The 144179-nt window shown below is 33.4% G+C and overlaps 5 protein-coding genes, 3 long non-coding RNA genes and 2 pseudogenes across 61 annotated transcripts; 2 read left to right on the forward strand and 8 right to left on the reverse strand.

The window, feature by feature from the left end:
* Positions 1 to 6958: 6958 nt before the first annotated feature.
* LOC126724078 (uncharacterized) lies at positions 6959 to 8442 on the forward strand. Its single transcript, XR_007654599.1, has 4 exons — positions 6959 to 7017; positions 7398 to 7446; positions 7996 to 8048; positions 8213 to 8442. It is a non-coding gene; the product is annotated as an uncharacterized LOC126724078 (long non-coding RNA).
* A 6532-nt stretch (positions 8443 to 14974) lies between these two features.
* On the reverse strand, positions 14975 to 22965 carry LOC126724067 (receptor like protein 21-like). The gene is made up of 6 exons (XM_050428216.1): positions 22460 to 22965; positions 22109 to 22264; positions 21445 to 21516; positions 21204 to 21350; positions 17430 to 17576; positions 14975 to 17329 (listed from the first exon to the last, which is right to left on the reverse strand). Exons 1-6 carry the CDS (start codon positions 22824 to 22826, stop codon positions 15177 to 15179), a joined length of 3042 nt encoding a protein of 1013 aa, XP_050284173.1. The 5' UTR covers positions 22827 to 22965; the 3' UTR covers positions 14975 to 15176.
* Positions 22966 to 34102: 11137 nt separating this feature from the next.
* On the reverse strand, positions 34103 to 40983 carry LOC126724068 (receptor-like protein 15). 3 transcript variants are annotated; one of them, XM_050428218.1, is made up of 6 exons: positions 40458 to 40983; positions 40120 to 40278; positions 38472 to 38549; positions 38203 to 38349; positions 37200 to 37346; positions 34103 to 37122 (listed from the first exon to the last, which is right to left on the reverse strand). In XM_050428218.1, the coding sequence occupies exons 1-6, from the start codon at positions 40834 to 40836 to the stop codon at positions 35150 to 35152; spliced, it is 2883 nt and encodes a 960-aa protein (XP_050284175.1). In that variant the 5' UTR covers positions 40837 to 40983; the 3' UTR covers positions 34103 to 35149. The 3 variants fall into 3 exon arrangements, with proteins under 3 accessions (XP_050284175.1, XP_050284177.1, XP_050284176.1); XM_050428220.1 differs by lacking the exon at positions 38203 to 38349; XM_050428219.1 differs by lacking the exon at positions 38203 to 38349 and having other exon boundaries at positions 38463 to 38549.
* Positions 40984 to 45319: 4336 nt separating this feature from the next.
* LOC126724069 (putative disease resistance RPP13-like protein 1) lies at positions 45320 to 58825 on the reverse strand. 50 transcript variants are annotated; one of them, XM_050428248.1, is made up of 21 exons: positions 54116 to 57150; positions 53885 to 53942; positions 53697 to 53802; positions 53316 to 53585; positions 52593 to 52713; positions 52392 to 52484; positions 52118 to 52175; positions 51859 to 51997; positions 51633 to 51732; positions 50331 to 50757; positions 49944 to 50242; positions 49563 to 49832; positions 48875 to 48995; positions 48609 to 48723; positions 48406 to 48463; positions 48147 to 48285; positions 47921 to 48020; positions 47221 to 47285; positions 46611 to 46964; positions 46424 to 46501; positions 45320 to 45981 (listed from the first exon to the last, which is right to left on the reverse strand). In XM_050428248.1, the coding sequence occupies exon 1, from the start codon at positions 57011 to 57013 to the stop codon at positions 54350 to 54352; it is 2664 nt and encodes an 887-aa protein (XP_050284205.1). In that variant the 5' UTR covers positions 57014 to 57150; the 3' UTR covers positions 45320 to 45981; positions 46424 to 46501; positions 46611 to 46964; positions 47221 to 47285; positions 47921 to 48020; positions 48147 to 48285; positions 48406 to 48463; positions 48609 to 48723; positions 48875 to 48995; positions 49563 to 49832; positions 49944 to 50242; positions 50331 to 50757; positions 51633 to 51732; positions 51859 to 51997; positions 52118 to 52175; positions 52392 to 52484; positions 52593 to 52713; positions 53316 to 53585; positions 53697 to 53802; positions 53885 to 53942; positions 54116 to 54349. The 50 variants fall into 50 exon arrangements, 46 of the variants coding, with proteins under 46 accessions (XP_050284205.1, XP_050284210.1, XP_050284203.1 ...); XM_050428253.1 differs by having other exon boundaries at positions 48147 to 48279; positions 48609 to 48772; XM_050428246.1 differs by having other exon boundaries at positions 48609 to 48772.
* A 2107-nt stretch (positions 58826 to 60932) lies between these two features.
* Positions 60933 to 63718, forward strand: LOC126724077 (uncharacterized). Of its 2 annotated transcripts, none has more exons than XR_007654598.1 (3): positions 60933 to 61260; positions 62332 to 62421; positions 63447 to 63718. It is a non-coding gene; the product is annotated as an uncharacterized LOC126724077 (long non-coding RNA). The 2 variants fall into 2 exon arrangements; XR_007654597.1 differs by lacking the exon at positions 63447 to 63718 and adding an exon at positions 63024 to 63333.
* Positions 63719 to 66516: 2798 nt separating this feature from the next.
* Positions 66517 to 68416, reverse strand: LOC126724076 (AAA-ATPase ASD, mitochondrial-like; annotated as a pseudogene).
* A 641-nt stretch (positions 68417 to 69057) lies between these two features.
* Positions 69058 to 70582, reverse strand: LOC126724079 (uncharacterized). The gene is made up of 2 exons (XR_007654600.1): positions 70154 to 70582; positions 69058 to 69229 (listed from the first exon to the last, which is right to left on the reverse strand). It is a non-coding gene; the product is annotated as an uncharacterized LOC126724079 (long non-coding RNA).
* Positions 70583 to 109969: 39387 nt separating this feature from the next.
* On the reverse strand, positions 109970 to 125948 carry LOC126724066 (receptor-like protein 15). 2 transcript variants are annotated; one of them, XM_050428215.1, is made up of 6 exons: positions 125943 to 125948; positions 116346 to 116501; positions 115983 to 116138; positions 115693 to 115767; positions 115455 to 115601; positions 109970 to 112152 (listed from the first exon to the last, which is right to left on the reverse strand). In XM_050428215.1, exon 6 carries the CDS (start codon positions 112076 to 112078, stop codon positions 109991 to 109993), a length of 2088 nt encoding a protein of 695 aa, XP_050284172.1. In that variant the 5' UTR covers positions 112079 to 112152; positions 115455 to 115601; positions 115693 to 115767; positions 115983 to 116138; positions 116346 to 116501; positions 125943 to 125948; the 3' UTR covers positions 109970 to 109990. The 2 variants fall into 2 exon arrangements, with proteins under 2 accessions (XP_050284172.1, XP_050284171.1); XM_050428214.1 differs by lacking the exon at positions 125943 to 125948 and adding an exon at positions 116647 to 117196.
* On the reverse strand, positions 119879 to 121228 carry LOC126722801 (receptor-like protein 15). Its single transcript, XM_050425947.1, has one exon. It carries the CDS (start codon positions 121226 to 121228, stop codon positions 119879 to 119881), a length of 1350 nt encoding a protein of 449 aa, XP_050281904.1.
* Positions 125949 to 132188: 6240 nt separating the features above from the next.
* LOC126724064 (receptor-like protein 15) lies at positions 132189 to 137553 on the reverse strand (annotated as a pseudogene).
* Positions 137554 to 144179: the final 6626 nt, after the last annotated feature.

Here is a 144179-nt window from a genome sequence, read left to right on the forward strand (position 1 = left end):
GGTATAAAGCCTTCATACACACTACAAGAGTTACCGGCTTTTGTAGTGGGTAAGTTGTGTGATATTATGCCTTTGTCCCCATTCCCTATGTGTGTGTTGTCTATTTGTGTTCCTTCTCAAAAAAAAAAAAAAAAACTCAATGAAAATGTGACAATTTGTTACTTGAGTTAAACACACTCGAGTACCATGTAAGAACAGCTCCCAATCCCCACAGACTGTCTCACACAGTCAACAATTGTGGCTGTGTGATTGCACTCGCACAATCAACAATTGTGGCTGTGGATTTCTCTTTCTCTTTCTTTTTTCAGGGTCACGTGGGAAAAGGTACTGAAAAAGGAGCGAAAGAGTTTGAAACACAAGCAATAAGTTTTATATCACAAGGAACTCGAGTTCCGTAAACTCGAGTTTCAAGTGAACTTTCTTAAGATATTCAATTTTCGTAAACTCTAGTTTTATGTCAAACTCAAGGTTGTAAAACTCAAGTTTTAAAAAGTGATATATTGCTAAATATTTCTCAAACAATGATAAAATACTAATAATTTCAAAAAATAGTGGTATTTGGCTATTTTTGCCGTGTATCTAGTACTTTCTTCTTAGATAATGTTTAGTGATGACTAGCCTATGCCCTTGGTATTAAGAGCATTGCATTATTTGAGAATTTAACTAAAATCAAGAAGAGGCTAGAGATTTATATAATGCAAAGCGTGTTTCATAAAGCTATTCGAAGGATAGTTTCGAACAATTTCTCATCTCTCATTATTTCAAGGAAAAAAATCAAATGAGTAAGTCGTTGATTAGATGATGTGTCAGTATTTCAAGGACTCTAATCATTCTCTTTTTTCCTCTTGTTTGTTTTTTTATAAGATTAGTTTTGGATCAACAGGCAAAAAGTTGCACCCACCACTAGTAATATACGAATTCTGCATTATTTAGGAAGACCTAAACAGCTAAACTAACAAAGACGCCAAGGACTTGGGGTCAATGGTGCTTTATTCCCTGCACCTTAAATTGTGCTTTTTTGGAAAATCCTTGCATTATTGGAGAAGACCTAGCTAGACTACTACAGTCGAAAACTTCGTGTCTTTCCAGTTTCTACCAACCACCATGACTTTTATCAACTTTGTTTTTTGACAAATTAACCTATATGCTGAAATGTGCTTCCAGCTAAAAATTTCCTTAAGATTGTTGACCAAGGTTATCAATACCATACCGTACCGGCCGGTACGGCCGGAATATACCGTATCGGCTAGCAATCCGCTATGCTTGACCCCCCTGTTTCGTACCAGAAAAAATACCGACCGTACCAGTCTCGTACCGGCCAATTTCGGGCAATACTGGCAGGTACAAAAAAAAGTTTTTTATTATTTTTTTATTTTTTTATTTTTTTTATTTTTAAGTTTTATAATTTTTGAATTTTTGTTAGGACAGAATTGTGACTTATTTATATTAACTTATTAGTATTATTTGTTTTCTTAGTATGCAATGGTAACTTTTAAGCTTTCTATTTTATTTTTTTTATTTTTTTTTCCCTTTTAATTGATACTAAAGTCTAAAACCATGAATAATTAGTTTTGAATTAAGGAAATGTTTTATGGTAAACTTTTATATTTATTATAATATATATACACAGACACATACATACATACATACATAAATATATATATATATATATATATATATATATATATATATATATATATATATATATATATATATATTTATATTTATATTTATTTATTTATAAATATAAAAAATAGCGGTAAATCTGAAACGGTACACCGGTATTGACCAGTATCCGAAATATATCGTACTGGTGGCCAAACCGATATGACCTTCGGTACGGTATTGGCATCCTTGCTGTTGACAGCTATGAGTTGCCTTTTCGCTTAACTGAGCTTTTGTTTACTCCTATATGTTGGGAATGTAGAATCATGTTTATGGGTGGGCCAAGCTCTTTTTATTGAAGCCCAAACCAATTAAATTCCAAGCCTGGTTAATGTTTGGATTGTTTTTTTTTTTTCTATGGTTCTGTGTTCATCAGTTTGTTTATAAAGAAAACAATTTTCTGGAATATATATGTAAAAACAAAACAAAAAAAGCTATATTCATGTTCTTTCTTCTAAAATCCTTGAGAAGACCTAGACTAAGACTTGACATCCATGGTGACTTCCCAACCAACTACCACGAGAATATATTTCTATTTTATTAATATAAACTAAAACATTAGGAGAAGCAATTGGGGAAAGTAAGTTAAAAAAAAAATAGAACACCATACTTTTAAATGGGACATATTAACTAAGCTCACACTTTTAAATAAGACACTTCAAATGAGATGTTTTAAATGGTAAAAAATTTGGCATGAATGAATAGTACCGTTACAAATTTTGCCTCACAAGGATTTTCAATATTTTGACAGGATTTATTTTTGGGTCCAAGCACCATGGGAGTTCATAAACGACATAACTCACAAATAAAATTAAAGGTGATAATTCCTTATAATGAATAAGGAAGATTTTTAATTATTAATATATGCTCTCTTTCATAATGATAAGCAATCATGCCTAAAGTCAATTAGAGAATCTTATAGAGGTGGCAAAACAGGTGTACAGTTTGGGTCGAGTCAATCGGGTTTGAATTGAAAACATGTCCGTGTCAAAATGGGCAATTTTAAACATGTAAGAAACGGGTTGTGTTAGTTGGGTTGTAGGTTGGGTCAATTTGGGCAGGGTGACCCGTATTTTCCACATGAATTTTTTTATTTAGGGTAAATTATAATTTACCCACTGTGGTTTGGTTGAAATTTTAGTTTTTTATCTATAGTTTGAGGAAAAAAAATGGTTGATTAATCTTTATATTACTATTGCTCTTAAAGATATATTCCCCTAGTTCCAACTGTTGGCATTGGGGTTTTTTTTTTTTTTTTGGTAAAAAATAAATTAATTAGATTCATTATCACATATCAATTTGTAAATTTTTTTTTTTTTTTTTTGTAATCAATAAATTTTATAATAACTTAACATTTCCTTTAAGATTACCTACACAACAACAATTGAAGACTTGGCGTCAATGGCATCAATGGCATCAATAACAATTTAAGATTACCCATCGCTCTTATTTTTATTTTTATTTTTTTGTGGGGAAAGGTTAAGAAATATAAGGAAGCATGTTTAGGGGCTAGGCCAAAGTTTTTAACATTTTAACTGATAAAGTTTTCCTTAAAATCTAGTTGAAATTCCAACTCATTTTGTGATAGTTTTATAAGATTGTATATACATGTATATTAAAAAATATATATAATTCATAAAATTATTTAAATAATCACATGATTATTATTATTTTTGAAAACAATCACATCATTATTTACTAAATCATGTAACTAAAATTAAAAGTATACACTTTTTTTTTAGAAGATAAATAAAAGTATACATGGAGACAAAACAAAAGACTTTGGCCCTAGACAGTATTTTTTCTTCGCACCGTGGCCTCTTGCTAGCACATTTGCCACCAGATAAGTGGTCCACCTTAACTTCCATTAAATGGATAGAGTACACTATAGTGCACAACAATTTCATCATCCATTTTTCTCAAAAAAAAAAATTCATCATCCACTTTATCATAATTTTTGCCAAGCCAAGTGTACACTATCTGCATTTGTAGCTTTTCTTTTGTTTCTAATGTTCATAGTATGAAGCCATAACTTGGAGTTAGGGAGAGTAGTTTTAGTAGTGTCAGCTCCATACTATATAAGTATTAAGGTGGTCGTCTAGAGCCCCAAGTATATAAAAGGCCTCCAAATTTTAACTAATACTCTATGATTATTATTTTTTATTGTAATAGTATTAATTAAAACCAAATATTAGCAATAAATAAAATAATATTTTTATATCAAACGAAAAACAAGAAAAAAAAAATAGAGAAAGAAATAGTACATCCATAACATTTTTCACACCATTTTTATAACAAATCTTAAGTAGCATGATATTATGAGTTGTTATTGATCATAGCAAAAAAATAATTTCAATAGTGGATTGAAATTAGAATTTAGAACCAGTAACAACTTAAAATCTAGGATTTGATGTAGCACTTCTCCAACCAAAAAAAAAAAAGCAATACACAAAACAATTTACAACTTTTTTCATAACAGTTTAGTTGGCAAAGTTTTACTAGTTCTCATTTAGATCCACTACTAATATTACTCTTTTACTTACCACTATCAATCCATATTTGGTGCCAAAAGTTTCTTGTAATTAAAAAAAAAAAAAAAAATGGATACAGCCGGATAACTTACTACAGGCCCAAACTCCAATTTAGGTTGGAATGGATTGAAATACACTAAACTGACCCGTAATTTTATTCGAAGGAGAAAGGGTGTTTCTTGCTCCAGTTTGCATTCTGGAAAAAGGTATTGACAACATTGGTAGGAACCAAATTGATTACCTGACTCGTCATTTGTGAATGAATCTGACTCCAAAGCAACGTGAATTGAAAGAGCATGCCAAAGAAGAGCAAGCAGAATATGATAAGCCCATCATTGAGGCAGAGAACATTTAAATTCTTGCATCCAGATATCCAAGTTGTTATTGTAAATATTGTTTATTATTCTTTACTATTGGAATTGATGTATGCATGTTAATTGTAAAGTCAGTCTATCATTTTAAAGTATTACATCTTTTTGAATTTAGAAACGACAAACAAGAAATTTATCATTTGGCTTTATTGTTTATTAATCTTTGTTTTTTCTAGGTTCAAAAAGAAAAAGAAAAATAGCCGGTAACTTGGATGATATAAGAATGCTTAAAAACCTATCCATTTTGTAGTTTTTTTTTGGCACACATTTAGTAGACCATGGTGAACCTCAATACTTGTATAAACCACATGTATCAGCTAATTAATACTACCATTGAATAGGTTCGCACATAACTTGATGAGAGAGGAATTTAATTATGAGACAAAAACCACCACGTTTGGTGTGAGATCTAATATTCCTTTGCCTTTGCCTAGCACGTTAATTGATCTGTTTACATTTTAGCCACTTCGTTGCTGTGTCAATTTTGTTTTTTCTCAAAATTTCCCTCTGACTTTGTGCAGGGATCAAGACGTTTAACTTGAATGCAAATTTCCTATACCTTTTTTTATGTACTATTCTATGTTTCACCAATAACAACTGACTATATATATAATTTTTTCTATTTTCAACTCCAATTATTTTATAAGGAAAGTAAAATCACTATATGGAAAATTGTTATTGGTGGAACATAGAGTGGTACAAGAAAAAAAAGTACAGAAAATTTGTATTAGTGTAACTCATACTCATTTGGTGATCAATATGTGCACTTTGTTAAAGGGAAAACAGAGCTTAAACGACATACAAAGCTAAACGGCAATAAGAAGAATATAGAACAGAAGAGAACGACAGAAGGAAAAGCAGTTACAACACTTGCCAGAAGGAAGAAGTGGTGTATTACAGCTGTCAAGCACTGATTGGAGTTTGCTAAAGTTTGTTAAGCAGTTATTTTGGGCGGGAAGTTTAGCCCCTGTTTTATTGGTGTATATAAATTGGAAGTAGTTAGTTTTTCATTTTGTAAACATTCAATCAATGAGAAGTTTCTTTCTTTAAATGGACGTTCGCGCCTCGGTCGACGTCTTGAAGTTGTTGAAGATGAGCTCGTGTTTGAGCTTTATGCTCATGTCCGCAGAGAATATAATCCTGTTTTTTGAGACAAAAGAAAAGTAGATTGTTATGTGTTTGATAAAATGCCTAAGAGAGAGTGTGTTTGTGTTTTTAAGTGAGAGTAGTACCAGAGGGGTTCGTCTTGGATAACGGCATGGCGGAGAGTGCAAGTTGAATTTTTTATTTACTAATCAAGTGTTTCAAATGATTCTGCAGTTTTACTGCTGGCAGATATTTTTTCAGAATTTTGGTTGTTTTGCTCTGTTTGGTTGGTAGATTTAATTTAGTTTCGGGGAAAGGTTCCCAACATATGATTTTATTCTATACATTTTTATGGAGGATAAAAATTATTTTTCCATTTTTAACTTGAAGTTTTGCTGCCTATCCAGATTTCCATGCAACAGGGCCCATTTATGGTGCAGATTACTTGTCCTCAGTGTCATGGAGAATGGGAAATTGTACGGTTCTCTTCGTGATGAAAAAATCTATTGTAGTTGTGATACCCACATTTTTACCAATAGTCGTAAGCGACATAGCATGGTTAGGGCGCGTTATTCTGATTTGAAGTGTAATCATCTGTGGTTTTACGGTGAACCTCACAGCCGATTACAGACGAGATTCGGAGACTTGATGCAAGGTGATTGGAATCATGTTGATATTTCATGTATAATCGATCACTGGGCAAGGTACATGTGGAATGCATATGTCCAGTCCTCCTCAGAATTCCGTTATCATCCAACACAATTCTCAAAATATTGATGACTGACACAGAGCTGCTAACCTTTACTATCTCAAAATGGTTCACATATGAATGTTGGTATCTCAACGGACTCAGACACGGGAGACCCTTCAAGCTCCTCTAGTCCCTGTGGATTTACTCAGCAGATGGCAATGGGTTCTTTAATAGCCAATCCCTTTATAAAAAGATGACTCCATTTTCAATCTATATCCACTGTCAAAGAAACTGAGTCCAATGCAAAGAAATATGCCCAGGTATGTTGCATTTTATCTGAATTTACACGCAATTATTAACGAAAATCTGAAAGTAATCAATTGAATATCGTGCCAGGTATTTCTTTTTTTATTTTAGGTTTTTTTTTTTTTTTAATTATTTATGTTTTTGTTTCTTTTTTTGGCTCTGGTGGTTGTATTGCTAAAATATCGTACTGTTGTCAAGCTATTCTTATCCGTGTAGAATAAATTCCTCTGCTACAAAGTCTAATGCATGATCTTATCAAACTTTTATCTTTGGTCTAGCTGTTTAATTTAGTGGGTTTATTGGATTGCAGGCAATTTTGGGGGGAACAATCCAGGTCCCAACTCTCACAGGAGATGTAGTCGTCAAGGTTTGTTTAATGTTTGTATATGATTAGTGCTTGTGCAATGGGAAAATTTCATTTGGAATTTTCATTTGATTGCTTTGTTGAGGTTCTGTCATTTCATTTGGAATTTACTCATGCAACTCATGCGACTTGATTATTGGACTTGACCCCCAGATAGGATGGTGACTGGGTCAGTTAATAATGAGATCTGGTTTGTTTGTTGAGGTTCTTTCATGTCCACCCTTTGTTGGGACTATGAAAACCAAAGCCAAATAGCATCTCTCTATGCCTCCATGTCATTCCTATGGGGTTGGCCTTTAGCCTAAGATTACTGGCTTCTTGTAGAGGTTTTTTCTTGTTCTAGTTCCTATAGTATCATGGTTTAACTATTTTATGATGTTCAGGTTTGCTCTGGTGCCCAGCCTGGTCAAATGGTAGTTTTGAAGAAGAAAGGTTGGTGAATTAGACATGCTCATTACGTTCATTTATAGAAAATTTTGTGTGATAAATGATTGTATTTTAGTTTGCCACTTGCATCTTTCTCTCTATTGAGAATAGTGTGTGACATAATTGGTCCTTTAACATTTTAGCCACTTTGTTCCTTGTATCAATATACCCTCAGAATTTCAATTGAAGCAACTTCCTCAGCTTGTGTCAATGTGATCTTTTCTTATTGCCACAATGTATTCTTTTTCTTTTTATAAAGTAAGGAATCAACATGAAATTTTGACAAAAGGGTATCCTCTATGACTAAAGAGTCCGTATGAGTCGCGTTAGATATGCAATTTGTTACTAATCATCATTTCAATGTGAGATTTAATGATTTTACCCTAGTTAAGCAAGTTATTAGGTGTAATATCATTAATTTTTATTACTTATATAAAAAAAATATATTGTTAATTTTTTTTTTTTTTTTTCTGTTAAGATTCTAAAAAACATTAGTAAAATTTTTTTTTTCTCAAAATTGTGTGTATTCACTCTGACTTCGTTGTTTTTGTGCAGGGTTCAAGACGAGGAACTCTTATTCATTTGGTGATCAATATGTGCACTTCAATGTTAGCATTCCATCATAGGTTTCCTTGTCTTAGCCATTGTTTTTGCAGGGTTTTTCACCTTCCAGAACGTACTTTTATGATTTAGTTCAATCGAGTGTGTGGACTACAGAATGTGTTTGCAGCCTCTCATTTTCATAGTAGATTAAAATTCTTGATTTGTGCAGGAATTTGACCCCAAGGCAAAGTGAATTGATTGAAGAGTTTGCCAAAGAAGAGCAAAGGGAATATGAAAAGCGTGCTACTGCTGGAGCATCTGGGTAAAAATGTAAACCAAAAAAAGGCTTCATTTCTTTGCCAATTCATAGAAAGTCAAGCTCAGCAAAAAAGGATAAAGGCAACTGAAGGAAAAGCATCAATTGTTGAAAGACCCACCCACTCTATAAGTTTTGTAGGAGTGACTCTGGGTCGTTTTTGTCCAAGTTTTTTTTTTTTTTTTTTGGGGGGGGTGTGTGTGGGGATGTGGTGGAGGTGTTGTTAAGGGTATGTAATTTTTTCCTTACAAATCACAATGGTAGGTATTATTTGAGGCGACTAAATTTGATCACTTGCATCCAAAGTATTGAAGTTGTTATTGTACATATTATTTATTGTTCTTTAATATTTTCCATTGTCAAGAACATCAAGTCAATTTATTTGTGGGTTTTGTATTATGTTATGACTAATGTCACATGGAATAAATCTTAAAGTTGACTATATAGATTGTTAAATATGTAGTGAAGCTTTTAGAAAGTTAAACGTTATTCAATTGTTTTTTTTTTTTTTTTTGGCTCTGTCAGATCTGACGAGTGCTTGTTTTGCAATGGGATTGGATATGACCCTATTCTAGTTTTGAACATTGTGAATTCATGAGCATGTTAGATGCAATTTGGTAGAGTTCATGGCAACAAGATTTGACTCCAAACACGTTTGGAGCTAATGGCTACAACAAAAAATTAACATAATTATATATTTTTGAAATTATAATTGTTAGATTGTATGTTTTTTATGTTCTTAAAACACATGCTAAATTTTATGTCAATCAAATGTTATTTTTTATTTGATCCATGAATTTATTTTTTATACATAATCTTATATTTCAAAAAACTTGAAATTTAAACATTTGTTGATAGTATAGCTATTGATCTTTGATTTTTTGAAAATTTTGTAAGTACGTATAAAGGATATGAGAAGAAAATGTAATCTAATGTGGGATTTGTCAAAAACTCTAAATTCACATTTAATAAAAAGATGTTAAGAGGAGTTGTAGCCATTTGATTGAAGCCAAACTTTGTCAAGTAAAAAGAGAGTTAACAAATTTTTTTTAAAGAATTTGCAAGATTTAAGATTTGTTTGCCATTACCTATCACTTCGTACCTAGTCTCCTAGGCCCTTGGGGGAAGGTACATTTCTCTATCTTTGCACAACTCATTCAATTAAAGCAAAAAAAAAAAAAAAAAAAAAAAAATAGCATTCTTAGTCCATTAAAATTATACAGCAAATACAAATTTTGCACAACATAGTATTAAAATTCAATCTTCCGATTCAAAATCCAACAATAAGAGACACACATACATGTAATCATTAAAATGCAAGGCAATGCACTCTAAAAATTGAACAACTTACAGTAATGAACCACAACAAAACATTAGCTATGCAAGTCTGAAATTGAACAACATACGGTAAAGAACCACAACAAAACAGCGGTAAGTATCAATACACACTTCAATGAGGTTAAACCACACCCTACGTCAGTATGGTTTTAAGTAGAGAACTGCAGCCATTTCCAACAAGACTGTTATGTAAACCACCACAAAGCTTATGTAGAAGATACCCATGTCCATGAAACTATCACCTTCTTCCCCCTCAATATCCACTGGCACTGTAGATGATCATCTCATTTTGGTGCAACCATTATGTAATGGAGGCCCACACAGGAGAGGGTTCCACTCATAACTGCTTTCATCAAAAGTAATGAATTGATTTTTTTTATTGTGCGTTATACCTGATAAGTTGTTGTGTGCCACACTAAAGACCACTAGAGAGGTCATTTCAGTCAATTGAGGTGGAATTTTACCATTCAAATCATTGTAGGAAAGATCCAAACTTTCTATCTCCTTTAGATTTGAGAATGTTATAGGGATTAGTCCAAATAGATTGTTGTGTGACAAGTTCAATACATGAATGTTGTTGCTTATCCTACCTAGTTCCGGTGGGATTTTACTGGCTAGGTTGTTGCACGAGAGGTCAGTTCCGTACATGTAGTCGAGGATGTCACCCTTGTAGGAGTAAGTTCTACTTTTTATGGCGAACTCTACTTCTACGTCAACATTCACAACATCATTGAACATAAATATAAAATTATTTGAATCTTCGATATTTATTGACTGTGTACCAACAAAATGAAAAACTATTGAAACTAGGCATCTCTATATATGAATCTCTTGAAAAAGGTATTTGGGTGGATGCATTAAAAGTAATGTTACTCAAGCAGTAAGGTATCATACTTTAAAATTTATTGTAGGAAAGATCCAAAATGTTTAAGTTCTGCAAAAGGCATCATTGAATTGGAATTTGACCTCCTAAATAATTTGCTTTCAAGAGGAGAATTCTCAATGTTGAGAGGCTTCCAATCCAATTGGGAATGTCACCAGTTAGATGGCTATCTCGAAGATTTAGTACAAGTAGATTGGAGTTATTTTGGAAAGCACTTGGAATTGGACTGCTCAATAAATTTGTATTTAATTGGAAAAAGGTGATACTTGAGGAATTGAAGCAGATGGAACATAGCCAAACAAATTATTGTCAAAAAGGTCAAGAAATCTAAGATCAAGGAGTTTGCATAACTCAATTGGAATGGGACCTTCAAAATGATTTTTGGCCATAACAATATGTTCTAAAGATGATATGTTCCCCATCCACATTGGAAGCACGCCTGAGAAGTGATTGTTGTCCAAACGTAAAAACCTTAGATTAGTCAAATTAAAATTGGTAGGAAATATTTGTCCACTGAAGTTGTTGTTTGATAATGTGAGAAGTTCTAACTGTTAGCAACCTATAATGAAATGTATTGATAATGTTCCTGAGAAATTATTCCCAGACAAGTCTAGGCGCTGTAGGTAAACCAAATTCCCAAAAGAAGAAGAATACTACTTTAAAATTCATTTTTCAAAATTTTTAAATAATTTAAAATTTTCAAAATTTGACTAAGGTTTGTGGGAATTGGACCTTGTAAGTAATTATCTGAAATTTCCATTGTTAAAATGTTGGGACGAATATCATGCGGCACTATGAGAGGCCCCGTAAAAGAGTTATTGTTTAAAATAGAAACCTAGGCCTCCAATATTGTAATGTTCACTAACAACCAATTACTCAATTAGTGAACTGCCCGACCAACTTACTATGAGAGAGATTAATTAGTCCCAAATCATATTGGTAAGAAGAAATTTGGGAGGTGTGTTATTGAGAATGTTAAATGAACAATTAGACAAATTGAAAACCTTTGATTGGAAGGTTGGAATCCAAGTAAGAGAGTCAAGTTCCCGAGCTAATATATTGTTATCAATTAATTGGATCTTAAGATTTGAGAGGTTGAAAAGGAAGGAAAATGTGGATGGGATCAAGAAGTTGTTATTTGAGAAAGAAAGGTACTCAAGTTGTAAAGTTGTGATTTACAACTATATTTTATATTGGCTTTATTCCATGAAAAAAAGTGTTGTAATTGCTTTAATTTTGTTCCTTGTATTTTGTGGGATTTTATTGTATTGGATTTTGTATTAAGTTGGTGAAGAATCGAGCATGTATTGGATGAACAAGTGGATTTCGCGAGTGTCTCGCAAGAAGCCTACCTGCGAAAGAGCCACGTGAAAAGTACATGCTGGAAGCTGAAGAGTCGTGCCAAGTTGTCAGTTTTGTGAGTGTCTCACGAGAAGGGCCAACCCCCGAGATACCCGCAAAACTCTATGCTTGGAAGATTTTAAGTGTGACTTTCTTACCCTTCATCTATACTATATATACCCTCGTTACCCACAAAAGTATGAGAGAGAGATCATTTAGAGAGAAAAACCCTAGATAGGTTTTCTACATCACAACACACCTATCTTTTAGAGAGAGAGCTACTCATCCTTAGTAAGAAATTATTCTAGCCTCTTCTCCTTCCCTCTCCCATTATCATATCTTAAGAGAAGATTTGTACCCAAACACAACCCACACCTATTCAGAGTGTAGAGAGTGTTTTGGAACTTGGGAAGCTTTAGGGATTTGCCAAAAGAAGCCGGTGAGGCTTGGCGGATGCAATCAGGCATATTGCGAGATCCGGAAAGTTAGAGAAGACATGACTTCAAGAAGTCCATTGGTAGTAGGAGCTTGGAGGGCTCAAGTACATTGCACAGACTAGGCTTGGAGGGTCTTTTGTTATTTGTGTACTCCAACTTTATTCTCTAGTGGATCGATTTCGACTTGGAGGGTTGCGAAGAGGTTTTTCACTGAGTTCTTCAGTTTTCTCTTCAATAACACATCTTGGTGTTATCTAGTCTTTGCATCTCTCTTCCCTTACTCTTGTGCTTTACTTTTATTGTTTATTGTTCATGTGTATGCACTAGAGTGATATCAGTTCATTGCGCACATTTACTCTTGTTCCGCACTTTGATTAAGTAAAAGTAAAAGCAATCTAGCTGTAATTTTCAATTTGAGGTCTAAACAAGCTCTTGTGTTTTAGCAAAAATCCGAGCTTTCACAAGTGATGTCAAGTTTGCCATATATGAAGGAAGTCTCCCTTCCAAATTATTGTTGAGATCTAACTCTTGGAGCTTCTTAAGTTCACACTAGCCTATAAATTAGTTATTAGGTTCTAGTGTTGTAATTATAATTTTTTTAAAGAAGCTAGCAAAATTATTGTAAAAAAAAAAAAAAAAAAAAAAAGCCTACCTTGGGCAGTTAAGGTGCCCTTCAGTCCACAACCGCTCATTGACTATATATTAAGAGAAATCAAAAATATAATTTTATGAAGAAAGCTTTTATCAATCGATGAACCATCCAAATACAACTGCTCGAAGTTGTTTAGTTTACCTAACTCTAAAAAAATTTTTAGAGGTATGTAAATTAACAAAAAGTGATCAATATGGTAGAACATGAAGTAGTAATTGCAAAACATATTTCTCTCATTTTTGTTTGGTTGGGAGTGGAAAAGTGGAAGGATAAAGAAAATGAGTTTGAATAAATTTACTCACGTACTCTTATTAAAGAATGATGCTCAATTAAAATAAAATAAAAAGTGACAAATAGCCACACAAAAAAGAGCAATCATCCAAATTTATTATTAAAAAAAAAATCACTATCTAGTTGAAAAAAGGCCCTAGAAAATCAAAAGAAAAAAGAAAGAAAGAGATAAATGATTCTATTTTGGCATGCCACTTGCATCCTGCTCTCTATCGAGAATTGTGTGTGACATAATTGGTCCTTTTACATTTTAGCCTCTTTGTTCCTTGTATCAATAAACCCACAAAATTTTAATTGAAGCAACTTCCTCAGCTTGTGTCAATGTGGTTTTTTCTCACTGCCATGATTTATTCTTTTTCTATTTTAAAGTAAGGAATCAACAAGAAAATTTGACAGAAGAGTATCCTCTATGACAAACGTTAAGAGTCCACATGAGTCACATAAAATATGCAATTTGTTGCTGATCATCATTTCAATGTAGGATTTGATGATTTTACCTTAGTTAAGCAACTTATTAAATGTAATATCATTAATTTTATTTGTCTGTTAATTAAGATTCTAAATATCTTTAGCGTAAAAACTTTTTTTTTTTTTTTTAAATATTGAAATTGTGTGTGTTTTCCCTCTGAATTCGTTGTTTTTATGCAGGGATCAAGACGAGGAACTCTTACTCATTTGGTGATCATTATTTGCACTTCAATGTCAGCATTCCATCGTAGGTTTTCTTGTTCTTAGCCATTGTTGTTGCAGGATTTTTCACCCTCCAGAATGCATTTTTATGGTTCAGTTCAATCTAGTGTGTGGACTATATATGGGAAAAAAGTGTCATTTTACCGTAATCTATAGCATCATATGGGAATGTGTTTGCAGCCTCTCATTTTTATTGTAGAACTAAATGCTTGATTTGTGCATGAATTTGACCCCAAGGCAACGTGAATTAATTGAAGAGTTTGCCAAAGAAGAGCAAGGGGAATATGATAAGCGTGCTACTCCTGGAGCATCAGGGTAAAATGTAGACCAATTGGTGTCATTTGTTTGCTAATTCTTAGCAAAAAAGGATAAAGGTAACTGAAGAAGAGCATCAATTGTTGAAAGACCCACCTACCCCCTAAGTTTTGTAGGTGACTAGGTCGTTTTTGTCCTTTTTTTTTTCTTTTCTTTTTTTTTGTAGGGGTGTGTAATTTTTTTCTTACAAATCACAATGGTAGTTTTATTTAAGGCGACAACATTTGATCACTTGCATCTAGAGTATCTAAGTTGTTATTGTACATATTATTTATTGTTCTTTAATATTTTTCACTATCGAGAACGTCAAGTCAGTTTATTTGTCATTTTTATATTATGTTATGAATAATGTCACGTACATGGATATTTAGATATCACTTGGAATAAATCTTTTGAATATAAAGATGGTTCAATATTTACTGAAGCATTTAGAAAGTTAAACATTATTTAATTGGTTTTCTTTGGAGCTGTCAGATCAAACAAGTGCTTGTGTATAGGATTGGATGTCCCTATTTGGTTTTGAACATTGTGAATTCATGAGTATGTTTTATGTGATTTTGCAGAGTTCATGGTGAGTAGAAAATGAGTTAGACAATATTTTGAAATAATGTGCAAGATTTAATTAAGATTTTCTTGACGTTACATGGCACTTCATGGCTAGACTCCTAGCCCTTTGGGGGTAGTTGTATTTCTGTCTTTGCATAACTCTCATATTAAATTAAAGCAACAATGCAAAAATACAATCTTAGTCCTTTAAAATTACATAGCAAATACAGATTTTACACAACATAGTATTAAAATTCAATCTTTAGATTCAAAATCCAACAGAAGAGACACACATACATGTAATCATTAAAATGCAAGGCTATGCAAGTCTGAAATTAAACAACTTGCGGTAATAAACCACAACAAAATAGTAGCAATACAAGGCTATGCAAGGCTGAAATTAAACAACTTATGGTAATGAACCACAAAAAAGCAGTAGCAAGTGTCAATGCACACTTCAATGAGGTTAAACCACGCCCTACGCCAGTATGGATTTATGTAGAGAACTACAACAATTCCTAGCAGGACAATTATGTAAGCCACCACAAAGCTTATGTAGAAGACACTCGTGTCCATGAAATTACCACCTTCCCCCTCAATATCCACCGATATTGTAGACGGTGGTCTCATTTTGGTGCAACTATTATGTAATGGAGGTCCACACAGGAGAGGGTTCCCCTCATAACTGCTTTCACCAAAAGTGATGAATTGATTTTTCCTGTCAGGTGTTGTTCCTGATAAGTTGTTGTGTGCCACAGTGAAGACAGCTAGAGAGGTCATTTCGGTCAACTGAGGTGGAATTTTGCCATTCAAATTATTGAAGGAAAGATCCAGACTTTCTATTTGATGTAGATTTGAGAATGTTACTGGGATTGGTCCGGATAGATTGTTGTGTGACAAGTTCAATGCACGAATGTTGCTGCTCATCCTACCGAGTTCCAGTGGGATTTTACCTGCTAGGTTGTTGCATGAGAGGTCAATTCCAAACATGTACTCGAGGATGTCACCCTTGTAGGAGTAAGTTCTAGTTTTTGTTGTGAACTCTACTTCTTCAACAACCCCAAATCCGCCAAACGTAGATATATCAAAAGGGAGAAATTCAATAATATTTGACGTTGTGTTCAAATATAATGACAAACTCAAAGGGAATCCCCCTAATTGAAAACCTTTTAAAGAAGGATTGTGGGCAGATGCATCAAAAGTAATGTTACTCAAGCAATGAGGAATTAGACCTGAAAATTTATTGTAGGAAAGATCCAAAATGTTTAAGTTCTGCAAAAGGCATACTTGAATTGGAATTTGACCTCCTAAATGATTTGCTTTCAAGAGGAGAATTCTTAATGATGAGAGGCTGCCAATCCAATTGGGAATGTTTCCAGTTAGATGGTTATCTCGAAGATTCAGTGTAAGTAGATTGGAGTTGTTTTGGAAAGAACTTGGAATTGGACCGCTCAAGCAATTTTTATTTAATTGAAAAAACTCGATACTTGAGGAATTGAAGCAAGATGGAACAGAGCCAAAAAGATTGTTGTCAGAAAGGTCAAGAAATCTAAGATAAACGAGGTTGCATAACTCAATTGGAATAGGACCTTCAAAATGATTTTTGGCCATAACAATATATTCTAAATATGTCACGTTCCCTATCCATGTTGGAAGCGTGCCTGAGAAGTGATTGTTGTCCAAATATAAAATTTCTAGATTAGTCCAATTAGAATTGGCAGGAAATATTTGGCCACTGAAGCTATTGTTTGATAATATGAGTAATTCTAAATTGTAGCAACCCATTATGAAATGCATTGGTGTGGTTCCTGAGAAATGATTCTCAGACAAGTCTAGATTCTTTAAGAAAGCCATATTCCCAAAAGAAGAGGGAATACTGCCTTCAAATTCATTTCTAGACATTTTTAAATATTCTAAATTTGGAAAAATTAAACCGAGGTTTGTGGGAATTGGACCATGTAAGTGATTATCAGAAATATCTATGCTCAAAATGTTGGGACGGATATCATATGGCACCATAAAAGGCCCCGTGAAAGAGTTATTATTTACAAAAAAGATCTCCAATCTTGTATTGTTCTCTAACAACCAGTTAGGAAACTGCCCAGCAAACTTGTTGTGAGAGAGATTAATTACTCGCAAATCATATTGGTAATGGAGAAATCTGGGAGGTGTCCTATTGTGAATGTTAATTGAGCAACTTGACAAACTGAAAACCTTTAATTGGAAGGCTGGAATCCAAGTAAGGGAGTCAGGTTCCAAAGCTAATATATTGTTATCACTTAATAGGATCTTAAGATTTGAGAGGTTGGAAAGGAAGGACACTGTGGATGGGATTGAGAAGTTGTTATATGAGAAAGAAAGGTACTCAAGTGATGTCAAACTTGATAGTGGAGACTGGACACTGTTCCCATTGAAGTGATTGTTAGAGAGATCCAATACCCGGAGTGATGTCAAGTTTGCCATACAAGAAGGTAGTCTCCCTTCAAAATTATTGTTGCTGAGGTATAACTCTTGGAGCTTCTTAAGTTCACACCAGCCTGTATAATGTGATAATTAGTTATTAGGTTCTACTATTGTAATTATTCGAAGCAATATCATTGTGAAAAAAAAAAAAAAAAAAAAAAAAAAAAACCCTACCTCGACTAGGTAGGGTGCCATTTAGTCCACAGTTGCTCACTGCCAATACATTAAGAGAAGTCATAACTCCAATTTTATGAAGAAGACTTCTATCAATCGATGAACCATCCAACATCAACTGTTCAAGGTTGTTTAGTTTGCTCAACTCTAAAACAAAAGCAAAAAGCTTAAATTAGTACTAATTGATATGGTAGAGCATAAATTAGTACTAATTGCTGAATATTATTAAGATACCACACAGAAGTGTTAAAGTAGCCAAGACCACTTTCATAACTAAGATTCTTTGAAAGAAAGTAATTTTATTTTATCTAATAATAGTGTATAGAGTATAGACTACCATGTAATGTGGCAGTCTATATACTTTCATATTTTAGAATTTAATTCAAATTGTGAAATTAATTTATTTCAACTAGAGATGATGCTTTTTTTTGAAGATCTCAGTCTTATTTTAAAAGCTATGTTGTTAAACCTTTTTTTCCCCCTTTTTCTATAACATCTAAATCATTTTTTTAATTTTTTAATTTTTTTATTGATGCTACAATTACCAGCTCAAATAGAATTTCGGTCAATTTTGGGGTGATCCCTGCGTTTTGGTCCGTTTCAGATAATTTCGGTCGCAATATGAATTTCGCCCGGTATGAGTTTTGAATTTAATTTCCCTTCTTGAAGCTAAAATATGTTGTTTTCTCGCTGAAACTCGGAACCATACTATTTCTCATTTTCTCCTTTAGCTTGATCTTTGAGCCACTGCCCTTCTCCGCCATTAGCATTTGCTTTCCTAGAGATTGGAGCCACATGTATTGCTTGCATTTGTTAGAGTAGTTACCTTGCCTTTAAGTATGTGTATTCTTGACCTTGTGTTTCTTGAGCTCCTGCCAATGCTTCCTTGGTGGAGGATGAAATTTGTTTGTGAAGAGACGGACAAAGGAGATCTGATGAGGAAGAAACTAGGGAGATGAAGTGAAGAATGGTAAAGCACTTGTTGAGCAGTAGAGCCTAGAGGGAGTAAGGAAACTTCTAGGACACTTCCTACCAATTAAAAAAAAAATCCTAGACTCTCCTTTATTTACCAGAATTCCATAAAGTAATAAGTTAAAAATTTTCCCTTAATGTTTTTAATCCACTTCTGACTTCACTACATATTATTATTATTATTATTATTATTATTATTATTATTATTATTATTATTATTTTTACTTTGAAGGTAAAAGAGTACGTAGGCATATATTATTAATTTTTACGGGTATAGTAATCTCAAAACGGTAAACCGAAATAGATTGATACCAAAACATTTCATTTCAATTGACAAACCGAAATGAGCACCAAAACAATATTCACAAAATTGGTTTGCACTAAGCTACTTATTGTTCATTCGACCATATAATAATAGAGGAAGGGAGTGGCAACGGTGGGTTTGGAGGGTAAAATGGAGATTGCACTTGAATAGTGAGGGTAAAAACATAAATTTGCCAATCTCAGGAGATGTGGACATCCTAACTTGCAACAAATAAAATTTATACTTGGAAAAAAAAATTTATATACATAATTATTTTTAAATTAATATGTTTTGTCTCTCCTAAAAAATATATATTGTACACCTTGACTTGTTAATTCCAAGAATTTGTGTTCAACAAAAATAATCTTGACCCCACAATCATAATTCATAACCACTTAAAGAAAGAAAGAAAGAAAGAAAAAAATCCCAAATAATAGCAAAAATAGCCCAAACAACAAAAAATGAACAAAATATTTAGCAAAAAGCCTATTAAAAAACAAAAAATAAAAATAATTAATTATTCAAATTCGTAACTCATTCAACACATTCCATAAAAATTATCCTTAATTTCATATTTCCTAAAAAATGGTACCCATAGAGATACTATGATCGTGTTTTCTCTTTAGTGGCATTAGTAGCTCGGCTCTCCTCGACAACTCATATTGCAGTTGTAGCAAGTATTATTCGTTGTTCTCTGCCACTCTCTCTTTCTCACTTTCTCCCTTTTCTATAATCATTTCAAACTCTCTCTCATTTTATTACTTTTATCTCAATATTCTTAGTTCTCACATTATCTTTCATTGATCCCTTTTTGCCTTTTTATTTTGTTAGAAGAAGGAAATTGTAAAATTTTATATATTTGCATACTTTTTTTTTTTTAAGACAAAGGGGCTTTAGTTGGAGTTGGAGAGCCAAGGAAAAGAAAATCTAAATGTGCGCAAATGTGTAGTCTAAAATTTTTACGAAGAGAGAGGGGGGGGGGGGGGGGGGGGGGGAGCTCATGCTAGGTCTTTGTATTGAGCTTAAGTAGTAGTGGCCCAATTTTTATGTCTAAAAACAAGTAGAAAAGCATTTGGGCTCAAGTTAAAACCCAAATTTTAGTAAAAGAATCCATTTTAAACCAAGTTTTCGTGTATCTCCCGATACATATGATATGATATCATTCAATTGATATGCATCTATGTATTGTACAATTCATGAACACTTCTAATACACCCTTACAATACGAAACTTTTTGTATGATTCTGGGAATCTGGTTAGGCGAACCAAACCGGTTTGCTGTTTAGTTCCCACACTAGGCTGTGAATCGAGTTGTAGAACAGTTCTACCATATGAGTTGTGTTTTTGTGTAGGGTTGGGCTTAATGATTTGGCCTAAATCAATTTTTCAACAGAGCTTTAAATTGACTTGGGGTTTGGGTTTGCTATATAATTTGTTTGCATGCTGTGAGTTTAATTTTGATTGTGAGCTTAATTGAAGAACCAAGTTAAGGAACTTGGATCGAATTGGTGTCATGAACCGGGTTAGATTTTATGATTGGATCAAGACCACCAAAAATGGTGTCATTTTGCCTTTTGGGTTGGTTTCCTTCTTCTTTCTTCACAGACTCAATCAACAAAGGAATGGAAGAGTTGTGGACCTCGCGATCTCATTGGACTAGTGATTAGGCTTGAACGGGTAGTTGAGGAACTTGAATCGGCGATAACGGTTGGATCTCTACCTATAGCGACTTGGCTTCAAATACCGACAGACTTCCTTGAAACGTATCCAACAGTGGGATCGATGTAGTATATGCCGCTCGAAATTTCTCCTCTTTCTCGCTAGGGTCCTCTTCGATCGAATCTAAAGATGTCACAAAGATTGCCTTTCCTCTTTGTGATGATTCGAGTACTTTCTAACCGAAATGTTTTCCAATAAGTTGGGAAAAGATATATCCTTACACAAATACTATTTCATTAAAAATCATCTACAGAATAACAATTCCTATGAATATGAAGTAACACTAGGTACCAAGTGGGGTCTATTACGCCTGTGAGGAGGTTGCACCATGACCATGTTATAGGGTGTGTTCCCCTATTACAATTGTAAACTAGCATTAACAAATGAGAATGGTCTTAAAATATGTGCAAATAATGATTGAATTAGAAGCTTTTTATTGGCGGGAATGCAAATAGTTATTGAGAATATTAAAGGAATTGGAAAACAAGTTCGACCAAAATAAAGCATGATGGTAAGGGGGAAAAAAAAGTGTGAGTTAGCTCTCTGTATTTGACTTCCCTATAACCAAAAAAAAAAAGAAAAAAAAAAAGAAAAGGAAAAGAAAAGAAAAAGCTCAGTTTCATTTATTTTCAATATATTTTGTTTCAGAAAAAATGAACAATATTTAATAATAAAAAAATGTTTTATTATAGCTTCTGCTTTTCTGAGATTATGTCAGTAATGACGAAAAAGAAAAATGCAAAACAACACCACCGTAAAATGTCCATGGTACAATTTACCTTCAGTTGTAAACGATCCTTCCAAATTGTTTCCACTCATTCTTAAGATCTTCAATGATGTGAAGGTGGTCAATGACTTGAAAATTCGTGCATTAACTTTGTTCCAAACCAACTCTAGGACTTGCAGCTTAGGTAAGTTGTTTGAACCTATAGGCAAAGTAAAATAGATAATTTGACATACCATATAAAAGAAGGAATTGATTTGAATTCATGAACATATATTTTTAAAAACAATCGTTACCTTTTGTTGTTGTTGTCACGAAGTCATCGATCTCATTGTAATCCAAGTAGAGCTCCTCCAAGTTGCTAAATGCTTTGAAGTTTGAATTCCACATATATATATATAAAAATCATAATATTCATCAATTGATTTTGACTGGATTATTTTAAGGTTACATTTGCATTTGATAATTTAAAATTATTTGTTTTTTTTTTATTATTTAAAATTATTGATGATCTAAAATAATAATTGATTTTTTTTTTAATTGTTGTTCGACATAAACTATAACGACAAGATGAATTTTATTTTTGAGAGTTTTTCTCTAGCATAAGTGGATTAACACTTGTGTAATTAATTTGAAATCACATTTCACCCAAATTATTTCAAATCCACAAATTGATAAGGCTTTAAATTTGTTCACGATTTTATTAATTTAGAAATATTTGTACTTCTCATAATTTATTCCAATTGCTTAAACTAAAACTGAAATCATAATGATTCTCTTCGGTAATTTAATTTAAAAGAGCCAAGAAAAAAAAAAGTGAGATTTTAGTTGCATAAATCTCAATAACTAAGAGCAGAAATTCTCAAAATACAAAAAAGGAGCAAAAGTCTACACCCTCAAGCGTGAGGCACTCTTCCAGTCTCTTTGCAACTTGATGTGAATTTTAGCTGTGAGACTTACCTGGGATGTGGAATGATCCATTCAATTTATTTCCACCCAAATCTAGTATCTTCAGCGAAGAAATTCCACTGAAAGATGACAAGATGTTGTTGTTGAAATTGTTATTAGCCAAGTAAAGCATCTCCAGCTTGTGCAACGCTGAGAATCTTTCAAAACCTACAATTTAGTAGAAGCTTCAGTTTCCATGTCCACAACTATATATTCCCACAACCTATTTAATAGTATAAAGTGAATCTTAAGCCACAACTAATTTCTCTTTTTTTGAAAATTCAAAAGGAAAAATATAAGGCAGAAGTAAAACATAATTTCGACAAACACTAGCAATTAACTTTTCTTAAGATATGAACATACCTTCATTTGGGACCCATTTACTAATTTGATTACCAACCAAATCGAGGTACTGAAGCTCTTCAAAGATAAGAAACAAAGAGGCATTTAAACACCAATCTTCCCTACTCCAACCAATCTTATAATTAAGATCAAGTTGGATTACACGTCCCGTAGTGTTGTCACACTTCACTCCCTCCCAATCACAGCAATCACTCTTTTTGTGGGTTGAATTCCAAGTTCGCAAAGGATCTATATCAGCTGTGAAGTTCATGGAAGCTTTGAGTTGCAAGAGAGCTGCTTTCTCTTGCTCCCAGCAACCAAAGCACCCATTCATACCTAATTGAACCAAAATTAACACTACCCACCACCAAAAACGTCCCAACTCCATTACTTTTTTCTTTTTCTGATTTTCTATGACAGTAAGACTGACAAAGTTTTTGTCCAACTCTCTCACTTATGATTCCAACTGATCTTGCGATGAAATAGGCCACCGGCATCCCACATATATACTGTTACCAAACAGTCCACATCATCATTACATTAAATGCGAAGCGTGTTTTTTTTCTTTCGCTTACAGTTGGCAGGCACTAAACAAGAAGACTAGAAGACCAAAAGTCAACAAGAAACTAAAGACTTTCTTCCTAGATAATGTTTACTTGTTTGGTGATTACTAAACTATATCCAGTCCTGGCAAACGGGTCGGATTGAGTCGACCACCTATTATTTGACATGATTAATAAATATATATATATATATATATATATTTGACACTTTTTTTTTAGAATGATATATATTTTTGCTGAATTAGAATGATTTTTATTTGACACTTGGTAAGTCATCCAACGAATAATTACCCAAAAAAGTAAAAGACTAATCTTTTAACCATCAAACTTGGAATGGAAAATGCACAATTCTTTAACAAATTCCAACACTTGGGTTCTAACCACCATAAAAATTCAAATAAACCAATTTAAAGGTATATATTTAAAATTTACACAATTCAAATTCAAATTTCACTAATGATATTATAACCATAAAATAACACACACACAATATTATAAATTGATGTCATGGACCATTTCAAGTTATCACTTATCAACCTTCCTAGATGTGCCTATTCCAGTTGCATGTAAGATAAAATAAAGTTATATTATTAATTACCTTGAGAGATAATTAAATTAAAAATAAAACATAACATATTAGGTAAATTAGAATAAGTAAATATTTAATATGAATTGCACTCAATCTACTCAAGGTTAGTAGCAAATCTAGCATTGAAAGTCTTTATACTTGCAAATTACAACTCAAGTTGTTGAGTAGTTTTGCTAGTCACTTCATCTATAATACAAAATTTTGATATAACTTAAGTATTCCATGAAAGTAAATCAATAATAAAGATTTAATATTTTATAACTATCAATTAAATTACTTTCAAATCCATATAAACAACTTTTTGTGCACAACAAAACTTGCACATTCTTAGGCAAAATCATAAACTATTGACCATAATGCAGAATCATAAACTACTAATCTTAGGGTTGTTCCAAAACAGATAGGACCTTATTCTGACATTTAAACTAAAAGTTATTAAGAAAAAACAAATATTACTATAAATAGCAAAACCACTATTTTTGGGGCCTTAATGAAGTAATTCACCTAAAAGTTGGCGACATTCATTTCATGATTCTGAATCAGAACGTTGTTTTCCTTCAACCTACCAAATTTCATGCAATTTTGACACTGTCACCCCGATGGCCTCTATTAGCACCCCCCCCTTTGATCTTGCATTATGACTTCCTGTGCTCCTGCTGCTCTAGGAAGGCAGATGCTGTCTGTTCTACATCAGCTTTCCTGGAAAGTGTTTCATAGTAAATGCTAGTCTATATAGCTAGTATTATGAATTTTGCAACTAGACCACGAGAGTTGAAGATTTTAACATACATTGTATCCTTACACCCACCACCATGGAATTTTTTTTTCAACTAAACTAAAAGGTGGGAAAAAATTATTCACTTTCATTTAGAAAAGAAAAAAAAAGAAAAAAAAAGAAAAGAAGAGAAGAAGAAGACAGGATATGTGCTTTCACCAAAGAGGTGAAAATGCTTTGAGTAATGTAAAAAGATATAAGGATGTATCTCCAACGTGAAAAAATAAAAAATATTGGCACAATGGGCCATGCTGGCCCTTGGGCAAGGCCACTTAAGCCATTGCCTCGGGTGTTAAAAATTTTAAATTAATAACTATTTTTTATAATTAAAAAAAAAATTGAATAACTAAGGACCCGTTTGGTATATGGGTTTAAAAACATATTTTCAGTTTTTAAATAATATTACACGTATTTCCATACACTTTTTCACCCCATGTATTTTCAAAAAATACAAACAACGTAACCAAACGGCCCCTAAACTTCTTAGAAAGTGTTTCATGGGAATAATAAAAACCCAACTCATTTGAAATCCTAAACTTCTTGGAAAGTGTTTCATGGTGAATACTAGTCTATATCACAAGTATTATGAACTTTACATTATTTGAGATAACATAGAACGTAATAGTTGAAGACTTCACATCCAGTGATATCTTTCCACCCACCCCTTGAGAGTTTTTATTTTTTATCTTTTTTTCAACCAAAATAAAATAAAATGGTAAAAAAAAATTCCTTATCAATGAAGAAAAAAATTACCATATGAAACAATCTCATGGATCATTCCTCTCATGTTTGATGGTCCCCACACACATGAAGATTCACATGTTGTAAGAGGGATGCACCATGAGATAATCTCATAAGAAAATTTTCCTATAGATAGAGGTCCTTACATTGTGCATCTCTCTTAAAAAGAAAATAACCACCATGAGACAATCTCATAAGATAATTTTCCTATAGATAGAGGTCACACATTGTGCATCTATCTCAAAAGGAAAATAACCCTAGACTTTCAACTTTTAAAATTACTAGCAAATGTGGCTTTAGTTTCTTCCTGCAAGAACCTCTAAAACAAATTGTTTTTTAAATGATGAAACCTCTTCATATTTGCTAAATTGGATTATTCTAAATTTATTACTGTGAATATGAATGTGACTTTTGCTAATGGTTTGAATTAGTGCCACAAATGTGACTGTTGCTATTGGTTGGAATGAAAAGTTGCCAGTTCAACTTAAGTCATATTTTGGAATGAGGTAGCTTGGAACTTAAGTCATACCACTTGTATTATGTGTTTTGCATTATTTGAGAAGACCTAGACACAACAAAAGAACAAAGACTTGGAATCAATTGTACTTTCTCAACTTCTATTCAGAGTTTAGTGCCTTGTTGAAAAGGGTTTCATAGTGAACAATAGTTCATAATATTATGAGTTTTGCATTATTTGTGAAGATTCACTTAAGAAGAGGCAAGAAACTTTGGTTTCAATTGTGCTTTCATGGAAAATGTTTCGTAGTAATGACTAGGTCATGTTATGAGCTTTGCATTATTTGAGAATACCTAAACTCAAGAAGGTGTCAAAGACTTTTGTGTCAACGGTTTGGAGAGAGAGAGAGAGAGAGAGAGAGAGAGAGAGAGAGAGTTAAAAAAAAAATTTTGTAGGTGGTTGAGATATGATTAGAAAAAAATTTACATTCCGTTTGGTAATTAATTAAATTATATATATATATATATATATAGTGGTAAAACAGTACGTTAATATTGACCAATATCAAAATATACCATTCTTTTAGTTAAATTGAAATAGCTCCCGGTACGAAATTGTCTATCTTAATTATAACGTATTAAGAAACAATGATGTTTTGTGTCTTTTGTCTTCGTTGATAGATGATTTCATTTTAAATTATTAATGTATTAACTATTAAGAAAAAATAATTTTGGTGTTTGCCTTGATTAATAGTTTGTTAATATGTTTATTTGAAGTTTATTTTTATTATTTTTTATTTTTACTTAAACTCCCACTATAGTTTAAAATTCTGGTCTGTCCGCGCGTTAGTTCTTCGTGGTGATCACCATTGACTTACTTCTGTCATTTGTTTTTCTCACGCCAATGACTTTGCAATTAGAAGACTCTCAACAAGAAGCCAAAGACTTTTTTTTTTTGAGAAAGTGAAGCCAAAGACTTTATTGGTGTATCCAATACTTTCTTCATAGATAATGTTTATTGATGACTAACCTATGCCATTGGTATTATGAGCATAGCATTATTTGATAATACCTAAAATCAAGAAGAGGCTAGAGATTTAGGCATAAATGGTCCTAATAATAATGCAAAGCGCGTTTCTCTTAAAGCTATTCCAATGACAGTTTCGAACAATTTTTCATCTCCTATTATTTCAAGGAAAATATCAAATACGTAAGTCCTTGATGAGATGATATTCCAGCATTTCAAGGACTCTAGGCATTCTCCTTTTTCCTCTCTATCTCTTAATTGATTACCCTTTTGTTTGTTTTTTTGTAAGATAGTCTTCATTCAACAGCCAAAAAAGTTACATCCACCATTAGTAATATACGAATTTTGCATTATTTAGGAAGACTTAATTAACAGCTAAACTTAACGAAGACGCCAAGGACTTGGGGTCAATGGTGCTTTCGTTGCACCTTATATTGTGCTCTCTTTGATAATACTTGCATTATTGGAGAAGACCTAGCTAGACTACTATAGTCGAAGACTTCGTGTCTTTCCAGTTTCTACCGAAAAAAGAAAGGAAAAATTCATTAAAATTGATTTCTAAAAATAACGTAAGAGGAAAAAAAAGCTATTGACTTGAACAAAAGTATGGTATTTGATCTTAACTAATTATGTGACACTTGGACAAACAATAATATCATAATTTTGGATAATTCATTGAAATTGAGAATTTAAAAGAATAAAAAAGTAAGCAAATTATAGACAACTTATGATATAAAGATCGAAATCTAATGTATTGAAAATAACAATTAAATCCTTAGGTAAAAGTAAAGCTTAAAACACAATAAACGAGCAAGAGACTGGATAGTTTGGTATGTCATTCAATTTGTTCATCGCAAGGGGAATGTACATTTGAGGGAGTATATATGCATCATAATAGAGGTACAGTATAGAGTGTAATTGTTGAGCTTTACATGGGGAAGGTGAATTCTCTCTCTATCTTTGCACGAATCACATATCAAATTACCAACAGCAATTAAACCAAAAATGTGAAACACAATCTTCGTCCACTAGAATTACACGAAGAAAAATTCAAAATTTTCAGTCATAAAGATCAATTAAAAAAATTCAACTTCGGAATAAAAATCCAAGAAGATGAAACACGTGAATATGCAATCATCAAAATGCAGACAAGAAACACGTGGCTATGTCAGTATTTCAACGACTCTAATCATTCTTCTTTTCCTCTCTATCTCTTAATTAATTACCCTGTTGTTTCTTTTTTGGAAAGATAGTCTTCATTCAACAGGCAAAAAAGTTGCATCGACCACTAGTAATATAATAATTTGCATTATTTAGGAAGACCTAAACAGCTAAACTTAACAAAGACGACAAGAACTTATATAGTTCTTTCTTGGATAATCCTTTCATTATTGGGGAAGACCTAGCTAGACTACAATAGTCGAAGACTTCGTGTCTTTCCAGTTTCTACCAACCATCATGTTTGGAGTGTTCTTTTCTAGGGTTTTGTGTTCATGAGTTTGTTAAGAAACAAAACAATTTGATGTAGTACTTCTCCCCCAAAAAAAAAAAAAAAAAAAAAAGCAATACACAAAAAAATTTATGACATTTTTCATAACAGTTTAGTTAGCAAAGTTTTACTAGTTCTCATTTAAATTCACCACTAACATCACTCTTTTACTTACCACTATCAATCCATATTTGGTGCCAAAATTTTCTTGTAATTAAAATTTCAATTGCTTTGGAATTTGTATTTTGTGGGTTACTTATAAGTGGGAGGAAAAAAAAAAAAGATACAACTTGATAACTTACTACAAGCTCAAACTTCAATTTGGGCTGGAATTGACCGAAATAGACTAAAATGACCCATAATTTTATTCAAAGGAGAAAAGGGGGTTTCTTGTTCCAGTTTGCATTCCGGAAAGGTATTGACAACATTGGTAGGAACCCAATTGACTATCTGACTGATCATTTGTGAATGAATCTGACTCCAAAGCAACGTGAATTGAAAGAGCATGCCAAAGAAGAGCAAGCAGAATATGATAAGCCTATCATTGAGGCAGAGAACATTTAAAATCTTGCCTCTAGATATCCAAGTTGTTATTGTAAATATTGTTTATTATTCTTTACTACTGGAATTGATGTATGCATGTTAATTGTAAAGTCAGTCTATCATTTTATAGTATCACATCTTTTTGATTTTAGAAATGATAAGCAAGAAATTTATCATTTTGCTTTATTGTTTATTATTCTTCGTTGTTTCTAGGTTAAAATTAACAAAAACAAAAAAGCCCCGGTAACTTGGATGATATAAATGAAAAAAGTATTGCCTACCAAATGCAAATAGCTTCAGTCTAAACCGCATGGATGGATTATCCTGAATGTGAATGAAAAACATTCTTAAATAAACCGAATGGACCAAAGTAGACTGAAATGGACTATAGGGACTGAAGTGGACTGAGTTAGATTGTTATGGACAAAATAGACAGAAGTGCACTGAATGGACCGAAGTGGACGGAAACGGACTAAAGCGACTGAAGTTGACTGATTTAGATCGAAATGGACTAAATGGACGGAAGTGGACCAAATAGACTGAAAGTTGACCGGAAGGAAAGAGTTAGACCGTCGTGGACTGTATAGATGGAAATGGATGAAAAGGACTGAATTGGACAAGAGTGGAACAAATGGACCGAATTAGACCAAACTGGACCAAAATAGACCGAAATGTTGTTTTTATTGCTTTGGAGTACCACGGTCCACATCAATTGTAGTTCGTGATTAGCTAAAAATTCCCATAGAATGGAGGATTTTCTTCATCAAAACCATGATTTCTAAATTTACACAAAAAAAAGAATTTGAAAGTGTGATGTTCTCAATTTTTTACAAAAGAAAAGGAATTATGGTCACCTCATTTTACGTATTAAGCATTGAAATTCTTTCATATGATAACTTAAAATTGTCTCAAAATTAAAAAAAAAAAAAGAAAAAGAAAAAAAGAAAGCTAGGAAAACTAGAAGATGGACACATCGAATTCTATTACCAGTTTAGAGTTTGCATAAGCAAGCACTTCTTAGAAGACTGATGGACTCCAGCAGGAGACTGTTATTCTTCTTCTGATTCTAATTTTCCTAGTTTTCCATAAGATTTTATTCTATACATTTTTTTTATGGAGGATAAAAAGTATTTTTCCATTTTTAACTTGAAGTTTTTCTGCCGATCCTGATTTCCATGCAACAGGGCCCATTTATGGTGCAGATTACTTGTCCTCAGTGTCATGGAGAACGGGAAATTGTGCTGGTATGTTGCATTTATCTGAATTTACTCGCAATCATTCACGTAAATCTGAAAGTAATCAATTGAATTGCACTTAAAAAAAAAAAAAAAGATCATCAATTTAATTGTTTCTCCCTTTTATGTGGATGTTTCATAATGTCTCTTTGGAAAATACTGAAGAAATCTATGTCTAGTGCAAACAACTATTGAAGCAAGAATCCAATTGTAAACAACAGTAAGTCAGTAACAGATAAACTGAGAAGAAGAAAAGGATGGAGATGAAGAAGAGTGAGAGAGAGAGGGAGAGAGAGCAAAGATTGTAAAACTGAGTAATTCTTGCTTAATTAATTTCAGTGGTATACAAACGTATATATAGTATTAAGCCCAATCCACATTATACGGATCTAATCCGTGATTCAAGGAGCTAAGCTAAACAGATTTTCGCGCCAAGTCTAACAGTTTCTGAGTTCACAGAGAACGACACCGTTTTAAGACTCAATTACTAACGCATATGACATAAGCAATACGGTGCATTCTGATAAATGCATTCTAGTGAGAAACGGTGCGTTTTGCTTCTTAATTCAAATTCTAACGGTAACCCTCATAGTCTATCTTCAACCTCAGGCGCTGCAATCCCTAAAACCAGACTCTTCGTGCTTTGCTTTTTTGAATTAGATTCGAAAGCTCACTTTTTAAGAAGTGATCAACAGTTGTATACATAATTTTTTTAGCCTTCTCATGCTGGATGACTGGACGTACTAATTGCAGTTACAAGTTTTGGGTTCTAGGGAAATTCAGGGATAGTTTTTACTTTTTAGATGTGGGGCTCATCTGCAGGTGAAGTTGATGCCAACGTGAAACTTTTTGCAGTTTAATCCGTGTACTATACACGAATCACAGTGACTTTATTAGGCATTGATATTAATTGGTTTCTTCACTTCCATTTGTGTTGATTATGTATGATGGTTGGTGCAAAGTTTATTATATTTATATCCTAGCTTATTGTATTTTTTTTTTTTTTTTTTACTGGTTTGTTATATTAGAGATAAACAGATTTTCGCACCAAGTCTAACAGTTTCTGAGTTCACAGAGAACAGCACCGTTTTAAGACTCAATTTCTAACACGTATGACATAAGCAATACGGTGCGTTCTGATAAATGCACTCTAGTGAGAAACAGTGCGTTTTGCTTCTTAATTCAAATTCTAACGGTAACTCCCATATTCGTTTGTTAAGCTTTAAGAAGAAAAGAAAAATATAACCGGTTTTATAGGTTTTGTATATGCTAGTTTTTATAGATGCTTGACTCTCCTTTGCCATTTGTAGGAGTAGATAATGATGAGACCATAAAGGTGAGTAGAACTGGTGGAGCAGGTCTTGATGGAAAACTATCTCATTTTCTAAAGAACATTTTTTGAAAAACTATCTCAATTTACGGTGTTTGATAAAGACCTTGAAAATGAGCTTGCGAACGTTTTCTTGTGTTTGGTATGCATAAAATTTTTATAACATTTCTTGTATAATTTAAAACATGTGTATTATTTAAACCAACTAATGTAATCAATATAAATAAAAAACCAAGAATGAATTTAATTTTCATACTAAAATTTTGACAATATGTACAATAAAAAATAGTTATTCAATTTTCATGATCTCGATCAATCATCTTGCTCATATATATGGACAGTAATTCTCAAAATTCAAAATAACCATAAGCTCCACTTTAAATAGTTCAAAATGCCACATAGGCCAAATAGTTTGACCTACAAAATAATCTAGTACAAATAGTTTGATAAATACCAAAATGCCAATTGTTCAAATTGACACATCCAAATTCTAACAAAATGCACCGACATAATCAAAATTGGTTTAAATAGTTGTCAAATAAGTTCTGCAGCCATTGTCTACGAAGCTTGTCATTTTTCAACATTAACGTATAAGTATAACTTACACTTATTTGATATTGGACTAATGGGCAATTTAGTAATTTGCAATTACGAAGTGAATAGAGGTTAAACTTAAATGTTAGACACATGGGAAACTGATCTGGGGATGCATATATATTCTTAACATGTATTTGTGGTTGATTGAATCAACATTTTTGGAGGTTAGCCTATTTTCTATCCAATGGACAGAAAGATCTCAAATAGTATATATTTAACGGATGAAAGAAGAGTACCTACAATATACTTCTTCTCACTATGTATACCAGGACGAAGATTGGAAATGGACTAAGAGTATAGTGAGAAAAACGATAAGAATAAACACTTGAAAATGTGGAAAATTATCTTTACAGAAGATTTTCCAACGAGTTTTTGAGTTTTGTAGATGAATTCCAGGAAATCACTTGTTATGCTGTTTCTTAACACCACCTCAATCACCTGTTATCAATAAAGGAAGAAGGTTTTAGGGTCTGTAGGTTGATTATGGTTTCAAAAAGATGGAATATAAAGCTAAAGATAGATGTTCTTAAAGATACATTTGAGGAATTTTCTGGCAGCAGAAAAATTTAGGTACTTTTTGATTTGTTTCTATAATTATTAGATCGCTAAAAGCCGTTAGAGGAATGATAAAAATAATTGAATTACATTTATAGAAACTATCTGTTTCTGTATGGAATAAAAAAAAAAACCTCCTAAGATTAGTAAGTTCCTTGAAAATTTTTGTTACTTATAAGCCAATCCCAATGACCAAATTTGGTACCTTATCCCCTTTTTACAAGTTGGCGTTCAATATTTCTGATAGCTACAGCTGTATGTATCATTTGTCTCAAGTTACTTTTATTTTTGATGTTCAGTCTTCAGTTCGTCTTTCGATTTGATTTTCTTGCATTTGTTTTTAGGTGTTTTGTGTTTATCATTGCGAACATAAAGTACCCTTTTTTTTTTCATAAGTAAAATCTTTATTACTTATCAAAAAAAAAACTTTTATTTTTGATCTAGTTGTTTATTTTATTTTATTTGTGTGTGTGTGTGTGTTTATTGGATTGTAGGCAATTTTGGGGGGAACAATCCAAGTCCCATCTATCACAGGAGATGTAGTCCTCAAGGTTTGTTTATTGTTTATATATGATTAGTACTTGTGTAATGGGAAAATTTCATTTATGACTGTTTTCTTTGTTGAGATTCTATTAGTGCATTTGGAATTTACTCATGCAACTCATGTGACTTGGTTATTGGACTTGACCTCTGCGACTTGATTGTTGGACTGATCAATTAATAATGAGATCTAATTTGTTTGTTGAGGTTCTTTCATGTCTTTGTCCCTTTGTTGGGATAGGAAAAAACCAAAGCCAAATAGCGTCTCTCTATCCCTCCATGTCATTTCTATGGGGTTGGCTTTTAGCCTAAGATAGCTAGCTTCTTGTAGAGGTTCTTTCTTGTTGTAGTTCTCTATAGTATCATGATCTAACTAATTTCTGATATTTAGGTTCGCTCTGGCACCTAGCCCAGTCAGAAGGTAGTTTTGAAGAAGAAAGGTTGGTGAGCTAGACATGCCAAATTTCATTATGTTCACTTATAAAAAATTTTGTGTGATAAATGATTTTATTTTGGCATGCCACTTGCATCCTGCTCTCTACCGAGAATAATGTGTGACATAATAAGTCTCTATCGATGATCACTCACATACTCTTTAAATTGGTGGATTCAAGTTATTGATCTCCAAATATCAAGTGCATTGGATTCAAATCTTCTAAGGGGCATTGAAGTATGTGGGCTAGATGTTCATGTTGCAGCAAATCACTATTAGAGACATCTGTGAAATTCAAAGCTTAGTTTGGTAACTATAGTTAGATTTACAAAGAATGAGGTTATTTTGACTATACATATCTATCCTATACTATAGTGAAATTGTTCACCTCAATCGCATTTATAAAGTCAAGTTCCCCCAGGTTTTTCCTTTGAAACTATTGTGTTCTATTGGTTTCCTAGATTGTCATATCTTGTATCTTTTAAATTTTCACACTAGCATAATAATATTAATGATTATGTGTTTAGCCTAAATCTTCCAAAATAGATCTAATTATTAACTTGGATTTAAAATTGGTTAAATATAATATTTTGAAAGGGGTCTAAAATTAAAATGCACTATCTTTGTAGTTAGAACAACAGCCAAATTCAAAATTTACAAAACTGATATATTTATTGAAAGTTCAAACTTTAGATTCAAAATCCACAAGGAAGAGACACACATACATGTAACCATTAAAATGCAAGGCTATGCAAGCCTGAAATGGAACAACTTACGGTAATGAACCACAACAAAACAGTAGGAATTGTCAACGCACGCCTCAATGAAGTTAAACCACGCCCTACGCCAGTAAGGATTTATGTAGAGAACTGCAACAAGTCCCAACAACACTGTTATGTAAACCACCACAAAGCTTATGTAGAAGACAGCCATGTCAATGAAACTGCCCCCATCTTCCCCATCATGATCCACTAGCATTGTAGAAGGAGGTCCAATTTTGGTGCAATCATGTAATGGAGGTCCACACAAAAGGGGGTTATGTTGGGTGCCTTACCGTGTGGGTCCAGCCCACTTGCTTGCCATGCCTTGTCAAAGCTCATTTATGAGCTTGGTTCCAAGAGTCTTCAAATTCAGCTTTCCATTTATTGAGAAGTGACCAAAACATGGAGAGGTCTAACTTCTCTTAATGAGAAGTGTTCCAAAAGTCAGCATGCCATTTTCTTGGGCAATGACTTAGGCGTGTGAGACACGCTGAAACTGACAAAAGAAGAAAAGAAGGAAAACTAAGGCATTCGGCCTTGTGAGCAAAGCTGAAAACTGAGAGCCTTTCTTGGCCATTGTATGTGAGTTCCAAAGAGAGCAAAACACAAAAAGAGAGAGGTTCAGCTGGAGGTGCAGTCCGAAAAATAGAGAGAAACACAGTGAGAGTGTGAGAGAGTGAAAAAGAAAAAGGAGACATTTTTCTTTGCTCAAGTTACACACAAGGAAGATAAATTGGTGGAGTTCTCATGGAGTTTTTGAGTGCTACAACCATGGAGAGTTGGAGTATTCAGAGGAAGATTTTGCTACTAGCTTTGTGGTGAGATTGTATTTACTCCTTGAGATATATTTGTTGTATATCCAATTTATTGTGAACACAAGTTTAGCATAAACTTGATAGTTGTAATCTCTATTTTATAGTGGATATTTTTCGGAGCTGCCCCGTGGTTTTTCCCTCTACACTAGAGGGTTTTCCACGGAAGATTTGGTGTTCTTGTGTGATTGTGTTTATGTGGTGCTTGCTGGAATTTTTTTTGTTTCCATAATATTGCTATTGCTTGGTAGTCATTAATTTTAATTCACACATAGACATAGAGGGGATTAGGATTTTTTCCCAACAGGTTACCCTCATAACTACTTTCACCAAAAGTCTCGAATTGATTTTTTCTTTCTGGTGTTGTACCTGATAAGTTATTATGTGCCACACTGAAAACTACTAGAAAGGTAATTTCGGTCAATTCAGGTGGAATTTTACCACTTAAATTGTTATAGGAAAGATCCAAACTCTCCATCAGCTTCAAGTTTGAGAATGTTGTAGGGATTGGTCCAGTTAGACTGTTGTGTGATAAGTTCATTGCCCGGATGGTGCTCATCATTCCAAGTTGAGGTGGGATTTCACCTACTAAATTGTTGCATGAGAGGTCAATTCCAAACATGTAGTTGAGAATGTCTCCATGATAGGAGTCAATTCTATTCTTTGTTGTGAACTCTGCTTCATCTGTCTCACTTACAAATGTCTCAAAATAACCCATATTATTCCAGTCTTTCATATTTGTTGATTTTGTCTTCAAGTATGGCATTCCAATTTGGTACTTAGAAAACTCAAATGAGAAAACTCTTAAAATAGGCTCTTGGGTGGATGCCACGAAAGTAATGTTACTCAAGCAATGTGGTATTGTACCTGAAAATTTATTGTAGGAAAGATCCAACAAGTTTAAGTTTTGCAAAAGGCAGAATTGATTTGGAATCCTACCATCTAAATGATTTTCTCTCAAAATAAAAATGCTCAAGGATGAGAGGCTGCCAATCCAATCAGGAATATTTCCAATTAGGAGGTTATCTCGAAGATTTAGCGTTACTAGATTAGAGTTGTTTTGGAACACAGGTGGAATTGGACCGCTCAAACAATTTTTATTCAGATAAACTAATCTAATTTCTGATGAATTGAAGCAAGATGGAATAGAGCCGGATAGATTGTTCTCGGAAAGGTCAAGAAATTCAAGTTCAACAATTTTGCACCACTCGACTGGAATAGGACCTTCAAGTTGATTTTTGGCCATAACAAGTTCTGTTAAACCAGACATGTTCCCCAACCACGTTGGAAGCATGCCTGAAAAATGGTTATTACTAAAATCAATTACGCCAAGATTATTTAATATTGAGATGCTCTTTGGGATCATTCCCGATAAGTGATTGTTATCCAAAAGTAAATAAAATAAATTAGTCAGATTAAAATTGGTGGGAAATATTTGGCTACTGAAATTATTATATGACAATTTGAGAAAATATAAGTTGTGGCAGCCCATTCCGAAATGCATTGGTATTGTTCCTGATAAATGATTCTCAAACAGGTCTAGATCTCGTAAGAAAACCAATTTCCCAAAAGAAGAAGGTATACTACCTTGAAATGCATTTTTATACATGTTTAAATATTCTAAATTTGGAAAAATTAAACCAAAATTTATTGGGATTGGACCCTGGAAGTGATTATCTAAAATATCTATGTTCCTAATGTTGTGACAAATATCATATGGCAGCATGAAAGGCCCCGTGAAAGAGTTATTATTTAAGAAAAAGGACTCCAATTTTGTATTGATTTCTAGCAACCAAGTGGGAAACTTTCCGACCAAATTATTGTGAGAGAGATCAATCACTACCAACTCATATTGGTAATGAAGAAATCTAGGAGTTGTGCCATTGACATTGAGTCCGTTAGAAAGACTCAAAAACTGTAATTGGAAGGTTGGAATCCAAGTATGAGAGTTAGGTTCAAGGGCAATTTTATTGTTATCAATTAGTAAGTCCTTAAGATTTGAGAGGTTAGAAAAGGAGGACATTGTGGCTAGGATCAAGAAGTCGTTATTTGACAGAGAGAGGTGCTCAAGTGACGTCAAACTTGATAGTGGGGAGTGGGCAATGTTCCCGGTGAAGTGATTGTTAGAGAGATCCAATACTCGAAGTGATGTCAAGTTTGCCATACATGAAGGTAATATCCCTTCAAAATTATTGTAGCTGAGGTCTATCTCCTGGAGCTTCCTAAGTTCACACCAGCCTGTAAAATGAGATTAGTATCGATTAGATTCTAGTATTGTAGCTTTCCTAAGTAATATCATTGTGAAAGCAACCTACCTTGTGCAGGTAAGCTACCGTTGAGACGACAGAATTGCACTGACAATACTTCAAGAGAATTCATAACTCCAACTTTGTGAAGGAAGCAGTTATCAATTGATGAATCATCCAAGTACAGCTGCTCTAGGTTGTTTAGTGCACCTAACTCTAAAATAATAATAAAATTTTTAGACATGGAAATTGTAAAAAAAAAAAAAAAAATTATTAATATTGTATACTATGAAATAGTTATGGAAAGATATGTGGCATGCTATATGTAAAGTTTAAATAAAAGTAATATATACAGATTTTGGTTTAACAGTTACAAATCCAAGAAAGAATTAGAAATGTCCACTTTGTTTTTATCATCAACATCATCAGTTAGACGAGTGAAAACTAAATAATTTGTCCATAGTAAAAGACATTTTTCCTATTTAGGTGGAATTTTATAACAAGAATGTCAACAAATTTAAAAGTAAATGCTTCTATTACGACTTTTTACTTGTTCCTTTTTTTTTCTTTTTTTTTTTTCTAAAATCCAAAATCTGTACAATATGGTTTTCAAAAGCATGAAATAAACTTTCAATGTCTGAAACTACCGCTTTTGTTATTTTCTTGAGAAAGTGGTAAAGTAAACATGACAGCCATTTTTCGAGTTTCATTGGTCTTCAAATATGTGCATAAACTGATTGAGTTACAAAAGATCTCTATGTTCTTTCAAGGACTACGGAATTTTAACAACTGATTCCAAATCATTATAACTAGAATTGCAAGAGATGCAAAATTATTATCGAGAATAATAAAGGGTTGGAAAATGTAATACGAAATTTATTTTAAATTACAAAAGAATCATGTGTTAGAAAGGTTCAAATGTTAAGGAACACAAATTTAGTTTCATTTTTTTAAAAAGAAATTTCATGAAAAATATTTATAAAAAGTTTATAATAGGTTGTGGTTTTCTAAAATTATGCTAGTAATGATTATCTTACTGTGTCTATAAGAGTCTGAGCATTGTATAACTTACCTTTAGTTGTATACGATCCTTCCAAATTGTTGTATCCAATATTTAATATCTTCAACAATGGGAAGGCAGCTAATGACTCAAGAATTCGTGCATTAAAATTGTTGTAACTCAAATCTAGGACTTGCAACTTACTTAAGCTGTTTGAATCTATAGGAAAAATAAAATATTTCACAAATAATAATGTTGCAGTTTCATTAAGTATACGGCATACAATGTAAAATGAGGATTTTATTTTAATTCGTGAACATGTATTTGACAACCTGTCATACCTTCCGTTGTCACGAAGTCATTGATATAACGATTTCCGCCCAAGTAGAGCTCCTCCAAGTTGTTAAATGCTTTGAAGTCTACATGAAAAAATAAATTAATTAAAAGATTGTAGATTTTTTAGTAGTTCAATTTGTCTAGATTAAAGGTTGAATTTCAATTTGAGAATCTTAAATTCATTTTGTTAACAAGGATTGTAATGTTCATTTCCATTTGCTAGCTGTTTGAGTTTCTTGTACATATTGTTTGGACTTCTTGTACACAATCACTCCCACACCCAATTTCATAATTTGCTGACTTGTGTGAGTTTGAGTGGTTTGCATGAAGTAGTGAGTCGCATAAAGTAGAAAATATCCACCATTCACAGTGACACAACTTAGTAAATTGTAAAATTAAATGTGTGATTGGTTATGTCTCTAGAATTATTCCTCTTGAACTATCTCATTCATCCATTCTGTTCTCTTAGAGGATGAAGATAGTTTGGACTTTGGATCAAATGACTTTTTGTTGTCGTTTTATTTTTGTTTAATGGTACTTAATTAGTCAGCTTAAAAAAGAGTCATCATTGACTAACATTATATTATATAATTGAATGACTACTAATATTTTAGTCTAATTGTTCTATATTTGATGATGTATCTTTTTTTCCTTTTGCTCCATATCCATCAATGGAATGGCCTATAACTTGACCCACTGGGCTTGTTTTTGTTGTCCTTATTTACCCAAAATAAAAAGGGCATGTGAATGTGTGTGTGTGTTTTTTTTTTCTTTCTATGTCGTCATATAATAGTTTGTGATTTTTATCTATTTTCCCCCTAAATTTTGTCAGTGTTTCAACTTCAAGAGCTCTCTCATGGGTTATTAGAATGATTTTTCTAATTTATGACATGCTAGGTTCCAAATTTTATCACTTACCAAAAAGCAAAGTTCCAAACTTTATTACTGACTTATTGTTACCTATTCTTTTTCTTCATTTGGAATGCCAAGTCACACTTTTTTTACACATTATCTGAGATTGTTACCTAAGCATCCAATCATCCATGACATTTCCATACACCTCTTGGGAATTCAATCATTTGAATCTTCGCATTTAATAGGGTATAATAACCCTATTAATAGTATACCCAATGCAAGGTATAATTTTTCATTAAATGGAACTTTAAATATGTCTAATAAATAAATATAACAGGTTACGCAAAACTTCACAGTGGGATTCTTTGCATTTAAAGAATTGGTCTATCAATATAGGGTAGTCTAAGAAATAACTTTATATCAAATCATTTAATTTATGTCAAATTTTTTACCAATTTTTAAAGATGTAGAGCCAATAAAACTAATTTTTTGAATCTCACTTATCATTTAAGTAATATTTTCAGTTACTTCATTAATTTATACTAATTTTTAATTAGGTGAAAGTGCCCACTAACATTTCCCAATAATATAAATGGCCAGTAATTTAGTTTTTCTTAAAGGAACTACAGTTCCATAGATAAACATTTAAAAGAACTACCGGAAAAAAAAAAAGGTGAAATTTAGTTGTATAAATCTCAATGATTGATATAGGAGGGAAATAAAAAAAATATTACGTTCTCAATAAGCATGAAACACTCTTCTAATCTTCATTTGCAAATTAATTAATGATAATTTTACCTTGGATGTCGATTGATCCATTCAAACTGTTGTAATCCAAATGTAGTTCCTTGAGCGAAGCAATAGTACCACTAAAGGATTGTAAAATGCTGTTATTAAAACTATTATCACCCAAGTGAAGCACTTCCAGCTTGCCCAACGTAGAGAATCTTTCAAAACCTGCAATTTAGATGCTTCAATTTGCATGTCGGCAACTATATATTCCCACAAAATAGTATAAAATGATTCTAACATGTGACTAATTTTTTTCACGTCCATTAAAAAAAACAAAGAGGTAATAGAAAAAAGTAAAATATTGACAAATACTACCTACTTTTCTCAAGATATAAACTTAGTACCTTCACTTGGGATCCTTCTAGAAATGGAATTAAAACTCAAATCGAGGTACTGAAGCTCTTCAAACGGAAGAAATAGAGAGGCATTAAAGTGCCAACCTCCCCCACTTTCTCCACCCCAATAAATCGTATTATTAAGAGCAAGTTTGATTACACGGCCAGTAGTGATGTCGCACTTGACTTTTTCCCACTCACAGCAATCATTCTCTTTGTCAGCTGAGTCCCAATGAGGAAAATAATATTTATCAGTGTAGTTGACAATGGAAGCTTTGAGTTCCAAGAGAGAAATTCTCTCTTGCTCCCAGCAACCAAAGCACCCATTCATATTAAAATGAACCAAAACTAACACCACCGGCCACCACCAATAATGTCCAAACTCCATTACTTTTTCCTTTTACGATTTTCTACAACAATAAGACTGACAAAGTTTTTGCTCAACTTTGATTTATACTCCCAAGCAAAATAGGTCTTGAGTTGAAATAACACTACCACCACCATCCTATATATACCCACTACACGTACCACTTTCTCAGATCATATCTTGTGTTTTTTCTAAAAGCAAAAAGTTACGTCCATTATTTGAGATGACTTGGACTAATTAAGTCTTCGCAATTCGCATCATGTGTCTTTCCACCCAGCTACAATAACGATTTTTTCTAAATAAAAAAAGGTGCAAGAAGATAATTGATTTTAGAGAGTTATATATATATATATATATATATATATATATATATATATATATATATTTATTTATTTATTTATGAGACTGAAAATAAAGCGAAAAAAAGAAATTGTTTTTAAGAGCCTATTCATTGTTTTTTGTTCGGCCGGCCTGAACAGTGTGGTCCCATACAAAGTGGTGAATTCAAAACTTTGTCTTTGTCTACCGACACAGCCGTGTATTGTAGGCCTTAGCCTTAAATTTTAAATTTTTTTTTCTATTTTATTTATTTTCTATTTAACATATTCTAACAATAGGTGTATCTTATTTAGGAAAAAAAATAAAAATAAAAATAAAAATCTACATATAATTATTATTATTGAAATATATTATGTGAGACAAATAAAATTATAATTATAATAAAGAATTTTAAATATGTGTATATATATATAATATAAAATTAACCATAATTTCAAAATGATACTGAAAAATTTTATTTCTTTAACCAAACCAAAACAACTTTTGGTACGAGCCTCTTTTAGACTATAATTTTTGGTTTTCTGGGTTTTATAAGTTTATGTGTTTTTTGTTGTTTAGGGCCCGTTTGGTACATATGTTTAAAAACTGAAAATTGTTGTTTGAAAACATTTGTGAAAATACGTGTGAGTGAAAAAGTGTGTAGAAATACATATAATATTGTTTAAAAATTGAAAATTGTTGTTTGAAAACACAAACCAAACACCCCCTAGTATTTGTTTTATTGTTTGGCATTTGTTGTGACTGTGTACAATTTGTTTGTTTATTAAATTTAAACATTGTACATAAAATGAGTACTGAGATTGATTGATAGTTTTCCACTAGTGAATCAGGCAATTCAAGTACTCTACTATGGAGAATTGTACTTCATTGGGTGTTATTGTACTTTTTTTTTACTGTTATTACTTAATTTAAAAACTAAAATAAACATAAATTATGTCTAAAAATATTTTAAAATATACCTAAATATAAATATTAATTAATTGTCTAACCCCTAACATATTGTACTCTTGTTTTTCAAGAATGGTTGCACCCCGTGACCATACCCATCTCGATGTCCATGCAAAATAGCATTACACAGTATTACAATTGCTCAAATAATGCAAAGCACTTTTCTTAAAGCTATTCCAAGTTTCCAACTATCACCAATCATCAATACTATGTGCATTATTGAGTTGATAAACTTTCGGACATTTTTTCATTTCTAACTTCTTCTTTTTCCCTATCTAATACATACTCACGTCTTCCTTTCTCTCTTAATTTCCCTTTTACCTAATCCCTTCAAGAAGCAGGAAAGCTACACCCACTACACATACAACTTATGAGAGAACTAGTAAAAGTTTATTAACTCAATTGTTGTGGAAAATGTTATGAATTTTTTGTGTATTGCTTATCATATTAGTGGACCTTATGAAACAATCTCATGAATCGTGCCTCTCATTTTTGATGGCCCCCACACATATGGAGGGCGATTTTGGCCCATTAGCATTGATTTTTAAAATATTTAGGCCCGAAACACTGTTTGGGAAATATATAGCAATATACCACTTTTTTAGGTACTCGAGCTTGCCAAGCTCGAGTACCATGTTTTTTTAATCCACTATCGCCCCATATTCAAGGAGCCCTATAGTGGCGTTTTTAAGCCCTATAGTGACGTTTCCGGGACAAAAAACGGCACTATAGGGCCCCTTAACCTGTTATGGGACTTATAAAAAAATTTGCAGGAAAACACCGCTATAGGGCCCAAAAACGTCACTATAGGGCTTAAAAACGCCACTATAGGGCCCCTTGAACCTGTTACGGGGACTAAAAAAATTTTGCAGGAAAACGCCGCTATAGGGATCAAAAACGTCACTATAGGGATTAAAAACGCCACTATAGGACCCCTTGAACCTGTTATGGAGACTATAAAAAAAATTTTGCAGGAAAACGCCGCTATAGGGCCAGAAAACGTCACTATAGGACTTAAAAACGCCACTATAGGGCTCCTTGAATATGGGGCGATAGTGGATTAAAAAAACATGGTGCTCGAGCTTGGCAAGCTCGAGTACCTAAAAAAGTGGTATATTCCTATATATTTCCCAAACAGTGTTTCGGGCCTAAATATTTTAAAAATCAATGCTAATGGGCCAAAATCGCCCATATGGAGACTCATCATATTTGCTAAATGGGATTATTCTTATTTTATTTCTGTTGCTATGAATGTGACTTTTGCTAATGGTTTGGATTAGTGCTACGAATGTGAATGGTTTGAATTAGTGCTACATTAGGAGTTGAAAAGTCGCCTGTTGAACTTATGTCATATTTTGGAATTAAGTAGCTTGGTTTTATTAATTTAGAGTACCACGTCAATTGTAGTTGGTGAGTAGCTAAAAACGTCCCAAAGTCCATTAATTTTTCTTTTTTCTGATTTTCTATGACAATAAGAATGACAAAGTCTCAGCTATGATTCCGAGCTAAGTGGATTAGAGTTGAAATAGAAAACCAGCATTAAAACTTACATTTATACATATATCAAAATGATCCAGATTACATTATTCCAATTTCCAACTACTATTTTTTACTTTTACACCTGTTATTTGTTTTCTTTCGGCTGTAATTTTGCAATTATGTCCTACTCAAGAAGAGGCCAAAGTCTTTGACGTGGGTGCTGATCCTAATTTCGTATCTAGTATTATCTTGTAAAATTTTTATTTATGACTAGTCAATGTCAAAGACTTTTTGGCGACAATATTTTTTTTCCTAATTCGTACGTATTTGGTGGTAATGACTCATGCAGTCATATATTATGAACTTGGCCATTCGGAAATCTCGCAGCTTTTGTCTAGTTCGTTCAATGATATATTATTGGCAATTTTAGTTGGTGGTTCACTGAAGCCATTCACAGCATCATCAGAGACAATCTTGAAATCACATTCAAAGATTAATTACATCCCGGACACCCACATTTCATGCAAAGATGACGCTGTCCTCCAATGCCTTAGCTACGGCTTTCATTGAAGGAACTAGACTCAAAAGGTCACTGGTGCCAGGGTAATCACATATCTTAGCACAATATGCCAAGCATATTGTATTTATATAACTTGGATAGAAGAAATTTCATTTATGGTTAAGTTTGCTGTGATTCAAGATATATTGTTTTTAATTTTTTTATAAATAAAAGTTACGATCTTTCTTAATAGAATATATATTATGAACTTGGCATTATTTGTGAAGACTTTTTTTTTTTTTTTTTGAGAAATATTTGTGAAGACTTGGACCCAACTAAGGCTGAGGACTTGGCGTCAACTACCTTTTACAAATTAGTATCTAGTTCCTTCTTGGAAAGTGTTTCACATAGTGAATGCTACTTTATGTCACTAGTATTATAAATTTTGCAATATTTTAGATAATCTATACCACGAGAGTGGGAAATTTCTCTTTGTTAACTAAAATCGAATTAAAAATAAATGTGGGATTTTTTTTTTTTTTTTTTTTTTTATTTTCATTGAGGAAAGAAAAAGGACTCGAGGGTACGTATGTACTTTCACTAGAGAGGTAAAAATGCAATGAATATTATGAATTAAGGATGGATCTCGAAGGTTATATTGGCAAACTGAGGAGCCGAATTTACATCTCTATTGTCTATACGCAAAAGAGAAAGAATGATGCTAGAAATACTATAAAATTTATATTTTAGAAATACGCAAAAGGTTATGCAGTAAAATGTGTAATATTGTAAAGTTGTGATTTACAACTATTTTTTGTTGGCTTTAATTCCATGCCAAATTTGATTGTGATGGGCAAAAAATACTAAAATAGTTTGGAATTCTTACAACAAGAGAATTGAAGTTCTTCAAAAAGACTACTTAACATTCTTATATTTGAGAATAAAGACCCAAATATCTCTTACTTGCAACATAAATTGGATAAATCATACAACATTGTCGTATCTATTTGTGTAAAATAAAGTACTTTGAGATCATTATGAGCTCTAAAACATGTAGTATTGAAATTCAATTCACTAGCAAATTGGCACTTCTCTATAGCTATGCCTTCAAACCGCTTAGTATTTTAAATCTTGAACTGGTATTAATTTTGAAGGAAACATTAGGCATTCCTATGCTTTATAAAAAACAAAAAGAAGCCTATGAAGCTAACTGAAAAGACAACTGCCAATCATCATAGATGAGCACAATATAGATACCATAACATATGGAACTTAATTAGTACTAGAAATAAGTTGAATACATGATAGCATCAAGGGATATTTTTGGATTAGGTGAGTAAATTGAATCATGTGGAGCAATTGCCTATTATACTGTTGTTAGAAGCTGCAAATATGTTCCACATTTTATGTCTGAAACCTGTGAAAGAGTTTGCAAATATTTTAAAAATAATCATTGGTTGGAAGTCAAAATCTTATACAAAGAAACATAATTAATTGAACAAAGCTGACAACCACAAAGCACCTTCTTGTTGGGGGAAAACCTATTAGTCTAGTACTGATATAGGAGAGCCTCAAGATTGACTTTGATCCTTCAAGGAACAGGACTTGAGCATTTTTGTGGTAGTAGCCAGATTTTCCATCTTTCTCTATTTCAGGCACCATGGCATCGGCATAGGACAATATAAAGTTCTTGAGGTACAAAAGGGAATTGGGAAGCTTCTGCTAGTGAGGACAGCAACTACATCAAGAGTGCTGAGTCGTTTGGGCCATCTAGAGTTGAAGCGAAAAACCAAAAAATAGCACTATGTTCCCAAGAGATAACTTCTCATCTTCACGTCCGCCACCAATTTCAAAATGTCAAATAAAGCCTTTGCGAGCCCATCACAATGAGTTTGTTGCATCTGGTGATGAAAATTGGATTTAAAACTAGGCATATGAAATATACAATTTTCCTTCCCTATATTGCAAAATGGAATGCTTCAGTTTTTTCTTGTTAAAAATACACCTTGGATGATGGATTTTTAAATAAAAACATTATTTTAATCAACAAGAGAGGATTAGATCCAATGGAGCATAATATTCCAAAAATGGCTAGTAAATTTTTCTAGGAACAAAGGATGTACAATTCTTCTCTATTTCTATTATAATGACAATCAGCTAAATGGTTTAAAGTATATGAGCTAATGCCATTCAGTTCCATAATCCATTCAGAATGGATTTTGATCTTGGCCTTGACAATGTGTTGTACAGAGAATTAAAAGGATAGGTGATGGTCAGGAATATGTTTAACGAGTACCAACAAAAAAGAGAACTGATGCTGATCCATGTCTTTTTGGCATGTACCTGGCTGTAAGATGAAATTCTGTATTTGATAAACAACTTGGTTGCGTAACAGCATTATACTCCTCGCATGTAGTGGGTCTGCAAAACCAGTTTAAGCATCCACAAATGAGAAGAATCCAAGAATTAAAGAAATGTGGAGCAATTGTTAAATCAAAGCATACCCTACCAGATTGTGTAGAATATATACCTGACTATAACATTCATTTGATGTAGCAAGCCTACAGTTTTGTGAATGGTAGAATGTATTGGAGATAGGGTTAACTAGCCATAGCTCTCAATATCGACCATGTCATAGTCTTTGGTACTGTGTGAGTGGTCTTGCAGCAACTATATGCATCCCCTCTTTCCAGACGACTGATGAGACTAGCATACGGACTCGAGAGGTCTTGGTCGATGAGGTCCAGAATCTTATATTTAAGGTAATAGCAACCATAAGTCCAATGTCCCCTTCCTTGAATATGGTATTTGCGTCGAGCATTCGGATCATACCATGTCAGTAATGGACTTGGCGGAGCCTTAGGTGGCACTGGAATAATGAGTCCTGTTGAGATCAAACCTAGATGTTTTAAGATAATAAGAGACTGACATTACTAACTTAGCTAGCAGAGCAAATTTCTTCCAAAGAAGTTTTTGTTAATGTATTATATGCTGTGAATCAATATATATATTTGTTTTCCAATATAGAGGCTGAAATTTTAAGCTACTTTGGCTAAAGTTCCCTTATTAGAGATGGGTTTTATGATTCCCATTGTTGAAAAAAGAAAAAAAGAAAAAAGAAGTGAGTTGGAGTAACTAACAATAAGATCATTGTCAAAAGCTACAAAATTGTTGAGGAAACTTGGATCAGAGTTTGGCCACAGTTCTGCAGGGCATCAAAAATAAATGCTAAGGTCAATGGCCTTAGGAGAAAAAAATACAAACAAGTAGATCTGTGTAATATTCAATACAAAATGGAAAAATATGTATATTTTGGTCATGGACCTCCCAGATAGATTTGTATCTCTATTACATTTAGAGTATCAGGTAATTTATCTCTATTACATTTAGTGGCAAAAATCAAACTATATTAAACAGACATGGCAACAAGCCCTACATAAGCAACATTTTGAGAAGTTTCTTAATTTTCACATTATTGTGATCAATGATAATTAGCAATGAATTATGGTAATTATGAAGATCATGGTCAAAAGCCCCAAAGTTGTTGAGAGAATTTTTATCAAGATCTACCAAAGATATTATAAATGCACAACCCTGTGGTTCATAATAACTCACATCCTTTCCAACATAGCACCCCCCCCCCCCCCCCACCCCACCCCCAAAAAGAAAAAATTTTCAAGAATTGGATCAGAGCAATCCTGCTATAAGGTTTCAACATGTAGTCAAGAGTTTTTTGTGAAACTCCTACCTGTCCTTGACTATTTAATTAAATCTAGAAAAAAAAAAAAAAAAAAAGGTATGAAACTTGGAAGTGCAGTGATGTAGGGATAGATGGAGTACCTGGTTAGTTTGGAGTGCTGCCACTGTTAGTACTCCATTAACAATACCTTTTCTCCTGAATTTCCTAACCTTACTTCTCTCACCAAGCAAACAACAAGTCCTACAAAATATAAATGGCAATCAACACCTATGTGCAATAGGAACACCAGTATAATTGCAGAAAAGTCCCTTGATATTCACATAGAAAATAATCGAGTTGTAGACATTTCAAGATCATGATTCATACTTGATTAGCTTGGAGGACATGTTCTTTTAATCAAATTTCAGTGCTAAAAATGAGGACCACCTGTGGTCATTCTTGCCATTGCTCTTGGAAGTCTTGTCTGGAAAAAAAGTAAACACAAGCCCTCAAGGCCAACCTGCAGCTTCAGCAAGTACAAAAGCTTAGGAAAATTCTCTGTAGAAAATTAGAAATATCGAAAGAAGGATCAGGTGGTGCAGCAGCTTGCTGAAATATTGATGGGAAGATGAGGTTAAATACTTACAGGAAGTATTGGGTGTGGTCCGTGCAGAGGGAGGTTGGGTAGGCTGGCTGCAGGCACCCTGGAATTTAAAGCAAGGTAATAATTTTCAAAATCACAAACTGAAATCTCATACGACTATTGACAGCATATTGTTGTTTGAAAACATGTAGAATAGTGCAGCACCCCTTGAAAATAAATTAAGAAAGAAAAGTAAAGAGAATAACAAAAATCAAAGCAGATTTGGAATTGTCTTTCATTCCAAGGCATAACATGTATCCATGAACTTAAGATTTGCCTGCAATTCGCTCCTAGAAATATAGCCATCCCTACCTCCTCATGCTAATCCCATGAACATTATAAAAGTCAAACAGCAATTGCTGGTAGTCAGCTGATAAATCCATAACATTCACAAAAAAAAAATAACAAGGATTATCGATAGTCAAGCAAATGCCTAATTTAGTAGTAACCAAAAAACAAAGTCAGAAGATACTATTAATCATTTGAAATTCCCAGGGTGCCAAGTTAAATAATTGTCTAAATAATGAACAAGCTTATTCTGCAATGGACCACATTAATGCCTCTTCCTAGGACTGGTCAATAAATTGCTATTTCTGCAAAAGAAAAAGAGAATAAATAACAATCATGGTTCTATCGTTCACTAAAAAATTATTTCAAATAAATAATAAACTAATAAATGCATCAAATCACTTATTCAGTATCTAGCTGTCCCATGTTACATCATTCCATAACTTTTCCAATGAATAGGGAAGATGAAAGCTGAATTATTTATTTTTTTGGGTTATATTGTGATACATGAATTTTTGTTTGGAATTAAGGTTTAGTTGACTTCAGTATTAATAACAAAAGCAAAAAATTCAACTCCAGGGAACATTCTAGTAAATCTATAAGAAATGCAGGGGAAGAAATGAGTGGAGAAAAAATATTGGCCTGACCAAAAATAAAAGGCATAAATGCATAATTAAATAACTAAAACCAAGGAAATAGAATTTTTTTTTCTAATACACAATAATCTTCTTGTTATTTCATAAATGAACAGATTATTGGGAGAGAGAAATTCTCTTTCAAAAAACATGTTTTTACTGCTTCTTGAAGCACATTTCAGTTATGGCACCAAATCAATATGACAATTTGCCAGTTTCTGTACAACAAGTACTTACCAAACTGTAATATTATGTTGCTGCATGTGAATGAAGAAAACAGGTGATGAGGACTTTGTCTACACTTTCAGTTTCATATGATCATCATCGATTAATATGATGGTGAAGTGAGCAATCTTGCTCCATTCTTTTCCCCTCTTCTCATCGCAGCACTGTTCCTTCAACAAAGGAGACTACTCATCAATCCTCAGTGTCGCAGCCCATCTCTCTAGATAACAAGTACTTGAGCTCAAGGTAGAAAGTGATTGTCGCACCATTCCTCAGCCAGTCCTTTATTAAGTGAAAATTTTTTCAGATATATTTATCAAAAAGATAAACGTACAAATAAATATAAATGTAATCAAACGAAAATGGGTAGAGTGCAACACTACAACACATTACCTGACTATAAAACAGGGGCGTGGGTCACAATTGATATCTATAAATTCATAAAAGCTATGTTTTCAGTCAAATCGAAAAGCTGAAATTGGACTATGAGGCATCATTCTGCATTTCACAACATTACACCACTGTATATACAGTCCAAATATGAAGTAAACAGAACATGCTAACAGGACAGATGTCATTGCAGCTCATCGGATGTAATTTAGCAATCTGGAAGTTTTGATTGCAGGAGGCTTACTTGGTTTTGTATACTATTGTCTGAGGCCTCAACATTCACACATTTTGTGTCTGAAAACCTACAGAAGAATTGATAAAGATTTAAAAATCATTTATGATTGCAGGTCCAAAGTTTATTACCAACAAACACAAATCAATTAAACAAACCTAACAACCACAGAGCATCTCTAGCTTTAAAAAGAATATTAATAATTGCTGGTAATGACATGAGTGTGCCAATTGGTGTTGAAATCCCATGCCATTGAGTGATGTCAGATGTGGAAATGAAATGTCGAGGCGGATAAGAGAAGGGGGCAACAACGCCTCCTCCGGAAAGGAACCCACTTCTCTGCCGTAATACCGAATTATAATTTCTCTGAGAGAGTGAAGACTCTGAGAAAGAGTTTCTCGCACGACACGATTTCAAGCATTTGTAAATTGGAGGGCAAACCCCCTTCAGGAAATGATTCCAGTTCTGGACAATTCATCAAGGCCAATTCATGAAGAGCCGAAGGACTAGGAAGTGAAGCAACAAGCTGGGGACAATATCTAATTTCAATAACACTTAAAGAAGGAAGTAAACTGGGCAGATTTCCTGTAAGCAACAAGCAGAGTGGACTCAGGATCTACATATTTGTGCAGTGTAAGTTATTGTCAACTTGTTGTAACCACGGATTTAAGTTGAAATGCCCTTACAAGTACAATAACTTCTTCCGATTTCTTGTTTTCCGATTTCTAAATAAATGCAAATGAAATTTATTTTTTATTTTTTATTTTTTTTTTGAGATAGTTTTAACTTATAACTTCTGTTCTTAATAATTGCTGAAATGAAATAAATTGTAATGTATGTTAAATTTAACTAATTGTGGACCTGATAAATTTTTTAGAATGGTCTCATCAAATTTATTTTTTGCAATTTGAACTAATTTAAAATAACTTTCCCAATCGCAATTTTTTCACTCCTTCAGTCCAAACTGAAAAACATATCTCAAAAATTAATAAAGCTCTACAAAACTACAATTCAAAATAAATTTAAAAAAAAAAAAAGAAAAAGAAAAAAAAGAACTCACATGAATGAGAGAGAATCGATGTTCTTGGTTTGATTGGATAGTCGTGCATGTCCAAAATTGGAGATTCATTCTCTATTTATGAAGATCATGGTCAAAAGCCCCAAAGTTGTTGAGAGAATTTTTATCAGGATCTACCAAAGATATTATAAATGCACAACCCCTGTGGTTCATAACAACTTCCATCCTTTCCAACATGGCACCACCCCCCTCCCCCCCCAAAAAAAAAAAAAAAAAAAAAATTTCAAGAACTGGATCAGAGCAATCCTGCTATAAAGTTTTAACATGTAGTCAAGAGTTTTTTGTGAAACTCCTACCTGTCCTTGACTATTTAATTAAATCTGAAAAAAAAAAAATGGATATGAAACTTGGAAGTGCAGTGATATAGGGATAGATGAAGTACCTGGTTAGTTTGGAGTGCTGCCACTGTTAGTACTCCTTTAACAATACCTTTTCTCCTGAATTTTCTAACCTTACTTCTCTCACCAAGCAAACAACAAGTCCTACAAAATATAAATGGAAATCAACACCTATGTGCAATAGGAACAACAGTATAATTGCAGAAAAGTCCCTTGATATTCACATAGAAAATAATCGAGTTGTAGACATTTCAAGATCATGATTCATACTCGATTAGCTTGGAGGACATGTTCTTTTAATCAAATTTCAGTGCTAAAAATGAGGACCACCTGTGGTCATTCTTGCCATTGCTCTTGGGAGTCTTGTCTGGAAAAAAAGTAAACACAAGCCGTCAAGGCCAACCTGCAACTTCAGCAAGTACAAAAGCTTAGGAAAATTCTCTGTAGAAAATTAGAAATATCGAAAGAAGGATGAGGTGGTGCAGCTGCTTGCTGAAATATTGATGGGAAGATGAGGTTAAATACTTACAGGAAGTATTGGGTGTGGTCCGTGCAGAGGGAGGTTGGGTAGGCTGGCTGCGGGCACCCTGGAATTTAAAGCAAGGTAATAATTTTCAAAATCACAAACTGAAATCTCATACGACTATTGATAGCATATTGTTGTTTGAAAACATGTAGAATAGTGCAGCACCCCCTGAAAATAAATTAAGAAAGAAAAGTAAAGAGAATAACAAAAATCAAAGTAGATTCGGAACTGTCTTTCATTCCAAGGCATAACTTGTATCCATGAACTTAAGATTCACCTGGAGTTCGCTCCTAGAAATATAGCCATCCCTACCTCCTCATTCTAATCCCATGAACATTATAAAAGTCAAACAGCAATTGCTGGTAGTCAGCTGATAAATCCATAACATTCACAAAAAAAAAAAAAAAAAAACAAGGATTATTGATAGTCAAGCAAATGCTTAATTCAGTAGTAACCAAAAAACAAAGTCAGAACATACCATCAATCATTTGAAATTCCCAGGGTGCCAAGTTAAATAATTGTCTAAATAATGAACAAGCTTATTCTGCAATGGACCACATTAATGCCTCTTCCCAGGACTGGTCAATAAATTGCTATTTCTGCAAAAGAAAAAGGGAATAAATAACAATCATGGTTCTATTGTTCACTAAAAAATTATTTCAAATAAATAATAAACTAATAAATGCATCAAATCACTTATTCATTATCTAGCTGTCCCATGTTACATCATTCCATAACTTTTCCAATGAATAGGGAAGATGAAAGCTGAATTTTTTTTTTTTTTTTCTTTGAGTTATATTGTGATACATGAATTTTTGTTTGGAATTAATGTTTAGTTGACTTCAGTATTAATAACAAAAGCAAAAAATTCAGCTCCAGGGAACATTCTAGTGAATCTATAAGAAAGGAACATTCTAGTGAATCTATAAGAAATGCAGGGGAAGAAATGAGTTGAGAAAAAATATTGGCCTGACCAAAAATAAAAGGCATAAATGCATAACTAAATAACTAAAACCAAGGAAATAGAATTTTTTTCTTTCTAATACACAATAATCTTCTTGTTATTTCATAAATGAACAGATTATTGGGAGAGAGAAATTCTCACTCAAAAAACATGTTTTTACTGCTTCTTGAAGCACATTTCAGTTATGGTGCCAAATCAATATGACAATTTGCCAGTTTCTGTACAACAAGTACTTACCAAACTGTAATATTATGTTGCTGCATGTGAATGAAGAAAACAAGTGATGAGGACTTTGTCTACACTTTCAGTTTCATATGATCATCATCGATTAATATGATGGTGAAGTGAGCAATCTTGCTCCATTCTTTTCCCCTCTTCTCATCGCAGCACTGTTCCTTCAACAAAGGAGACTACTCATCAATCCTCAGTGTCGCAGCCCATCTCTCTAGATAACATGTACTTGAGCTCAAGGCAGAAAGTGATTGTCGCACCATTCCTCATCCAGTCCTTTATTAAGTGAAAAAATTTTCAGATATATTTATCAAAAAGATAAACGTACAAATAAATATAAATGTAATCAAACTAAAATGGGTAGAGTGCAACACTACAACACATTACCTGACTATAAAACAGGGGCGTGGGTCACAATTGATATCTATAAATTCATAAAAGCTATGTTTTCAGTCAAATCGAGAAGCTAAAATTGGAGCTATGAGGCATCATTCTGCATTTCACAAACAGAAATGTCATTGCAGCTCATCGGATGTAATTTAGCAGTCTGGAAGTTTTGATTGCAGGAGGCTTACTTGTTTTTGTATACTATTGTCTGAGGCCTCAACATTCACACATTTTGTGTCTGAAAACCTACAGAAGAATTGATAAAGATTTAAAAATCATTTATGATTGCAAGCCCAAAGTTTATTACCAACAAACACAAATCAATTAAACAAACCTACAGAGCATCTCTAGCTTTAAAAAGCATATTAATAATTCAGAATTAAACAGAAGAAAGTACAAATTAGTGCAGAAACAAATACCTTATGTGATTACTTCACGGTCAATCCTTATGATGGGGATATGAGAAATTTTGCGCCATTCTTTTCCATTCTTTCTCCGATACCGCTTTTTTAGCAAAGGGCACTTATAAATATCTAGAATAGAAAGGGAGACGGGAAAGCACTCTTCTGGTAAGCGCTGGAGGTTATCGCAGTTCAAAATCTCCAACTGTTTAAGCAAGGTAAGGTGTTGAAATCCCTTGCCATTGAGTGATGTCAGATGTGGAAAAGAAATGTCGAGGCGGATAAGAGAAGAAGGCAACAACGCCTCCTCTGGATAAGAGATGGGAGGAGGGTGTGCATACCTTCAGCAAGTGACTTCAACTTTTTACAGCCAGCAATAGAAATCTGTGTCAAATTTGGGGCGCACAGTCCCCCGATGGGAAAGGATACAAAATTAGGGCAGGAATGGATGGTCAATTTAGTGAGAGAAGTTAGATCCAATAGAGATTTATCTGATGCCGAAAGAGATTCAAGATTATCAGAATACCTAATTTCGACAGATTTGAGTTTTGGGAAAAACTCTAATGGTAAAGACCAAAGTGAACCAGGACCTCTCTCTACGTTCAAGCTCTCAACTGATGGATAGTGACGGCCCCCTGGCAACTGAAGCACTCCATTGATTTGGAGTGTTTTTAAAGTAGTGGGTAGACCACCTTCGGGGAGAGACGCATGGCAACCTCCAACTGCGAGACTTTGCAGCTTAGGTGATAATTCATTCAACGCCACTAAATCCTTATCCAAAGTATATACAATCAAGGTCAATTCATGAAGAGCCGAAGGACTAGGAAGTGAAGCAACGAGCTGGGGACAATATCTAATTTCAATTACACTTAAAGAAGGAAGTAAACTGGGCAGATTTCCTGTAAGCTTTGGACATCCGATAATGCGAAGCTCTCGGAGGGTTGGGAAAACTCCGCCTTCAAATATAAACCATTCCTTCCACTCTGGCATCCATTTAAATGTTAATTTTTCTAGGGATTTGAATGGCTTATTAGTTGCCCAAGAGCCATCCCCGTAGAACTCACTATCCACACATGATACTCTGCCCAAACCTTCAATTGAGAGCTGCCCAAGTGGAGGCAAGGAGGAACAGTATCTACAATCGTCAAGCTTTAGGGACACCATATTAGAGAATGAACATGCTCCTAACCAACTTGGATATTCTGCCCCATAATAAGATATGATGGAGAGAGATTTCAAGTTCGTATGAGGACACAACTGCTCAAGCACTTCTCTTTCTTGTCCTGAATCATAGTTCTCATGACCGCTTCCCCATTTCAACTTCAACTCTGACAAGCCCTTCTTATCCTTCAAATTAACCTCCTTTGCATCTCTTGTTTGATAAACGTTTTCCAAGTTTGATATACACAATGATCCAGAAAGATGTGGAAGCTCTCCTAACTCTTTAATGCTACTCCCACCATGTTTTTCTTTTCCCACACAAAGAGCACTTAAATTTTGAAGACTTCTTAATTTACCCATGTGCATTGGCATCCCTTTCAAAGGGGTCCCTCTTATATCTAGGTGACGTAAGTTTACGAGTCTTCCCATGTTGGTTGGCAACTCTACGAGGGAACAACAATTCCTCAATAACAAGGTTTGCAAATTATACAAACCACACACAGAATCAGGCAAGCCTTTGATAAAGGTGCCATTAAGATTCAAATAGCGAAGGTGTTTCAAATTTCCAACAGAATCGGGCAACACATTTATTAATATGTAGAGAGACAATGATAATACTCGTAAACACTTAAATGTGCATAACAAATCATTTATCTCCATTGTTGATATAAAATTAATCCTGAAATTTGACGTAGATGGCGATTTTAGTCCCAAGAATGTTCGCAAATTCTTAGCTTCATAAGACTCCTTAAATTTCTTAGGGACAACAAATTTAGTTGGAAAATATGACAAATGACGCATCTTTTTTGTAATTTCAAGTGAGTTATCAATCTCCAACCTAAAACAAAATTCTCCAGATATAAATTTTGCTAAGTCATTAAAAAGGTCATGCATTATGAAACATAGTTCATCATTATTTGATCGTTGAAAAAATGATCTCGATATTAGCTCATCAAAGTATTGTTCACCTATTTCTTCCATGCTTCCATTTCCCTTGGGTTTCAACAATAAATCTTCTGCCATCCACAACAAGACTAACTCCTCCTTTGAAAATTCAAAATCCTTTGGAAAGATTGAGCAATAAGTAAAGCATCGTTTCAAATGTGATGGGAGGTAGTTGTAGCTCAATCTTAGAGCTGGAAGGATACTACTTTCACCTCCTGGTAGATCCCATATATCACTCTCCAAAATATGATTCCACTCTCTTAGGTCTTGTTTAGATTGCAACATACCCCCAACTGCTTTTGCAGCTAAAGGCAAACCTTTACACTTACAAACAATTTTTCTACCAACTAGTTCTTTATCTAAATTCAATTCTCCATTCTTAAATGCATGCTTTGCAAATAACAACCAGCATTCTTCATCAGACAATTGCATTAGATGATGAATTGAAATAGGCTGCACAATTGTCGCAACATTTTCACTACGTGTTGTAATAATGATTTTGATCTCTTTTGCCCCACATCTAAGCATTGTAACTAACTTATCCCAAGCAATATATTCCTCATTCCAAACATCATCTAAAACAAGGAGAAACTTCTTTCCCTTTAAGCTCTCTCTTATTCTAATTTGTAACAAATTCAAGCTATGAATGTCACAGTTAGACAAAGTGATCTCTTCAAGAATAGTTTTTGCTATTCTAGAACCATCAAATGTGTCTGAAACACAAACCCATGCTTTGAGATCAAAATTCTCCTTTACTCGGTTGTCATTATATACAAGCCGAGCAAGGGTTGTTTTACCAACCCCACCCATGCCCACTATAGGAACAACACATATCTCATCACCATTTGCATTATCTAATTGCAACTTCTTAAATATCTCCTCCTTATCAATATCTCTACCATACACACCATATTCTTCAGAACAAGAAGTTGTTAATTGTCGTGGTGGTAGTGTTACTCCACCGGCAACTTCTATCAGATTATGGACCTTCTTTTGTTCTATGAGTATTTGTAATACACCTAGAACGTTTTCTAGCTTTGACTGTATCTTTTTGTCAAATAAAGTAGAGACAAAGCGCCATACCTTTTTAGTGCGGGTTTGGAGTTTAGCTTCTGACTTGGATCGTAAGGCTTCAGTGACAATCTCATCCAGAAGGTCATCTGCAACATAAATAGCATCTTTAAGCTCGTCCAGCCATTTTTTCACAGCTGAGTTTGTAAATTGCTTCTCCTCTGCATCAATGAGCACTGAGTTAGCAGATAACAGCACAAACTCCAAGTTTTGTAGCAATTTCTTATTGAGTTTCCTTCCCTTGAAGTAGTCTATGACCTCATGAGAAGCCAGTCTATCAAGTGCCACCTGAATAATTGAAGTGGCAAGTGCTTGTCCCAGGAAGACAGCCATGGTCTCTTGTTGCTTGAAGAAGGAAATAAAAAAGCCAAAGGGAAGCAATTGCAATTTAGGTAGAAAACCAGGGGAGAATGGCTTGCAAAGTGATAGATATATAATGAATGGCCCAGACCCGGTTATAAGCATGCACAACAATTGAGAAAGAATTTGGCATTACTTGCCTATTACACAAGTATTGTGAACTTTGCATTATTTGAGATAACCTAGAATGCGACAGTTGAAGACTTCACATCCAATCATATCTTTCCACCCACCCCGTAGAGAGTTTTTATTTTTTATCTTTTTTTCAACCAAAATAAAATAAAAATGTGAAAAAAAAAATGCATTGTCAATGAAGGAAAAAAAATTACCTTATAAACCAATCTCATGGATCATTCCTCTCATATTTGATGGTCCCCACACACTTGAAGACTCACATATTGTAAAAGGGATGCACCATGAGACAATCTCATAAGAAAATTTTCCTATAAATAGGGGAAAACCCACATGCTATAAGAGGATGCACCATGAAACAATCTCATAAAATAAATTTTCCTATGCATGGAGGTCATCGCATTATGCATCTCTCTCAAAAGGCAAATAACTCAGAATTTTTTTTTAATGATGAAGCCTCATCATGTTTGCTAAACGGGACCATTCTTAATTTATTACTGCCTATGAACGTGACTTTTGCTAATGGTTGGAATAAATGCTACGAATGTGACTGTTGCTGTTGGTTTGGATGAGTGCTACATTAGAATTTGAAAGTTGCCTGTTGAACTTATGTCATATTTTGGAATAAGGTAACTTGTTTTTATTGATTTGGAGTACCACCTCAATTTTAGTTAAGTAAAATTTTCCAATGAATGGAGGATTTTCTTTATCAAAACAATGATTTCTAAAACTATACAAAACAAAGAAGTAAAAAGAGAGCTGATTCTCAAACAAAGGAAATAAGCTCATCTCATATTTGAGGGAAATTAACACTGTTTTTCATATTAAACATTGAAATGCTTTCACATGATGCCCCAAAATTGCTCAAAATTTAATTAAAAATCAAAAGATAGGAAAACTGACAAGTTCATTCTTCAGTCAGAACCTAGAAGAATATATTTAATCTATTGGCATGAGAAATTGCTAGCATGATCTCCGGAGTATATGATCCTGATTATTGGTTAAAACGAAAAGGAATACCTGTCGATCAATGGGCACATCTCAATACCCTTTATAGCTTCTGAGAACCTTTTCAAATAGGGACTACAAGCTACTGTTGGACACCAACGGGATTGTTCATCACTCTTGACGCCACTATAGTTACATATTAAATTTAAGGTTTTTTTAAAATTTAATTTATTTTTTAAAATTTTCTGACATGGCTTTTAAAAAAATATTAAAATGCTGATGTAGCATTAAAAAAAAGCCAAATAATATTTTAATTGCCACATCAGCGCCAGTGCCACGTCAGTTAATAGGGTGTTCCGTCTGCTACCTAGGACTTTGCCATTAGAGCATTGATGGTAGAGACAAAAACGAGATCGCATTTTTTATTTTAGAGACTAAAAGTGGTGAAAAAAAAAAGTTAGGGACCAAGTGGAAATCACGTGAAAATGTAGGGACGAAAATGAGTTTTATGCCTAAATTTTTTTTTATATAGCCTAATAAGTTTACTCAGATGCAACCCAAAAAAAAAAAAAAAATTATTTTAAATACTTTTTGCAAGAAATGACTCGTTCAACCTTCTAGAAATATCCAATGTCCTTGTAGAGACTTGATAAAAACTGATACCTGATATTTGAGTTTAGCAAATTCTTGTATGTCTGACCATAGAGTTTCTGAGCTAACATTCATAAATGACGATTGATTCATCCTTGCAGACGCCCCACCATTAGACCTTCCTTGCCCCTTAGAAGGCTTTCCTGAAGATTGATGGCCTCCTTGGTCCTAAAAAAATATGAAACATAAAGAACAGCCTTGGGTCAAGATTTCTCCATCAAGAGTAAAATTTCATGTTACCATTTCCATTTAAGAAAATTGAGTGAATTTAGTAAAGATTTTAGATTCTAAACATCATTTAATATTTTAAGAAAAAATTTAAACTTTCTTCTGAAGAAAAAGATGCAACTTAATTGCTTTGATTGTTGTACAATTACAATGACAGACCACAAACTGAGGGAACATATGGCCTCAAGAGTTAGCTCACAAAAAGCTCAAAGCTGAAAAGCAGTAAAAGCCAAAAAAACCATAAGAAATCCTGAAACTATTGATCCATGTTTCACATACCTTTTTGTGGGTTCTGGACTGCATATTATTGGCAGCAACTTTTGAGCCAACAGCTTGAATACTTCCAAAAAAGCAGTTGAAGAAATGTGATATAGCTGGCGCAATATCATGATCCCCTACATCTCTCAAAACATCCTGCTCCAAAGGGAGTCAGTTTAATCAGACTAGGAAGGGAAGAGTGGATGTGAACAGGAAATGTGTTTCCACATGCATGTGTGCAAGCTATGCCAGACCGCCCTCTTGTAGGCAAAGTTGATGGTGTCTATCTCTAACACCAACGGCAGGAAAAAGATGTCACGTTTTACAATTGACATAGTAACATGCGACACCTCTTTGCAAATTATTGTGGTGAAACTGTGGAATTAATTGAAACAATGTAGACATTTTGTAACATCATTTATAATGTAGAAGCTGCTTAGATTATGCTTATCACCTTGAGGATGTGCTTTGCAGACCTAACAACAATCTCATTAGAACAAAGATCCCACAAATGTGGTAAATGTTTTGTCCCATCAGCCACCTGTAGCAAAGCTCCAGACATGTCAAAAGCAGTACAATCATTTGCAGAAAGATGGAAAAGTTATGAACATGACATCTTTAACACAAATAATAAATTTCAATTCAGGCATTGATTTATATATATATTTCCCATAGTTATATGCTAATATTTAAGCATTCACAAACGCTTACTTTTCCAATATAGCGAACATTAATTCCATGAGCATGGAGTGCTTCAGTTAATGTTTGTCCATCCATAGGTGAAACTTCAAGCGTGCAAAGATCTTGTACAAACTTTGGAAGCACAACATTTGTAAGATATGAACTCACTTTCCTTACATTTTCTTCATCTTCTGCTATCTCCTGGTGGAGGCAAAGGGTCAAAAACATATCAGATATTTTTTTTTCTTTTTTTTCTTTTTTTTTTTTCTGGCTGAAAATTAGCAAATTTAGAATCCAATAATCTTGACAAACAATATTAATAGGTTCAAACTTGCCTCTTGACTCCCGGACAACTTAAATTCAGTTAAGACATTAGGGTTGAAAAGAATGTCCTCATGTGGTTCAGTTTCAGATTGGGAAGAAGCACAATCCTTAACATTCTCATCCCTCCCTTCTTTTGTTACATCCTGTGAACAGAAACAGAAAGAACCACATATTGCAGATTACTAAGAGGAAATTAAGCCCCCTCCCATAAGCCTACACGTTCTCTCCCTCTCCCACTTGTCTTCTCTTTTGTAATTTCTCTCTTCTTGTTCTCACCGTCCTCCATGGCTGATCCACTGAAGGTCCTATATCCTTACCACCACTTCAAATAACCTCCTCAATAGCTTGAATCCAACAAGTATGATCTTCCATGAGTTTTGGCTGCCCCAAACAATGCTTTTAAGGTAAGTTTTCCATTGACCCACTTCCTTGATTATTTCGTTTATGGCTCAATGCTCATGTGGGGTTGATCCAATGGATGGGGATAACACTTTGGTAGGGTTAACTACGATTTTTGGGATGTGGATATGTGATCGTTGGTATTAGGGTATTCAACCATGGAGGTTTTGGGCACTTGGTTTATTGGAGGAAGGAGGGGCTGACTTTTATGTGTTTTATGATGATTTTTCTGTTTTGAGTTGAGTTGTTGTAATGATTTTTGTCATATGTAAGAAGTTGATGAAATGTTAACTATTACTTGTCATAGTGATTTGAGAATGTACTTGTGCATGCCAAGTGTTTGGTATATTGCCTATATGAGTTATGGGATTGAATTTCTTGACTCTTGTTGTGATGACTATTATATGAGGTTATTGGTTGCATTTGTAGTTGTTATCATGTGCTAAAACATGTAGCTTTGAGGTTAATCAAGTTTGAAAGTTTTTGGCATGGTATTAAGATTATAGTAATTTTATTTTGGAATTGTAAATCTATCCTTGACAGATTTGAGTAAGCTGCATTACATGATTTTTAATAAATTATAGAAAAATCATTTTGAGCCGAATTTTTTATGGTACATACTACACATATAAGAGCTTATCCATATTTAATTCAAGTTGATTGGATAACTTTTCATGAACCAAACGGTTTTTACAAAAGGGCTGACCTGCTGTGTAGTGAATCTGAAAGTACGACATTTATGTTGAGATTTTGTGAATTTACTTGAAACCCTTCTTGAGTGGGTTGACTTGTAAATTCTTACATTTTCTTCTACATTTGTTTTACTTAGTTAACTTTAATAATGGTTTGGTTTAATCTCTTGCAATAGTGTATTAAAATGCTTTGGTTGTGTTATGGTCCTTTGGATCACTTGTATGCTTGTCTGATGTCTCTTGGGAATAGGTGCCTTGGGATAGTCAAGTTAGGCTTAGGCCCTCGATTTGATTTTAGGGGACCATTTTCAATTTATGGAGACAAGTTTGAACGTACTTTGTGATAGGCCTTGTTATTGATAGGTTTGATCATTGTATTTCTAGGTTTCAAGATTCTTGGTGATGGACCTAGTAATTGGATTGCTTGCTTAGGTGGTGGTGCCTGGTTGAGGTAAAATTGGTTGGCCTCCTGAGGTAAGTAACTTTTAATGGGATTTTTGGAAAATAACCACGTTGCATAAACTTTATTTTTGGGTCAAACACATTTTGGAAAATTATTTGTGGAACTATGTTTTCTTAAAAATATTGTGTTGTGACCCTATTATATATGATTGTATATGAAAAAGCGCATCATGTTAAATATTGAATATGGGGAAATGCATGATTTGTTAGTATGGAAGAGATAAACATCTTTGATATAATTTTTGGGAATGGATTTTATGGATTTGATGCATTATTTGCAAATTCAAAAGATGTTTTATCTTGACTTGTGATATTTGAGAAATAGATAGAAAATGTTATTGACAAGAAATGATTTTGGAAAATTTGGGAACCTTGTGAATATATTGGGTATTTCAATGGTTTTTGTGAAATTACTTAAAATTGAATCGTCTTTTGAATTCATATTATCCGTGAGCTCTTTATGTTTTACCCTTGTGCCGTGACGTGTGATTACCTGGTGATTACCTAGCTAGATACTATAGTCTGTGTGACATTGGTATCTTAGCACCCGTCTTTGTGACGACATATGAGTTCCGTCTTTGTGATGGCATTGAGTTCCGTCTTTGCGATAGCAGATGAGTTCCGGCTGTGTGTCGGCGATGAGTTCCGTCTTTGTGACGGTAGATTAGTTCCGATTGTGGGTCGGCGATGAGTTCCAGCTGTGTGTCGGCGATGAGTTCCGTCTTTGTGATGGCATTGTCACGTGGCCTTGGGGTTAGATTTTCAGGTTTTAAAAGGATGTTTTGATAGCTCACAGTAAATATGTTGAAATATTTTGAGAAAGCTTGGTGCTACATTCTTTTAATCATTCTTGTAATTTTATTAAGAAAAATGGTTTTGCATGATCCAAATGGAAATTCCCAAAGTATAACATGTTTTGTAAAATGCCCATTATCACGAAACTTGCATTTCCCCTACCCCCATTAATTATGCTACTTACTGGGCTTTAGCTCATCCCACTCTCCAACAGTTTTTAAGATAAATTTGCTATACCTCAGGCATGGAGCTTGTTTTATTGGTGGTGATTGGAGCATTATGCGAATTGAGGGATTTATGCTATGATTGATTGGTGACTCAACTTTCTAAATTTATTGAGGCCATAGCTAATTCTATTGAAGGTTGGGCCCTTGAGGTTTGTTAACCTTGGGCATGGTAGGCATAGATTCTATCGTCCTGGTTGCCTTTCCTTGGAAGGATTGTGATATGATGTTGATCCATTTGGAGTTTTGGAATTCCGTGTATATTTGGAGACATTATTTGTAATTCGTATTGTTTGCAAATGTGTTATAGAGTTTTGACTTATAATATGGAGATCTTAGCATGGTTATTTATCCTTATCATGTGTAGAGGAAAAAAAATCTCTTACGTTATCACTCTTAATGGTTCTTCTCTCACGCTTTGGACCCTTCTGGGTTTGGGGTGTGACATTGCTAATTCTATAGGCCCGTAAATATCCCATTCGCTTAACACATTAGTAAACCGGAAATAATAATGACACAAGAAACGGACCATAGGCATGATGGAGGTGCTACTCCAGAACCATATCCATAAAAATAATAATAATAAAAAGGAGAGAAATAGAGCGAGAACTCGCAGAGTTACGATTTCAAGTATGGCAACCTTTACGGCAAGAAATAGGCAAATTGCTAAAAATGACTCCAATGGGGGTCAGTGTATAACTCAATTTGTTGCTTCAACTATAGCAGCTATATTCACACCAAAGCAGCATCTAGAAACACGGATGCATTACACACAAAGATATTGTCATTTAAGGGCATGACAGATTCTGCTAATTCAAGGGCATTGAGATATTGTCATTTAATAAACACGCATGCATTACACACAAAGAAAAAGTTCAAATCACTGCTAATTCCATTGTGAATCATACCGCAACATATATAATTGGCACATAAAGTGAGTTAGCAGTAGGTAGTCCAAGGATACAAGGTAGGGAAAAAAGGGACAAAACCGATAAAATATAAATAAATATTTAATCAAAGAATAAACTTTCTAGGATGCAATACACTCCTAACAAAAACACCACTATACAGCAATCAAAAGCTGCGGTTGCATTTGCCACTCTTCTCACCTGTTCGTTAACACCTGCAACTGTTGAAGAATCAGTGGTCACATGAGCATCTCCTTCAGACTTAAATTTTGATCTTTCTGCAGCTTGGGCCTTCTCCCATAAAGCAAACGTTTATATTAAAAACGGAACATATAAAACAAGTTCCAAAGTGTAGTTAATATCAGAATGTCATTACTTACCTGGCAAAAGGCAGTAATTAATTCTGGTCTCAAGATACAGAATCTGGATCCAGGTCCAGTATAGTTTGCATCGCGAGGATTTACGCTCATTAAATCCAGAAGATAATGCCTAGAAAAAGTGGAAAGGAGAAAAAAAAAAAAAAACATAAACAAGTGCACATGCTTTATAAATATAAACAAGCATGTTATTTTAACAGTTGTGGCATCATCATGAATAAAGTCAGAAACTAGGTGCATAGAAACAGAGATTTACTACTATATAGCTAATAAAATGTCAATATTTAAATCATCAAGCTAGCTAGCTAAAATAATGTTTCAGGAAAATGTGTGCTTAAAGTGCTGGGTACTGGAGTTAAGCAAATTTAAGCATATTTAACTAAGAATTTTTAACAAAATTTAGTTATATATAAAGAAATCCAAGCACTAAGAAGAAGAACGTAACCAAGTAGTTAGGTTTGTATGACTAATAGACCAATCCAATAGAGTAATCACCTGTCATCACTACCAACAATACCCTTGCATTCCACTGGGGCAGCTAATTTGGAAACATTTCCAGATCCATCTAGGACAGTGTGTTAGCAGCCTCAAGAACCTAAGGATAATAAAAGCTTAGCACTTCTAACAAGGAAACTCATTTCACAATTCACATAGACAAACCCAGAAAGGGAGATCAAACTGGAATCTTCATTGAAATAACATGTTCTTATAAAGCATACCAATTACATTTACACCATAAATGAAAATTATATATTATTTTTATAGGTATAAATGAAAATTATATTTCTTGTAAGACAGCACAATTAAGCCATTATGGATATCTTAGCCCAAGAGAAGTTTAAGAAGTACTCTCACATAGCAATTAACAAAGACATATTATGCAAAATCTGAAACATGACGTGCAACAAATCTTATATGCTCCCTCACCTTGGAATGAAAATCATCATTCCAACATATCTTCTTGCCATTGTCAACAGAACCGTACAGAAGAGAGTCTGACTTATCCCCTTGAAGAATGCCAGGTAAAACGCTCTGCAACGGAATGTATAAAAGCAATTGAGGGCCAGCTAGAGATCAATCTAAGCAAGCCAAAATAGAAATAGCAATCATGAGCAAAAGCTTCCAAGTATGTGCACAAATATGTCCTAACACAACACGATTTAGTAAACACAAGCAAAAATTGCTGATAATAAATAACAGGTCATATAACTAATGCTACTGTAAAAAAATGTTTGCCAACGAGTCCATCAATAAAATTAATAATAATAAATTTTTTTTTTTCTACAAGTGCTTATATTCTTTCTTGTCGATAAGAATGTCAATAGAGTTGGCTGCAAAAGAAGATGTAACTAAGACTTTATGTGAGAGAGAGAGCCAGGAACAGGCAAACAAAAGCATGAAAGAGAAAGCAATCCCAGTATTTTAACAAATACCTTGGCAGAAAATATGTGTTATATCATAAAAACACTTTAAGAATAAATGATATATCAAATACAGTACAGATCTTATTTTTAATAATGAGCTATAGGCCATTGCTCAACTGGCACTTCTATCTCCCACAATAATTAGTTGTATTGTGAGATCGTGAGTTTAAGAACCATTGGTGCATGTGTAACTTGACAATAAAAATTTTTTTTGACTTCTATATTGGCAGTATTTTATTTTTCTATATTCAAAAAATAATTAGGAGCCTAGAACAGTACTACAATCTACAAATACTTGGCGCTGCTTTGACTTCTCATCTGTTCTTTTTATATAGAAAAAATAAAAAAATAAAAAAATATAAAAGCATGAACAGTATGGTAAGGTGATGAGTCCCGCTTGATTCATATTTTATCGGAACAAAGTAGTTCTTATTGAATCTTATAGGAACAGAGTAATTCTTATTAAACAAACTAAAATCATACAAACATCTACACGCTACAGCCTAGTAGACCAGTAGTTCTAACCACCATAGTACTATTACACATCTTTTCACATTCTTCAAGCATCAATATAGCATATTATGGCTTTTAATATGCATAATGCAGAGCACACAGGAACAAATTCAGTCATAATTGTATCCTAGTTTACTTCAGGCGGTGACTCCATTTTCTTTCACCTCTTCACCCAATGTCTTGTCATCTTTCACAACATCAACACCATTCTCTTTGACATCTTTAGCTAAAGACTCATCAACTTTCACATCTTCTTGAGTAGCTTCTTACTTCTCTCTCTTCTTTCTCTGCCTTTAACCGTGCCTCTTCCTCAGCCTTCTTTGTTGCTTCCTCTTTGGCCGTCTTAGTAGCTTCAATCAATTTCTTTAAACAAGTCTCAGCATCTTCATTCTGTGACTTAGGCATCAAATTCTCAGCAACATCAGCAGGAGTCATATCGGTTTCCTCCAACAAATGGTCAATGGTCGCAAACAATTCATGTGAGTCAACATCCAAATAATTCTTGGCAAGAACCTTGAATGCATCAAAGCCACAATAGGACATTTTTATGTGCATGTCCATACGTCCCCTCCTAATGAGAGCCGGATCAAGCTTTTCCACATAATTAGTGGTGAAAACAATGATCCTCTCTCCCCCACAAGCTGACCAAAGCCCATCTATAAAATTCAACAAACCAGAGAGAGTGACCTTACTACTACTTTCTTCTTCTCCTTTGGCCATTTTACTAGCGGGGTCCTTCTTTTCCTCATCCTTCTCTTGCTCCTTTTTCTTTTTTCGTTGACCCATAAGATCAAGTGAGCAATCAATATCTTCAATCACAATAATAGACTTACTTGTCGTCTCGATCAAAAGCCTCCTCAGCTCCGTGTTGTCCTTATCCGTCATCAATTCAAGATCATAGATATCATAGTTCAAGTAGTTAGCCATAGCAGCAATCATGCTAGACTTACCAGTTCCGGGAGGACCATAGAGAAGATAGCCACGCTTCCAGGCCTTGCCAATCTTAACATAATACTCTTTTCCTTCCCTGAACTTAATAAGGTCATTGATGATTTCTTCCTTTTTCTTCTAGTCCATGGCCAAAGTGTCAAAACTTGCTGGGTGCTCAAAAGTGACATGGCTCCATTTGGTTGATCTGTAGCCACCCCAATTCTGACTAGGATTGTTGATGCACAGCTTCCTTTGTCGATTTCTCACCGTTATTACTTTTCCTTCTTGCAGGACATGGTTGATTTATGGAAAGTGAGCTTGTAATACCTCTTCTCCTCCATCTCTGGGTAGAAAGAAAATGACTGTGTTCTTGGGGGGATTTTCTTTACACCCCACCAAACCTTCATGCCTTCAAATTCATCTGTAACTTCTTCGTTCTCGTCCATGCTCAGTCGTACAGGTTGACTGCTGTCTTTGACAACTACTACTTAAGATTTTTAGCTTCGCTGGAGGACTTGCCACTGAGGTATGTTTCAATGGCAGCATAGGCTTCACTACGCTTAAGATACTCGCCAGTGAATTCAGGGAACTTAATTTGGATAAAAGGGTACACGAAACTAGTCAATTTCTTAGTATGACTTAGGATTAGGCTACGAAGATGGTGAGGGAAATATTTGTCAAACATGGCCCAAAGAAACATTGCGGTCGCAATCAGTGAGCCTAGTTGAGACCATGTTTCCCCCATCATCATCATTTTTCTCTTCTGAAACCTTTTATGAGAGTTGTTGGAAGAAAACGTTTGCTGATGAAAGAACAACTCCGAGCTACGTTATATATAGAAATTAAATTGTACTGCTAGCTGTTATTTCTTGTTGAGTAAGAAAGCAAAAAATATATATATATATATATATATATTTTGCCTGTTGAACTTAAGTCATATTTTGGAATGAGGTGTGTGTTTTACATTATTTGGGAAGACCTAGACTCAACAAAAGAACAAAGACTTAGAATTAACTAGTAAATTGTCCGTGCAATGCACGGATAATTTTGTAATATTTTATGCAATATAATTTTGAAGAATATTGTATATAAATTATAGCACATCACTTGCTATAAGAACTTAACTATAGCATTTATATATATATATATATATATATATAGAAACAAACAAACAAAAACAAAGCACAAACATAGTTTCTTTTTTTTTTTTAAACCTTGACAGGCCATCGATAATCACAGTTTGGCTTGAGAATCTATGCCAATCCATCTGCCTAGGATCATTCATAATATTAAAAGACCACATATAAACCTAAAATCCATTTAATGTTGAAAGGAAATGTTTCAGAATTTTTTTTTTTTTTTTTTTTGAGTTGTTACTTTCTATGAAAACCAAATAACTTTGTCCACTAACCATCATAATTAAGAATAATGTCGCCCACTAACCTCATGGATCTTATTGCAATAGGAAAAACCAATGTAAGAAAAGAAAAATATCTGCTTATGATTACAATGTAATGAAAACACATTAAAACAAAGAGAAAAACCAGCAGTGTTGCAATACAAACCCAATACAAATATTCATCAGTAAAAATGCCTCTTTCCTTGAGACGGGTCTTTCCAACGCTTTGTTTACTGGAGTTAATTGCAGGCTGTACCAAAGGAATCAAAATGATATTTAAGCAAATTTCGTTGAGTGCATATTTAAGTTTATCAAATATATAAATTCATATATGTTATTTATGGGAAGAACTAAATGCAAATTGAAGGAGTTTTTGAACTTGTTAATTGAGTTCATCGTAGGTTAATGTCATCTACATATCAAGATGAGAATGGACCTTTTCAATATTGTAGAACACATGGAAGAATCATACTGTTTATCAATATTTATGAAACAAATGACTTTAAGCACAAAATACCTTGGAGAGTGAATAGAGAATGGTTTCTAATCTTTGGTCACAATGAAAGCACAAACACCCTCTAGGGAGGGTCCATTTGATTTATGTCAAGGAAAGCCAAAAACTGTTTGAAGAACTGGAAAGATTAGTACATATATCATTAGAAGAAACTTTCATCTATCAAACTATCAAACTCCATTAGGCAAAAACATAAGCGTATTAAGCCAAAAAGCTGACCCTATGAGATTGATTTGAGAAGATACTTTTTGTGCTTGCGAACATAAAAAGAAACATCCTGGCTCTCAACAAATTAAGATGCAGTCTTTTCTTTTGTAACATCAAATGCGGAAAGGGTCATCACTACTCAGTCTAGAATAAAGTAAGTGTTATAGCAAATCTAAAAACCTATACACGAAATTTACTACAATTTTGGTTAAATAAAAAAAAAAAAAAATACAAATTACCACATATATAGAAGACTGTAGCACTCTAAGAAATTGAATCAAAGGATTACAAATCGCCTTTCTTAGAGAAATTTAATTAAACACATTACATGCAACAACTTTTTCTGTTTATAAAGTTGATCTTTCAAATAAAATAAACAAATTATGGGATTAAAAAAAATTGCATAAATATAGAGACACTATATTCATATTAAAAAGAAGAAGAATGATTAACCTTCAATTAAAAGCAAGTTAGGTCTGGCCTTTGAAGTTTTCTCCTTTTGTATCTGTGAATGTCTTATTTAGCCTTGAAGTTCTTTTTCTCTTTCTTCCTGAGTAGCAATCTTCTTTCTTTCTCCTTTTTTTGGGCACAGTGTCATTGACGGGTTTAACGTTGATGAAGAGAAGACGTGAGAGACAGATAGTAATTGAATTTAAATATATTATGGCAATGACCCTTAGGTTCATTTCACTTATAATAGATGAAAACAGGAACGTAAGAACAACCATATTAATTATGAGGAAGATAGAGAGGTTGGCAATTTGAAACGACTAAATCTTGTAGAAGAAGAGGAAACAACAGCTAAGCTTTTGAAGAGATGACAGAGAATGGAGTCCTACGTAGCACTACACAATGTAAATGTTAACAGTAAAAAAAAAAAGAAAAAAAAAGTTAACACAATCTTTTGGGTAACAGTAAAAAAAGGTAAATGAGAAGAGGTTAAAGAAGTTAAATGCAATATTAGAGCGCCATATGACAGGATCCCATGCACTCCCGCATGAGGTCTCTGCTTTTATATATATATTGATTGTGCTTTCCCAACTTGCGTTTAGAGTTTAGTGCCTTGTTGGGAAGGGTTTCATAGTGAACACTAGTTCATGATATTATGAGTTTTGCATTATTTGCGATGATCCACTCTCAAGAAGAGGCCAGAAACTTTGATTTCAATTGTGCTTTCATGGAAAATGTTTCATAGTAATGACTAGGTCATAGCATTGGTGTTATGAGCTTTGCATTATTTGAGAATACCTAAACTCAAGAAGGTGCCAAAGACTTTCATGTCAATGGTTTGGAGTTTTGCATTATTTGAGAAAACGCACACTCAAGAAGAGGCTAAAAACTTTGGTTTCAGTAGTGCTTTCAAAGAAAATGTTTCATAGTGATGACTAGCCCATGGAATTGGTGTTTTCCTCTTTCGTATGTAATGCGTTCCTATAAAATGTTTTGTAGTGATGACTAGTGATCGTTCTTTTGTATTATTTGAGGAGACCTAAACTCAACAAAAGGCCAAAGACCTATCCAGTGCTTTCTAGGAAACTATTTCATAGTAAATACTAATCTAGCTATATCACTAATATTATAAACTTTGTATTATTTGAGATAACCTAAACCATGACAGTTGAAGACTTTGTGTGATTTTACCCAAAAAAAAAAAAAAAAGAAGAAGAAGAAGAAGACTTTGTATGATCGTGTCCACCATATCTTTCTACCCACCACTATGGAAGTTCTTTTTATTATTTTTTTTTCCTAAGACTCATATTTGATAGTCCCCATGATCATCCCTCTCATATTTGATAGTCCCAACCTATAAGACTCACATGTTGTTAGAGGAACGCACCATGACAAAATTTATTTTTCTTGGTTTAGTTTGTAACTCTCATATGTTCATTTGTACCGAAATAGTGAAATATCACAATGCTCATAGCAAATTCAGTTGCATGCTTACAAATCTATATAGGTTTCCTTTTGTACACTTCTTGGGATCAAATATTTAAGTTACGATAGCAAGTAAAATACAATCTTGAAGAAGCAATTTAAATTATTTAATGCCTAGTTGGCAATTATAACTAATGATGAGGGAAGCACGTTGTGAGAATCTCCATTTTCAAGATGCAAGTTATTTCTTGAGTTTTAACCAAAACACTCACCATTAAATCACATCTAAAACAGCAACACAAAACAAACTCAATCATAGCTATATCATCTATTGGAGCTTTGTCATATACAATCTTAGCATGCAAGGAATTCATGCAGCCTAAGCCAAAAGCCAATGCATATATTCTCCAGATGGAAGAGAGAATATTCTTAACCTTTGGTAAAAATATAGATGATTTGATAGTAATTCTAATTTGTTTTGCTTCTATTGGGTTTGTTTTGGAGAATTATTGTAGAAGGAAGTGTTAGAATTGTGTGGTTAAATGTTAAATTACCAATTGTCCCAAAAGTTTAAGCAATTAGGATATGGTAAATTTAATCATTTAACCACAACAGTTTGATTAGTATATCAAAGAGTAAAATTGCACCTTGAAAATGGGATTTCAATGAACAATGAAATCTGAAGCTTTATACCTACCATTCCCTCACCATAATGACAAGTCCAACTTAACATGAAGATGCATTCAATCAAAGCATTCCAGACTTGATGCAAATAGATGCCATCTAAACAGCATGAATTATGCATGAAAAAAAAAATCCTATCAAACTTAGAAAAAGGAAACAACTAGCAAACAATAAAATTTTGAAGCATTTTTCCCTGCTTCATTTGCAATGGGAGAAACTGTTTTGAAGCACCATAAAGCCCTGGTCTTTTCTAGCACACATCAATCAATATATTACTAAAAGCTGAAGCGTGGCATTTATAGCTACTGAGTTCCTGTTGCGCCACCTCATCATCACGTCATTCGCCACATAGTTAATATTTATTCCTATTTTTTTTTACAAATATATAGATATATATATATATATATATAGATTATTGAATTTAGATATTCATCTTTGTCGGTTTTAACATCTATATATAATTAATATTTATTCCTATTATTTTTACAAATATATATATATATATATATATATATATATATATATTATTGACTTTACATATTCATCTTTGTCAATTTTAACATCTATATATATTTCTTTTTTATTTCCAATTTTCCTATAATTTTTTTTTTACATTCACTTATTTTTTTAAATATTTACATTTTCTTCAACCTTTCTTCTTCCCTCACCTTTTCATCTCCCCACTACCCTCTACTTTAATATTGCTATTCATCCTTCTCTTCATCTTCCTTTATTTGTCTCTTCTTATCCCTTCCCTCTTACTATAAATTTGTCACTCTTTTCCATTCTTTGCATAGTTTTCTCTCACAAAAAGGTTCTCTCTCTCTCTCTCTCTCTCTCTCTCTCTCTCTCTCTCTCTCAATGTTTTGGTGGATTTTTATTTTTTATTGCATCTCCGCTTTAGGTTGATAAAATTTTGTATTTTTAAGAACTCTAATTTATGTTGATACGATTTAGTTTTGTGTTTTAAGTTATTATTATTATTATTATTATTATTATTATTATTATTATTATTATTATTATTATTATTTTGCTCTTTGATTGTTAAATTTTATCCGATTACATTATAAAAAATTAAAGATAGTAGATAAAAATAAAATAGTATTCCATTACATAGCATAATTTGGATAATTTAGTGTTTATTGTTATATCTTTTAATTTTTCTTATTTTTTTCTTCTCTTCCATTTTACTCAATATTGAAATTCAACCACATCCTCCTTATCATTAAATTATTTATATTTTCTCTCTCTTTTTGTTTTAAAAAATAAAAAATGTAATATTTTATTTAAATTCAAATAAAAGAAAATTGTGCTCATCAAATTGTACTCATTTTTTTTTTAACACTTACACTTTCTTCAACCTTTCTCATTATCTTTACCTTTTCATCTCCCCAAAAATTCTACCTTGATATCACTCTTCCTCTTTCCTTTTATCTTCCTTTATTTTGTTTTTTTATATTATCATCCTCTTAGTATAAATTTATCATTCACTCTTCTATTCTTTACATAATTTTATCTCACAGAAAAGTGGTTATTTCCCACTCTTTCTCCCTCAATTTTTTGGTAGATTTTTATTTTTATTTTTCTTGCATCTCTATAAAATTAATTAGCCACTATCATTATGGAGTAGTAGTCTATAATTTTACACATCCAAAAAAGTGGAATATATAGAGTTTTTTTAAAGGTATGTGTAAAAATTCACTATATGTGTGTGTGTGTGTGTAAAGGTAAAAAAAAAAAAAAAAAAAAAAAAAAAAGGTATATTTAAGGTTTTATTTAACTTAAAAACTAATGAAAATCAAATGGTTAATAACTAAAATTATAGTAGCTCTATAAATCCCAGCTCTATAAATGCAGCCCACTACTTATTTATTTACTTCCACTATCACCCTATAATAAATCTAGCCCACTACTTATTTATTTATTTCCACTATCACCCTATAATAAATCTGTATAATTAATCTAGCCCACCTCTTATTTATTTAGTTCTATTATCAAGCCCAACCTAAAGCCTTTTCAATTCAGCTTAAAGGAAAAAAAAATTTAAAATTTAAAATCTATATCTATATATATCTAAAAACTGAAGCGTAGCATTTATTATTGCTATGTTGAGCCACATCAGCAATCACAAGTTATATATTTTCCTCTCTTCCTTTTCTTTATATTTTCTCTCCTTTTCAAAATATAATTAAATATTGATAAATTGGACAAAACCATTGATGCACTTGGTAATATTCATTTGTGCCTCACCCATTCAGTTGGCTGGCCTCTTGTGCCACATCAGACTACTATCTCTCCCTCTCTCTTTTCAGCCTAAGCATTCCGTTTCCCACCTTGCCGTTATAAGTTACAACACAGATAGTGAACCGGTGTAACGTTTGTTTCTAGGATGTATATAGATTCCCATTACCTTCATTCCACCATCAATGGCAATTTGCTCCACGCAACCGGGCTTGACTACTTCCTACCTTCCCAAAGCTCAAGGTATATTTTATTTTCTTCTCTATTTCTTATTCATTAATTTCTTTTCTTTTTTCTCCTGCCCTTGAGTCCTTTTCTAGAAAACTACCTACTTCTCTCTCTTTACATCTTCCTCTATCTTTTAAATTTTGCTTTTGTTAGATGCATGCCAATTGTTTGATAAAATAGCTGAATGAGTAAATATTTAAAACTCAACAAATTTAGTTTGATTATTTGCTGCAGTTATATTTTAAGATGGGTTGGTAGATTTTTTCCTAATTCTTAAGCATCTTGCCGAAGTATATATTCCCTGCTGTCCCACCACCCAAATTGGATTATGCAACTAGATTTATCAATTTAATCTTCGTTGATATTTCAAAACCAATGGTAGACTAGATATTTAGATGACCCCATGAGATGGCTTGGTGACAAATGGGCGTAGGTACAACTGACAATACAATACAGTTTGATGAACAAGTAATTCACCATTACTAGATGCAAAACAAATTAGGAGTCGGAATTAACTGTAGAATTTGAAATTTCTTTATTGGGACTGTATGATTTCGGGTGTTGTTTTTTTTTTTTTTTTTTTTTTTACCATGTTGCAGTACCATTGGACTGATATTTAGATTTTGAGATAACGTTAGATAAGATTGTAATATGTTTAGAGATTAGATATTTTCTATTGATAAACATGACTGATGCATAATATCACATAATTTTTATCTATGTTTTGTGGCCGCAATGCTTAATAAAAGGTATTTTGATTTTCATTGAATTATATCGAGCAGTTTTATTCTCCAATGCAAAAAATAAATCGTAAATATAATGTGGGGTTTACCTCATTAAATTTTAAAAATGATTCTGTATTTTCTTTAAGCTAATGAAAGATGCATAATGAGCATATAAAATAAATTTAAATGTAAATGTAAATATACCTTAGAGGGTATCAATATTTTAGTAATGATCTACATATCAAAGTTGCATTTTTTGTTGATCATCTACAACATTGGTGGTTCACTTTAGGGTTAGCAATCCAGATTCATGAGTAACCTTGGCCTCCCTTTTTGTGGACTAAATGGTTTTTGAGATTTCTTGAAAGTTATTTCAAATCTAGGTTTAGGACCATGAATGATGAGAATATTTGGTGTTGGGAGGGAAAACGACACAGCGCACATTTGAAAGTTTGCCTTTTTTAACCCCTTTCAAAATTGAACTATTAACTACATATGCATTTTTTATTCAAAGCAAGCTTGCATCATTGTAGTTTCTTCTCTTCGTGTATTAGACCCCACACCATTTATGAGGCCTGCGGCTCCCAAAATGATTTGGCAAGTGAAGAAATGATGATTAACTGGATTCGAAAAATTCCCAAATGATTGATATTCTAAATTTTCAATAATGATTCTCTGTCTTATGTGTGATTTATTTGAGTTTGGTCTTCTTCATTCTATGCCAACATGCATATTTTAAGGACAACACAAATTCTAGAAAGTGTCTTATGCATTGAGGCATCCATCTACTATATATTTTGAAATCACCTTTTCAATTCCCTAATCAACCACACCCAGAGAAATTCCAATCTTCAACGAAATGTGTCACATTGGGTTGGTATATCTTTTGTCATTTTTGATACTTTTTTTATTTTATTTTCTTTTTTTTTAGATTTATGTTTCCAATTCTTAGTACATTTTGCATTTCATCCTTTTGAAAAATAAGTTTGTCTTAAATTTATTTATGTTTAGCACTTGCCTTTGGTGTTTGGGTGGTATTGCTATCTTTGTGGCTTGGAGTACTCTGTTACTTTTAAGTAAACAAGTAATTTTTTGGGGACTATTCTTTCTTCCCAAGTCAATTATATTACATATAAGATCCTTTATAAAAGTTCAAGTTCACCTTAAGTTTGCTACCTTAATTTAATGTATCATACATCAAACAAAGCTAGGAAATGTTTAGTTTATAGGTTTTCTTCTTTTCCTATTACTAACCAATCATATTGACAGTTTATGCTTGATGCGTTAGTGTACAATATTGTTGATTAAAATCATAATGGTTGTTGGGGTTGTACTACTCTTTGTATTTCTATGATTGGTAATGTAGAGCTAACAACCATATAGTTTATATCTATTATATACAATCTGTTCTACCAAAAAAAAAAAAAAAAGATATAATTTGAGTTGGATTTCTTTGTTGCAGGGATTGTGCTAAGCTATTGATTTGCTTCCACTGCCCCACTACAAAACCAAATTGAAGGTGAGACATCGGAAATCCCACATCCTTAATGTGATGGTGTTGTCTTTTCATCCTAGACTGATCATGGAGACACTATCCAAATCATAATTATTTTTAGCCTAACCATATAATGGAGGTGTGGTTAATTACTTTTGGGTTGTAAGCTATTAGAATCTTTTGATTAGTAGATATTATTGAATGTACCCAGAAAAGCATTGTATTAGAAACAAATGACAAGCTCACATTCTTTTTACATACTTCAAAGGGATAGAACTATAATTATTAGATGACAATGTTAGATGTAAATGTCTAAAATAGCTTTCAAATTCAAAACAAGAACCAAAACATGTAACTGACTAGACAAGAGATGGCAATTAGTAAGATACTAAGATTGTTTCTATTGGAGTGATCATTTCAAAAGTTGAAGTGAACAATAAAATAGAAGGCAGAAACTTGAAGATATTAAATTTCTTCTCTTTACAAAAACAAGTTTTTTTTTTTTTTTTAACTAAAAGTAAAACACGATTTTCTGGTAATGAATGTTAGCCTTTGAATTTGCCATAATATTGTGTAGTCTGATTAGTTCCCTGTCCAAAATTTTTGTGCTCTCATAATAAACTAAATGCTGTTGTTATTTGAGAGAGATAGAGTGTCTAATGAATGCTTATTGTGAAAGATTTTATTTGTAACTATTAGTTAGGAATGAACAGTTTTTAGTTTTATCATTTGAGTTCTTAAAAGAGAAATAGTATTTTTCACTATAGTAAATAAATTTTTTTTTCCCGCGTATTGCGCGGGTTTGCGTCTAGTTATTTTAAAAGCAGACCCATAAAAGTCATATGCAAAAAGATAATACCACATTAAAAGCATGTTGTTTTACATAGGAAAAGAAAATAAACTCACCTCATTTTAGAGACTAGACTTTACTATATTATCTTTACAAACTCTTGTGTTGCAAATCACCCAAATAAATAAAAAATAAAAAACTCATTAATTAAAATTTTAAAATCCACCAATCGTACTTATTACCACATTAATCTATAAAAGTTTATGTAGCAAAACGCGTAATATTTTTAATATTTTCCAAAGAAAAAAGAAATCCTAAAAATCAAGGTAAAAGCCATAATGCGTTAGATTTTAGATAGCAGCATAAGAAATACACCATTTAGCGCAATTTCTTAACTTATTTAATCCCTTCTTGAAAGGTTTTTCTTAATAAATACTAGTCTATATCACTAGTATTGTGATCGAGGATAGTGATAGACTTACAGTGTGTGTGTGTTGAAGACTTGGTGTCAATGATTTTTTCCACGGTTCCACCCACCATCTTGACTTTTATCAAATTAATCCCATCCAGACACAAAGAATGACATTTGGTTGTCCGCAGCTAAGACTTCTTTCTTATTTTTATTTATTTATATATTTATTTTTTTGTGGGGAAAGGCTAAGAGATATAAGGGTCCGTGTTTAAGGGTTAGGCCAAAGTTTTGTACATTTTAACCCATAGAATACACTATAGTAGGGCCTTGGGGAATTTTTTTTTTTTTGTCTGTTGTGCAACAATTTCATCATCCACTTTATCATAATCTTTGCCAATCCTAGTGTAAACATTATCTGCATTTGGAGCTTTTCTGTTTTTTGCTAATGTCCACAATGTGGCTTAAGGATGGGATGATGTAGTGATTGAGCCAGAATTTGGAGTTAGGGGAAGAAGCTTTAGCAATTCCGACTCTATATTATAAGCAAATGAAGCGGTTGCCTAGGTTCCAAGTAAATAAAAGGCCCTCAAATTTTAACTAATAGGATTACTTTTTTTATTGTAATAGTATTAATTAAACCTAAATATTAGCAAATAAATAACATAATAATTTTATATCAAACAAAAAAAAAATATTACATCCACAATATTTTTATAGCAAATCTAATGCAGCATATTATAACAAGCTGTTATTAGCAAAAAAAATAATTTCAAAGGTGAGTTCAAATTAAAATTTAGAACTAGTAATAACTTAACACCTAGAATCTGATGTAGCACTTCAATGAAAAAAAAAAAAAAAAAAAAAAAAAGGCAATACACTAAAAAAATTCACAACATTTTTTATAACAGTTTAGTTGGCAAGTTTTACTAGTTCTCATCTAGGTCTGCCACTAACATTATCTTTTTTCTTACCACTATTGACAATCCATATTTGGTGCCAAAATTTTCTTTTAATTAAAATTTCAATTGCTTTGGAATTTGTATTTTGTGGGTTACTTATAAGTGAGTGAAAAAAAAAATTAAGATACAACCTGATAACTTACTACAGGCCCAAAATCTAATTTGGGCTGGAATTTATCGAAATGGACTAGAATGGCCCGTAATTTTATTCAAGGGAGAAACCCAATTGGCTACGTGAATTGAAAGAGCATGCCAAAGAAGAGCAAGTGGAATATGATGAGTGTATCATTTGAGACAAAGAACATTTTAGAAATGATGGAAAAGAAATTTATCATTTGGCTTTATTGTTTATTATTCTTCGTGTTTTATCGGTTCAAAAAAATATATATAAAAAAGCCGGTAACTTGGATGATATAAGAATGTTTAGTAGGCCGTAGTGAACCTCAATCAATACTTGTAACTTGGATGATATAAGAATAGGTTCGCACAAAACTTGATAAGAGAGGAATTTGATTATGAGACCAAAAGGGCCACGATTGGTCTGAGATCTAATATTACTTTTCCTTTGCCTAGCACGTTAATTGATATGTTTACATTTTAGCCACTTTGTTGCTGTGTCAATTTGGTTTTTTCTCAAAATGTTCCCTCTAAATTTTGTGGTTTTTGTGCAGGGATCAAGACGTGTAACTCGTACTCATTTGGTGATCAATATGTGCACTTCAATGTTAGCATCGTAGGTTTCCTTGTTGTTAGCCACTTTGTTGCTATGTCAATTTGCTTGTTTTGGTGCTAAACAACATTTATAGAATTCAAAAATTGTTCACACCACAAATGCTAGGGAAGCAAACTCCCACCAAGTCCACATCTACTGCTAAGGAAAAAAAAGCAGGGCTCACATAATTGTACATAGTATCCTATTTTTGCTTCGTGGCCTCTTGCTAATGCATTTGCCACTTGATAAGTGGTCCATCTTCACTTGCTCCATTAAATGCATAGAGTACCTGCACCATAATAGTTGGGCCATCAAAAAACAAATCTTTTTGAGTTGCATCGATAAGTTCCACAACAATTTCATCATACACTTAATCATAATTCTTACAAAGCCTAGTGGAAACTGTTTATTGGTTTAGACCCCTTAAAGAAAAATTAGCTAAGTGATTACTTAGGTTAATTATGAGATCTAGGTTAAACAGTAATAAATCATTTCATGCACAACAGTGAAAAAGTAAATAATACAAAGATATGATCACCCAGGAAAACCAATGAAATGAATCATTTCAAGGTAAAAACCTGGGGAGGATTTGACCTAGCTACCTTTAAAGTTAACAAATCCACTAATAGAGAATTGAAGTTTTACAAAATATTTAACCCTAAATCTATTGCTACCTCCAGAGAAAACTTACTGACATGACCACGTGCAAGCTTCGAATCCATGGACTCTTCTCTCTTGGATTTGTAGCACACAAGCTCCCACGCTTATGACTTTGAGATCCCACTCAAAGGTTTTAGATCACCACTTGTTGATCTTGCAGCAACTAGATTCCACCAGCACTTGATTGTTGATCTTCTTCCGGTAGATACTTGTAAAGTTAGAAGGCACAGAACCTCTCAGATCTCACAGGAGTAACTCACAAGTCTTCCAAGAGTCTTCAAAACATAGTTAGGGTTTTCCTTTGATTCTTAGGAATATTAGACTGAAACCCTAAACATTTTTGCAGGCTTAGACCTGATTTAAAAATTTTGCAGAATCTATTTTTCTGCAATTTTCGATCAATCGAATGTAATTTTTGATTAGTCCAACTTCACTAAATTTTAATTCTTTTTTTTTCTTTTACAGCTTGAATGTTCTTGAGACTTGACTTGAATCACCTTAAGCAATATCTAACACATATTCTAGACATGTTTTTGTTCTCGATTTGCTAATATAAACAAATTAGGACTCTAAACATTTAATCCTAAATCTTTAAAACCTAACAATCTCCCCCTTTGGCAATCTGTGACAAAACACACATATACATGAATTTCTCAACTCAAGAACTAGCATAATTTACAAAGTGTTGCTGTAATACAATTCTATCACAATCCACTAACTATTAGTTGTTAGAATAGACAACAATTGGGAAAAAATTAATCTGTAAATTCTTGAAACATTGAAAACAAACCATATACGAATGTGTGAAAAATACAATATAAATCCAAAATCTAAAAACTGAACTTGAATTCATAAAACAAAAATGATAGACTAATATATCAAATGAATAATCATCAAATAAACCATCATAGTCAATCCTAAACCATCAATGTTTGTGAAACAAGAACAAAACAAAAGATAAAAATACAATAGAATCACATAAGAATATCTCCCCCTAAGTACATAAGCATTAAAAAAAAAAAAAAAAAATCTACTCTCTCATATTCACTTCCTCTAAGTACAAGAGCTACACACATCCTACTCCCTCCTTTTGTAAAATATTGCTTAATCAACACTCAATTTTCTGAAGGTGGAGAAGGTTGGAAAGCACTCCTCTACTTATCAAAATCTGTCCTCAAGGCAAAAATTTCTGTAAGAAGCTCATTAAGAAGCTGTCTATGAGTCACCTGTGTAGTCATAAATATCTCCATCATAGATCTAAGTGAAAGACGTGAAGGAACAGAAGGATTAGTAGTCTGAGCACCATTAGCATCAAGATCTACCTCATCCACACCATCATCAGCTATTGTAGCCGTACGATCAAAATGTCTCTCCTCAGGTAGTTAAGAAGGATCAATAGTAGGAGTCTCAACTCTAGGTCTCTTGGAAGAACCAGCATTTGGCTTAACTATCTTCAACTATGCACTCTATTGCCTAAGAAAAGAGGCTCTTATGGGTGCAATGAGGTGTACAAGATCAGAGTCAAGAAAATCCTCAAGCTAAAGATATTCTAAGATCCTATGTATGAAAACTGGGAAGTAGAGAGCATGTTTCTTAGATTTGCTTCTATGTGCTTCTACGATGGTTTGGATAAAGAGAGAGGGAAAACAGATAGAACCATCGGTACTAAAAGCATACACAAAAACACATCTATCTATAGGAATAGTGTGTACATGGGAGATAGGAAAAATGTTATGTCATGCTATTCTAAATAGCATATAATGAAACTCAATTATCTCCCGAGAATGAATTATGGGTTCTGAACCCCATGTGACAAGTTTGCCACAAAGAAGAGACATAACATCATCAATATAAGGAGAAGGATTGTATGAGTAGGTAGGATCAGGAACAAGAGGTACATGAAGAGCCTTAGATAATATTTTCTTAGTTATCCTAAACTCCTCACCTCGAATCCAAGTAGACAAAATATGACTACCTGAATAATCAGACTCAATAGAGATTCGCAAAGAATTCTCTAATCAAAAGAGCAAGAGGGGGACCTAAACCCTAAAAAGAGCATTAAACATCACAAAAAGCATAATCTTGGATGGCCACATTAATTAACACACAATCACATGTACAGTGTTTAACAAAGATTTACATGTAGAGTGTACAACTAGTAGATGCGTGAGATACATAAAAGGTGATATGTAGATACATCAAGAGCATATGTTTAAAAACCATAAGCAACTCACACAATTAAGCACTACATAGCACAAACTAGCAAAGTGCAGAAAAATAGCTCATCAAGGCTAAACAAGGTACATAGTCATGAAATGCAAATTTCATAGGCCAACCTCAATTACACACTTGGTGATGTGTAATACAATTTTTTTTTTTTTTTTTTTTTTGGTTTTCTATTTTTTTTTACAAAAAACTTAAAAACATCCTAACAAACCTAGAATGAAATGCATGAATGTAATACAAAGGAAAATCCTAATAAAAAACATTTTGGTCACAAAGAATTGAGAGTTTAAGCATAAAGACCATGTCAAACAAACTTAGTGAGATTGAGTCTTTTGCTTCCACACTCTCTTAGATGCAAACTTAGGATTGGAGTTTCTAGACAAACTAGAATTAAGATCAACTCTTGCATTGGCATAAAGGTTACGATCCTTTACCAATTCATGAATAAGTGCCATTGGATCTTGTGTTTTTGGCACAGGCACTTTTTGTTTGGTTGCTTGCTTTGAAGCTTGGAACTTAAAGTAATTAGGATAGGTATGCCCAACTCCACCATAGAAGTGACAAAACTATTGAGGTTTGTGTTGTTTCTTACTTCCAAGATGATTGGGTTTCTTGGGTTTTAACTCACTAAGATCTACCCTAATCTTCCTAGTAGCTAGAATCTCTTCCTTAGGCACCTTGACTTGTGGTGTAGAAATAGATGTAGCAAGTACAAATTTAGGAGGATGAACAACAGAAGCAGAAACACTCTCAAGTCTCAACAAACACTAACCCTGTCTAATCAGAAATAGACTTTTGAACATTCAGCATGTTATCTAGTTTAAAAGCTAAAGTCCTATAAAGTTGTTCCCTAGCAACATATAATTCAGATTCTAAACTTTTAACTTTCTCAAACAAAGACATGTTCTCAATCTTAACAGAAGTTATGAGTTCATTAGCATCAAACAATTTAACCAACAATTTAACAAACCTAAGTCAACATTCATGGCATCCTTTGCCGCAATCTTGCAAAGCTTGTTATAAGTCTCATGCAAGTCAACATTCTTAGAGAGTTCCCCATTAGAAGGGTTCTCATCAACAATTTTAGAATCACTTATTACAGTGAAAGCCATGAAGTTTCCTTCTTGATCACTTATAGACTCATGATCAGAAACTCCATTATCACTAAGGGTAACAACCATAGCTTTTCTCTTAGATCTCAAATAAGTAGGACACTTTGGCCTAAAGTGACCATACCCCCGAACAACCTTATCTTTTGATTTTTTCGAATTATTATTTTTAATTGTTTCATTCTTTTTCACATTCTTAGGGTCAACATTGTTTTGATTTCTTGCCCTTCTTAATTTAGTTCGGAGGAAAGGTTCACAACGTACGATTTTATTCTGTTTCTGGAGTTTTGCAGGTGGGCATTGTAAGGTTGAATTTATTCAACCATCTAATTGGCTTTATTCCGTGCCAAATTTGCTTGTAATTCAGCATTTAGTAACCCTGTATTTAGGTGGGATTGTTGTAAGGGTAGTGAGTGAGATAGTGTGAAGATTGCTCAAGAGTGTGCAAGAAAACAGAGTGTCGCGGCTGGGACTCGCGACTGGACTCGCGGCTTCAACCCGCCAGAATCTGCACACGTGCCAAGCATGCTGGAAGATGAACAGTCATGCTAGCTGGAGCACTACAGGACAAAACAGGACAACTGGCCATACGGTTAACTCGCGACTGGAACTCGCGACTTAGTCAAGCCGCGAGGTCAAGCCGCGAGCCACCCCTGTTTTGGAAAAACCTGACGTTTCGCATTCCACTCCTCTTCAGTATAAATACCCTTTTAACCCACGATTGAAAGAGAGCTTCCAGAGAGAATTTTGAGAGAGAAACCCTAAAGAAAAACCAGATTGTTTTACCCACAATCTCTACCTTAGAGTCTCATCAAAATCCCTCACTCTCTTCCTCTCCATTGTCAAATCCTTGAGAGGCCTTTATACCAAACCTGGTTCTCACCATTATCATCTCTGTGAGACAGACGTTTGGAATTCTGGGAAGCAGTTAGGAAGGAGCCAATGTTCATTGGTTGATGCTACGGTGTAGTAGCGGAATCCGGAAAGCTAGAAAAGAAAAAGGTTCGGCGCAACCTCGTTGGAGCAAGAAGCTTGGAGGGCTTAGGTGCATTGGGTAGATTAGGCTTGGAGGGTCTATTGCTGTCCTTGTATCCCAACTGTATTTTCTAGTGGATTGATTACCGCTTGGAGGGCGGCGGAGAGGTTTTTCGCCGAGGTCTTCGGTTTCCTCTTCGATAACATATCTGGTGTTATCGCTGTGTTTGCATCTTCCTTCCTCTCTATCTCTGCCTTTACATTATCTGCTGTGGTTTATTTTGTTGTGGCTTAGATAGTTGTTTAATCAATACCATGTTATAGCATATGTTAAGTTTCCACACACTATTGTTTAACATATTGCGTGTGTTGATTAAATTGTTTTTTGGGGGTCTAAACGTTCAAAAGTGTTTTTGTACACGTTTTTGAACTTTCAGGCATGGTGTTGCCCCTTGAGTCAAACTAGAAAAATGCACTCGCTATAAAGGTTTAGGAACGATTAGCTTTGCTAGGAAGAAGAAACCTATACATTTTTATGGAGGATAAAAATTATTTTTCCATTATTAATTTGACTTTTTGCTGCCTATCCAGATTTCCATGCAATAGGGCCCATTTATGGTGCATATTACTTGTCCTCAGTGTCATGGAGAACAGGAAATTGTGCCGGTATGTTGCATTTATCTGAACTTACACGCAATCATTAACGTAAATCTGAAAGTAATCAATTGAATTGCACTCCACAAGTATAAGTGCTTGTGGGGTATGGGTGGTAAGAGCCGGGGTTCAAGTCTCCAAGAGGAAGTTTCACACATATATACACTTAAATTAGGTTAGAGTAGAATTTCTTTCTTGTATATAAAAGAAAAAGACCATCAATTTAATTGTTTCTCACTTTTCTATGGATGTTTCATAATGTCTCTTTGGAAAATACCTTTTTTGTAACATAAAAGGAATGATGGTTGACAGAATTTAAGTTATTAATTTGTGATTATAGGTTGGCATTGTTTGCCTTTTCAATTGGTTTTTGGCTTCTCTCATATATATATGGGTCATGCTAATGGGTGCCCTTAGGGTAAAGGTTAACAATCTATTTTAGAAAAGTTTTTACACCACTTTTATGGAAAATAGAAAAATCTGTCAAAACATTAATTGCATTTTTTTTTCTTCTTTTCCCATAAAAACTTTCTTTAAATGGATTATTATCCATTGCCTTAAATACATCCATTAGCATTTCCCTATATATATTCATGTAAATTAATTATAACTAGTCTGTCCTCATGCATGGTTCTACAATTTTATAAGTCAAAGTCTCCCATCTATATTTCTTATAAATGATTTTATATTTTATTTTATTAATAGAACCTTTGAATCAAATTTAAAAGCTCACTTTTTAAAAAGTGATCAACAATTGTTGACATAATTTTTTAGCAAGTTATTAGGCGTAATACAATTAATTTTTATTACTTATCAAAAAAATATTGTTAATTTTTTATTTTTCTGTTAAGATTATAAAAATCTTAAGTAATGATAGGCCACAAACTGAATGACCACTTGTGATAGAAATTAATTAATTAATTAGCTAAGTTATTAATTAATCAATTTATCATGCAAATGCGTGGTAGCACAAACAAATCACCAATAAATTAAATATGCAGTGGAAAATAAATAACACGGTGATTTGTTACGAATGGGGAAAACCTAACGGCAAAAATCCCACCGGGTGATTTTCAGGTCACCACTCCCGAAACTCCACTATTATCACAACAAGCGGTTACAAGTAAAGGAATCCAAGTACCTTACCAACCTACAGTTGAACCCTTATCCCAATTCCCAATTGGACTTGCTCTGTAGTGACAGTTCCCCTTTCAATGCACGAATCCCAGTACGTGACTAACCAATCTCGCGGATCCCAGTACGCGACTTCAATCACCAACTAAGAAGGTTTTTGGTTGCAAAGTTCTTCAATTCATCCACACGATGAAGTTCAAGAAGATGCTTGGTCACAAAACCCTATGGTGCACATACACAACAACTTCTTCAAGAGAAAGAGATGAACTAGGGTAAGAACTTTGTCTCCGGTCACAATTTGCTTGAATAGAGTTTGCTCAAAGCTTGTGCAACTTGTGAAAACTTTGACGACCCTTAAACTGATCCTTTTATATGTCTAGGGTTAGGAGAAAAAAAAGCCTAAAGACATATTCACGGATCCTAAGAAAATCAAATTGGAATTCTAACAATCTTAAATCTCAATAGATAGCAGGTGTTGAGAAGCTGTCGAGCAGATGTCGAGCACATCGAATGTAGAACAGCTTCCTTAAGCTCGATAGATGCAGCTGTTGAGCTAGCTGTCGAGCTTTAATGATTTTGTACTTTGAACTTGTTTTCTTGAACAAACTTGAAAGTTTCAATACTTGATCTTGAAACAAGGTTTCTTGAAGTATTTAAAACATCCTAAATCTACTCAAATACAAGTAAAGTGCATTTTGTCAAAGGATAAGCCAATTACGTAAAATCATGACATATGTTCTTAACACATGAACCACATATGTCCTAACAATCTCCTCCTTTAGCAATCTGTGACAAAACCACAACAAACAAATGAACATATATGAGAAGTCATAAATCACTTAACTCATATTCACTTGTTGAATACAATAAAATCTATCCTAACACAAACTCTTGAAAAACTTTGCAAGAAGAGAGTTTATGGCAAGTAGACTTTGACAACCTGTATTTCTGAAACACTTTAAACAAAACTCATCAAGGTATCTTTGTGTGAAACAGAAATAATAGATTGCATATAAGTATAAGAAACATGTGTATAAAGGGAGAAAAGAAACAACACATGAAGGGGTAGATGAAAGAAAAACATACATCAATATAAAGAAAGAGATAAGTACAATGTATGTCTATAAATTGTCACAAGACCTCATGTACAAGAGTAATGTATCTAAAAAGAAACAAAAGAAAAGATACATACTATCCTCACTACATCCCTCAAAAAAGTATCAATACCCCCCCTAATCAAATGGTCTTATACTAACTCTCTCCCTAAGATGGACTACTCTCATACCAAAACTACTCCCCCTTTTTGTCACGAATGACAAAGGATAAGAGTGTCAAGTAGAAATTTAATCAGTAGAGCTAGCATCTCCATCAGCATCATCCAAAGCATCATCGTCATCACCGTCATCATCATCCTCATCCTCAGAAGCAGAAGCCACGGGAGAAGGTGGTGAAGGAGTAGCCTCAGGAGCAAAACCACCCATGGACACCTGTCGTCGTCCAATATGACCGACACGAACACTTGATAAAACTCTGTAGAGAGTGTATCGAGGCGAGTATCCATGCGCTGTAGCTGTGCCATGATATCTCCTAAAGACACATCGCCCGAAGAAGAAGGAGGAGCCGATGTGGATGGAGCTGAACAGGATGGAGCAGAACGGGAGGAAGAAGCTACTGAATCCGACTGTCGCAACCGAAGCTGGGCCTCGCTACGTTTAACGATAGCGTAATCTATGGCACACATGAAGTAAAATGGTCAGAAGAGGGAAAAGGAACAGAAAAATGGCGTAGAATCCTCGTGATAGTGGAAGGAAAGATGAGCTTATCACGGGACGCCGAATCTAGATGAACATCTATAATAGACAAAATGAAATGAGAAGGGAAGTCTATGGTAAGATGCTCAAGAAGAGACAACAAAAATCGAGCACGAGGCTCTGTGATGGAGTTATAGTGAGAGAGGGGATGCAAAACAAAAGTCATCACCATGTTCATGAATCTAGGACCTTTAGCAAAAGGTCGACATGGTGTAAAAAGACACTCACCCCAAGCAGTGGGCGCTCATAGAAAGCAGACATTAGCTCATCCCTGGACACAGTCCTCAGACACTCACAACTAGGATAGTCAGGAAACTCTATTCTAGGGACCCGAAGCACATCCGCAACCAACTACAGTATGATAGGAATGCACGTACCTCGAACGCGAGTAAAGAAAATAGGTACTAACCAATCAATCCCGTGCATGTTGGAGTAAAACTCCTAGATAAGCACGAGAGGATAGGTGACCGGGACGTCACATAGTGACTCCCATCCCCTACTGTGAATGACAGAGGGAAGGTCGGTGTTTGCAAAATCCGTCAAGATGACTTGGCATTCCGAATGAATGCCTCGTCTAGAAAAGTTCTCCGAAAATGCCTTAAAGGCATCATCATCACGGAACCAGATATGAGATAGGGTAGGATCAGACGAAGAAGAAGCACCGGAACGAAGAGGGTTTCGGGCTGAAGTGGATTTACGCTTAGTTGCCATAGACACGACTAACGTAAACTAATAGAGAGGGAGAGAAAGAATGACAATCAGAAAAGTCCCAAACAGTTTCAAATATATCAAATATATTGAAAAGAAGTATGTATGCATGGGAAATGCATAAACATGTGACATGCAAAGGAAATTGCATCATGGGCTCAGCCCAATCCAAACCTATCAGCACATAAACATATAGCACACATCTAAATGCATGGCAATACCATTATAATGCTAATGTGATGCAATGTATGAGATTTTAAACACATTTAAGTGAAAACCCAACCCAAAATTTTAATGAAAGCTCATCAATTTTGAAAAACCCAAAAAAAAATTTCAAAAACCCTAAATCCTAGGTTTCAAAACATGAAATGCATGAATAAGAAAGGATTAGAAGCTTACCAAGTGAAGAAAAACTTGAAAAACCTTGTAAAATCCTTGAGAACCAAGATTGCAGTGTTTTTGGGAGAGAAACAGAGAATTATCGAGAGAGAGATCGATGGAAATGAGAACCAGATCGCATAGAGGCCTTATATAGGAAAGCCAGTGAATCTCAACGGATGCAGGTATCGAGAGGTATCGAGCGATCTGTCGAGGAGGTGTCGAGGAAATGCTCGTCGACAGCTATGGTGTCGAGGAGGTATCGAGGATCAACTCATCAAAATTAAGAACAGAAGCTCGATCGATCCACCAGGTGTCGAGAAGCTATCGAGCATATAGACCCAATCTCGATCGATCCACCAAGTATCGAGGTGCAGGCGAGATTGCGATAAGAAAAAGCTTTAGGAAGCTCGACAGATAGCCAGCTATCGAGGAGGTGTCGAGCCAGCTTTTAAAAACAGTTTTTCGAGATGTGAAAAACACAGACATGAATGCAATTCAACATGCAACTCAACCAATGATCCAATCAACATATTAAGCTCTCAAAATCAACTTTCAAATGAAAATTTAAGCACATGGATCTCCAAAAACACACACACACTAAACAAGTCTAACCAATTTTATATTTCAAAAACAAGTCTAGACAGTTTAGTGAGCATACATTAATACATGTAAAATCTCATGATGGCCAAGTCACATTGTACTTACACATGTATCAAGAATAGTAAAGAATATTGCGTGTTGTGTGTGAAAAAACATCGAAAGATTGCATAAATATATGCATGTTATGACGATTTGAGATATGAGAAAATCTTTAACTCACACACAATCATAACTGCTTGATGGGGACTATCACCTTTACGGTATATCCTATAACTCCCACATCTCCTAGAATACACGCTTGCAATCATATTTAAAGCATTTTTGATCTTTTTGCTTTTGATTTTTCTTTGCATATTTTTCTTTTAAGAATATCATGCATGGGCTTATAAAAGAGAGAAAAGAAATACCCAATGATATTTGACATTCCAATTTTGGTATGCCTAAGCACACAAATATCATTGACACTGCACTTTTGCTATGCCGAAGCATACAGCTATCTTATTATGACTGGCGGGCAATAGTGGTGAGATGGTTATTTATGCTTTTCTCTCAGGATTTTTTTAGTCCTTTCCATCAAAAAGAGTGATATGCGTGTTAAGTTTAAGAGACAACTTAATCGTACTCATTACAAACACGAGCCACAAAACTCACTTGCTTAGTCGTGCATAGAGATGCTCATCTAAGTTACAAATGATACAAAGTTTAGAAGACTTTGTTTCGAAGACTTTGTTTCAATGGCCATCCAAGGTACACAAGTATCAAAGTACACAAAACACACACTGTTTTTATATTTTTCTGATTTTTCAATTTTTTTTTAATTTTTATAAAGAAAAACAAAACAAAGCAAAAACTGAAAAATAACCAAACAAAAACATGTTAAACAAACAAAGTATAAAAACTAGATGCAGATGCATGAGAAAGAAGGAAAAAGAGAGGAAGATCATCCCATGGCGATAACACCAATATTTTGACGAAGGAATTCGAAGCGTTTACTGTTAAGAGGTTTGGTAAACAGGTCAGCCTCCTGATCATCGGTGTGAATAAACTCAAGAGTGAGAGTACCATCTTCGACAAGCTCCCTAATGAAGTGATGTCGAATCTCTATGTGTTTGGTTCTAGAATGTTGAACCGGATTCTTAGAGATATTAATGGCACTGGTATTGTCACAATAGATAGTGAGATGTTCTTGACAAATACCATAATCATGGAGGAGTTTTTGCATCCGTAGGAGTTGGGTGCAACAGCTACCAGCAGTAATGTACTCAGCTTCTGCAGTGGATAATGAGATGGAGTTCTACTTTTTACTCATTCAAGAGACAAGATTATTACCTACATAGAAACAACCCCCTGAAGTACTCTTTCTATCATCAGCATTCCCAGCCCAATCAGCATCAGAGTACCCAACTAGGACATCACTTGTGTCCTTGCTGTACCACACACCAAACTCAGCAGTGGTTTTGACATACTTTATGATTCTCTTTAAAGCAGTCATTTGGGACTCTTTGGGATTAGCCTGATATCTAGCTCATACTCCAACATTGGAACTAATGTCAAGTCTACTAGCAGTAAGGTAAAGAAGACTACCTATCATGCTTCTATATAGAGAAGGATCAACACTTCTACCTAACAAGTCAACGGTGAGTTTAACATTTGGGCTCATAGGGGTTCTGACAGAACTAGCAGATTCCAAACCAAATTATTTTTCACAAGATTCTTAGCATATTTAGATTGAGATAGAAATATACCTGAATCTTGTTGACGAATCTGCAACCCAAGGAAGAGAGTCAGCTCTCCAATCATGCTCATCTCGAACTCTGCCTGCATGAGTTTTGAGAAACCATGAGCAAGTTCATCCTTAGTCGATCCAAAGCTGATGTCATCAACATAGACTTGAGCAACTATTAGCTCGCTATCTTCTCTTTTGATGAAAAGAGTCTGATCAGCCTTTTCTCTTGTGAACCCATGTGATACCAAATATTGTGTAAGCCGATCATACCAAGCTCTGGGGGCTTGCTTTAACCCATAGAGTGCCTTCTTGAGGTACAGTACATGATCTAAAAAGTGTGGATCAATAAACCCTTTTGGTTGCTCCACATAAATGTCTTCTTTGAGCAATCCATTTAAGAAAGCAGTCTTCACATCGATTTGATAAAATTTGAACTTTAATTGACAGGCCAGTGCAAGGAGAATTCTGATGGACTCCATACGGGCAACCGGAGCAAATGTTTCATCATAGTCTACTCCTTCCATTTGCGAGTATCCTTGAGCTACAAGCCAAGCCTTGTTCCGGATCACATTGCCCTCCTCATCAGTCTTGTTGTGGAATATCCACTTTGTACCGATGATGTGTTCACCCTTCGATCTAGGTACCTATGTCCAAACATCATTCCTCTGAAACTGAAGAAGTTCATCATGCATTGCTTCAACCCAACTTTCATCCTGAAGTGCTTCCTCAACTTTTGTGGGTTCAACTTGTGATAAATAACAAGAATAAGACACAAAGTTAGCAACACATTTATCAACAATTCGTTTCCCTAATGTGAGTTCATTCATATTTCCCACAATATCTTTTGGAGGATGATTTAATTTAACCCTGGATGAAGGTCTTTTCTCTTCATGAGACTCAAAATCTGGTGAAGTGGGTATGTCTACAGAATCTTCCAAAACACTGGGAGTACTAGGAGTACTTGGAGATGCAGGTTCTTGTTCAATAAGTTCTTGAACTTCATTAGGCTCAGGAGGAAGAATTTCTTTTGGTAACTCCTCAATACCTTTCTGAGAACTAGAATCTGAAGACTCATCAATCACAACATTCACTGTCTCCATTACCTTCATAGTTCTCTTGTTGTATACTCGATAAGCCTTGCTTGTGGAGGAGTAGCCCAAAAATATACCTTCATCACTCCTAGAGTCAAACTTTCCCACATTCTCTCTATCCTTGAGGATGAAACAGGTGCTTCCAAAGATCCTGAAGTACTTCACATTCGGCTTCCTTCCTTTCCATAACTCATATGGAGTCTTCTTGGTACCGGGTCTGAAGTACACCCTATTAACTGTATGACAAGCAGTGTTAACAACTTCTCCCCAAAAGTTTCTGGCCAAATCCTTGTATATAACATGGCTCTGGCCATCTCCTGAATAACTCTGTTCTTTCTTTCTACCACACCATTCTGCTGAGGAGTAATAGGAGCAGAGAATTCTTGAGATATGCCTGATCTTTGGCAAAAGGACTTCATATATGAGTTTTCGAATTCTTTACCATGGTCACTTCGAATTCGATCAATCTTCAGGTTCTTCTCATTCTGCAATCTTGTGCATAAGGCTTCAATGTGCTTAGGAGCATCAGACTTGGATCGTAAGAGAATGACCCAAGTGTATTTGGTGAAGTCGTCTACCACAACCATGATGTATCTCTTACCACTAAGAGACTCGGTTCTAGTTGGACCCATAAGATCCAAATGTAGAAGCTCCAATGGCCTAGATGTAGCTGATGTCTGAGTGCTTGGATGCTTAGCTTTTGTCTATTTCCCAAGTTGACATGGTCCACACACCACATTGTTCATTCTACTAGGCTTCGGTATTCCCAAGACTGATTCATGCCTAGATACAATAGAAAGATGTTTGTAACTAGCATGTCCCATCCGTTGATGCTATAAATCTTCATTTGGCAAACAAATGCTGTTGCACACAATATCAGCATCAGGAACCAATTCATAACAGTTGTCTAAAGTGCGAACACAACTTATGAGGTTCTTTCCAGACTCATCCATGACAAGACATTTTCCCTTTGAGAATAGCACCATGAAGTCTTGATCACATATCTGACTTATGCTTAACAGGTTCACCCTTAGACCTTCTACATAGAGGACATTTGCAATGTCTGGCAATCTAGGTAGAGAAATAATTCCCTTTCCTTTAATTTGAGATTTGCTCCCATCACCGAAAGTGACATTGCCACCCTTTTTAGACTTGAAAGTCTTGAAGAGAGATCTATCTCTAGTCATATGTCTTGAGCAACCGCTGTCAAGGTACCACAAACATGTGTCCATAACTTTAAATGCAGATTTCATCATAAAACACACTTCATGTTTAGATGACAGATCAGTGGTGTTAGGTTCTAAAGTCTTAGGATTTTATATATTTAGAATTCTAATTTGTATTGTTGGCAAACCATGATCAAAACAATGTGTTTAGAAGTGTTTTAGTCGAGCTCAAAGTTGTGATTTTATGTAAAGTTGGAATCGAGTTAAAGCAGGAAAGCATTGTGCCTTTCAGCCTGGCTCGATCGATCGAAAGACAGGCTCGATCGATCGAAGCTCGGGCAGAATGATTTTCTGCAGATTTGTCCAACTCAGCCCTAGGTGTTTTAAAACGTTTTTAGGGTTTCTTATTTGTCCTAAGTATAAAAGGTAAACCCTAGCCACGTTTTAGTGTTGCTCATAATTGCGGTTTGTGTAAATCTCTTGTAAGATCTAGAAGAGCTTTCCTTTACACAAACTTAGGGTTTTCAAGGAGAAGATTTATCTATGCCTTGATGATCAATTCAGTTGCTGCCATTGAAACTTAAAGAAAACACAAGCGGGTGTGCTTATATCTGGTAGTGAATCCAAGAAAGAAGGAGTCCGTGAATTCGAAGCTTGCACATGGTCGTGTCAATAAGTTCTACTGATTGGTAGCAATAAAAAGTCGAGCGTGGGGGCTTGTAAGTCTTATTGTATGAACTTCTATTCTTTCAAGATAGTGGATTCAAGTTTACCTTAAGGATAGCTAGGTCAAATCCTCCCCAGGTTTTTACCGGTTTGGTTTCCTGGGTGATCATATCTTGTGTTATTTATTTTCCGTTGCTTTGCATGATTTGATCTTTATTATTGTGATAACCTAGACTTATTTAATTTGACTAAGTAACAATTTGGCTAATTACCTAAGTTAAATCAATTGTTTAAGGGGTCTAAAAACCAACAACTAGTATCAGAGTGGGTAGCTCTTGTGTTGTTGATCTTTTGATCACTGAGCTGATCCTTGACCCCTTTGTTATGGACTCTTGGAAATTCTTTGTACTTATTCATCAACTTGTTTATTTTGTGTATTTGTCTCTTGTTGAGTTTGTTAAATCTTTCCTTGAACGTCTTGGTCTTATCATATGCGGTAATAATTATTTGTGTTATACTACCTTAACCGCTTTAAAGGCACGTGATTCTTGTCTTTGGTATTTGGATAGTGGTTGTTTCAAGCATATGACAGGAAACAAAGGATAATTCAAGACCCTCTTTGAAGGAAAGATTGGGACAGTCACTTTTGGAGATGGAAGCAAATCTGTCATCAGAGGCATTGGAACTGTGGACATCCCAGGGTTACCGGTCTTTGAAGATGTTTGGTATGTTGATGGACTGAAGGCAAATTTACTCAGCATCAGTCAGATATGCGACAATGGACTAAATGTTCTCTTCACTAAGTATGAATGTGAAATACTTGATGGAGAAGGTGACTGTATGTGTGTTGGTGTAAGGACAGCGGACAACTGTTATGGATTGACACCAAGCATAAGCAACAAGTGTTTTAGTGCAAAGATTGATCAAGTTGATTTGTGGCATCAACGGTTGGGGCATGCAAGTCATAAGCAGTTAGAAAAGATTTCCAAATGTGATGCTGTTGTTGGTTTACCTAAGTTTGAGAAGATAGATAAATGCATATGTGGACCATGTCAGATAGGTAAACAGATAAAATCTAAACATCCGTCTGTGGCTAGTGTTCAAACTTCAAGACCTCTAAAGTTACTGCACATTGATCTTATGGATCCTGCTCGAGTTCAGAGTTTAGGAGGAAAGAAGTATATTCTAGTGGTTGTGGATGACTTTACCAGATACACTTAGGTTGTGCTTTTGAAAGATAAAGCTGAGGCTCCTGAGAAGATGATACATCTGTGTAAGAAATTGCAGGTTGAAAAAGATACTGTGGTAGCCAGAATCAGAAGTGACCATGGAAGAGAATTTGAGAATACCAAGCTAGCTACTTTCTACAATGAACAGGGCACACATCAAGAATTCTCATCACCCAAGACACCGCAACAAAATGGAATAGTTGAACGGAAAAATAGGGTCATTCAAGAGATGGCACGTGTCATGTTGCACAATAAAAAATTGTCAAAATCTTTCTGGGGAGAAGCAGTTAACACTGCTTGCCATACACTCAACCGGGGTATTTCAGACCTGATTCCAAGAAGACTCCTTATGAACTTTGGAGAGGAAAGAAGCCGGTCGTTAAGTATTTCAAAATATTTGGCAGTGATTGTTACATTCTATGTGATAGAAAGCACCTAGAGAAATTTGATGCAAAGAGTGACAAGGGATATTTTCTAGGGTACTCCTCTACTAGTAGAGCATATAGAGTGTATAATCTGAGAACCAAAATTGTCATGGAATCGTCAAATGTTGTGATCAATGATGAAGTATGTCCAGAAGCACATTCAAAAAGTACTACTCAGGTTCAAGATAAGCCTATAGAGGTTAATGACTCTCTTCCTGTTGATTATGTTGGGAAACATAGTGATGAGGAGCTAATGGTGTTGAATGATGCAAATTCTGTGTCATCAAGTCCTGAACCATCCACTCCAGTTCATGAGATTCAACAGGTTCAACATGAGTTTAGTCCTTCATCAGAACAAAAAGGTACATCCACATCTCTAGTTAAAGGTCCTTCCTCTAGAGTAAGGCTTAATCATCCCTCCTCAAATATATTGGGAAGTCTGAATGACAACATGAGATTAAGGTCAAAAGCCTTAAGTGTAATTACACACTCTTGCTATCTGTCCCAATTCGAACTGAAAAAGGTAGATGAGGCACTTCAAGATGCTAATTGGGTAAACTCTATGCATGAAGAACTTCATCAATTTGTTCGGAATGATGTGTGGGAATTAGTTCCTAGACCAAAGGGTGTAAATGTAATTGGAACTAAATGGATCTTTAAAAATAAGTTAGATGAACATGGCACTGTTATCAGAAATAAATCAAGACTTGTTGCTCAAGGCTACACACAAGTGGAAGGGATTGACTTTGATGAGACCTTTGCTCAGGTAGCAAGATTGGAATCCATTAGGATATTGTTGGCTATAGTTAGTCATCTGAACTTCAAGCTATATCAAATGGATGTCAAAAGTGCTTTCTTGAATGGAATGCTGCAAGAAGAAGTATATGTTGAACAACCTAAAGGATTTGTTGACCCTCACAGACCGGATGATATGTATAAATTGAAAAGAGCACTGTATGGTTTGAAACAAGCTCCACGGGCCTGGTATGATAGATTGACTGCATATCTCACTGAGCATGGCTTCAAAAGGGGATTTGCATACACTACTCTCTTCATAAGAAAGGATAAGAACAGTTTTGTTGTAACTCAAATTTATGTAGATGATATTGTTTTTGGTGCTACTAATGACTCTCTTGCTCATTCTTTTGCAGATGAAATGAAGGGCCATGTTTGAAATGAGTATGGTTGGTGAACTAACTTATTTCTTGGGATTACAGGTGAAGCAAACGGATTCAGGGATCTACATCAACCAAGCAAAATATATAAAGAATCTAGTCAAGAGATTTGGATTGGACAATGCTGCCAATGCCAGAACACCAATGGCCACCAATGCAAAATTAACAAATGATCCATCAGGTGAGTCTGTTGATGTTACATTATACAGAAGTATGATTGGATGTCTTTTATATTTGACTGCTAGTCGGCCTGATATTGCATTTAGTGTTGGTATTTGTTCTAGATTTCAATCTAATCCTAAAGTTTCACACTTAAATGCTGTCAAAAGAATAATTAAATATGTTACTGGAAATTGTGATTATGGATTATTTTATAATAAAGAGTCTAATCTGTCTCTTGCTGGTTTTTCTGATTCTGATTGGGCTGGTAATGCTGATGATAGAAAAAGCACCACTGGTGGGTGTTTTTATGTTGGTGCTAATCTTGTTGCTTAGATGAGTAAAAAGCAAAATTCTGTGTCCTTGTCTACTGCCGAGGCAGAATATATTGCTGCTGGAAGTTGTTGCTCACAACTTCTTTGGATGAAAAAGGTTTTAATTGATTATGGGATATCCCAAGATACCATGGTGGTTTACTGTGATAACTTTAGTGCTATTGACATATCTAAGAACCCTATTCAACATTCTAAGACTAAGCACATAGAGATTAGGTATCACTTCATTAGGGATCTTGTTGAAAGAAAGATTGTGTGTCTTGAGTATATTCCTACTGAATGTCAAAATGCCGACATTTTCACCAAACCTCTTGATAGAAGTAAGTTTGAGACTCTTCGTCAAGTAATTGGTGTGATTCTGTGTCCCTGATCTGTCTTTGTCTTCTTAGTCCTTATGCTTCATTACTCTACCCTTTGTGACCATTATTCTTTGGTTTTGTTTTTGTTTTTGTTTTTCTAAGATTTGCATTGCATATCATTCATGCATTTCATTCTAGCTGTTTTTTTTTTTTTTATAATAATAATAATAAAAAAAAAAAAGGGGGGGAAGCAAATTTTGTTTTGTACTATTCTTCTTGGTTTATGAGAACAAGGTTGGTCAATTTATTTTCACATAACATATCTTTTGTACCTTGTTTAGCTTTGATGAGCTTACTTATTGCACTTTACTAGTTGAAGCTTTGTAGTGCATGTTGTGTGGGAAAGATGTTTATGGTTTTTGATTATTCTGTCTTAATCTTGAAGTCACATGTTTTTAAATGTTTGACTTAAACTTTTAGAAAAAGGCATAAATAACCATCTCACCACTGTTCACTAGCCAATCATGAACACCTTAGTGCATATCATAAGATTTTGTGCTCGAGAAAGTGTAGCACATGCACAAAAAGAACATAAGGTGAAGCCTTAGTTTAAATTGCTTAATACTTAAAATTGGTGTGTACTATTAGGCTTAATGCCAAACTCACATGACTTAAAATTGATATGTACATTATGAGACATAAATACAAGAAACTTACATGATTGCAAGCTTATGATCTAGGAGATGTGGGAGTTATATGATGTAACTCTTTAGATGATAGTCTCTTTTAAATTCTTTGTGATGAATTTTGTAGACTTTGTGATTGATTGCTATTCACATATCATCTCACATGTATCTCAAGCTTTTGCCAGTTGCACACACTACACGAGTTACTCCTTGCTAAACATTGTACATGTTATTGTGTGTGTTTATGGTTTGACCAACCAAGTTTTGCAAATACTTTGAATTTTTGTGCAAAAGTAATTAATTGCTTGAAAATTTGTGAAGAATGCAAGAAATTTTGTTTTAGGGAATTTGGGCTTAAAATTTTTGTTTTGAAAATCATATCATCACATACTCATGTATTTTGTTCTTAAATTTCAATGCTTTGAGTTGATTCTAAATGTTTTTTTAAAAACTGTGTTTTTCCTCAAATTTGGTGAGCCTCTGCCCATTTCGATCGATCCATTATGTTTTTCGATCGATCGAAAATTTTTAAATTTGATTGAGAGAGCCTCTGTCTATTTCGATCGATCGAAATTGATTTTCGATCGATTGAAACTGATTTTCGATCGATCGAACTTGTTTCAAATTGTTTTTATAGAGGCTCTGTCTGTTTCAATCAATCGAGGCTGTTTTTCGATCGATCGAAACTCGTGAAACATGTTTTTTTAAAAGGTCAGATTGTCTTTTTTAAGAAGTTTTTCAACTTTTCTCTCTCTCCGACTTGGCTAAGGATCTACCATCGATTTTTTGTCGTTTTCCTCCAAGATTTTTGCAAGGTTTTTGTCCTTGAAGGCCGGTAAGTCTCTTTTGCCCTTCCTTTTGCATTTTATTTCATGTTTTCATGCATTTTTCATGCATTGTAGTGGGTATTTTCGGCACTTTCTACATATTGGGGTTTTTGATGATTCAAACCTATTTTGGTGAAATTAATCAATGGGTTTTTTTTCTAGAATGCTATAATGATGATTCTTGTAGTTTAATTTGATCAATTTTGTAGTTTTTGAAAAATTGGAAATTCTAGGGTTTGAATTTGATCCAAATTGGGGATTTTTGTCTAATTGGGTTAAATTGATGAAATTGGTTTGTCAAATTGATGTATTTGGTCATTATTTGTTGAATTCTATCATGTGTGATGATCAATTCGTCAATATTTTTCAAATTGATCAAGTGGTTTTTCAAATTTTGGGGTTTTTTGTGTTAATACCTCAATGTTCAAGCCAATTTTGTGAATTTGAACTTTTTGGACTTAATTCACTGCATTAGAACATGCATCATACCATTTAAATTTGTCATACATCACTGGGTCATCTATCCAGTGGGGTTCTGATCCTTGGATCACGTCCGCTGAGCTTACCGAGATTGCCTATCTTTTCTTTAGGATAGCATGTCATTCGTTGTGGCCTATTTCTCACTTCCACACCATCCCTTTAGAGCGATGTGTGTTTTTGTATGCCTTTGTTTCTGGAGCGTCTATCAGTTTTCCTCACTTGTTCCTTCGTTCTTTGAACGAGATTCATAGGAGTTCTGCCGTAGGGCATGCACTGATTCATCCTATTTTCATTCATAGGATTTTGCTCTTTTTAGGTCTAAATGGTTTTCCGTCTGGTGGCCTGTTCATGTTGTTGCTCCGATAGGTGCCACCTTTCTTCATCAGAGGGCTGCTCACTTGCGAGTTGCTCCTTCGCATCCTAGAGGTGCGTCATCTAATGGTGTTCCCCCTCCTCCCTCTTCTACAGGTGTTGATGCTGCTGAGACATCAGGTGCTGCTGCTGATGATGATGTTCCTCCACCGACTGCTTCGGATGATTCAGACATTCGTCGCACGTTAGATCATGTCTTGACCGTTCAGACGGCTCATGGACAGATTTTGGTGGACATGCTCGATGAGATCCGTGCCTTGCGTGTGGAGTTGGCGCAGTTTAGACCACCTCCCTTTTGATAATGGATTCTGTTTGCCCTTTGGCATTCCGTCACAAAAAGGGGGAGTACTTTGTAGAGTTTTTGCTTTCAGGGGGAGTATTTGTTTTTGGTTGGGGCTTGTGGAGTTTAGATTGTATCTAAGTGCTTCACTTTATACTTTACATTTTTAGCTCTTGCCATGTTTTTAATGGAATATTCATGTTAGGGGGAGTTTTATGTTTTGTTGGTACTTTATATGTTTCTTGTTTCAAACTGCTTATTGATTTATATTTATGAGTTATTCATTGATATATGTCTTTATTTGTGTGTTGTTTGAAATCAAGAAGTTAATTTGTTTAACTTGTATTATTTCCACACATGTGGTTATGCATTTTGTTTAGTGTTTTAGGAAATATACAGGTTGATTCAATTGAGCTGCTATCTACACTTACAACTGATGGATAGTAGTTAGGATTGAATTTGTTTTATGAGCATTTTTTTGTAAAGGGCTTTTTATTTTGTAAACTTTGAGCTTCTAGTTGTGTTTTGTCACGGATTGCCAAAGGAGGAGTTTGTTAGATTCTAAAGTCTTAGGATTTTATGTATTTAGAACTCTAATTTGTATTGTTGGCAAACCATGATCAAAACAATGTGTTTAGAAGTGTTTTAGTCTAGCTCAAAGTTGTGCTTTTATGTAAAGTTGGAATCGAGTTAAAGCAGGAAAGCATTGTGCCTTTCGGCCTGGCTCAATCGATCGAAAGACAGGCTCAATCGATCGAAGCTCGGGCAGAATGATTTTCTACAGATTTGTCCAACTCAGCCCTAGGTGTTTTAAAACGTTTTTAGGGTTTCTTATTTGTCTTAAGTATAAAAGGCAAACCCAAGCCATGTTTTAGTGTTGCTCATAATTGCGGTTTGTGTAAATCTCATGTGAGATCTAGAGGAGCTTTCCTTTACACAAATTTAGGGTTTTCAAGGAGAAGATTTATCTACGCCTTGATGATCAATTCAGTTGCTGCCATTGAAACTTAAAGAAAACACAAGCGGGTGTGCTTGTATCTGGTGGTGAATCCAAGAAAGAAGGAGTCCATGGATTCGGAGTTTGCACATGGTCGTGTCAATAAGTTTTACTGGTTGGTAGCAATAAGAAGTCAAGCGTGGGGGCTTGTAAGTCTTATTGTATGAACTTCGATTCTTTCAAGATAGTGGATTCAAGTTTACCTTGAGGATAGCTAGGTCAAATCCTCCCCAGGTTTTTACCAGTTTAGTTTCTTAGGTGATCATATCTTGTGTTATTTATTTTCCGCTGTTTTGCATGATTTGATCTTTATTATTGTGATAACCTAGACTTGTTTAATTTGACTAAGTAACAACTTGGCTAATTACATAGGTTAAATCAATTGTTTAAGGGGTCTAAAAACCAACAAGTGGGAATGGTGCTTTCTCTCATCTGCCTTTTTCGAGCTAAGCCTTTAATGTTTACTCTTCTCAGGCTAACTCCTTTGCACATTTTCATTCTGAGACAGTCTAGTTTCTTCTTAGCCAAACTGAGATCTTTTTCAATAGTCATCATAAGAGAATTCAAATAACTTTTAGACTTGTGTTTTCTGAAACACTCATTCAAAAATAGATTAGAAAAACAAGATGTATTTGAAAACATAGATCTCTTCAAGCTGGTTACAGTCATGACAACAGGGGTCAATGGATCAACACAGCAAAGATTAAACCCTAATCAGAGTGTGCCTGCTCTGATACCACTTGATAGGCCACAAACTAAATGAACCTTTGTGATAGAAATTAATTAATTAATTAGCCAAGTTATTAATTAATCAATTTATCATGCAAATGCGTGGTAGCACAAACAAATCACCAATAAACTAAATATACAGCGAAAAATAAATAACACGGTGATTTGTTTATGAATGAGGAAAACCTAACGGCAAAAACCTCACCGGGTGATTTTTAGGTCACCACTCTCGAAACTCCACTATTATCACAACAAGCGGTTACAAGTAAAGGAATCCAAGTACCTTACCAACCTACAGTTGAACCCTTACCCCAATACCCAATTAGACTTGTTCTGTAGTGACAGTTCCCCTTTCAATGCACGACTCCAAGTACGTGACTAACCAATTGCGTGGATCCCAGTACGCGACTTCAATCACCAACTAAGAAGGTTGTTGGTTGCAAAGTTCTTCAGTTCATCTACACGATGAAGTTCAAGAAGATGCTTGGTCACAAAACCCTATGGTGCACATACACAGCAACTTCTTCAAGAGAAAGAGATGAACTAGGGCAAGAACTTCATCTCCGGTCACAATTTGCTTGAACAGAGTTTGCTCAAAGCTTGTGCAACTTGTGAACACTTTGACGACCCTTAAACTGATCCTTTTATATGTCTAGGGTTAGGAGAAAAGAAAGCCCAAAGACACATTCACGGATCCCAAGAAAATCATATTAGAATTCTGACAATCTTAAATCTCGACAGATAGCAAGTGTCGAGAAGCTGTCGAGCACACTGAATGTAGAACAACTTCCTTAAGCTCAATAGATGCAGCTGTCGAGCTTTAATGATTTTGCACTCTGAACTTGATTTCTTGAACAGACTTGAAAGCTTCAATACTTGATCTTGAAACAAGGTTTCTTGAAGTATTTAAAACATCCTAAATCTACCCAAATACAAGTAAAGTGTGTTATGTCAAAGGATAAGCCAATTACATAAAATCATGACATATGTTCTTAACACATGAACCACATATGTCCTAACAAGTAAAAATTTTTTTCTCAAAATTGTGTTTTCTCGTTGACTTTGTTGTTTTTGTGCAGGGATCAAGACAAGGAACTCTTACTCATTTGGTGATCAATATGTGCACTTCAATGTTAGCATTCCATCGTAGGTTTCCTTGTTCTTAGCCATTGTTGTTGCAAGGTTTTTCACCCTTCAGAACGTATTTTTATGGTTCAGTTCAATCAAGTGTGTTAACTACGGAAAAAAGTGTTATATTATTGAAATCTATAGCATCATATGGGAATGTATTTGCAGCCTCTCATTTTCATAGTTGATTTAAAAAAAAAAATTCATAGTAGATTAAAATGCTTGATTTGTGCAGGAATTTGACCTAAGGCAACATGAATTGATTGAAGAATTTGCCAAAGAAGAGCAAGGGGAATATGAAAAGCGTGCTACTGCTGGAGCATCTAGGTAAAAATGTTGACTAAAAAATGCTTCATTTGTTTGCTAATTCATAGAAAGTCAAGCTTAGCAAAAAAGGATAGTGACAATTGAAGGAAAAGCATCAATTGTTGGAAGACCCACCCACTCTATTAGTTTTGTAGGAGTGACACTAGATCGTTTTTGTTGAATTTTTTTTTTCTTTTTTTGGAGGTGGGGTGGGTTGTTAAGGGTTTGTAATTTTTTCCTTACAAATCACAATGGTAGGTATTCTTTGAGGTTAGCAAATTTGATCACTTGCATCCAAAGTATTGCAGTCGTTATTGTACATATTATTTATTGTTCTTTAATATTTTCCATTGTCATGTGACTAATATCACATGGAATAAATCTTAAAGTTGACTATATAGATGGTTAAATATGTAATGAAGCTTTTAGAAAGCTAAACGTAATTCAATTGGTTTTTTCTGGCTTTTTTTGGTGCTGTTAGATTTGACAAGTGCTTGTTTCTGTAATAGGATTTGATGTGACCCTATTCTAGTTTTGAACATTGTGAATTCATGAGCATGATAGATGAAATTTGGCAGAGTTCATGGCAACAAGGTTTGACTCCAAACATGTTTAGAGCTAATGGCTACAACACTCACTAAAAAAATTAACATAAATACTAAGTTACCCATTCAATGCATAGATAATGTTGTAATATTTTATGTAATTTTTTTTTTTGAGAAAGTTGTAGATATATTATAGCATATTTATTATAAAACTATGTTAGTAATGAGTTCATCATAAAAAGCAACAATTATAAATTGCACACACATATACATTATAATTATTATGTTCAAGTAATGAGTAATAAAAAAACAACTTTGGAAACTATCAAATGGTGTTAAGATTGTGAAACAATATAATTTATCAGTTTTTAATTGTGAACGTGGCTGAAAGTTAGATGGGCATTTTTTCCTATGTGGCAGCACCTCCTTAATTGTAGGAAAAAACTTCTGTTTTTATATATAGTATATGATATTGATTACATATTTTGTAAATATAACTAACACAATTACATATTTTGAAAATAGAATTGTTGGATTGCATATTTTTTATGTTCTTAAAACACATGCCAAATTTTATGCCAATAGAATGTTATTTATTATTTGATCCATAAATTTATTTTTTATGCATAATCTTATATTTCCAAAAACTTAAAATTTAAACGTTTGTTGATAACATATCTATTAATCTTTAATTTTTTGGAAATTTTGCAATCATTAAGGATATGAGAAGAAAATGTAATCTAATGTGGGATTTGTCAAAGAATCTAAATTCACATTTAATAAAAAGATATTGAGTGGAGTTGTAGCCATTTGTTTGAAGCAAAACTTTGTCACGTAAAAATAGAGTCAACAAATTTTTTTGAAAGAATTTGGAAGATTTAAGATTTCTTTGCCATTACCTATCACTTCATAGCTACTTTGCTAGCCTCTCAGGGGAAGGTGCATTTCTGTCTTTGCACAACTAACTTATTCAATTGAAGCAAACAATAAGAAAAACACATTCTTATCTATATATATCTAAAAGCTGAAACGTAGTATTTATTGTTGCTACGCTCCAGTTAAGCCACATCAGCATCCACCTCATTATCATTTTCTTTCCAATTTTTGTATAATTGTTTTTAACATTTACTTTTTATTTTATTTTAATATTTACACTTTTTCCAACCTTTCTTCACCCTTACCTTTTCATCTCCCCACTACCCTCTACATAAATATTCTTCTTCTTCTTTCTCTTCATCTTCCTTTAGTTTGTCTCTTCTCATTCACACTCTCTTACTATAAATTTGTAACTATCAATTCCATTCTATGCATGGTTTTCTTTCACAAAAAAAGGTTCTCTCTCTCTCTCTCTCTCTCTCTCAATTTTTCGATGAATTTTTTATACATTCTTCTATTTATGCCAAATTACTAATCTTTGGGAATCCTTTCTTTCTTTCTTTTTTTCTACACTAGAATCATTATGCTCATTTTCTCACTTAATTTAATCGGGTAGTTTGCCGGAAATCAAAAAAAGGTTCTCTCTCTCTTTCTCTCTCAATTTTTTGATGAATTTTTTTATACATTCTTCTATTTATGCCAAATTACTAATCTTTGGGAATTTTTTTTTTCTACACTAGAATCATTATGCTCATTTTCTCACTTAATTTAATCAGGTAGTTTGTAAGAATTCAAGTAAAACTAGACAATAAGGAATTTTATGGCATTGGAGAACGCCTATACAATATATACCAGCCAAAAGTTGAAAGTCAGCAAATTAGTGGAGCTATGATTAAGCTTCAAATGGGATTGATGGTATTGCCAATGTTCTTTAATTAGCATCCTTATTTCTATTTCTCTATATATGTTTCCTAGAATTAGTAGTAGTCTCATTTCTATTCTCTATTATAATCTAGGTAAACCAAGAGTTCTTTAAAATTCCACTTTGGTTAATGCCATTTAGATTTGTTTTTAATTTTTTTTTTCTCTTTAATTGTTAAATGTTACCCTTTTTCTATTCTTTATTATAACTCTAATTAATGTTGATGGTTTTTTTTTTTTTTTTTGGTTAGTTAAGGTTGATGGTGTATTCTTACAGAGAAAAGAAAACAATTGAATTCTGTATAAACATGTACCTAAAGGGGACAAGAGCCTTTGTTTATTTGACTAGAGACAATATATTAAAGGGTCATATCCTTTGGCCATTGCATTGCATTTCTTAGAGGTTAAAAGATAAAGTTGGTCATTATAGAAAAACATTTTGGGTGGGGATAAGGGCTTCATTTTGTTTGCTCTAAGAGTAACAAAAGATCCTATTATAAAGGAAGCCCACAATCATATCACATGCTTATTCACTAACCATGAGCACAACCCATTATTCTCTCTCACCATGTTTCTACTACATTTGCATTTAGCAACCTAAGATTAGAATTTATTCCCAATAGAAGACTTGTAGAATCATTCAATTTTTATAGGAAACTAGCCGCAGACTCGCGCAATGCATGAGAATATAAATATTATGCAATGAAGTGTAATATATAAAAAGTAACAATTACTTCAAGCATTGTCTTTTTTTCAAAAAAAAAAAAAAAATTACACTTATTTTTTTTAATCTTTTTATCTCTACAAATATATCATTTTAATTTTTTTTTTTTTTTTTGTGTATTTCACCAATACATTTTAAGGTTAACCATATTCTTCTAACTTTGTTGTAGTGTGTTACATTTGCTTAATATACAACTCATCTCTTAAGGAATAAGGAAATTATCATAATAAAAAAAAAATTATCACATAATTACAATGTTAACTTAACCAAAATTAAAATAAAACTAAAGAAATAAAAAATAGATTATATAATAATTTATTAGTCAAAAAATTGGTAGGCATATTCAAATTCCTATTTCCAAAAAAAAACTAAGTATTAATCCAAACCAAAATTCAATCAAAATTATAAAAGGGAAAGAAAAGACTTTCTGATGGGAAATTAAAAAACACAATCCTAAAACACATATTAAAAAAAAATCATCAATCTTAATTTGAGTTATAAGAAAGAACAAAGGTGTTTTATGTGCAATTGTTCTCTTTATTGGTATTTATTGTTATATATTTTATTTTTACTTTTTTTTCTTCTCATCTTATGTTATTCAACATTTAAATTCAGTCACATCTTCTACATCATTAAATCATTTATATTTTCTCTCTTTTTTTATTTTTAATAATTAAACATGGAATATTTTATTTAAATTAAAATCAATAAAATTTTCCTTAAAAAATTGTACTCTTTTTATTTTATTTTATTTTTACATTTACACTTTGTCTAAACTTTTTCCTTACCTTTATCTTTTCATCTCCCCACTACCTTCTACCTTAATATCACTATTCATCTCCCCAAATCTTCCATATCATTAAATTATTTATATTTTTCTCTATTTTTTATTTTAAAAAATTAAAATTTTACTTACATTCAATAAATAAAAGTGTCCTCATAGAGTGGAGTAATACTAGGGACACACTTATTCTCAAACCCAATACATCAAAGAAAAAATATAATACAAAACAAATGCCAATTGGGAAACACTAAATTAAAAAAAAAAAATTTTGAGGATATCAAACCAAATATAATATAAAGAAACTAATAGTTATAGATATACTAACTTAAGGGTAGCAAAATTAAATGAAAAGAAAAAAAAAAAAAAAAAAAACTACAATGCATATTTAATGCAATAAAATCATCATCAAATTTTGGAAAACAATAGCTTGCTTATGCGCGCGCGCGCACACACACACACACACAGATGGTAAAGAAAAAAAAAATGAAATGTCAATTAGTAACTATTAATTGGAAAACAAAGAGGTTGTAAGGAGAAGTAAAAATAAAAAATAAATATGACCCGTATGGAGCTTCAGCGATCAAATTCTTTACAGTGCAATAAAATCAACTGATACATTCACATAAAAATTTGAATCAATAATCAATAATTATAGAAAATCATAGCAATATATTTAAACTTAAAACTAATCAAACTCTATTTCATGACTAAAAGGAGATGATTCTCAAAAAAAAAAAAAAAAAAAAAAAGAGATGTCCTCATGTAATAATAGAAATTACATAAGAAATAAAGTTAGAAAATTTTAAAATACCTTTTTTGACATTTCATTTAACTTTATATATATATATATATATATATATATATATGTGTGTGTGTGTGTGTGTGTGTGTGTGTGTAATCTTCATACACAATTACATTTAAAAATCTAATAAACAATGCTACATCTCATTTAACACCTCTGTTATGAAAATCATTAGCCAGTAAATATATAGTAATAGTAAAAAGCGTTATAAATGAAATTATGAAAAAAAGTGATAAAACTAATTAGCTACTATCATTATGAAATAGTAGTCTATGATTTTACACATCTAAAGAAGTGGAATATATAGAGTTTAGTTAAGGTATATGTAAAGATTCACATTAAAAAAAAGATATGTAAAGGTTAAAAAAATGTATATTCTATAAATAAATAAAAAGGTATATGTAAGGTTTTTATTAACTTAAAAGAAAATGAAAAATCAATTATTAACAACAACAACAAGAATAATAATAATAATAATAATAATAATAATAATAATAATAATAATAATGTAGGGCTAATTACATTCCCTTTCCTTGATGTTTGAAGAAATGACACTCTACCCCAAACTTGAAAGGAAAAAATATTTTCACCCTTTACATTTGTTTCACCAAACTTTGTTAAATTAATATTAAAATACTGTGGACTAACTTGCCTGTGCTTAAGGTAGGTTCCAAAATTATCCTTAATTTTAAAATTAAATTCTCTTATTTTAAAATTTTAAATTAAAGTGTATTTCAAAATATTAAGTAATGTCTTTTGCTTTTCTTTTTTCTTTTTTTTTCCCTTTTCTTTTCCCAATGAGTTATGGAGAGATTTGTCATTTCAAATGTTTTGGTACTTTATAAATTTATATTTTAATTCTAAAGTTATGAGTAATGTCTTTACTAACCATGGTTAAAAATTTATAAACAAATTCTTAAATAAATTTATAATATTTTGTTATTAATATAAACAAAATGGGAGAGTGTTATTACTTATTACCCCAAATATATTTAATAAGATTAATCTAAAAAAAATTATCTCACGCAATGCGCGGGTCTACGACTAGTTCCATTAAAATTACACACCAAATACAAATTTTGCACAACAAGAAGAGACACGCATACATGAACTCATTAAATTGCAAGGCTATGCACTCCTAAAATTGAACAACTTATAGTAATGAACCACAACAAAACAGTAGCTATGCAAGCTTAAGATTGAACAACTTACGGTAAAGAACCACACAAAAACAGCAATATGTATCAATACACTCTTCAATGAAATTAAACCAAGCCCTACGCCAGTATGGTTTTAAGTAGAGAACTACAACCATTTCCAGCAGGACTGTTATGTAAGCCACCACAAAGCTTATGTAGAAGATACCCATGTCCATGAAACTATCTCCTTCTTCCCCCTCAATATCCATTGGCATTATAGATAGTGGTCTCATTTTGGTGCAACCATTATGTAATGGAGGTCCACACAAGAGAGGGTTCCCCTCATAACTGCTTTCATCAAAAGTAATGAATTGATTTTTTCGGTCAGGTGTTCTACCTGATAAGTTGTTGTGTGCCACACTAAAGACCGCTAGAGAGGTCATTTTAGTCAACTGAGGTGGAATTTTACCATTCAAATTGTTGTAGGAAAGATCCAGACTTTCTATCTCCTTTAGATTTGAGAATGTTATAGGGATTGGTCCTGATAGATTGTTGTGTGACAAGTTCAACACACGAATGTTGTTACTTATCCTACCAAGTTCCGGTGGGATATTACCTGCTAGATTGTTGCACGAGAGGTCAATTCCATACATGTAGTCGAGGATGTCACCATTGTAGGAGTAAGTTTTACTTTTTGTGGCGAACTCTACTTCTTCATCAACATTAACATATGTGTCAAACACAAATGTTTCATAATTTGGATCTTCCGTATTTTTTAACTTTGTGTTCAAATATGATGATAGGCTCCTAGGATAAGGTCCAAAAAAGAAAAAAACTTTCAAAGAATTTTCCTGGACAGATGCATCAAAAGTAATGTTACTTAAGCATTGAGGTATCGGACCTGAAAAATTATTGTAGGAAAGATCCAAAATGTTTAAGTTCTGCAAAAGGCATAATTGAATCGGAATCTGATCTCCTAATTGATTCGCTTTCAAGAGGAGAATTTTCAATGATGAGAGGTTGCCAATCCAATTGGGAATGTTGCCAGTTAGATGGTTATCTCGAAGATTCAGTGTAAGTAGATTGGAGTTGTTTTGGAAAGAACTTGGAATTGGACCGCTCAAGAAATTTTTATTTAATTGAAAAAAACTAATACTTGTGGAATTGAAGCAAGATGGAATAGAGCCAAAAAGGTTGTTGTCAGAAAGGTCAAGAAATCTAAGATCAACGAGTTTGCATAACTCTATTGGAATCGGACCTTCAAAATGATTTTTGGCCATAACAATATCTTCTAAAAATGACATGTTCCCCATCCATGTTGGAAGCGTGCCTGAGAACTGATTGTTGTCCAACTGTAAATTTCTTAGATTAGTCCAATTAAAATTTGTAGGAAATATTTGGCCACTAAAGAAATTGTTTGATAATACAAGAATTTCTAACTGGTAGCAACCCGTTATGAAGTCCATTGGTAGTGTTCCTGAGAAATTATTCTCAGACAACTGTAGAGCCTCTAAGAAAACTAAATTCCCAAAAGAAGAAGGAATACTGCCTTGAAATTCATTTTTAGACATTTTTAAAAATTCTAAATTTGGAAAAATGAAACCAAGGTTTGTGGGAATTGGACCGTGTAAGTAATTATCTGAAATATCTATGCTCAACATGTTGGGACGAATATCATATGGCATAATGAAAGGCCCTTTGAAAGAGTTATTATTTACAATAAAAACCTCCAATCTTGTATTGTTCTCTAACAACCAGTTAGGAAACTGCCCAACCAACTTGTTGTGAGAGAGATTAATTATTCGCAAATCATATTGGTAATGAAGAAATCTGGGGGGTGTGCTATTGTGCATGTTAAATGAACAATTCGAGAAACTAAAAACCTTTAATTGGAAGGTTGGAATCAAAGTAAGAGAGTCAGGTTCCAAAGCTAATATATTGTCATCACTTAATAGGATCTTAAGATTTGAGAGGTTGAAAAGGAAGGAGAATGTGGATGGAATGAAGAATTTGTTATTTGAGAAAGAAAGGTACTCAAGTGATGACAAACTTGATAGTTGGGATTGGACAATGTTCCCATCCAAGTGATTGTGGGAGAGATCCAATATTTCAAGTGATGTCAAGTTCGTCATACACGAAGGCAATATCCCTTCAAAATTATTGCCACTGAGGTCTATCTCTTGGAGATTCTTAAGTTCACACCAACCTGTAAAATGAGATAATTAGTTATTTGGTTCTACTATTGTAGTTATTCTTTTTCTTTTTTTCTTTTTTTCTTTTTTTAATTATTTAAAGAGACTACTCCAATTATTCTAAGCAGTATCATTACGAGGAAAAAAAAAAAACCCAACCTTGGGCAAGTAAGGTGGCCATTGAGCTTGTTTAGTTTACCAAACTCTAAAACAAAAAATTTTGTTTTAAGAGGTACGTAAATTAATAAAAAGTGATTTTTTTATACAAAAGGTAAATTCTACTCTAACATAATCTAAGTGTATATGTGTGTAATACTCTCTCTTGAAGACTTGAACTTCAGTGTATGCCCCTACCCCCTCAAACACTTATACTTGTGGAGTGACTATCACGTCAATAGTGTGCGGTGATATGGTAGAACATAAAGTAGTAATTGCAAAAATTATCAACATACCACATAGAAATATTGAAGTGAGTGAAGGGTAAAATGGAAATTTTGCCATTTTTATGTGAGTGTAAAATGGGAATTTCAGATAAAAAGTGAAGGTAAAAAGCTTATATATATCCATTTCTGTTGGTGGATTTAATGGTGTTAAGGTGCAGGGGAGGTGAGTGAAATTTATTTTGAAAGTAAAAGAGGTTAATGTACAATCTAAAATTAGGAGGGATGTCATTACAATTTTTCCTGTTTAAATTATTTAGAATTCACAATTTTTCTTAACAAATAGGCAACCCTCTACTTATTAATCAAACATATATGATATATAAATATTTTTTGTCAAACTTTCATGTGCGTTACATGCATTAGCAACTAGTATATTATATAATAAAAGATATCTTCTATATATATAATAAAAGATAGGTGCACCATGGCTATCCTCTCTCTCTGCTACATGGCAACATTCTATCATATATTTAACTAAATTACATAATTTCTCTATACTTTGGCAATTTCAAATTGAATTCTAAATTTAACTAAAAGTAAAACATTTACAATAATAAAAGTTAGTCCTAGAAACAGCCGTTGCATTAAATGACTATCTTCTTTATGCACCAAGCGGCTACCTTTTATTAAATACTTTAGTTGAGTCCCTCATAATATTAAACTTGGATATGACTCTTTAAATTTAGAATTTATCGAGGATCTACTTTTTGATCTTTTTTGAGTCTTCCCTTTAATATATTATAAGATTTGGCAAGCCTAAAATTTCAAGAAATATTTAGAAAATATTCACCTTTACTATTTATATTTGGATCTCTATGTAATGTTAACAAAAAAAAATCACACATATACATGGAGGGATCAAAAGGGCAGTTCCAGAATCTTCAAGTGGGCCTGAAGTGTCAAAGGAAAGTTGGAAATTTGGTTGGGCGGCTCAACTTGGAACCGGAAGCTAGTAAGAAAAAAGGATTAGTGCAATCGATTACTAGTTGGAGTGGGGTGTGCGGATACATCCACTAGTAAGGATACATCTACCCGTACTAATGGATTGGATTGGTGCCATAAGCCCTGAAGAGATTTTTTTTTTTTGGGATTGGGTTCTTTTTCTCTTTTTCTCCATAATCATTTCACAATGTTTAGGTGCGTGAGTTTGTGGGATTTGCTATTTTTGTTGTGTATATCCATGCTATGAATTAATTGGCTAATTAATTAATTAGCCTTACTAGTGTAACTTGCTTAAAATTGGTAATTAGTTGTAATTGGGATCTAATCTGTGTTTTTCACTTAGACTGTTCAGCAGGTTAGGGGAGTTTGTTCTTATCTTCAACTTTCCTAGGTTTGAAGAATTTTATAGATTTCTTGGCAAGCGATGTCATTTTGTCATCATCCAAAGAATTAAGGAATGTTTTGAAGTATACTTTCCAACAAGCATGGTTATCTCCATCAAGGTTGGGGTAAGCACTAAGGAACTTGGATTTTTTCATGATAGTAAGGGTCAAGGATTAGACTTTAAGAATTTATTCCTAAGTTTACCTATGCTCTCATACCAATTAATATATCTAGATTTAAACCCTTAAGTAATTAAGTAATGGATTAGTAGATCAAGTTACTTTTTATTCCAGATAGAAAGCACAAATGGCTGTCTTAATTACAATTATAACACACCAAATCTAAAAGCAATAATAATAAAAGATACCAGTAAACACACCAAATCCAACTTAGACTCTCAATGTAATCTCAGTAAGCGGCCCACTTGCCTTCCACTATGGAGTTTTTACACAAACTTTCTCCTCAAAGATACCTTGTACTCAATGAACCTGAACCAAAGAACTCTCCAGAGGTTTTTACTAATGAACTCACTAACAGAGGTTTATCTTTTCTATGATTTTGAGGTTTTTACTCAATACCACAGTTTAATAACACAGTTTAAACTCAGTGCGAGAAACTCTCAAATAAAAACTCTAAAAACATATCTCACAAGAGAAACACTCAAAGAAGAGGAATTTAGAACACTATGGCTCAATGAATATTAAATAGATGGCATAACTAATTACTCTTCACATGATTTTGGTCAAACGAGTTTCCAATGAATGGCTGGCGAACTTCAGGTTTGAATTTGGTCAAATAGAAATTTAGGCACAAAGGGGCAAATCCCTACTAGTTCCCCATCATCATCATTTTCACACAACAATTGTTTTTAACATATAAAAAAATAAATAAATAAAAAATCTTTTCGTACATCTGGGATTTTATATCAAGAATGTCCACAAAATTTAATTGTAAATGTCTCACTACAATCATTCCTTCTTGTCTTTTTTTTTTTTTTCTAGAATCTTGCATTTCTACGAGTTGGATGTCAAAGGCATGAAAATATACTTATCTGAAATTTCTTCACTCCTTTTGTTATTTTCATAAGAAAAGGGTTTAAAAATGTTAAAAATATAAAGTGTGAGAAAGACTAAATAGTTTGTATATTGATGTGTGTATAATAATGTACAATAGAGAACCTTATATAGGCTAGATATGTGTGCAATACAAGTAAAAGAAGTAAACTACAAGTACAGTATACTGGGCTAAGCCCAATGGGCTAAACTAGTCTAAGCTATACACTAACAAAAAAACATGACAGCCTTTATTTATTTATTTTTTGGTATTAAAATTGATTGAGTTAAAAAAGATTTCAATGTTGTTACTTTGAATACGGCATTTTAACAAGACCAAAATAAATGACTCAAGTTTAGTTTCATTGAACTTCATGAAATTTGATTCTCAATATTTAGAATAGGTTTATTATAGCTTATGTTTTTTGACGATTATGCCGGTGATGAAAAGAAAATGCAAAATAATATGACCTTGATGTCAATGGTAGAACTTACCTTTATTAGTGAACGGTCCTTCCAAATTGTTATATGCAAGATATAATGTCTTCAACGATGAGAAGGCAACCAATGACTCAATAATTCGTGCACTGATTTTGGTTTGACTCAAGTCTAGGAGTTGCAGCTTACTTAAGATGTTTGAATCTATACGGCAAAATAAAATATGTCAAAAACATTGATGTTGGTACCATATATATGAAGTTTTTGATTTTAATCCATATACAACCTATCATACCTTTTGTTGTGCTGAAGTCATTGATCTCATTGCCATTCAAGTAAAGATCCTCCAAGTTGCTAAATGCTTTGAATTCTACATTAAAAAAAAAAAAAAAAAAAAAAAAAAACATAAAAAATCAAGGAAAAAAAGGGACTTTTTTTTTTTTTTTTTTTTTGAGAAAGAGAAGGAACTTTAGTTGCATAAATACTTTCATGATTGATAGGAGGGAAAAGAAAAATATATATTACGTTCTCACTAAGCATGAAACACTCTTCCAATCTTCCTTTGCAAATTAATGAGAATTTTACCTTGGATGTGGATTGATCCATTCAAATTGTTGAAACTCAAATCTAGTTCCTTGAGCGAAGCAATACCACTAAGGGATGACAAAATGCTATTATTGAAATCATTAGCATCCAAGTGAAGTACCTCCAGTTTGCTCAACAAAGATAAGCTTTCAAAACCTGCAATTTAGGTGCTTCAATTTTCATGTCCGCAACTATATATTCCCACAAAATAGTATAAAAAAATATAAATAAATAAATAAAAAATCAAACAAATTATCTTAGTTAAACAGAGTAATTGGAGGGGCGAAACCAGAGAGTTTACACACTCAAGAATTAAGCACTCTTCCTTAACAAATTAATGAGAATTTTACCCGAAAGGCTTACCTTGGAAGGGGATTGATCCATTCAAATTGTTGGACCCCAAATATAGTTCCTTGAGGGAAGGAATTTTACTCAAGGATGAAAGAATGCTGTTATTAAAATTATTATCATCCAAGTGAAGCACCTCTAGCTTGTTCAATGCAAAGAATCTTTCAAAACCTGTCATTTAGATTTAGATGCTTCAATTTGCTACTATATATTTTTTCCAACCATTTAAAAAAAAAAAAAAAAAAAGAGGTAATAGAAAAAAAAATTAGAATATCAACAAATACTGCCTACTTTTCTTAGGATATAAACTTGATACCTTCATTTGGGATCCATCCAGAAATTGAATTAGAACTCAAATCGAGATATTGGAGGTCTTCAAAGGGAAGAAACAGAGAGGCATTAAAGTACCAGCCTCCCCCACTTTCTTCACTCCAAGACACCGTCCAATTAAGAGTAAGTTGGATTACACGCCCAATAGTGATGTTGCACTTGACACCTTCCCACTCACAGCAATCACTCTCTTTGTTGCTTGAGTCCCAAGATGTAAAATAATATCCATTAGCATAGTTGATGGTGGAAGCTTTGTATTGCAAGAGAGCAATTCTCTCTTGCTCCCAGCAACCAAAGCACCCATTCATACCAAAATGAACCAAAACTAACACCATCGGCCACCACCAAAAATGTCCCAGTAACTCCATTACCTTTTCTTTTTCTGATTTTCAAGCACAATAAGACTGACAAAGTTTTCGTCCAACTCTTAGTTATTACGATTCCAAATGCTCTTGAGTTTAAATAGGCCACCAGCACCTTACATATATAGTGTTATCAAACAGTCCACATCAGTATTACGATTGCTCTGATAAATATTGCAAGTGGCGTTATTTGCGGTGATCACTGATCACCATTGACTAAAGAGCATCAAATTGACTTTGCTAGCTGTTAATGGTGTTTTTCCTATTTCGTATGTACTACGTTCTTGTGAAATATTTCATTATTTCATAGTGTTGACTAGTTCATACCATAAATATTAGGGCCATAATATTATATAAGCTTTGCATTATTTGAGGAGAGCCAGAGCCAATAAAAGGCCAAAGACTTCCTATCAAAAATAAACTAAAATAAAAGGCCAAAGACTTGGCGTCAATTATCCTTTCTTAACTCAGATCATGTGCCTTCTTGGAAAATGTTTCCTACTAAATACTAATCTCTGTTTATAAATATTTTCACAATAAATCTTAAATAGTAGATTTTTAAGAAAGTAATTTTAATAGTGAATTCAAATTAAAATTAGCTGTCACAACTTACTATCTAGAATTTGTTATAATTTGTTGTGAAAATATTGCAGATATAGCACTTCTCATATCACTAGTATTATAAATTTTGCATTATTTTTTTTTAATTTTTAATTTATTTTGAAGAACAAGCTGTGCATTATTTGAGATAAGATAAACTGTGATAGTTGAAGACTAGGCGTCAATTGCCCTTTCTTAACTCATATCCAATACCTTCTTAAAAAAGTGTTTCATTGTAAATACTAATCTATATCACTATTATTATAAACTTTGCAATATGTGAGAGATAGCCTAGACCATGATAGTTGAAGACTTTGCAGTATTTGAGAGATAGCCTAGACCATGAGAATTTAAAAAAAAAAAAAAAAAAAAAAAAAAAAAAAAAAAAAAAAAAAAAAAATTTATGACTTTCCCAGCACCTTACATTGTGCTTTCTTGGATAATCCTCGCATTATTGGAGAAGACCTAGCTAATTTCAATATTCTACCAACCACGATGACTTTCGTCGAAGACTTTGTGTCTTTCCAGTTTCTACCAACCACGACGACTTTTGTCAACTTTGTTTTTTGACAAATTAAACCTATATGCCGAAATGTGCTCCCAGCTAAAAATTACCTTAGATTGTTGACATTGCCTTTTCGCCTAGCTGAACTTTTATTTACTCCTATTTTTTATTGTTGGAAATGTAGAATCATGTTTATGGGTTGGGCCATGCTCTTTTTTTTTTTTTTAAGCCCATACCAATTAAACTCCAAGCCTGATTAATGTTTGGATTGTTTTTTCTAAGGTTCGGTATATTCATGAGTTTGTTAAGGAACAAAACAATTTGCTGGAGCTCAACTTGTTTACAAAAGAAATCTCAAAAAAATTACCAAGCTTAACTTGTTTACAAACAAACATAAACATGTTTTATCTGGACCCACAACTAACAATATTTTTTTATCTACCTTTAACAATTTTGGTTACCTAGATTTTGTTGTGGAATTTTTTTTGAAAGTATTGTGTCAGTTCCAAAAATTTTGCTCATTCATTAAAATATATATATATATATATATATATATATTCTTTCAAGGATTCTGGCTTACTTTGCAGTTGACAATGAAATAAAGTTGTTTTTCCCTGCACTTTTCTTCCACATTAACAAAAAAATTACATCACTGTTACAACCAACAAATTTGTATCTATATTTGTAATTTTTTCTCATTCTCTCTATCTCTGTTTCTCCCTTCTATTTTTTTCTTAGTTTTTCTTTCTATCTCCGATTCTAAGATAGTGACTATGTCTATGTGTATGGTTAAGAAGTCATCCACTTCAAAAGCAAAAACGTATATCAGTTACTATTTTTTTTCTTAGTTTCACATTTACTCCTAGTCCTACACCTAAGTGTGTTACTAGTCTTCTCCTTCTTTATCATATATTTTTATATAATTGATATTACATATAAATATAATAAGTTATTATTAATTTGACAAAAATGTATGATTAGTAATTTAATTATATTAGTTTATGCATTCAATAGTTGTTGTCTTACCTATTTTATAATGGTTTTAGACTATTGTATAATATAGGTGTATTGTATACTAAATTGTATTTAGAATATTATTTTAGATTATTGTATATAATATGGAAGTTGTATCTATAGAAAAAAAAGATTAATCATTTAATTTTTTATTCGCCCCTCATGACAAATGAAAAATTCTTAGCTCTGCCATTACTAACCCCCTTAGAAAAAAAATCCTGGAGCCGTCACTGATTAATAATGAGATCTGATTTGTTTGTTGAGGTTCTTTCATGTCCTTGTCCCTTTGTTGGGACAAGAAAAAAACCAAAGCCAAATAGCATCTCTCTATCCCTCCATGTCATTTCTATGGGGTTGGCTTTTAGCCTAAGATAACTGGCTTCTTGTAGAGGTTCTTTCTTGTTCTAGTTCTCTATAGTATCATGATCTAACTAATTTCTGATATTTAGGTTCGCTCTGGCACCTAGCCCAGTCACAAGGTAGTTTTGAAGAAGAAAGGTTGGTGAGCTAGACATGCCAAATTTCATTATGTTCACTTATAAAAAATTTTGTGTGATAAATAATTTTATTTTGGCATGCCACTTGCATCCTGCTCTCTATCGAGAATAATGTGTGACATAATAAGTCTCTATCGATGATCACTCACATACTCTTTAAATCGGTGGATTCAAGTTATTGATCTCCAAATATCAAGTGCATTGGATTCAAATCTTCTAAGGGGCATTGAAGTATGTGGGCTAGAGGTTCATGTCCATGAAACTACCACCTTCCCCCTCAATATCCACTGATATTGTAGACGGTGGTCTCATTTTGGTGCAACTATTATGTAATGGAGGTCCACACAGGAGAGGGTTTCCCTCATAACTGCTTTCATCAAAAGTAATGAATTGATTTTTTCTGTTAGGTGTTGTTCCTGATAAGTTGTTGTGTGCCACAATGAAGACCGCTAGAGAGGTCACTTCGGTCAACTGAGGTGGAATTTTGCCATTCAAATTATTGTAGGAAAGATCCAGACTTTCAATTTGCTTTAAATTTGAGAATGTTACTGGGATTAGTCCGGATAGATTGTTGTGTGACAATTTCAATGCACGAATGTTGCTACTCATCCTACCGAGTTCCAGTGGGATTTTACCTACTAGGTTGTTGCACGAGAGGTCAATTCCAAACATGTACTCGAGGATGTCACCCTTGTAGGAGTAAGTTCTAGTTTTTGTTGTGAACTCTACTTCTTCTTCAACATTCACAAATCCGTCAAGCGTAGATATATCACCAATTAGAAATTTGACAATATTTAACTTTGTGTTCAAATACGATGACAAATTCCTTGATTCAGAATCCCCTAAAGATAAACCTCTTAAGGAAGGTTCATGAGCAGATGCATCAAAAGTAATGTTACTCAAGCAATGAGGAATTAGACCTGAAAATTTACTGTAGGAAAGATCCAAAATGTTTAAGTTTTGCACAAGGCATACTTGAATTGGAATTTGACCTCCTAAATGATTGGCTTTCAAGAGAAGAATTCTCAATGATGAGAGGCTACCAATCCAATTGGGAATGTTTCCAGTTAGATGGTTATCTCGAAGATTCAGTGTAAGTAGATTGGAGTTGTTTTGGAAAGAACTTGGAATTGGACCGCTCAAGCAATTTTTATTTAATTGAAAAAATCTGATACTTGAGGAATTGAAGCAAGATGGAACAGAGCCAAAAAGATTGTTGTCAGAAAGGTCAAGAAATGCAAGATCAACGAGTTTGCATAACTCAACTAGAATAGGACCTTCAAAATGATTTTTGGCCATAACAATACCTTCTAAAGATGTCACGTTCCTTATCCATGTTGGAAGCGTGCCTGAGAAGTGATTGTTGTCCAAATGTAAATTTGTTAGACTAGTCCAATTAGAATTGGTAGGAAATATTTGGCCGCTGAAATTATTGTTTGATAATATGAGAAATTCTAAATTGTAGCAACCCATTATGAAATGCATTGGTATGTTTCCTGAGAAATGATTCTCGGACAAGTCTAGACCCTGTAAGGAAACCAAATTCCCAAAAGAAGAGGGAATATTGCCTTCAAATTCATTTCTTGACATTTTTAAAGATTCTAAATTTCGAAAAATTAAACTGAGGTTTGTGGGAATTGGACCATGTAAGTAATTATCAGAAATATCTATGCTCAACATGTTGGGACGAATATCATATGGCACCATGAAAGGCCCCGTGAAAGAGTTATTATTTACAAAATAACACTCCAATTTTGTATTGTTCTCTAACAACCAGTAAGGGAACTGCCCAACCAACTTGTTGTGAGAGAGTTTAATTACTCGCAAATCATATTGGTAATGAAGAAATCTGGGAGGTGTCCTATTGTGAATGTTAATTGAGCAATTTGACAAGCTGAAAACCTTTAATTGGAAGGTTGGAATCCAAGTAAGAGAGTCAGGTTCCAAAGCTAATATATTGTTATCACTTAATAGGATCTTAAGATTTGAGAGGTTGAAAAGGAAGGAGAATGTGGATGGGATGAAGAAGTTGTTATTTGAGAAAGAAAGGTACTCAAGTTTTGTCAAACTTGATAGTTGGGACTGGACAATGTTTCCATCCAAGTGATTATAAGAGAGATCCAATATTTTAAGTGATGCCAAACTTGATAGTGGAGACTGGGCAATGTTCCCATTGAAGTGATTATAAGAGAGATCCAATACGTCGAGTGATGTCAAGTTTGCCGTACATGAAGGTAGTCTCCCTTCAAAATAATTGCCACTGAGGTCTATCTCTTGGAGCTTCTTAAGTTCACACCAACCTATATAATGTGATAATTAGTTATTATGTTCTACCATTGTAATTATTCAAAGCAATATCATTGTGAAATAAAAACCCTACCTCGGTCAGGTAGGGTGCCATTCAGTCCACAATAGCTCACTGCCAATACATTAAGAGAAGTCATAACTCCAATTTTGTGAAGAAGACTTTTATCAATCGATGAACCATCCAACTTCAACTGCTCAAGGTTGTTTAGTTTGCTCAACTCTAAAACAAAAGCAGAAAGCTTAGAGGTATGTAAATCAATAAAAAAAAATATATGATACAGTAAATACCACACAGAAGTGCTAAAGTAGCCAAGATCACTTCCGTAACTAAGATTCTTTGAAAGAAAGTAATTTTATTTTATCTAATAATAGTGTATAGAGTATAGACTACCACGTAATGTGGCAGTCTATATACTTTCATATTTTAGAATTTAATTCAAATTATGAAATTAATTTATTTCAACTAGAGATGATGCTTTTCCTTGAAGATCTCAGTCTTATTTTAAGAGTGTGTTGTTAAACCTTTTTTTTCCCGTTTTTCTACAACATCTAAATCATTTTTTTTGTCACTACAGTTACTTCCAATTTAGGTAAATTCCTTTTTTCGCAAATCATATCAAAACCATTTTTTTTTTTTTTTAATTTGAACTCTTCAATTTGTAAAATCTAGCTGGTGTCCCACTTGATGTGCGTGTACGCTATAAGTTTATTTTGAAATATTTGATAAGAAATTATTTTTATGGTCAATTTATAATAATAATTAAGTATTATAATATTTGACGAATGAACATCAATTATTTACAAGTCATTAAAAAAATAGAATATGTATTTTTTTTTAGATTAATATAATCTAGAATATATATGAATCTATTGTAATATTGTTGTGAGGCTCTTAGGGTTTGGAATTTGTTTGCATTACTCTAGTCTTGTGCAACACCATTGGAGAAACATTTTATTCGAGGGTTACTAAAATTGGAATATAGAATGAGTTTGAATTGCTAGCTCTGGACAATGTAGAACAACCTTGAAGCTCCTATGTGATTGTTCGTTTAGGCCCAGAATGGTATGCTAAAAAAACTAATATTAAAATCTCCACTACGTAGTCTTTGTTTTTAATATTTTGAATACAAAATTTAACAAGACAAAAATAAATTATGATACTTGTGAAAGACAATAAGTTTAGTTTCATTGAATTTCATCAATATTTAGAAAAGGGTTTTTATAGAGCTTTTCTACTATTATGCCAATGATTAAAAGAAAAACATAAAACAACGCCACCTTGATGTCAATGGTATAACTTACCTTTAGTAGTAAACGATCCCTCCAAATTGTTATATGAGAGATCTAATGTCTTCAACGATGGGAAGGCAGTTAATGACTCAAGAACGGCGAAAATGGCCAACTGGCCTTAAAATCGTAACTATCTAGTTAGTAGGCGCTGTTTAGAAACATATTTTGTTTATAGCATCTCGAGTCTCAAAGACTCGATTTTGGGCTTCAAAATCGAGTCTTTGAGGCTCGATTTGTATGCTTAGACCAGTTCTGATATGACACTTTGTCCACATGGGTGTCCACCTGGAAATCGAGTCTCTAAGACTCGATTTCAAACCCAAAATTTTTTTAAAAAAATTCTAAGTCTCTACATGCCGAAATACCCAAAACAAATTTAAGAAATTTCACCGCTACGCAGATCAGATTAGATCAGAGGGAGAGAAAGAGAATCACACAGCTACTCAGATCAGATCAGAGGGAGAGAAACAGAGAACCTCACCGCTAAACCTCACCAACGCAGCCTGGGGCTCGCGCCGGCCAGCGTCGCGCGCGGCCAGGGGCTCGCGCTGGCCTCAGGCCGCACGTGACCCAGGCTCGCGCGAGCCCCTGGCCGCGCTCGACACTGGCCGGCGCGAGCCCCAGGCCGCCTGGGTCGCTGGTTAGTTTCTGGTCATGCCGCGCGCGCTGGGTCTCCGATCTCGATCTTCTCTCCCTCTCTGTTTCTGGTTTTCTTTTCTTTTTTCTTTTTTCTCTGGGTTTTTCCTCTGATGCTCTGGTGTTTGGTTTGGTCTGAGTGTTATATATAGGGCTTAGAAATCGAGTCTTAGAGACTCGATTTCCATGTAAATGCCATGTGGTAGTTCTGCCATATCAGAGTTGGTCCAAGCTACAAATCGAGCGTCAAAGACTCGATTTTGAAGACCAAAATCGAGACTTTGAGACTCGAGATGCTATAAACAAAATATGTTTCTAAACAGCGCCTACTAACTAGATAGTTACGATTTTAAGGCCAGTTGGCCATTTTCGCCTGAAATCATTCACACTCAAGTCTAGGAGTTGCAGCTTAGTTAAGATGTTTGAATCTATAGGGCAAAATAAAATATCTCAAAAACATTGACGTGATAATTTCATTTGACATACCAAACAAAATAAGTATTTGATTTTAATCCATGAACATATATTTTTACAAATTATGTTAGGTTCTAAGACTTTAGGAACTAATGTATTAGAACTTCACTTTGTATATGTTGGCAAACCATGATCACAATATTTAGTCTAGGTTTAGACTTACTCAAAGTTTGGTTTAGTGTAAGTTTGGAATCGAGTTATTGCAGGAAATTACTATACAATTTTTGCAAGGCTTGATCGATCGAAACTAAGGCTCGATCAATCGAGAATCGTATTTGCAGAATTTGAATTAAGCCCCAACAACAGTACAAGTCTATTAAGGATTAGGGTTTTAGATCTACTTTTCCTAGTATATAAAGGAAACCCTAAGCACGTTTTTATAAGACTTTTCAGAAAGAGAAGAGTGTGCTTCTTTTGTAGATCTAGGGTTTTGTACCCAAAAGCTCTCTAAGGTCTTTGATGTGCTGTATGTTGAATCTCTTTTGAGATCTAGAGGTATTTACCTCCATACACACTTAGGGTTACCAAGATCAAGATTCATGTCAAGAACTTGGTGATTGTTTCAGTTACTGCATAAAGAATTTCAAGAAGATCTAAAACCTTTAAGTGGAGTCTCAAAGTCACAAGTAGGAGAACTTGTGGTTGCTGTGGATCAAGGAAAGAAGTTGTCCGTGGATTCGAAGCTGTCACGTGGTCGTGGTAATAAGTTTTCTACTCAAGGTAGCAATAGAATATTAGTGGTCTAAGTTCTATTGTAAAAACTTCAATTCTTTTATAGTGAATCTGTTTTACCTTAAGGATAGCTAGGTTAAATCCTCCTTAGGTTTTTTACCGGTTTGGTTTTCCTGGGTTATCAGATCTTTGTGTTCTTTGTTTTCCGTTGCTTTACATGATATAATTGTTATTGTTTTAACTTAGATCTGAATAATAAACCTAAGTATTCACTTGGTTAATTTATTAGGTTAAACAATCTAGTTTATAGGGATCTAAAAATGTACAAATCATCATACCTCTTGTTGTCACAAAGGCATTGATCTCATTGTCCCTCAAGTAGAGATCCTCCAAGTTGCTAAATGCTTTAAATTCTGTATTAAAAAAAAGTACATGAAAAATCATGGAAGAAAAAAGGGACTTCAGTCGCATAAATACTTTCATTTAAAATAATTCAGGAAAAAAGGGTGAAATTTAGTTGCATAAATATCAATAAGTGTGAAACACTCTTCCAATAATATTCCTTTGCAAATTAATGAGAGTTTTACCTTTGATGTTGATTGATCCATTCAAATTGTTGGAACTCAAATCTAGTTCCTTGAGGGAAGCAATTCCACTCAAGGATGAAAGAATGCTGTTATTGAAATTATTACTATCCAAGTGTAGCACCTCCAACTTGCTCAACGGAGGGAATCTTTCAAACCTGTAATTTAGATGCTACAATTTTCACATCTGCAACTATATATTCCCAGAAAACAGTATAAAATGATTCCTAAAATACAGTTATTTTTTTCTCGACTATTAAAAAAAAAAGGATGTAATAGAAAAAATTAGAATATCAACAAATTAAATACTTCCTACTTTTCTTAGGATATAAACTTGGTACCTTCATTTGGGACCCATCTAGGAATGAAATTATCACTCAAATAGAGGTACTAGAGCTCTTCAAAGGGAAGAAACAGAGAGGCATTAAAGTACCAACCTCTCCCGCTTTCTCCATTCCAATATGAAATTGTGCTATTAAGAGCAAGTTGGATTACACGGCTAGTAGTGATGTTGCACTTGACTCTTTCCCACTCACAACAATCACTCTCTTTATTGCCTGAGTCCCAATGAGGAAAATAATATTCATCAGCGTAGTTGATGGTGGAAGCTTTGAATTGCAAAAGAGTAATTCTCTCTTGCTCCCAACAACCAAAACACTCATTCATACCAAAATGAACCAAAAATAGCACCACTGGCCACCACCAAAAATGTCCCAACTCCATTACTTTTTGTTTTTCAAATTTCCTATGACAATAAGACTAATAGTTTTTGTCCAACTCTCAGTTATGATTCCAAGATGATCTTGAATTGAAATATATGGGTCCTAAATATGTACTGTTGTCAAACACTCCATATCATTATTACGATCGTGGACGGCGTAAAGGGACCCGGGGCCCGGCCCCAGCCCCCTGACCTTATGAAAAGAAAATAATTGATATATTTTCAGTCCAAAAAAATATATTTATATTTGGGCCGTTGTTTAGGCTCATCTCCTTTAAAATTATTTTCCCAAACACCCTTCTCAAAAAAAAAAAAACAAAAAAAAAATTGCCCAAACACATGTAAATCCTTGGTCCAAAATATAATGAATTTGATTAAAAAATAATAATAATAAAAAGAGATATCGGCTATTCAGGGTGAAATACCAGATTTCGGCCGGCAAAGAGATACGGACCAAAACAAAGAAAGTTAGAAACATAAAGATTTCTTTTTAAAAAAAATATTTAAAAAAAAAAACTTAAAGATTTCTTCTTTTTGATTTTCTGTTATGCGTCTTCTTTGTTTTTCTCTATCTCAGTATGTACTGCATTTAGCATTCTGTATCTTTTATTTATTTATTTATTTATTTTTGTTTTGGGTGTCTTTACAAGTGAAACTGAGTACACCATTGGATTCAAATGAATTTGTAATTCAAAGATAGTCATCCTCATGTGAAACTGAGCAGTGAGTACTGAGTACTGAGTAGTCAGTCAAGGGCAATAAATTGAAGCAAAGTGACAGGACTAAAGTTCCTCCAAAAAAAAAAAAAATGTGACAAGACTTAAAAGAAAAACAAAACGTGTATAAGAAAAAAAATGAAAGCAAAAAGAGTAACGTTAGTGACACATAAAATGATATAATTTGTGTCATAATTCGTCTATGTGGTGAGTTGTGAGTGGTAGAGATATGATGATGGTTCTATATAAGAACACACTTCTACAACTCAAAGCTCGTCACATGAACAAGTTGTGACACAAATTGTGTCATTTTATGTGATACCACATTACTCAAAGCAAAAAAGATAAGAAATAGTAATAATAATAATAATAATAATAGATAAAACTTAATTAAAAGTAGAGTTAACCATAATTTGCAGACTAGGTAGGTGTGGACTTAAGAAGGATTAAGTTTTAACATTTGAATAAGGGAGTTTAGGGAGAGAGTTAAAAAAATTGTTGGTGGGTGGTTGAGATATGACTAAATGTTAGTAATTGATTAAATGTTTGTTTATATATATATATATATAGTGGAATTTGTGAAATAGTATAACAATATTCGCTGGTATCGAAATATATCGTTTCTTTAGTCAAATTGAAATAGCTTTCGGTATAAAATTAACTCCCTTAATTGTAGTGTATTAAGAAACATCAACATCTTAAATTCTTAATATATTAAGAAACAATGATTTTTATGTTTGTCTTGGTTGATAGTTTGTTAATATCATATGGGTGTTTATTTAAATTTTTAAAAATTTTATTTTTAATTTTTGGTTATACTCCGGCCCCTTTGAGTCCGTTCGCAAGTTAGTTCTTTGTGGTGGTAACCATTGATTTCTGTTATTTGTTTCCTCTCGCCAATAATTTTGCAATTAGAAGACCCTCAACAAGAAGCCAAAGACTTTGTCAGTGTATCCAGTACTTTCTTCTTGGATAATGTTTGGTGATGACTAACCTATGCCCTTGGTATTAAGAGCATTGCATTATTTGAGAATTTACCTAAAATCAAGAAGAGGCTAGAGATTTATATAATGCAAAGCGTGTTTCATAAAGCTATTCCAAGGACGTACAGTTTCGAACAATTTCTCATCTCTCATTATTTCAAGGAAAAAATCAAATGAGTAAGTCCTTGATTAGATGATTTGACAGTATTTCAAGGACTCTAATCATTCTCCTTTTTCCTCTTGTTTGTTTTTTTATAAGATTGGTCTTCGTTCAACAGGCAAAAAAGTAGAACCCACCACTAGTAATATACGAATTTTGCATTATTTAGGAAGTCCTAAACAGCTAAACTTAACAAAGACGCCAAGGACTTGGCGTCAATGGTGCTTTTCCCTAGTAATATACCAATTTTGCATTGTTTAGGAAGACCTAAAAAGCTAAACTTAACAAAGACGCCAAGGACTTGGGGTCAATGGTGCTTTCCCTGTACCTTATATATATTGTGCTTTCTTGGATAATCCTTGCATTATTGGAGAAGAACTAGCTAGACTACTATAGTCGAAGACTTCGTGTCTTTCCAGTTTCTACCAGTGGCGGAGCCAGGATTTCAAGTCAGGAGGGGCAAGATTTAAAGACAAGATTGAAGGTAAAATTAATCTAAGAAATATTAATCGATACTAATAACAAAATAAATAAACAACTATATGCCAAAGTCATTGTCATACATAATCTAATATAAAATTTTACTTTAATTCATTTTTTTTTCATTTCTAGTTAAATTTACTCAATTGCAAAATCTACTTCGACACAAGCTCGTTTAGAATTTGACCTGGACATATTACTATGAAGTATATATATGTTCCTCAATGCCATAAATGCTTTTAAAATCTTATGTAGACATTTGAGTTTATAGCAAAAACTCAGGTTTTTTTTTTTTTTTTTTTTTAGATCAGCAAAAACCTCAGGTTGAGACTGAAAATGGTTGTTTACAAGAGAAAAAAAATTGTAAATAAGAGGCTGACTGGTGAGGTTATACAGTTTGGTATCACTATATTTTTTTTCCCAGTCCTATTCAATGAAGTTGTGTGCAAAACCAATGTACTTGTACGCAGGACCTATTATTTAATAAAAGTGCTGCTTCAGTGCTTTGTGGATGTAAAATTGTCTTCTTGTTGACTAAAAAGTTGCTTCTGTCAGAGGGGCAAATAACCTTTTACTATGTTTACTAATAGTATACTACTAATACATAGAAAATTTTTGAGAAGGTCAGGGGGGGCAGCTGCCCCCCCTCGACCCCCCCTCTCTCCGCCCCTGGTTTCTACCAACCACCATGACTTTTACCAACTTTGTTTTTTGACAAATTAACCTATATGCCGAAATGTGCTTCCAGCTAAAAATTTCCTTAGATTGTTGACAGCTATAAGTTGCCTTTTTGCTTAGCTGAGCTTTTGTTTACTCCTATTTGTTGGGAATGTAGAATCATGTTTATGGGTTGGGCCAAGCTCATTTTTTTTAAGTCCAGACCAACTAAATTCCAAGCCTGATTCATGTTTGGATTGTTTTTTTCTAAGGTTCTGTGTTCATGACTTTGTTAAGAAACAAAACAATTTTCTGGAGCTCAACTTGATTACAAAAAAAGTCTCAAGAGAATGTGCAAGTTTGACTTGTTTACAAACAAAAAAAAACATAAACAAGTTTTATACCAAGTTTTACAACCCTACCAAAGACTGACAAAGTTTTTATCCAACTCTCATGTATGCTTCCAATTAAGCAAAATAGCTTTTGTGTTGAAATAGACCACCAGCATCCTACTTATATATACTGTTATAAAACCGGTCCACATCACAGTAAAACAATTGATTGTCCCTTCATTTTCTTTTTCTTTTTCTTTTTTTTTTTTTTTTTTTTTGAACAATTGCTCTAATAATGCATAGCGTGTTGGTTAAAGCTTCAAATTTTCCTTTTACTATCTTACATAATATTCCTAATTGATGCAAAAATGTCTATATCTTAAAGGGATAAAATTTAGGTACAATACTTAAGTATTGTTCATTAAGTTCTTCTCTTAAAATTTAACCATGTGGTTTTTTTTTTTTTCTTTTTATGAGATGAAAATGTATTTTTAGTTAAGTACAGTCACATGACTAAATTTTAAGAAGAAAAATTAAGAAACAACATCTAAGTACTGTACTTAAGTTTTGTCCATCTTAAAATATGTTCAAATTTAACATATGAAAACATACGTTAAAAAATAAATAAATAAATAAAAATACAAACTCTTCATGTGCTTTCTTTGAAAATCCTTGAGAAGACCTAGACTAGGAGTTCGCATCCATGGTGAGTTTTCCACCCACTACCGTGATAATATATTTCTATTTTATTAATATAAACTAAAAAGGTGGGAGAAGAGATTGGGGAGAGTACGTAAAAAAAAAAAATTAAAAAAAAAAAAAGAACAAACTTAAATAAATAATTAGGCTCACAATTTTAAATGAAACATGCACTTCAAAGTTTAAACAACAAACTTAAATAAATAAAACACTTTAAAGTTTAAAACCTCCCTAGATTGGGTTTTTTTTAGTAAAAGTATGAAGTATAACGTGTCTCATTTAAAAGTCTGGGATTTAGTGTGTCGCAAGAATAAAGCTCTAAGATTTTTTTAAGTACTTTCCCCAAAAAGATAATTCACTTTCTTCCGATAAATAAATACTTTAATTGACTTACTCCTATATCTTTCGGATTTAATTTTTCAATGAGGTCCTACTCAAGAAGACTTGTGTTTTTTGTTGAGAAAATACTGAAGAAGACTTGACTCAACTGCGTAGCCAAAAAATTTAGCGTCAATGGTGCTTTCCAAGTTTCGTATCCATTACTTTCTTGAAAAATGTTTAATGATGACTATCTCGTACCATTTGTGTTATAATTTTTACATTTTCTAGGAAAGCCTATACTATATTAAAGAAGACGTCGACGACTTTGGCGTTAATCGTGCTTTAATTCCTAATTCATATGTAGTACTCTTTTGGAAAATATTTCATAGTGACTTTAGCATTAGGAGTAATACTACTATACTAGAGATACTAACTATAGGGAAATTATTGTGTACTCCCGGAGTAACATAAATATATACTCCCTCCTCTCACATAAATGGTAGGTCTCATTAATTAAATTCATGGTCGGACCCACCATTTATGTGAGAGGAGGGAGTACGCATTTATGGTACTCCGAGAGTACCTAATAATTTTTCATAACTATAGCATCGTATGGGAATGTGTTTGCAGCCTCTCATTTTTATAGTAGATTAAAATGCTTGATTTGTGCAGGAATTTGACCCCAAGGCAACGTGAATTGATTGAAGAGTTTGCCAAGGAAAAGCAAGGGGAATATGATACGCATGCTACTGCTGGAGCATCAGGGTAAAATGTAGACCAATTGGTGTCATTTGTTTGCTAATTCTTAGCAAAAAAGGATATAGGTAACTGAAGAAAAAGCATCAATTGTTGAAAGACCCACCCACTCTATAAGTTTTGTAGGAGTGACTAGGTCGTTTTTGTCCTTTTTTCTTGGGGGTGTGTAATCTTTTTCTTACAAATCACAATGGTAGTTTTATTTGAGGCGACAACATTTGATCACTTGAATCTAGAGTATCTAAGTTGTTATTGTACATATTATTTATTTTTCTTTAATATTTTTCACTATCAAGAACTTCAAATCAGTTTATCTGTCATTTTTGTATTATGCTATGAATGATGTTAGGTACATGGATATTTAGATGTCACTTGGAATAAATCTTTTGAATATATAGATGGTTCAATATTTACTGAAGCATTTAGAAAAAACACTATTTGGTTTTCTTTGGAGCTATCAGATCAGACAAGTGCTTGTACATAGGATTGGATGTCCCCATATTTTGGTTTTGAACATTGTGAAATCATGAGCATGTTTATGTGATTTTGTCAGAGTTCATGGTGAGTAGAAAAAGAGTTTGCAATTTCGAAATAATTTGCAAGATTTAAGATTTTCTTGCCGTTACATGGCACTTCATGGCTAGACTCCTAGCCCCTTGGGGGTAGCTGTATTTCTCTGTCTTTGCATAACTCATATATTCAATTAAAGCAACAATGCAAAAATACAATCCTAGTCCTTTAAAATTACACAGCAAATACAGATTTTGCACAACGTAGTATTAAAATTCAATCTTTAGATTCAAAATCCAACAAGAAGAGACACACATACATGTAATCATTAAAATGCAAGTCTAAAATTAAACAACTTACGGTAATAAACCACAACAAAATAGTAGCAATACAAGGCTATGCAAGGCTGAAATTCAACAACTTACGGTAAAGAACCACAAAAAAACAGCGATATGTATCAATACAATCTTCAATGAGATTAAACCAAGCCCTACGCCAGTATGGTTTTAAGTAGAGAACTGCAGCCATTTCCAACAGGACTGTTATGTAAGCCACCACAAAGCTTATGTAGAAGATACCCATGTCCATGAAACTATCACCTTCTTCCCCGTCAATATCCATTGGCATTATTGATAGTGGTCTCATTTTGGTGCAACTATTATGTAATGGAGGTCCACACAAGAGAGGGTTCCCCTCATAGCTGCTTTCACCAAAAGTAACGAATTGATTTTTTCTGTCGGGTGTTGTTCCTGATAAGTTGTTGTGTGCCACAATAAAGACCGCTAGAGAGGTCATTTCAGTCAACCGAGGTGGAATTTTGCCATTCAAATTATTGTAGGAAAGATCCAGACTTTCTATTTGATTTAAATTTGAGAATGTTACTGGGATTGGTCCGGATAGATTGTTGTGTGACAAGTTCAATGCACGAATGTTGCTGCTCATCCTACCGAGTTCCAGTGGGATTTTACCTACTAGGTTGTTGCATGAGAGGTCAATTCCAAACATGTACTCAAGGATGTCACCCTTGTAGGAGTAAGTTCTAGTTTTTGTAGTGAACTCTACTTCTTCTTCAGCATCCATAACTCCGTGAAACGTAGATAGATCATAAGGGAGATATTTGATAATATTTGACTTTGTGTTCAAATATAATGACAAACTCCTTAAAAAAGTTACCCCTGAAGATAAACCTCTTAAAGAAGTTTTGTGGGCAGATGCATCAAAAGTAATGTTACTCAAGCAATAAGGAATTAGACCTGAAAATTTATTGTAGGAAAGATCCAAAATGTTTAAATTCTGCAAAAGGCATACTTGAATTGGAATTTGACCTTCTAAATGATTCGCTTTCAAAAGGAGAATTCTCAATGATGAGAGGCTGCCAATCCAATTGGGAATGTTTCCAGTTAGATGGTTATCTCGAAGATTCAGTGCAAGTAGATAGGAGTTGTTTTGGAAAGAACTTGGAATTGGACCGCTCAAGCAATTTTTATTTAATTGAAAATAACTGATACTTGAGGAATTGAAGCAAGATGGAACAGAGCCAAAAAGATTGTTGTCAGAAAGGTCAAGAAATGCAAGATCAACGAGTTTGCATAACTCAATTGGAATAGGACCTTCAAAATGATTTTTGGCCATAACAATATCTTCTAAAGATGTCACATTCCCTATCCATGTTGGAAGTGTGCCTGAGAATTGATTGTTGTCCAAATGCAAATTTCTTAGATTAGTCCAATTAGAATTGGCAGGAAATATTTGGCCACTGAAGCTATTGCTTGATAATATGAGTAATTCTAAATTGTAGCAACCCATTATGAAATGCATTGGTATGGTTCCTAAGAAATGATTCTCAGACAAGTCTAGACTCCGTAAGAAAACCAAATTCCCAAAAGAAGAAGGAATATTGCCTTCAAATTTATTTCCTAACAGTTTTAAAGATTCTAAATTTGGAAAAATTAAACCGAGGTTTGTGGGAATTGGACCATGTAAGTAATTATTAGAAATATCTATGCGCAACATGTTGGGACGAATATCATATGGCACCATAAAAGGCCTTGTGAAAGAGTTATTATTTACAATAAAAATCTCCAATCTTGTCTTGTTCTCTAACAAATAGGTAGGGAACTGCCCAACCAACTTGTTGTGAGAGAGAACAATAACTCGCAAATCATATTGGTAATGAAGAAGTCTGGGAAGTGTCCTATTGTGAATGTTAGACGAACAATTTGACAAACTGAAAACCTTTAATTGGAAGGTGGGAATCCAAGTAAGGGAGTCAGGTTCCAAAGCTAATCTATTGTTATCACTTAATAGGATCTTAAGATTTGAGAGGTTGGAAAGGAAGGACAACGTGGATGGGATCGCGAAGTTGTTATCTGAGAGAGAAAGGTACTCAAGTGATGTCAAACTTGATAGTGGAGACTAGACAATGTTCCCATTGAAGTGATTGTTAGAGAGATCCAATACCCGGAGTGATATCAAGTTTGCCATACATGAAGGTAGTCTCCATTCAAAATTATTGCCGCTGAGGTCTATCTCTTGAAGCTTCTTAAGTTCACACCAGCCTGTATAATGTGATAATTAGTTATTAGGTTCTACTGTTGTAATTATTCGAAGCAATATCATTGTGAAAAAAAAAAAAAAAAAAAAAAAAAAAAAAAAAAAAAAAAAAAAAGAGCCTACCTTGGTCAGGTAAGGTGCCATTCAGTCCACAATATGACATTGTCAATACATTAAGAGAAGTCATAACTCCAATTTTATGAAGAAGACTTTTATCAAACGACGAACCATCCAAGTTCAACTGCTCAAGGTTGTTTAGTTTGCTCAACTCTAAAACAAAAGCAGAAAGCTTATTAGAGGTATGTAAATCAATAAAAAAAAAAAAAAAAAAAATGTGATACGATAGAGCATAAATTAGTACTGATTGCTCAAAATTATTAAGATACCACACAGAAGTGTTAAAGTAGCCAAGACCACTTCCGCAACTAAGATTCTTTGAAAGAAAGTAATTTTATTTTATCTAATAATAGTGTATAGAGTATAGACTACCACATAATGTGGCAGTCTATATACTTTCATATTTTAGAATTTAATTCAAATTATGAAATTAATTTATTTCAACTAAAGATGATGCTTTTCCTTGAAGATCTCAGTCTTATTTTAAGAGTGCGTTGTTAAACCTTTTTTTTTCCCCCGTTTTTCTACAACATCTAAATCATTTTTTTTTTTTGCTACAGTTACTTCCGATTTAGGTAAATTCCCTTTTACACAAATCATATCAAAACCATTTTTTTTATTTGAACTCTTGAATTTGTAAAATCTAGCTGGTGTCCCATTTGATGTGCGTGTAAACATTTTATTCGTGGGTTGCTTCTTTTTTTTCTTTTTTTTTAAGAGAGTTTCAACCTATAGCGTTCGCTCCTGATAATAGCTCTTTATAATCAGACCAAGACACCAATCAGTTTTTGGCATAGGCGGGGATTGAACCCTAGATCTCTTATACAACCATAAGAGACTTTACCAGTTGAGCTAACTGGAACTCTATTCGTGGGTTACTGAAGTAGGAATATAGAACAAGTTTGAATTGCTCACTCTAGGCAACGTAGAACGACCTTGAAGCTCCTATGTGATTGTTGGTTTAGGCCAAGAAAGGTATGCTAAAAAACCAATATTAAAATCTCCGCTGTGTAGTCTTTGTTTTTAACATTTTGAATACAAAATTTTAACAAGACGAAAATAGATTATGATACTTATGAAAGACAATAAGTTTAGTCTCACTGAATTTCAAGAAATTTGATTATCAATATTTAGAATAGGGTTTTTATAGAGATTTTCTACTATTATGCCAGTGATTAAAAGTAAAATGCAAAACAACGCCACCTTGATGTCAATGGTATAACTTACCTTTAGTGGTAAACGATCCCTCCAAATTGTTATTTGAAAGATCTAATGTCTTCAACGATGGGAAGGCAGTTAATGACTCAAGAACTTGTGCACTGAAATCATTCCCACTCAAGTCTAGGAGTTGCAACTTAGTTAAGATGCTTGAATCTATAGGGCAAAAAGAAATATCTCAAAAACATCGACATGATAATTTCATTTGGCATACCATACCAAAGAAGTATTTGATTTGAATCAATGAACATATATTTTTATAGCCTATATACCTTTTGTTGTCACGAAGTCATGGATATTATTCTGACTCAAGTAAAGCTCCTCCAAGTTCCTAAATGCTTTAAATTCTACAATAAAAAAAATTACATAAAAAATCATGAGAAAAAAAAAAAGGAACCTTAGGTGCATAAATACTTTTCATTTAAAATAGCTAAGGAAAAAATGGTGAAATTTAGTTGCATAAATATCAATGATTGATAGGAGGGAAATAAGAAATGCTACATGCTCAATAAGCGTGCATGAAACACTCTTCCAATTATATTCCTTTGCAAATTAATGAGAGTTTTACCTTGGATATGGATTGATCCATTCAAATTGTTTTTACTCAAATCTAGTTCCTTGAGCGATGCAATACCACTTAAGGATTGCAGAATACTGTGATTGAAATTATTATCATCCAAGTGAAGCACCTCCAGCTTGCTCAACAAAGAGAATCTTTCAAAACCTGCAATTTAGATTATTTAATTTGCATATCTGTGACTTTATATTCCCCACAAAACAGTACAAAATGAATCTTAACATGCAACTAATCTGTGGTCTACATTTATTTTTAAAGAAAAGGTAAAAAAGAAAAAAATAATTTCAAACAATTTACTTTGGTCAAACAATTAGTTGGAGGATTTTACCCAAAAGGCTTACCTTGGATGGGGATTGATCCATTCAAATTGTTGTACCCCAAATATAGTTCCTTGAGGGAAGCAATTCCACTCAAGGATGAAAGAATGCTGTCATTGAAATTATTATACTCCAAGTGAAGCACCTCCAACTTGCTCAACACATATAATCTTTCAAAACCTGTTTTTTAGATGCTTCAATTTTCACATCTGCAACTATATATTCCCAGAAAACAGTATAAAATGATTCCTAAAATACAACTATTTTTTTCTCGACTATTTAAAAAAAAGGATGTAATAGATAAAATTAGAATATCAACAAATTAAATACTTTGTACTTTTCTTAGGATATAAACTCAGTACCTTCATTTGGGACCCATCCACGAATCCAATTTTCACTCAAATCGAGGTACTGGGGCTCTTCAAAGGAAAGAAATAGAGAGGCATTAAAGTACGAACCTCTCCCACTTTCTCCACTCCAATAGGAAATCGTGCTATTAAGGGCAAGTTGGATTACATGGCCAGTAGTGATGTTGCACTTGACACCTTCCCACTCACAGCAATCACTCTCTTTGTTGGCTGAGTCCCAAGGTGTAACATGATAATCATCAGTGTAGTTGACAGAAGCTTTGTATTGCAAGAGTGAAATTCTCTCTTGCTCCCAGCAACCAAAGCACCCATTCATACCTAAATGAACCAAAAGTAACACCACCAGCCACCACCAATAACGTCCCAACTCCATTAATTTTTATTTTCCTGATTTTCTATAACAATAAGACTAACAAAGGTTTTGCTCAACTCTGATTTATAATTCCAAGCACAATAGGTTTTGAGTTGAAATAACACTACAACCATCCTATATATACCTACTACATATACAACTTTCTTAGATATCTTGTCCTTTTTCCAAAAGCAAAAAAGTTACATCCATTATATGAATGACTTGGACTAAGACTTTGCAATCTGCATCGTGGTGTCTTTCTACCCAGCTACATACAATGACGATCTTTTCTAAATAAAAAAGGTGCAACAAGATAATTTATTTTCTTTTGATGATCAATAAATACTTTGATTGAGGAAAGTAAAAAGAACCAATGGACTTATCGATATAGTTTCATTGTATCAAGTTTGACTTTTGGTAGATCTCATAATGTTGTTGCACTCTTTTCTAGGAATTTACCAAATTCTTAGATCTCTAAGAGAAAAAAAACAAAAGAAAATAGAAGAAAATTAACACACTTATTTATTTATTTTTGTTTTTATCTAATTCATTCACGTTTTCCTCTCTATCTTAGTTTTTTTTTTTTTTGTCTAATTCAATCAAGAAGCTGGAAAGCTACATCCACTACTAATACAAAGGTAGTCAAGGATGGAACTAGTATTTTGAGTTAGGAAGGCAAAGTATAAGAAAAAAAATTATAAAATTCCAAAGACAAAGACAAAGACACAAAAACATTGTTTTATATGTAATAAATTACAAGACAAAAAATATCATTATTTCTTACTACATTATTATAATAAATTCATTGTAAAATTATAAGAAAAATGGAGCCAAATATAAAATTGTGGAGAATATACTTTTTCTCTTTCCACCTGGGCCCCTTGGGACCCCACCTGGCTTCATCCCTATACAAAGGAGCTTTCTCATATCATATTTGTGCTTTTTTTCCAAAGCAAAAAAGTTACATCCATTATTTGAGATGACTAAGATTTCATTTATTTCTTTTTTCTATGTGAGAAACAAGATGAGTAACACTAAACATCCATTTGGGTACAATTTATATAGCTTTTTGTTGAAAATTTTTGTAAAATGTGTATTAAAGTATATTTGTACCTTAAAAATTTTTAAAAAGTTGTACATAAAGTTAAAACTAAAAGTTGATGTCAAACACACTCTAAAACTCTGCATCGTGGTGTCTTTCCAACCACCACAATGACAACCTTTTCTAAATTTAAAAGTTTCAAGAAGATATTTTCTTTTCTTTTAATGAATAAATACTTTCATTGAGGGAATAAAAAAGAATCAATGGCCTTGCGGATACACTTTTATGAAAGAGATTTGACTTTTGGTTGATTTCAATATCATTTCATAATGTTTTTGCTTGAGTCCCAAGATGTAAAATTATATTCATCTATAGTTGATCATGGAAGCTTTGAGTTATAAGAGAGCTATTCTCTCTTACTCCCAACAACCAAAGCACCCATTAATAAGTAATTGAACAAAATTAACACCACCTACCACCAAAAAGCAAAAAAGTCCCAACTCATCTCATTTTTCTTTTCCTGAATTTCTGTGACAAGAATAAGACAAAGTTTTCTCCAAACAAAATGGTCTTCAATTGAAATAGGCCACAAGCAAGCATGCTACATATATACTTATATCAAACGGTAAATGTTATATTATTGCGGTTGGTCTAATAATGCAAAGCGTGTTCTTTGTAGTGATTTGTTTTCTTTCATCTGTAATTTGCAGTAATGTCCTACTCAAGAAAACCAATACTCAAGAAGAGGCCAAAGTCTTTGGTTTAAATGGTGCTGATCCTAATTTCGTATCTGGTACTATCTTGGAAAATGTTTAGTTATGACTAGTCTATTGGTACTACCAGCTTGGCATTAATTGAGAATATACCTAAACTCAAGAAAATTAAGGCCAAAGAATTTTGGGGCAATTGGTAGGATCCCTTAAGGATCCGTTTGGTTGGAGGGATGGGAAAGTGAGAGGATAGAAAGATTTTAATTTCCCTCCTTTTTGTTTGGTTGAGAGTGGAAAAGTGGAATGATGGAAAAAGTGAGTTTGTATAAATTTACGCATATACCCTTGTTAAAAAATGATGCTCAATTAAAACCAAAAAAGGGATAAACAACCAAAAAAAAAAAATCACCTAAATTTATTAAAAAATAAAAATCATGTCTAGAAAAAAAAAATCACATCTAAAAAAAAAAAAAAAAAAAAAAAAAAAAAGCAATATATATATATTGCCTGTTGAACTTAAGTCATATTTTGGAATGAGGTGTGTGTTTTGCATTATTTGGGAAGACCTAGACTCAACAAAAGAACAAAGATGTGGAATCAATTGTGCTTTCCCAACTTGTGTTTAGAGTTTAGTGCCTTGTTGGGAAGGGTTTCATAGTGAACACTAGTTCATGATATTATGAGTTTTGCATTATTTGCGAAGATCCATTCTCAAGAAGAGGCCAGAAACTTTGATTTCAATTGTGCTTTCACGGAAAATGTTTCATAGTAATGACTAGGTCATAGCATTGGTGTTATGAGCTTTGCATTATTTGAGAATACCTAAACTCAAGAAGGAGACAAAGACTTTCATGTCAATGGTTTGGAGTTTTGCATTATTTGAGAAGACACACACTCAAGAAGAGGTTGAAAACTTTGGTTTCATGAATAGTGCTTTCAAAGAAAATGTTTCCTAGTGATGACTAACCCATAGTATTGGCGTTTTCCTATTTCGTATTTAATATGTTCCGGTAAAATGTTTTGTAGTGATGACTAGTGATCATTTCTTTTGTATTATTTGAGGAGACCTAGACTCAACAAAAGGCCAAAGACCTATCCAGTGCTTTCTTTGAAACTATTTCATAGTAAATGCTAATCTAGCTATATCACTAATATTATAAACTTTGTATTATTTGAGATAACCTAGACCATGACAATTGAAGACTTCGTGATCATGTCCACCATATCTTTTTACCCACCACTATGAAAGTTGTTTTTCTTATTTTTTTTCCTAAAATAAAAAAATAATAATAATAGTAATTCAATTATATTTAGGGAAAAAAATGGAACACACCATGATATTCCCTCTCATATTTGATAGCCCCCACTTGTAAGACTCACATGTTATCAGAGGAACGCACCATGTCACATAATTTATTTTTCTTAGTTTAGTCTGTAACTCTCATATGTTCATTTGTACTGAAATAGTGAAATGTTACAATGATCATAGCAAATTCCGTCACATGCTTACTAATCTATATAGGTTTCCTTTTGTAAACTTCTTGAGATCAAATATTTAAGTTTCGGTAGCAAGTAAAATACAATCTTGAAGAAGCAATTTAAATGATGTAATGCCTAGTTAGCAGTTATCACCAATGATGAGGGAAGTACGTTGTGAGAATTTCCATTTTCATGATGCAAGTTATTTCTTGAGTTTTAACCAAAACCCTCACCCTACTCGATTATTATCCCATAATGCACATCTAAAATAGCAACACAAAACAAACTCCATCATAGATCAATACTATATCATCTATTGGAGCTTTGTCATATACAATCTTAGCATGTAAGGAATTCATGCAGCCTAAGCCAAAAGCCAATGCATATATAGGTATTCTCTTGATGGAACAGAGAACATATTAACCTTTGGTAAAAATATTGATGATTTGATAGTAATTCTAACTTGTTCTGCTTCTATTAGGATTGTTTTGGAGAATGACTGCAGAAAGGAAGAATAGTTTGATTAGTATATCAAAGAGTGAACAGTGAAATAATAAGTTGTATACCTGAAAAAAAATCCTATCAAACTTAGAAAAAGGAAACACTGATTTAAAAATAAATATCCATTTAGTTTAATAAACTAATAACAAAGACAAAGACACAAAAACATTGTCTTGTATGTAATACATTACAAGACACAAAATATCATTGTTTCTCACTACATTATTATAATAAAATCAATTTAAAATTAAAAGAAAAATGAAGCCAAATATAAAATTGTGGAGAATGTAATTTTTCTCTTTGCACCTGGGCCCCTTAGGACCCCACCTGGCTTCATCACTATACAAAGGAACTTTCTTTTATATCTTTTTTCTATATGAGAAAAAAGATGACTAAAACTAAGTGTCTGTTTGGGAACAACTTATATAGTTTTTTGTTGAAAATTTTTGTTGAAAGTGTGTTAAAGTATACTTGTACCTTAAAATATTTAAAAATTAAAATGAGATTTTAAAAAGTTGTACATAAAAGCTAAAAGCTAAAAGTTGACGTCAAACACACTCTCAAACTCTGCATTGTGCTGTCTTTCCACTCACTACAATGACAACCTTTTCCAAATTGAAAAGGTGCAAGAAGATATTTTCTTTTCTTTTAATGAATAACACTTACATTGGAGGAATAAAAACTAACACCACCCACCACCTAAAAACAAAAACGGCCCAACTAATCTAATTTTTCTTTTCCTGAATTTCTCCATACACACGGTGATTTGTTTTCTTTCGCCCTACTCAAGAAGACCAATACTCAAGAAGAGGCCAAAGTCTTTGGTTTGAATGTTGCTGATCGTAATTTCATATCTAGTACTATCTTGGAAAATGTTTTGTTATGACTAGTCTATTGATACTACCAGCTTTGCATTAATTGAGAATACCCAAACTCAAGAAAATTAAGGCCAAAGACTTTTGGGGCAATTGTTAGGCCATCCCTTAACTTTTTTCCTCTTTTTGAAGACTTGGACTGAACTAAATGCCGAGAACTTAGGCCTCATCAGATCAACTACCTTTTAAGAATTCACATTCAGTGCTTTCTTGGAAAGTGTTTCATAGTAAATGCTAGTCTACATTACTAGTATTATGAACTTTGCACCTAGACTACGAGAGTTGAAGACTTTGATGTACATTGTATCCTTACACCCACCCCCATGGAAATTGTTTTTCAACTAAAATAAAAGGTGGGAAAAAATTATTCATTTTCTTTGAGAAAAGAAAAAAAGACAAAGGATATGTGCTTTCACCAAAGAGGTAAAAATGCTATGAATATTATAAAAAGATATAAGGATGTAGCTCCAACGTGAAAAAATAAAAAATATTGGCACAATGAGCCGGGCTGGCCCTTGGGCAAGGCCACTTAAGCCATTGCCTAGGGTGGCAAAAATTTTTAATTAATAATTATTTTTTATAATTAAAAAAATGTGAACTCCCTCACTTCAGGAAGGCCTCTAAAATGGTGGGAATAATAAAATCCCAACTCATTTAAAATCCTAAACTTTTTAACAAAAATAAAATCATATGAATGCATCACATTATCATTAAAGTTAATTTCTCATAACGACTTTAGATTTTAATTTTTTATATGTCCCTCTCCCACACAATGGAATGTCAATATTAGCAATCCAATCTTTCACATGACCGTACACCAAATAATCTCTCTCTCTCTCTCTCTCTCTCTCTCTCTCTCTCTCTCTCTCATAATCAAATTGGAAATTAGATGTCAATTTTGTTTCACCATGTGTCACTTTATTTAAGGTAAATAAAAAATCATTTGAAAAATGTTAAAAGTAGATGCTAGAAAAACTTAAATTTAAAAATATAATCAATAATTTTGTATATCAGAAAGCTTGAAAAATAAAAATAAAAAAGAAATGTACACCATAATAAGACTGTTTTATAAAATAATTTCACTGTATGCGTCACTAATCTCCCACAAAAGTAACATGGCATAGCTTCCTCCAATAAGGCATCTCTAGGATTTTTTTTTTTTCCTTTAAATAACAAGTTTCTCATCATTTATGCTAATCTAAACAAGGTTATTAATTTCTTATTGTTTCTATGAATGTGACTTTTGCTAAAGATACATATCAGTAACGGTAGAGAAGATCGAGTTGAAAAGTTGTTTTTTGTTATGTCATATTTTTGAATTAGACAAGGTGCTTTTATTGGTTTGAAGTGCCACATCAATTATACACCATGATTACTTAATAAATCTATGTATATATATATATATATATATCTAAAAGCTTAAGCGTAGCATTTATTGTTGCTACGCTCTAGTTGAGCCACATCATTGCCATGTCACAAAGTTTTTCTTTCCCATTTTTTTTTGGGTTTCCACTTCATATATTCTCTTTAATCAATCCCATTCTCTCTCTCAACTCATCATCTTCCCATCAAACAAACGGCTAATGTTTATACTATTAATGACTTTTCCATTAAATCCAAATCCCCTTAAATTCAGCAATCAATCATTCTCTCTCTCTGACTTATCATCTCCTTATCAAAAAAACAACTTCTTTCCCCCATCAAAACATTCAATTACCTCCCTTTGGATTTAAAACCCATTGATTTTTTTTATATTTTTTTTTATATATATGTAGGTTGTGAATTGCTTTCTTTCCACCCCCATCAGTCACCAAATTACATCTAGAATTGGAAGGTCCATTTGAGGTTAGTTTTTCTTTTTCTTCCCTTGAACTTCTTTGCTTTTTTCTTTTTTCCAATTTTCAATTGATAGTCTATCTCTTTGTATTCATGTTTACAATTTTTCTTTATATTATTATGTTTTACCCATTAAAATTGTTAGTGTCTAAAGAATTGGAATGCATTTTATTGATTTAGTACATGATCATTTGTCTCCCATTTGTTTATTTTATTTTCTGAATGGCTTTGTAATTTTTAACTTAAATACTACATAAATTCTTGCTACTTTTCTTTTAATCTCATCTAAATCTATGCT

Source organism: Quercus robur, chromosome 4, assembly GCF_932294415.1.
Source record: "Quercus robur chromosome 4, dhQueRobu3.1, whole genome shotgun sequence".
NCBI lineage: Eukaryota > Viridiplantae > Streptophyta > Magnoliopsida > Fagales > Fagaceae > Quercus > Quercus robur.

What these genes read in the sequence shown, in the direction of transcription:
- LOC126724067 (XM_050428216.1), bottom strand. Translation starts at nt 22,826, where the DNA reads ATGGAGTTGGGACGTTTTTGGTGGTGGGTAGTGTTAATTTTGGTTCAA. An exon ending in TGGATCATTCCACATCCCAG is followed by an intron (nt 21,517 to 22,108) that starts GTAAGTCTCACA and finishes CAAACTTCAAAG; the next exon opens with CATTTAGCAACTTGGAGGAG. An exon ending in TGGCACCCTACCTAGTCGAG is followed by an intron (nt 17,330 to 17,429) that starts GTAGGGTTTTTT and finishes CACATTATACAG; the next exon opens with GCTGGTGTGAACTTAAGAAG.
- LOC126724068 (XM_050428218.1), bottom strand. Translation starts at nt 40,836, where the DNA reads ATGGAGTTTGGACATTATTGGTGGTGGCCGGTGGTGTTAGTTTTGGTT. An exon ending in TGGATCAATCGACATCCAAG is followed by an intron (nt 38,550 to 40,119) that starts GTAAAATTATCA and finishes TTTTTCATGTAG; the next exon opens with ACTTCAAAGCATTTAACAAC. An exon ending in AGGATCGTATACAACTAAAG is followed by an intron (nt 37,347 to 38,202) that starts GTAAGTTATACA and finishes TTATTATTTTAG; the next exon opens with AGTTAGGTGCACTAAACAAC.
- LOC126724069 (XM_050428268.1), bottom strand. Translation starts at nt 57,013, where the DNA reads ATGGGTGGGGTTGGTAAAACAACCCTTGCTCGGCTTGTATATAATGAC.
- LOC126724066 (XM_050428214.1), bottom strand. Translation starts at nt 117,028, where the DNA reads ATGGAGTTACTGGGACATTTTTGGTGGTGGCCGATGGTGTTAGTTTTG. An exon ending in TGACTTCAGCACAACAAAAG is followed by an intron (nt 115,602 to 115,692) that starts GTATGATAGGTT and finishes TTTGCCGTATAG; the next exon opens with ATTCAAACATCTTAAGTAAG. An exon ending in AGGACCGTTCACTAATAAAG is followed by an intron (nt 112,153 to 115,454) that starts GTAAGTTCTACC and finishes CTCATTTTACAG; the next exon opens with GTTGGTGTGAACTTAAGAAT.
- LOC126722801 (XM_050425947.1), bottom strand. Translation starts at nt 121,228, where the DNA reads ATGTCAAGAAATGAATTTGAAGGCAATATTCCCTCTTCTTTTGGGAAT.